Genomic DNA, 118,324 nt, shown 5'->3' on the forward strand with positions numbered 1-118,324 from the left:
AGGGGGGGTTCTCTGAGGGGCTCTGCCGGGAATACCCCCTCCTGCCCCAGGCTGAGACTTTAATGCCCCTGGGGGTGGAGAATAGTGTCTCCCCTCAGCCCCTGCCTGCTGCAGCCAATGCCATGGCGGGGCCTAGCCCTGGGCTGGTGCCTGACCCGCCCAGGGGCCGAGTGCTGAAGTGCAGCCACTTCTGGGGAGAGCGGTGCTGCCCCTCCACTGCGGCTGGGGGGCTGTTATGGTGGGGCCACGAGCTATGCTGGGATCTATCTTCTGGGTGCAATGGAGGCGAGCAGGGGACCACAGCCCCTGCAGGGCCCTTGATGGCTCCAGGGACCCGTGCCCGGAAGGGGGTGTCGAGGGAGCTGAGCCCAGACTGGCAATGTGGGGGTCACCGTAGCAGAGGATCTCGGGGGCGAACTCAACTGCCTGGGAGGGGGTATCCCAGCCATTGCAATGGGGCGGGGGGCGGCCGCACTGCTGCAGGGGGTGGGGGAAGCAGGGGGAGCTGAGCTTCTCCTCCAGCCCCAGCAGCAGCTGTGCAGGCAGTAGCCTGGTTTATGACCCAGCGCCGTCCAGCACTCCCTGGTGAACGCCATCGCCCCGCGCCTGGGGCTGGGGGGGTCGCCGTGAGCTGCGCCATCCCCGGCACCGACAGCCAGCTGCAACCTGACGGCGGCGTCACCGCCGAGGCCCAGGAAAAGCTCGTCCTCGTCGCCGTCTCAGTCGCCTTTCACGAAGCCCGAGCTCGGACGCTGGGAAGGAGAGCGAAGGGCTCCGCGGTGCAGACGGACGCCCTGGGCGCCCGGGACCCCTGCAACGAGCGTGTGCTGCGGCCCTGCGGGATCGGTCGACGCTACGCACGGCTCGTGGGGCGCCTCCTGGTCTCAGACACCAGCCGATGGTCCAGGGACAGCTCCCCCAAACACCGACGATACCAGGAGCCGTGAGCCGGAGCGCCATCGTGCATCGACGACGAGAAAGGGACCGAGAGACTTCGTCCGTGGGACCATATGAACTGGAACCAGAAACTCCCTGAACATTAAATCTCCCCAAATGAGGGTCAATCCATCCTCAGCATCGTATCCACTCATACGCCACACCCGCACAGAGCCATCATATGACCAACATACCCACCTATCTCCCCGTTAACCTTTGACCCCCACTCGGGGCTATTGCAGGTGATGTATTCCTTACGCCAGCCGATCTGAAACCGACCTTCGCACGCCTTGAGAGGCTGTGTGTCATTCCCTGATCACCAGAAACTTCTGCGCTGAAACGCTCTACTGGGCCCTTTTTTTTTTTTTTAAAACATCGTCTTAATAAAAGCTTTCTTTACAGGACCAGCATCTGCTCCGGCACAGGTGATGGGGTTGTAAAGTCCAGCTTCTCCGCGCAGGCTCCCGGGGGCTTTTTGGGGGGAGGGGGCTTGGAGCCGGGCTGCAGAGGTGACGTCTCAGGCCTCTCCCTCTCTGCCCTCAGTCAGCACCGACCCAAAGCACATGGCGCGGAACGGAGAGAGACGTGGGGACTCCCCAGCTTCCCCTCCACCCACATGGGCCCATTCCCCCCAGGCTCCAAGACAGCCCCTGCCACACAGCTCCCCTCCACAGAACCGCCCCGACGCGTCACCACCACATACCTTTTTCTGCAGGGGGGGTGGTCCCTGGCACAGCCCCCTCCAGGTCGCTGCTCTCTGACTCCTGGGCGGTGCCCGGATGGGGGTGTCTCTGGGGAGAGGTGGGGCTGGAGGGCAGCTCTGGCCCCTCCTCACATGTGGTCTCCATGGCAATCAGTGCCCTCACCCGTGAAGTCATTAGCTGGGGGAAAGGCCCTGTGGGGAGAAGGGAGCGGGGCGGGGGCCAGAGTCAAATCCTGCCTCTGGAGCTGGGGTCTTTACCCCGCCCCCCCGTGGCCAGCCCAGTATCCCAGCTCTCCCACCCTTAGGCTTCCCCACAGAAACTGCTGCCTGAGTCTGCAGACAGCCTGCAACAGCAGCCCCACGAGGGAGGTGGCAGCCAGCCAGTCCGATGGGGCTGTTCACTCTGAACTCTAATGACAACGGTGAGTGCCACTGTCGAACCCTCAGGGTCCTGCTTATCCATTGGCCACCTGGGTCTGCAAGGCTGTGGAGCGGACCAGGGGGTCTGACAGGGGGGCCAGGACCAGCTGCACTTCCAGCAGGGGGTCCGGCAGGGGGAAGCTGACCGGCCTGCAGGGCCTGCAGAGACAGATGGGGCGGGAGGGCCAGGACTCTACAGGGACAGCCAGGGTGTGTACAGAGAGAGAGCTGCAGCAGGGGGCTGGGGAGTCCACACGGGACCCCCAACCAATCCAGGGGGGCTGGGCCGAGCTGTGTCGCTGTGGGACGGGGCCCATGGAGGGTGGGGCTGGCTCCCCTGGCTCCTCATCCAGGGTGTTGCGGAAGAGCCGGTTCTGCCCCCCCCGATCCTCCCACCCCCTCCGTGCAAACCTAGCGCCCCACAGAGCCGGCTCTGCCCCCCCCCCCGATCCTCCCAACCCCTCCGCGCCAACCTAGCGCCCCACAGAGCCGGCTCTGCCCCCCCCCGATCCTCCCAACCCCTCCGCGCCAACCTAGCGCCCCACAGAGCCGGCTCTGCCCCCCCCGATCCTCCCACCCCCTCCGTGCAAACCTAGCGCCCCACAGAGCCGGCTCTGCCCCCCCCGATCCTCCCACCCTCTCCGCGCCAACGGAGCGCCCCACAGAGCCGGCTCTGCCCCCCCCCCCGATCCTCCCACCCTCTCCGCGCCAACGGAGCGCCCCACAGAGCCGGCTCTGCCCCCCCCCCCCGATCCTCCCACCCTCTCCGCGCCAACGGAGTGCCCCACAGAGCCGGCTCTGCCCCCCCCGATCCTCCCAACCCCTCCGCGCCAACCTAGCGCCCCACAGAGCCGGCTCTGCCCCCCCCCCGATCCTCCCACCCCCTCCGTGCAAACCTAGCGCCCCACAGAGCCGGCTCTGCCCCCCCCGATCCTCCCACCCTCTCCGCGCCAACGGAGCGCCCCACAGAGCCGGCTCTGCCCCCCCCGATCCTCCCAACCCCTCCGCGCCAACCTAGCGCCCCAGAGAGCCGGCTCTGCCCCCCCCGATCCTCCCACCCCCTCCGCGCCGACCTAGCGCCCCACAGAGCCGGCTCTGCCCCCGATCCTCCACCCCAAACTAGCACGCAAGGGAGCCAGCATGTGTTCCCAATTCCTCTGCGCCCCCCTCATCTATACCTGTGGGTCTCAACCAAGGGGCCACAGCACCCTGGGGGGGAGCCCTGCAAACTGGTTTCCGGGGTCCACTGGGCCCGGACCCCAAGTCCCTTTGCCCTGCGGGGCTGAAGCCGGAAGCCTGGAGCACCCAGCCCTGAGCCCCGGTGCCCCCGTTAGGCAGAAGCCCCCAGCCCCATGGGGCTAAAGCCCCGAACCCCGCCCCCACCCCGAGTCCCAGCCCTGAACCCCGAGTCCCAGCCCCACGGGGCTAAAGCCCCGCCCGCCCAGAAGCAGCCCCTGCTTTGGCAGCCGAAGCCTGGTGGCCTCCCCCCAGGCCCTGGTGTTTTTATAGCCTGCAGGGGGGCTGCAAACTCCTCAGCTGTACCCCGTGCCTGGCCCCCCATGCGGCAGAGCCCACCCACCGGGGCAGGGGCACCGCCTGGGTGAAAACGGCCTGACAGGTTTTGGGGCCTGGGCAGCTCCAGGCCTGGGCCGCCTTTGCCCCCCGCATCAGGCCCATCGCCAGCAGGGACCCACACCTGCAGATCCACCCCAGTACACCTCACCGGCCTGGCCCTATGTTCAGTAGGGAGCCAGGCCAGGGGTCTGACCACTGAGCACTGCCCTCCCCCCCCGCTTCACTCTCCCCTTCCCCCCCCACCTGCCTGCCCCCATCCACTGCCCCATACCATGCACTGCAGGGCCCCTCTGCCCTCCTGGCTCCCAGGCCCCCTGCGGTGCCCCCTGCCTCCCTAATCGCCCTCCCCCAGCCTGCTAATGGGGCTCCCTGGACGCCCCAGCGAAGCCCCCCAGACTCCCACCTCCCGCCCCACAAGGGGGGTCCCCCACAGCAGGACACTCACTCCCCTTGCAGTGCCCAGGGGTTCAGGGCAATCAGACCCTTCTCCACTGTCTTCTCCAGGGAGGGCAGCGAGCGGAAGACGCCCAGGAAGGACTGGGGGTGGGGAGGGGGCCCAGACATCATCCCCTGCACCTCCCATCACATAGCTGGGGAAATGGCTCCCAGCTCCCCTGCTGTAACCACAAGATGCCAATTTCCCTCCCAGAGCCAGAGAGAGAACCCAGGAGTCCTGCAGATTCACACCAAGGTCCTTTCCCATGGATCAGGGTGGTCCCAAGCCCCGATCCCTTCTGCTCCCCCCACGCCAGCTACACTCACTGCCCAGGGCACAGAAAGCCACAAGCTCCCGCCCGGACTGGGCACACGGGCTGCCAGGAGCCAGCACCGGCCAGGGCTGGAAACCCCCAGGCCACGCGTGCCCAGCTGGGGGCAGCACGTCCCGAAGCCACAGGGAGACCCTGGGGTGAGGGCAAAGGGCCAGGGGCCCAGAGCTGCTGCCACGCTATGGCCCATCCCCCCCACCCACGCGGGACCAGCTTCGGATGTGCCCCAGGCCCGGCGCCTCTGTGGGATTTAGGTGCCAGCAATGGGGGATGGGCACCTGAGCCTAAGTGACTTAGGTGCCTACGTGCCACTGAAAGTCGCTGGGGCACAGGCTGGCCTTAGCAGGGAGTTCACAAATCACCTGAAGTGACTGAAAGGGGAGGGGGAGGTCATTGGGCTCAGCCTCATTGCTGGTGGGGGAAACTGAGGCACAGAGTGGTCTAGCAATTGCTTCAAGATCACACTGCTCTAACCAGTAGATCCCACCCGCCACCCCCCCCGAGCTAGGGATAGAGCCCGTGAGTCCTGACTCTCAGCCCTCCCCTGCTCTAACCACTAGACCCTGCTCCCCTGCCAGGGTCACTGGCTGGCTGCCCAGGGGGGAAAGCAGGGCTACCCTGGCTCCCACTGCTAGGGGGTGCCCTTGTGCCATTCATGGACTGTCCTAGCCCTCCACCTGGACACTGGCTGCCCTCCCTGGGCCTAGCGTTAGCTGGAGCCGCTGGGTTTTACCAGCACTGAATGAACAGAGCAGTTCCCTAAAGTGCTGGCTATTAGCAGTGGGCTGGGCGCCAGGACTCCTGGGTTTGACCCCAGCTATGGCAGGGGATGCAGTGCCACCCGCTTGAGTGCCTGTACATCAAGTCTTGCACTATTTCCTGGCTTTCCTAAAGCCCCAGCTCCTGGAGTCATGTTATTATGCGAGTGTGACCGAACCTCTTGCCCCCCAGTTGACCCCTACACACTACTGTAATAGTCTTCGCACACGACCTGCCTTGTGAGGGCTCGTTTGAAAACTAACAACCCTGCCGGTTGCTGCCCAGATGGTGAAATGGCCGTGGCCGTATGATAAGTGGAATTCAGCCGCTCCCTGTACGACACTATTAGCATCTGCTCAAAAAGCCGGCAGCGGTGCCCCGTCCAACAGGCCTGGCCTAAACACGGGCAGGGCGGGGGGGTTAAACAGGGGCCTCAAGGCAGCCGGGGAGGCGCTGGCAGGAGACGGAGCAATTTGCATTTGAAGAGCCCGGAGCCGTCTTTCCGTTGCCTTTGTCACAGCTCGACTCAACTGTCTTTCGCGGGGACCCTGGGGAAGATGCCAGCGGCTCACAGGACTATAAAAGACAGGGGCCGAGACCCCCTTTCACCTATGGAGCCAAAGGCCCCAGGGTCTTTGGGCGTGAGCCGGGCCGAGGGGACGGGTGCCGGGGGGATGGGCGCCGGGCCGAGGGAACGGGCGTCAAAGGGACGGGTGCCGGGACAGGCGCCGGGGGGTAACGGCCGCCATGAGCAAAGCCCGGGCCCCAGACGTGCTAGGTCAAGAGGTTTCGCTGCGTGTGTCTGAGCCGGGAATTCACACAAACTCCTGGCTCCACTTGTTACTCCTCCAGGGGTTGGTTTCACTCTGCCCCAGCCCAGAGCGACGTGTGAACAGCCCAGCCTGGGAACAACGGTTAAAGGAATAAACTGCTGACTAGCAATGCCTTAAAGGGGCAATGAATGTGACCGGCCGGCCAGGGCTGGCCTGTCCCACACACACGGCTTGGGGCTGGGGCGAGTGGGGAGGCGCTGGCCCAGGTACCCAGGCTCCAGGACCCCACAACATGTCGGCCTAGGGCTGCACAGTACCCAGAACGCAGGTTGGTCGTGGCCAGTGGCATGGTCTGGGGAGGCACTCGGGGGTATGGGGCAGGAGGCGACAGGCTGGGTGCACCCCAGACCGGGAGACTCGATTTTCACTCTCTTGGTTGTGGAGAAAAGAGCATCACACACTCTCTCTCTCTCTCTCTCTCTCTCTCTCTCTCAAACAAGTCCGCATTTGTCAGCCAGACTCAGGTTCAGGGGTGGGGGTCTGACATTCAGGGGTATCGCGGCTGCGAATAACCCTGCCCGTGCGCAACCCAAACTCCCAGAACATCTCTCCCGGCTCTAGTCCTGACCCCCTGCTCTAAGTACTGCACCCCACTTCCCTCCCAGAGCTGGGATGGAACCCAGGAGTCCTGACTCTCAACCCACCCCCCTGGCTATGACCAGTAACCCCCACTTCCCTCCCAGAGCTGGGATGGAACCCAGGAGTCCTGACTCTCAACCCGCCCCCCCGGCTGTGACCAGTAACCCCCACTGCCCTCCCAGAGCTGGGATGGAACCCAGGAGTCCTGACCCCCAGGCTCCCCAGCTGTCTCTGCTGACACAGCCCTAGGCCCTTTCAGAGATGCGAGCGAGCTGGGGGGCTGGCTCTGGTGTCCCTTCAGCTCTCGCTCTTCAAACATGGCTCACGGACAAGCCCCAGTGGGAGCGATGGCTGGTGAGCGTCCTTGTCCCCTGCCCTGTGGCGTAGGCTGCCTAGCAGGGAGCAATGCCCAGGATGGTCCAGCGCCCACTGACACAAAGTTCAAGCCTTATTTCTATGCCTCCCTCTCTGGCAGCAGGGAGAGGCAAGCAGGCACCCGTCGCTGCCTGGCCTAGAGCAAAGCGTATTAAAATTGCAGGCTGACACCGTGCATGGCGGGGGGTTTCCGGGGGCTGCTGGCAGGGAGACGCAGTAGGAAATGCTGTGATCTGTATCCCAGCCTAGCGTAGAGGGAGCAGCCTGCTTTGTCTCTCGCTGGTTTTGGATTTGTGGGGGTGGCGTTTGGGATTCTCAAACAGAAAGCTGTGTTACGCTGCAGGCTGCCAGCAGGCGCGGTTATGTTTGCACCTTGATGCCGTGCCCGCCCTTTGCAAATTAGCCTATAAAATCATTTGCAGAAGATATTTGCACAACAGCAGTGCAGAGTCTAATTGCCCCCCCCACCTCCAGCAGCAAACCTACATCGAACTGCAGCTCTCCCACGTGTTAACCCACCTCGCCCATGGAGACAGTAAGCGAAGCAGGTTCATTGCGCCCAGCCCACCTCAACCGAAACGCTGTTGATTCAGCAGAGCTCCCATGAGCCTGCAAGTGACCTTGGGCAAGTCAATTCCCCCCCTTTCTGTGCCTCAGTTTCCCCCTCTACAAACTGGGGCTGGCCCTACTGGCCTCCTGGGGCAAGCACGGTGGTAGGTGAGCGTTCAGGCTCATGCCACAGCACCGCAGGGGAGAGGGGGAATAAAGATCCTTTGAGCTCCCCCCTTGAGCTCCCCCCCCCAGGCAAATGGGAACGTCAGCTCAATAAAGAGGAAAGAAAGCAGGGGCTGCTTTGGTGCATTTAAAGTTTTATTCAGTCACTGGGGTCTGGAAACAGCCAAACACCCATGGGTGGGGGTGGTCCTAAGGCAGGATTTTAACACAGCTGAGGCCAGGCCAGGCCAGGCCACCTCCCTCCGAGCAGGTTCCTCCTCGCCCCGGCCCCCAGAGCACGACCCAAACCCAGTCCCGAGGCGTTCGCCGGCCCTGAAAGCCCCCCGGGGCCACCACCCAGCGGGGACTGGGGCCCTGCTTGAGGAGCGGGACCTTGAGACATCTCCCCTCCGGCAGAAGAGCCCCGCACGAGCCTTTCTGCAAACCCTGCTCCCGGGCCAAGCACCTCACCCTCAGCGGCTCTGCCTGGACCTCCGCCCCGTGCCCTGACTCTGCCCCGGCTCCCAGCGGCCCCTGGCAGGAGGGGGAGCAGGCCCTGCATGTGGGACTGGCAGCAGAAAGTGCCTGAAACGAAAGGGGGGGGGGGGGAAACAAACAGCCCTTCTGGCAGGTGCAGCCACACACAGCAGCTCAGCGAGCGCACTGCAGGCTGCTGCCCCCCGAGAACCTGCTAGTCTAGACCCAGCGCTGCAGCGGCACGTGGCCTCTCGCCTCCACGGGAGTCAAGGGGATCTGGGGCAAGAGCCCTGGGATTTTCGCACCAGCTAAATGCCCAGCAGAGGGAAGCCCTTTGCCAGTTTTATGTTTGCTCCCTGCCCCAGCTGAGTGTCTTACCCCCCCGAGGTCACCGGTTCAAACTCCACCGTGTAAAGGGGAAGCCAGGGCAGGGCCAGCTGGGAGGGACGGCAAAACCTGCTCCAAGCTGCCTTAGAGAACAGCATTGGGGACGCCAGAGGCCTGTCTCCACCAGGGCACCCCCTAGTGCTAGGGTTATTGTTACCAGCAGTTCAGCTCCAGGGGAAGCTTGCCCCCCAAAAACAAAACCACCCCACCTTCCTCCTCAGGCTTGCAGGGCACAGACTGAAGTGTGACGGGGAGGGCAGGACAGATGGGCCTGGGGGCTACTCTATGAAGAAAGAACCCACTCTAGCAACAGCTCCCCCTACCCCTCCAATACCTCACAGCTAAGAAATCCCAACTCGTCCTTGGCCCTACAACTGTCAGCCCCCCCCCCCCCCCCCCCCAAGCCATCAGGAAAGGAGGAATTTACCAGAAGGGAGAGCTGCTGCTTAGGGTAGAACTTCCTTCTTGCATTTTGATTTATGCTCATATAAACAAAGGAACTTGGCGAAACATGTAGAAGCAGGGGTGTTGAACGAGGCAAGTGCCAGGCAACCAGTTTAGCACCATATGAAGAATGTGTGTAGAAACAGGCCACACCTCTGGAAGGTAAGGGCGGGGGGGGGGGGGAGAAGGGAGAGAGGAGAAAACACGTAAGGCAGAAAATGAACAGAATCAAGGCAGGTGGGTTCAGCTCTTGGAACCAGAGTTAGGACAAGTTTCACCTGAGTCGTTTTCAGGCAGGGTTTTTCCAAGCTTAGCACCCAAATCCCACTGGAGTTGGTGTTTAATTCCCTTAGGTTCCTTTGAAACATCCCAGCTTGTCCCTATTCAATTCCTCCCCCTTGTCTCGGGGGGGGGGGGTGAGGGAGAGGGGGAAAGAGAAGAGGGGAGGGAGACTTAGCTAGAGCTCAGAAACCCACAGGTCCTTTGCGAGCACCAGGAGCAGGGCTGGGGCCTGTCGTGCTGAGACCAGGGCAAACGCAAACACAATTAACCGAAAAATTCCAATTCACTAGACCTGCTGCAGGCAAGCCAGGCACCCGTCTCCACATCAAAAAATCATCAGTGTGATGTTTAAGCTCCTTTCCCTTTGCGACAGGGCAGTGCTCCTGGCTTTCGGCAGAAGGAGACGGACTCCTGCGGAGGGCAGCCGGTGATAGAGGACACTGGGAGAAGAGTACGCTGATTTTTGGACGCACCTCTGCAAGGGAAAGGGAACGTTCTCCACGTTGCAGGCTCTGTCCTCTGGGCCTGACCCAGAGCCCAGGGGGAGGCTTTGTCCATTACAATAAAAAAATTATATATCTCCTTCATAGATTCTAGGACTGGAAGGGACCTCGAGAGGTCATAGAGTCCAGTCCCCTGCCCTCATGGCAGGACCAAATACTGTCTAGACCATCCCTGATAGACATTTATCTATTTATTCCATCCATCACTTGTTGGTAAAGCCAAGAAACACCTGTGGAATTAACATCTGGAGGCCTAGTTCCTTAGCAGCGCCCCAGCATACGGAGCACAGAACTCTCCTCCTTACAACGGTCTCTGTATTTGAGAGAAAGCCACCACTTCACGGTGGATTGAAGGCCCCATATTAGAAGTTGGTTTAGGTAACGGAGGACAGAAGCTGCAAAACACAACCTAGGTTCTGGGTAGTTTGCAGTCGTTTTCATATCAAAGGCAACAAAGTTTAGAGAGAAAAAAAAGTTACCAGAGGGTGGCTTTTTCCTTCCTTTAAGAGGAAGTCACTTGGTTTAAATATATGAGTGCAGCCAACCTAAGCCTTAATCTGAAGTCACATGCGAGACTTCGGGGGGACCTATTCAAAGTCATTGCAGAACATAGTTCAGGTTTGGTTACCACGGATACCACAGGCGAGAAGGGGAATAAAACAGACAGCAGCGTCTTCTGATCCATCGCTGACTGCAAGCAATGAAGGCCGCCCCACAGCGCATGCAGCAGCCCTTGCTTAAATCAGCAGGAAAGTCATGCTCCAGGTAGCTAGCGTCTAATGATTGATCGTATTGCATCCACTACGCTACCATCAAAACCCTTTACTGAAGGGTAAGTGGCTGGGAAGTAATGTCTGGTTTTTTTAAATAAAAGTGCAAGGGTAAGGGTTCTCTTTGGCTGTGGAGCCAGACGGTTACATTTAAACCTACGGATTATGCTGTTAAAGAGGGCAACTGACAGAGATCAATATAGATTAATATATGCCACACAGTTAATGATTAATATCAGCAAGGCAATTTACAAGTAGGTGCGCCCAATGGGGAGATAACCTGGAAACATGCAGTCTACAGAACTTGTAAGAATCGCCTTTAGTTTTTATATTATATATAAATAAAAATAAACCAATTCAGGAAAGCACGCCCTTAGCTTTGAGCACATGCAAGTCAAGCTTTCCTGAATTGAGAGTCAGAAGAACTGGAGGGGGGGGGGGGGCACAGAGGGGGTTGGAGGGAGAGAAAAAACACAAAAACACACCACCCCCACATTACCCCCCCCCCCCCATTAGAAAGGGAGATGTGACTCATTCAGATTCTATACTAATTACAAAGAGAAGGACACACTGAAGTTTCTACGGTTCGTTTCCATTCCAAAAATTTAATTGATCATATTAGACTAGAAATTTGAACACTTAGGATTTTTTTTTTTTTTTTTTTAAATCTGTGACACTTCGACTGTAGGCGGCACTTTTCCCCAGTAGGCGCTGGTTGTGGCACGGAGTCCGGTCAGTAGTGCAAACATCCCTTTAGAGTTGATGGCAGGTGGAGACACCCCCCCACCAAAAACAAAATAGAAAGAGGGGATGAAGGATGAAATTAACGCAAACATCAAGAAAAATAAATAAATCCTATTTTACATACAGGAAACAGCTCCGACCAAACATATACAAACACACAATAGATACTATATATAAGTTGTACACAGTTATTTACACCCTTCGAAATAAGAAAAGTTGAATCGGTCACAGCTTCAGGCCAGAAGGGGCGCGTTCTCCGCGTTGGTGGGTAGCCTTGTTCCCCGGCCCGAGGGAACGGGAGTGCTACACCAAGGCGGGAGCGTTGTCCCTTTGTGATCTTTAACCTTTAGATCTCGTAACATTACGGGGGCCTCCCTGCACTTTTATCATTAAAACTCATCCGTGCAGAACCCCCCGCTGCAGAGACAACGGGGAAGGGACCAACTCAGATCAGAAAGGCCACATTTAAGGCCCGATCCCACGAACGTTTGTGAGCAGAGTCGCTCCAATGCAGGACCGGGCTATCAGTCCATAGACGTGCATAGGGAATGCCCGTACACGTTCGAGCATGGGTAGAAAGAAGCTTCATTGCTCATGAAGGCTTAGACGACGTTTCGTTCTGGGTATTTTTGGTAGGGTGCAGAATCGAGCTGACTCGAGTCCTGCACATTTGTTTGTTTTTTAAATGAAAAGGCAGTTCCAGGGGTGGGGGCGCGCAGCCGGCTTAGACGTTACCAAGACGCAAAGTGCTAAGGCATGTGGCAACTGTAAACGGTGAGAGTCAGACCACGCTCGCGTGGCGTACGTTCCCTACTGCCCCGGCCAGCACAAGCTGTTCCTCTCTGCCCTCCCAGCCAGAGGCTAATGCAACGACCCCTCTTTGAACCCGACCTGGATTTCTTCCTTGCGCTGCAGGGTTGGCGGGGGCCGCAAGAGGGAGGGAAAAAAACAAAAGACCGTGCAAAAAAAAAAAAACAAAAACAAAAAAAAAACAAAAAAAAAAAAAAAACACAACCCCCCTGAAAAGAACCCAAAAAAGTGCAAGGCGGGTGGGGGAGACGTTCCAGCGTTTGAACCCGGCGATGACAATCGGCACCCACTGGCCCATCTCCGAGGAACCGTCCTGTTCAGCATGACCCATGCCAGCGTCACCGACCGAGAGAAGCACCTGGGTTGTGCCATATCTGCCCGGGGGCCGAGGGAGGGTCTGAAGACTTATCCTGCTTGGGAAAGGGAGATGGTACATGTGTGTCGGGGTGGGAGGCGGGATTCCAGATCTAAGCAAACATCCATTCCCCAGAGGGGGCGCACGCAGACAGACACGGAGTACAGATGTGATGGCAGCACCGATTTGGTTTTTAAGTCCCTGATACAGATCTGGCTCCATCCTTCTTCCCTGCCGTTAGTCCTTTAGTGACATCGACCAACTGTAGGCGCGGGGGGACTCCCAGCTTACATCCGGAGAAGTTGTGTTTCTTTCCACCCACCAGATTTCTTTTCTCCTTCACACGCAAGAAAAATTCTCCTCCTGTCCCAGATCAAACGGAAGAAAACCAGCAGGTACGTCCCCGGGGGGGGGAAAATCGACAGCATCGGATACAAAAAGTATTAAATATATAAAACATAAAAAACCCAAGAGTCAAACCACATGCGTCTCCTCCCCCGAGCGCCAAGCAACCAGTGTGTTGGGGGAGAAGCAGCGAGGCTCGTCAAGTTACTCAGGAAGTGGTGCGGCACTGCGGGCGGGTTGGACGGTCGTTAAAGAATCAAGAAGTCCGGGGGGAGAAAGACGTGGCGCGTCCCTCCCTCCCGTGAAACGAGCAGCAAAGTCTGGCAGGAGGCACGTCCCAGGTTCACGCAACGTCGTCTTCCAAGCTGACGATCTGTCTCTGTTAAGGAAACACATTTCAGCCGTTACCAAAGGTTTCTCCTTCGGACAAGCTACGGGGCAGGGATCTAGCTATGCCTCAGAAACCAAACGAAGCCGCTGCTTCAGACTTCAGGGTTTGTCCCTATTGGGTGAAGCTCTGACTAGCCAGGGTGGATCAGCCATTGGGAAACAGGATGCAGGAACTTCTGCTTCAGAAATTGCTTGTGCTAAAGGAGAACTCCCCTTAACGGTGTCCTAGCCCCTATACTGCCAGCAGCTAAGCTACTCCGATTCCAATTGGGTAGGGGGCAGTGCATTCCCAAGCCTCCTGAGAAGGTGTGAAATATTATCGGTGAGACGAGCAGTGACTTTGCTAAAGCCCCAAGCTGGGTGGGAAACACACACCCAAAACTCTTGACAAAGCAGATTCAGTGACCCCGCAAATGTGTGTCTCAAATACAGGAGTCAATTTCCCTGCATTTTTTGAAGCAGCCAGCTTTGGCATGTCCCACATGAAATGTTTGGGTTTGAAACAGCTTTTTGTCTAAGCAATTCCTTTCAGAACAAGCAGCGGACAAAAAACCCAGAAACTTATTGTGTGTTCTCCGAGTTGCTGACAAACCAAACGCAGTTTTTGGCCCAGCTCTGCTCAGACGTTCCTGGCTGCCAGCCCTGCATCCAGGCCACGCCCGCGGCTCTTGGAAGACAGACAGGGGACATACTTGGACCATGGGCTCCTTGCCACCTGCAGACCTCCCGGCTCGCGTACTCTGTTTTGCAGCTGGATTTTGGAGGCGAGCGAGAGGCAGGGAGCCGGCTTACCGATGGGTATGTGTATCCGTCCTGGCTCCGACAGATGTGAACCTCGTCCTCCGTCGTTTTCTGATAGACAGGGTTGTCAAAGTTGATGCTGTTGATGTTCTTAAGGCGCCAGTTCTTCCACACCAGAAATGCACCAAAGGCGATTAAGCTAATGAGCACTGGGGGTGGGAGGGGAAGAGGGGAGACATTGTAACTGCTGGAATTAAACACAAGACCTGAGAAGATCTATTCAACCCCCGCGAGGCAAAGGTACAGTTCAGATCGATTCACCACGGACCATGCTGGGATGTGAAATCCCCATGGAGCACAGAGGTCAGAGTGAATCGCCAATGGGAGGGAAGGATCAGAGGTAACTGAGGTCTCTCTCTGGTACTTGGACCCCACTGATGGGGACTACGAGTGCCTCACAACGTGTTCATCCCCACAGCAGCGCTGCTATTCCCCATTGCACCGATGGGGAAACTGAGGCAGGCGCCCACCCCAGGGATCCCCAACGCATTCCTAGGAGAAATTCCTTCCCGACTCCAGACCAGGGCAAGCCGCTGAACCCGATGGCCACGGCCAGACGCCTCAGCAGCCAAGGCGAGGAACAGCCAGGATCCAAGCCCCCGGTGATTTCATTCGCAGAGAAAGGAGGCTGCTCGGGGCAGCCAGCGTTTTAGGAACAGGAACAGGACCTTACCCAGTGGCAAGACAACGGAGAGCGCAGCGGGGCCACTGTGCTTGTCCTGGTTGGTCTCAGCAGCAACATCGTTGTGAGCTGGAAGAGGGGAGAAGCCACTTAGCATGCAGCAAAGGATGGGGCTGGTGGAAAGTATGGCTTGTCTATCCCAGGAGCTGCACAGAAATCCCACTGGTCACAGCATCGGACAGAGCGACTGGTTGACTCCCAGCTCTTCTGCCGCTGATTGCGTCAGACTCCTTTTACAGGTGGGGAAACTGAGGTACAGAAGCCCAGTGACCTCAGCCAAGTTGGTGCCTTGGCAGGATTAGAACCCAGGAGTCCCAACTCCCATTCTCCCCTGGCGTCTACTCGTGAGACTACACTCCTCTCCCAGAACCAAAAATAGAAGACAGGTGTCCTGACACCAAGAACACCCAGCTCTAACCATTAGACCATGCTATCCTCCCCGAGTTGGGAGCATAGCCCAGGAGTCAGGACTCCCAGTCCCCTCTGCTCTAACCACTAGACAGCATTTCTAGCTATGGTTCTGGACAAGGGAGGATGTTGGGGGAGGGGGGGTGCGAATAGAAAGGCATTCTTACCCTGCTGGGAGAGAGTGACCATCTCTGACGTGGTGAGGTCAGGGCCGTCCCTGGCATGCGTGTTCGGCACCCCGGCCGTGGCAGCCGGTGGCCTTGCTGTCTGCTTCAGCGTGCTGGTCGTGGTGAGCAGCCGGGCCAGAGGCGTGGTGCTGGGGGCGGTGGGGACTTCTGGATCTGGGAGGGGAATTTAATGCTTAGTGGAGGTTTCTCTGCCCCTTTTACTGGCAGCCTCGGGAGGTCAAGTGACTTTCCCTGTGTGATGGTGGGGGTCAACAACCACACTGAGAATAGGACCCAGGAGTCCTGGCTCCCCACTCCCTTGCTCTAACCACCAGGGAACACTCTCCCTCTCCAACAGGACCGGGCCGTCTACAGAAAGCTCGGCACAGATGCAGCGGGACATGGAGCTGGCACCTGGCTCCCCCAAGTGTTGGCCGATTCCCCCACGTACCTTTGGTGCAGCTCCTCATGTCTGCAGCGAGGTGCAGGGCATCGGGGCAGGCACAGGTGTACTTGGGCGAGTGGCTCGTGATCTGGGGGGCCGGGAGGCACAGGTACTCGCAGCCGCCGTTCGGGAGAGGGTGGTTCTCGCACCAGTTGACACCTGGGAGGGCACAGAGAGTATAGGCCTGAGCACCGAAAGCGATGGGGTGGGGCTGCGGAGACGGACGGAGGGATTCTGCAAGGAGATCCCAACGTGGGGGCAGAGAGAGTCACGTGGCCCACACGCCCCGGTTCGACCGGATGAGCGCCTGCCGTACCTGCCGGCTGCCGCAGGTTGTGATACAGGACGATATCTTCCGGGGAAAACAAGTCTTCCGCCACCAGGGTGACGTTGGCGCCGGTCAGGCGGTTGGCGCTGAAGATGGCTTCATTGAGGATATCCGTCCAGAACACTTTATCCTGAAGGGGGATTCGAGATGAAGAATCAAAAAGACGCCCCCCTCGTTAGCCACTGGCTCCTCCCGACACCCACCCACCGAAAAAACCCAACAGCATGTGCCAGTGACACGAGCAAATATTGAAAGAGGCAGCAAACGCCTGGCCTCTGGTTCCAGAGCACGGTGCAAGGTCCGGGCAGTCCCCGACCTTCCTCCTCCAAGCGGGATAGTCGACCCGACGGACTGAATCAGGGGTTGAAGAGAGGCTAGTGATTTAGCGACCTCCCCATTCGGACCAGCCCCTACGCACAAAGCACTTTAGCTGTAAGCTCCTGGGACTGGCTTTTCCATTGCGTCTACACAGCCCCCAGGAGAACGGGGCGGTGCCAGACCGCATTGGAGCCTGTACTGCAATGTCACCCATCAACACAATCTCAATGTCGCTACCGCAGGTGCTGGGACAGGCTTAACTCGGAGGTGAACGTTTTCCAAGAGTGACTAGCAATTCCTGCGGGTCCTACTTGAGATCCCTTAAAGCGGCTGGGTTTTCAGGGGGCAGGTTCTCAGCGCTCGCTGTGGGGGCAGGGGAAAAAGCCAGGCCTCTTTCGAGGGGTCAAGTCAGGCAGTCACAAAGAGGCACCCGCGTCACTAGCTGCGTTTGAAAGTGGGGAGATGCCAGGGGCAGGTACTTGGATTTTGTGCCCGGGACATTCAAGTTTCCACCGTGGATTTCGCGAGGCTGATCCAGACAGAGGAGCTTCGACCCAAGACTCACCTCAAAGACGGTGACGGCGAAAGGGTGAGCCAGTCTCTCCTGGTCCTCGAGGATAGTTTTCCTGCTGCCCCCGTTGACGCCCACGCTGGAGATGGAGTGCAGCTTGGAGTCCACCCAGTAGAGGCGCTGGTTTACCAGATCTGAAAGAGACCCGGGCACGGTGAAGCCTCCAGGACAGCAGAGATCTCGCAGGGAGCTGAAGCACTCAGCTAAGAGGCCTTCTAAACAAGTCAGACTCCCCATTCAGCCAAGCCTCGGAGAATCCAGCCACGTGAAAGGAACACGTTACGCTCCAGTCCGTGCGAACGCTCCCCAAAGCGTTGCCAAACACCCAGCAGCACTCCTTGTACGCTGCGTGGCCGAGAGGTCAAAGGAACCCGATTGAAACGGGACACGTCATCGATCGATTCAGGAGCCTCACTTCAGACAACGTCTGGCCTTAGGCACCTAAATCTAGATCTTCCTAAGTAAGTGGACTGGACTGATTTTCAGAAGCTCCCAAGAAACTCACTCCCTGAGGAGCTGAGTTTTGGGCTCCCAGATTTGAAAACTTGGCCAATAAACTCCCCTCTGTGTGGGTTACTGCCCCCCACTAAGCTGGTTAGACTGGAAGGAGCTTTAAGCATCTTAGTTATACTCTAGCCCCGATGGTGGTTCTCAGACCCATGGAAACGCTGGGATGAAAGGGGTCACTGCATCCTGTGCCCAGGCCAGTGAAACCACACTGGTCAAACTCCCTTTGGGTTTCCGATCAGTTTCCACCTGAGTTCTCCTCCCCAGGCGCTCCTCAAGGGAATGTTCTTTCAGTTCTGTGCGTGCCCTTCTGTCGGGGAACAGTGGGACCCACAGACACCCCCCCCTCCATACCTAGAGTTATTCCATTGGGCCATTCGATGCTGTCTTTCACCAGCGGGAAGCTGTCCACGCCATTCAGCCCGCTCTTGGCAATCTTGGCAGAAGTCCCCCAGTCCGTCCAGTACATGAAGCTGCCAGGAGGGAAGCACAAGGAGATTAGAAAGCACCGCTCACCGGGGACCCGCTAAGCTAGCGCGACACTGGGGAGACAGCTCCGAGTCTGGGCATGGAGTTCGAGCCCATCTCCTGCCAGGGCATCAGACGTCCCCTCAACAACGCAGACAGAGGAAACTGCCGCTTCCCCTCCTCCCGTTACACACGAGACGGCTTTAAAGGCACGTACCCATGGCTGGGATCCACCACGATGGCACGTGGCTTGGAGCCGGGCTCCTCGATCAGGGTCTTCCTCTTGGCACCCTCCCTGTCGGCCACGGAGACGGTGCCCAGCGCCGAGTCTGTCCAGTAGATGTTCCCGTGGACCCAGTCGACGGCGATGCCGTCGGGGGCTCGGAGGCCGGTGCTGATCACAGTGGTGTGGTGGGTAGAGTTGTCAGCCTGGTCTAGCTGGGTGCTGCGGGGGAGAGGAGACGGGTTAGAGCCGGGGCTCGGCCCCAGCGGCACTGGAGGAGCGGTACCAAGCATGTCCTCACAGCGGGGCCGCGGCTGAGCAGAGACAACGGGCCAGCCGGCGCAGCGCCAGCGAACTCCACAGAACTGCGTCGGGTCAAGGGCAAACTCTGGCACTGGTGAGAAGACACCAGACCAACAGTCCTGAAGACAGATGGCCTCTAGGCGCAGGACAAGGACAGCTAAGGGAGCAGCGGGGCCAGCTTTTCCCCAGCCTGTCTCAGCATGAATCACCCCTCCCAGCCTAGGGAGGAGACCTCCCAGGCATCTCTGCTGGGGCTACCATGAAGGGGCTCATGGTTTCACTATATGGACCCCCCCTCCACTGGGAAGCGTGATTAGCTTCTTCGCTGCAGGGTCGATCAGCTGGGGGTGGCTTTCACACCCTGCTGGGGCGGGTTCCCACGGCTCAGTGTGTCTCTGGGGCCCCGCCCGTCGCTAGCAGAGCCAGGGTGCCCCAGCTTTACCTGTAGATTTTCTTCTGAGACAGGTCAGACCAGTAGATTTTGCGCTCGGCGATTTCCAGGTCCAAAGCCACCACGTGTTTCAGGTGGGAGATGAGGCTGCCGTAGTCACTGCGATCCAGCGTCATGCGCCGCACTTCGTTGCGGTTGGTGAAGAAGAGGTACGCGATGGTGCCTGGCAGGGCCGGGAAGGAAGAGGGGCCATGAGACAGGGCCAGACAGTCACGCTAGCTTAGACCCGGGCAAGATGTGCCAGGTCCCCGTCCCAAACGGGAAGAGGGAACCGCCAGGTAGAGCTGGAAGTTCACAGCGATAGACCGTCTAATACCAAGACACCGGCTGTCACCATGGCAACAACCGTGGCCACAGCCCCCATCCCACAGGGCTCTTTCCGCCTGACACCGCCAGGCACTGGGAAATAGCCAGTTGGTTTCTCATTAACCACTCCGTTTTCTTAAGCAAACATCCTTCTCTCAGATTCTCCGAGTGTCACCTGATCTTAAGGCAGGGAAGTGTCTTAAAAGCAGTCCCTGGGGTGGGCACCGGGCAGTCCTGGAACAGCCTGGCTTCACGGAGCGACTAGGAACCAGATGCTGCAATGCACTGGGAAGCAAACCCCAGTTTTCCAAGAACACCGCAGTATTTTTTAAGAGCCCAGCCCGGCCAAAAGACACAGGAGTGTAGGTCACTAGAGGCGTCCCCAAGAACCGGGAGTTGCTGACTTACCAATGGCTTTGCAGGTTTTGGTAGTGAGGTCAAGCTGGTAACCTTCGTTACATTCACACTTGTAACTTCCCTCCAGGTTCACACAGATCTGGCTACACGTATCGGAGTTCAGACACTCGTCAATATCTGCAAACCCCAAGAGGAAGCCGTTAAAACCCCCTCGAAACACAAGAGACAGGACGCCCCAGCAGAGATTTTAAATAGAGAAATAAAGTTATTTCTTTTTGAACTCCCGGGAGGCAGAGAGCCGCACGCGTTTGCTGGGTCTCAATCCCAGGGGAGCATTTCAGTTTGAGATACTCAGAAGGGGTCTTGCCAAGGTAGACTGGGGAGTGTGCTTCAGAAAGGGAGCTACATTTACCACTGTAATAAAAACCAGCTCGCCCCGATTTCAGAGCTAGGGATGGCGGCCAGAGCCAGAGGTCGCCTTACTCATCAGCAGGGCACTGTGGAAAGCCAGCTACTCTACGCTGAGCGAAGCCACCTGCACAGCAAGGGGGGGACTGGCCGTCACACGCCTGTTCCCACCCAACAGGCCTGCCTAGATCAGGATGGAGTAGGACCTCCACTGGCCGGCCGCGGTGCCGTTGGGAGCGGTCACTGGACTCTGACCCTGCCGCTTAAAAGCGGACATTACCCCTCAAAGCTGCAGAAATCTCCCCCACGGCCAGCGCGAGGCCATTAAGACTGGTCCGGACCGGTCCCCGCAGCTGGCAGTGGATTTTAAAGCCATATCCAGCAGTTGGCGGGAGCTTGACGGAGGGGTGGAGAACCTACCTTCACATTTCTTCTGGCCAACCAGCTGGTAGCCCTCCGGACACAGGCACTCGTAGCCAAGCTTGAGATCTTTGCATATGTGGGAGCAGCCGCCTTTGTTGGCCAGGCACTCGTTTGTATCTGGAAGGAGACCGACTTGGCGTGAGCTGAAGAGCTTTGCTCAGCATCGTCACCTAGCCCACCCGTCCCTCCAAGGCCGTCGAGACACCGCGCTGGCCCGAAGCAGAGGCGCTGACCGCCCCTTCTCGAAACCCACCCGAGAGTCGGTAAGATCCAGTATTTCAACAGCAAAGGCGAGAGCCAAATTGCAAGACACTTGGGATCCCAGCTGTGCTCCCCGGAACGGACAATGCCCTTCTCTGGCCCAACGCCAGACAGAGCAAACTCTTACCGCACTCCTTGATGGGCTCGTCGGACCAGTCCCTGCAATCCCGCTGCCGGTTGCACACTTTGTCCAGAGCGATGCACTCCCCAGAGCGGCACTTAAACTTGTCAGGCCCTTTGCAGGCAGTCACTGGAAGGAAGGAAGAAGATTCTCATGAGTTTCATGCTGGGCTTCTCTTGCAAGAGAGAGACGAGCCCTGGATGGCTGTTCTTCCTCACTCAACCACATCTGCAAGAGCTGGAGAGGCTGCCAGCGGACTCCAGCAATGCAGAGAAAGGCCAGGGCTGGGGTGTTCACTCTTCCCTCTCCTCCGGCTAAGAGCCCAGCACAGCAGCTCACGCCACGTGGAAGTCCCACAGTTTTGCTAATCGATCATTGTCCTAGACCTGGCTGGGTACTTTGGGAAGTGCTGGGTTCCGACTGTCCTGACGTTTTATTGACTGCTTGGGAAGTGTTTGACTTGCCCTCGGAGCCTTTGTTGTAAAGGGGTAAGTCAAATAAATCCAGAGCCGAAATCCAACCCCACTGAGCCACTATGGCACAGGAAACCAGTGCGAAAGCGCAGAGATCTTCCCAGCGGAGGATCCCCTTCCCACCACGTAGGATAAAGCCCCTGTACCCCACTCTGGCAATGGAGGGGCCTTACAACGGTCACAGGGTTTATGCTCCTGGGGGATTGACTGAGAACGGGAACCGTTAACTAACAATAGGGACATTAACAACGTTCCTGGTAGGCAGGCTGCTACATTCCTGCCTCTAGCCTGCCTCGTGCATAACGAACAGCCCGACCCTGCCGTGCCAGCCAGCTGCCGCAGCAAGGGACAGGGACAGAATCAGTCTCCCCCTCTCATCAGCACACGTGTGCACCCAGCCCTGCAACCCCCCCCCCCCCCCCCCGACGGTGACCAATCTCGCAGGAACGCACGCCCAGCGCCCCCTCCCGTCTGAGGCTGCTCCGGGCACGCTGGAACAGACATGCTGCCAGGGAAGAGGTGCGGGTCCCCCGGCAGATATTTTTTGCCTTTTTCTGCCCCCGTTTTCCCTGCCAGCCTGGGAATCCAGCACCCTGTCTTAAGCCAGACACGTCCATCTGCTCCAACACAGACCCAGGTCTGAACCACGTGCCTCAAAGCTGCAGACTTAACTGAAAGGCACTTAAGAAGTGTTCCTGTCTTTAACACTCAGATGCCCAATTCCCAATGGGGTCCAAACCCCAAAATCCATTTTGCCCTCTATAAAGCGTATACAGGGTAAACTCATAAATTGTTCTTCCTCTATAACACTGATGGAGATATGCACAGCTGTTTGCCCCCCCCAGGTATTAATACATACACTGGGTTAATTAATAAGTGATTTTATTAAATACAGAAAGTAAGATTAAAGTGGTTCCAAGTAGTAAGACAGAAAAGTGAATTACCAAGCAAAATAAAACACCACACAAGTCTAAGCCTAGTACAGTAATAAAACTGAATACAGATAAAATCTCACCCTCAGAGATGTTTCAAGAAGTTTCTTTCACAGACTAGACACCTTCCTAGTCTGGGCACAATCCTTTCCCCTGGTCCAGCCCTTGTTCCAGCTCAGGTGGTAGCTAGGGGATTTCTCATGACTGCAGCCCCCTTTGTTCTGTTCCACCCACTTATATCTCTTTTGCATAAGGCAGGAATCCTTTGTCCCTCTCTGGGTCCCACCCCCTCCTTCTCAATGGAAAAGCACCAGGTTAAAGATGGATTCCAGTTCAGGTGACATGATCACATGTCACTGTAAGACTTCATTACCCACTTGCCAGCACACACGTATACAGGAAGACTTACAAGTAAAACACACCCATCTACAGTCAATTGTCCTGGTTAATGGGAGCCATCAAGATTCCAAACCACCATTAATGGCCCCCACTTTGCATAACTACAATAGGCCCTCAGTTATAGTTCTAGTTTCAGATAGATACACGAGTGGTACATTTAGACAAATAGGATGATCACACGCAGTAGATTATAAGCTTTGTAATGATACCTTACAAGAGACCTTTTGCATGAAGCATATTCCAGTTACATTATAGTCACACTCCTCAGCCTATGGTCATAAAATCACCGAGTGCAGCGTCCCATAGGCACTGCTTGTGACTGCAGAAGCTTGTTCAGCTAGAGATTCTGGCCAGAACAGGAACTATTGGTCTCAGAACAGCTTGGAGAGCAGCGGTGACCCAGCTCAAGCCGACAGGAGGCGGCCCTGGGCTTGTCGAACGCCAGGTCACGCGGGTCTCTCGGCCAGGCCCACCCTGTGCCACTCACCGTTCTCGCAGCCGACCTCGTCGCTCAGGTCTTTGCAGTCGTACTCCTGGTCGCACTGCCGGCTGCCGTGCACGCAGGCCCCGTCGCTGCACTGAAACTCGTCCGGGCGGCACGTGGGCTTTGCTGAGGGGACGGAGAGGAAGGCAGAGATTTGGGGACCCAGCCGCAAAGGCAGCCGGCGCGGGGTTTCCCGCTGCCCGGGGAAAGCCAAGGCGGGTTTCTACCCCGCTCGTTCGAGGGGCTTTATTTAAATCCGACCCCAAAGAGCACACGGCGTCTCTGGGCTGGAGCCGGTCCCGGTGGGAGCTCGCGCCAGCTGAACGAAGGGTCGCTTGCCAGGAGGCAGGTGGGCGACGTGACTATCGGATCAGCCACTCCCAATTCATCCCCTGATCAGGGTCAGCCCAGGAGAGGGCCAGGCAGGGATGGGGTCACTAGCCTCGGTTTGCCAGAAGCTAGGAGTGGACAACAGGGGATGGATCACACGATAATGGCCCTGTTCTGGTCACTCCCTCTGGGGCCCCTGGCATTGGCCACTGTCGGCAGACAGAGCACTGGACTGGATGGACGTTTGGTCTGCCCCAGTCTGGCCGTTCTCATGGCAAGGCCAGGTTTCCCCGCCCCCACCATGCTTCAGCCAACACGCGCCCACACCAGATCAGTGTCCAGGGCGGTCCCAGGCCTTGCCCGAGGCTGACTCACTACAGGCAGTTGGGAGGGGGGAGACTGGGCCAGCAGGAAGGGAACCGGTGTCAGGCCTTCCCCGCATGGCTAGGAATCGGCAGCTCCCGGGCCCCGCCCGCCGTACCACAGTTCTCCTCGTCCGAGCGATCCCGGCAGTCCAAGCCCCCGTCGCAGCGCCACTGCGCGTGGATGCACTCCCCGGAGCCGCAGTGGAACTCCAGCGGCGAGCAGGGCCCCGGGGTGGGGGCCGCCCGCCCACCGCAGTTCTGGGGCCACTCGTCGGAGCCGTCCGGGCAGTCGGGGTCGTCGTCGCAGGCCCACAGCTTGGGGATGCAGAGGGAGCTGTTGCACTGAAACATGTCCGGGTTGCAGGTCGGGGCGGGGCAGTCGGCCTCGTCGCTCCCGTCCTCGCAGTCGTGGTCCTCGTCGCAGACGAAGGCCAAGGAGAGGCACTGCCCGTTGTGGCACTGGAACTGGTCATCCATGCAGCGCTTCGGGGCTGGAGAGGGGGCAAGGCAGGGGGTGATCAGCGGCCCACACCGTGGGGGGCGGGGCTGGAGAGAGGGGCAAGGCAGGAGGGGTTGGGCAGCCCACACCGTGGGGTGGCGGGGCTGGAGAAAGGGGCAAGGCAGGAGGGGTTGGGCAGCCCACACCGTGGGGGGGCGGGGCTGGAGAAAGGGGCAAGGCAGGAGGGGTTGGGCAGCCCACACCGTGGGGGGGCGGGGCTGGAGAGAGGGGCAAGACGTGTGTGTGTGTGGGGGGGAAATCAGTGGCCCACACCGGGGGCGGGGCTGGAGAGAGGGGCAAGGCAAGGCGGGAGGGGAGGGGGGAAAAAAAAAAAAAAAAGAGTGGCTGGAGAGGGAGACTTGGCCCCTGTAACAGCCTAGGAGCTGTTCCCGGAGGGAGCTCAGCTCTGTCTACGCGTGCAGCGGTCACACCTCTGACTGCAGCCCAGGCACCAGCCCTGGTCGACGTGCAGCGAGGTGCCTGAGGTCACAACAGAGCTGGGGATAGGCCTGACTCCCAGTTCCCCCTGCTCTAGCCACTAGCCCCCACTCCCCTCCCACAGATGGGAGCAGACCCTCCCCCCCATCATGATTCCTAGTCTTCCCCTAGACCAAGCCAGTCCCTCCAGCACCAGAAACTCCCGCACGCCTGCTCGGACACCAGGCCATGCTCCATGGAAAGCCCAGCGTGCAGGACGTCCCGTTAGAGCCGTTGGCTCCAGGGGCCAGAACGGCCCCGTCTCCGAGCGCCACTTACCGCAATCCTGCTCGTCGGCACCGTTCTCGCAGTCTGCCTTGGCGTCGCACCGCCAGGAGGCCGGGATGCACCGGTTAACGCGGCCCCCGCAGCCGAACTCCTCCGACTTGCACGTCACCGACTCTGGAGGAGACAACGACCAGGCACTGGGTGCAATCCCTGCTAGCCCAGACCCTCCCTCCCTCCTTCTCCTTTCCGGCCGGTGCCGATCCCTGGCCAGTTGGTCCCCATTTTTTCTTGGGCCAACTTTGGCCTTTAACAGCTCTTCACCCTCCCCGGGGGTCCCCCCTGCCCCCTCTCGCTAGGCAGAGCCAGCCAAGCTCCGCGTCTCCTCCCGCCAGATCGGCCCTCGATTCCCCGCTCGGCCACCCGGAGCAGCTACTTACTGCAGGTCTCCAGCCACTCGTCGGACTCGTCCTTGCACTCCGGGCTGCCGTCGCACACCCACTTGGAGGGGATGCACTCGCCGTCCTGGCACCGGAACTCGGTCTGGCCGCATTGCTCCTCTGCTGCCAGGGACACAAGAGACCACCGGGTTAGCCGCGGAGAGGAGAGCGAGACGGGCTCCCGGGGGCAGCAGCCGCTCGGGAACGTTCGATCAGGAACCAGGCTGCATTGCCGGAGACGGACTAGACCCGATAGGCCAAGTTCCAGCGAAGCCTGTAGTATCCCCCAGCTGCTGGTCTGCTGCAGCCGGAGAGAATGGGCCAGACCCTCCGCTCCGCAGCAACGTAGCTCTGCTGGTTTAAGTCAGCATAGACCCACTGACGCCAAGGGAGCCATCCTGATTCACACCAGCTGAGCATCCGGCCCCTAAACCCATCCGAGAGTGGGAGGGGCAAACCAAGCTCTCTCCGGATCTTTGGACGCAAGCCGTTATCCCAGCTCCGACCGGATTCCCCACTTTCCATGGGGATGGGGTCCCCCACTTGAGCGCAGCCACATTTTAAAGATCGTCATGGTAGATGCAGGGATTGAATTTGTGGCTTCAGTGGGTCCAGATTTCACCAGTGTCTTTTTAACTCTCCTTGCCATCCACAGGAGACAGGGAGCTGGTGTCCAACCAGTGCTAAGAAACACCGTCACCAGACTAGAGACCCCCCCACTTCTTCCTGTGTCTGCCGACTGGTTTAATCAAACACCCACAAAATTCTTTTCTAAGCAGAAGCGTGTGTTGGGTCAGGGACAACAGCATCCACGAAGGGTCCGAGCCAGACCGAGGAGGGTCAGAAGTGCTATTGCACGGGATGAAAAGGGGCTGGAGGGGGAATTTCAGCAGATTGTTTAAATATTCTCTGCTTGGCTGTGAAAGCTACCAGAAGGAGCTGGGAGTTTTTAGTAGGAAAGCAGGGTACCTTTTCTGCTACGAAGTTCCCACGTCTTGGCTAGCGGCTACAAAGCACTCTGTGTGCTACCAGTCTAAAAGGGACCCAACGGGGCGATGCTCTGTGGCACTGCCGGGGAACGGCGGCACGTGGAGAACACGGGGTTTAGGAGACAGAAGGTGCCTTGCTCTGGTGGGACAGAAGCCAGACTCGAGAACAGAACGGCTCAGCCCTGCCAATGCTTGCTATGGCTTGGGATATTTGACAGCCTTTGTGAAGGCCCAGCTTCTGGAGTCTGGTGATTTACATTCCTTCTCCCCCCCCCCCCCCCAAAAAAAAAAAAAATCAGCTTTAATTTAAAAGAGAAGCCATCTAGCCCCCTGGCTGCTGGGGGAATCTCAAACATGTCAGCCATACCCAAGGTCCTTTTTTGGCCCACAGCACCTGACCGAGTTTAATGTCTTTATCCTCACAAACACCCCTGGGACGCAGGGTAGGGCCATTATCCAGGTGGGAACAGAGGCCCAGAGACTGGGCCAAGGTCACACAGGGGGTCTGTGACAGAGCCAGGATTTGAACCCAGAGCTAGTGTTCTATCTGCTGGACCACCCAGGTCCTACACCAAGAGACGCCACTTTTAAGATCTCATGATTTTATGGGGCCCCAACTCAGGATTGTGTGATCAGACCCATAGAAGATCAGGGTTGGAAGGGACCTCAGAAGGTATCTAGTCCAACCCCCTGCTCAAAGCAGGACCAATCCCCAGACAGATCTTTGCCCCAGATCCCTAAATGGCCCTCTCAAGAACTGAACTCACAACCCTGGGTTTAGCAGCCAATGCTCAAACCCGCTGCAGGCCGCAGAGAACTACACTGAACTACAATGGTTCGTGGGTACTAGGCCATTCTGCCCTGGCAGGCTCCCGCCCCCCCATGGACCAGTCCCAGGGGAAGCACCGGACTGGCATGCGACACGCCCGGTGAAACAGACACACGCACAGCTCTGGCATGAGCTGACTCACGGCGCACTGGGTTTCCTCCCACGGCTGCTTGTACGGTTACTACAGCTTCCGCCCTGCTGCACGCCACCGAGTTTCAGCTGATTCACAAGACCTCACTTCACACACCCTTAGAACAGGGGAGTTGGTGTCACAGTCGTCACCGCGAGGAGGAGCCAGGATCACACCACCAGCGCCCAGGGCTCGTCCCAGCTATTCATCTTCCGAGATAAGCGCTCAAAGGGCAAGTACTTTTCCTGCCTGGCTCCACCACTGCCTCTGTGTTTGCCAGCCATAGCCTTACGCAAACAAGACACCATCAGGCAACCGAGCCATGGGGACATCTTTGGCAGAAGATGGAAATCTATTCCCTGCCTTCACACGCACACCCGGTCGTGTCACCAGAGTTTAAATCCGGCGATCAGACGGCCTGAAGTAAAAGCCTCCCCACACCCCCAGCTGAATTTTGCAGCTGTTGGTCCGTGCCTAGTATACACCTTGTTACGGGTTTTATTGGATTGCACCAATAAGGAGGGATAATGGCAGACTGAAGCCTTTCTAGAAGTAAGTCTAGGATATAGCCGGTCCTGACCACATTGCCCTTCCCAGGCAGGGCCAGCTCTAGGTTTTTTGCTGCCCCAAGCAAAAAAAAATTTTGGATGCCCACCCATCCCAGCCCTGGGCTCCTCGCCGCACCCCGCTGCCACCCCAACCCTGGGCTCTCACCCCACCACCACCACCACCCACCTGCCACTCCAGCCCTGGGCTCCTCCCTACCACCACACCATTGCCCCCGCCCACACACCTCCTGCCGCCCCAGCCCTGGGCTCTCCCCCACCTGCATCCTCCTTCCGCTGCAGCCCTGGGTCACTGGTTACTCACTCCCAGGGCGGGTCATTCAGCAGGAATTTTAAATGTGCACAAACAGGATTGGCTCCCATATGATTACAGAACTGCAGTAAAGTGGAACAATTTTCAGCTTGTGTGGATACCACACACCAGAGGATATCTGGATGCATATTATAAGACTGTCCTCCATAAATGAGGAAAAGTTGAGGTGCCTTTATTATTCTTTTGTTCCTCTCTTTCTTTCTATGGGGAATTTGCCAATGCGATATCACTGTCTTCCTTTTAAACAAACAAAACAAACAAGGCAGTGGCTGTTGAAAATAGCAATTCCAGTCCTAATAACCCCTGGGAAGCATTTCTCGCTCAATTTTATCCTACTTTCTCTACAGCAAGTTCCAGTGGATCAGTACATTTGATTGGGGAGAAATGAAGTAACAGCCGCCCAAACTGAGCTTGTGCCCTCCTGAATTTTGAGGTGTTCAAATCTGGAAGGCAGGTGCTGGGGGGGGGGGGGGGGGGAGGGGCTGTGGCTCCGCAGGGGAGCACGGCAGCATGCATGCAGCAGTGTGTCTGGCGCTGCGCGAAGCCAGACATGCTGGTCTGAGCGGCACGGTAAGGGGGCTGGGAGGTTGGAGAAGGGGTAGGGGGTTCTGGGGGGCAGTCAAGGGACAGGGAGAAGGGGGGTTAAATGGGTCAGGGAACAGGCAGCAGTTGGATAGGCATGGGAGTCCCAGGGGTTTGTCAGGGGACAGGTAAGGGGTGGGGTCCTAGGGGGGAAGTTGGGGGGGTCCTCAGGAGGGGGCAGTTGGGGACAAGGAGAAGGGAGGTTTAGATAGGGGTGGGGTCCTGGGGGGCAGTTGGGGCAGGGGTCCCCTGAGGGGGTGATCAGGGGACAGGGTGCAGGGGGGGTTGGATGGGTTGGGGTTTCTGTGGGGGGCAATCTGAGGGAGTGGATGGGGGCAGGGTGGGGCTACCCTCCCTCCCCGTGGAGTGTCCTAGTTTTTTAATGTTAAAATATGGTCTCCCTGCCCTTCCCAGGGCAGCTCTCCATTCACAGCAGGCTGCAGCATGAGGTCTCAGCTAGCTCCCTCCCTCCCCAGTCCCCCCCTTTCCTGTTGAAGTGGCCAAGGGAATGCTGGGAAATGTAGTTCTTTCCCTGCTCCAGGGCAGGCTCTATAGGCAGGGAGCTAACCAAGGAACTACAGCTCCCAGGGCCCCTGTTGGTTCTCAGCTCCCAGGCTGGCTCCCCCGGCTGCCGCCCCTGCAAACGGGCTGCCCCAAGCACGTGCTTGCTTCGCTGGTGCCTAGAGCTGCCCCTGTTCCCAGGACCTGGAACGGTCACAGATTTGCAAATCGTGTGGCACTGAAACGGACGTGAGCCGGGCATTTTATCCAGTCTAGCTGGCTTATTTCACCTGGCATCAGAACAGGAGCGATCAGATAGTAAGGCACCCCGAGAGGCGCTCGGTAACGTTCTTCCTGTGAAGGAGGAGACACAAAATGGCAGCTGCGGCTCCAGCAGGAAGGCATTGAAAAGTGCAACCCACACCACCTCTCCTCTCCGGCACCACACGCCACCTGGGACTTCCCTTCTGTTTTTAACAGGGCTTTGCTGGATTGGATTTCACTCTAGGGAAGTTCACTGACACACAGCTCCAAAACCCTGCATCTCTTGAGAGGAGCTGCAAAAAACAAACAGACACCACAAAGGCCTGGGCTACACCAAACAAGGAGGTCAGTTTAACTACGTCCATCAGGGGTGGGGAAAATCCACCCCACTGAGCGCATCGTTACACTGACCCAAGTCCCTGTGGAGACAGCGCTAGGTTGACAGATGAATTCTTCCGTCCATCAGGCTACCGCCTCTTGGAGGGGGTCACCTGCGCTGGTGGGAGACTCTCTACTCTGCACACGTGTTTTAAGGGTAGACAGTCCTCAGACGGGGTCGTTGCTACACAGACGTCAGCTGATGGGCAGAAGGATCCAAGAAAACAAACGGCATCTGTATCCGGGGAAGCCAGATCCCAGCAACGTGACAGTCGCCTAACGCGGTCCAAAGTCTCGGACATCAACCTCTAAAGTGGTCTACTTTAACCACACGCAGCCAAGCCAAATGCCAGACTCTCGGGGATCAGAGGCCGGGCTCCTGTCCTACGGCCAGCAGGAGCTCGCAGCTCTGTCTGTTACAAGGTCAGACCCATCAAAGCGGCACTAGAGACATCCCTTGGTTTCATCTGAAGAAGTGAGGTTCTTACCCACGAAAGCTTATGCTCCCAATACTTCTGTTAGTCTCAAAGGTGCCACAGGACCCTCTGTGACTTTTTACAGATTCAGACTAACACGGCTACCCCTCTGACCCTTGGTTTCACTTCACTTTGGAGACACCCCGGTTTCCCTATTCGATGCTGCCCGGGAACATACATGCACTCGCTTCGCTTTGGGGCTGCTCCCACCTTTCGGGCTTTTCAGGAGAAGGGCCCGAGTACGTCCACTCGCCTGGGGGGAGCTTTTAGGGGCTCACAGCCAAGTGGAGCGTCACTTGCCGATTTCAACGTTTTCTGCCCCTTGCATGCCGGAAGGGCAAGAACCGTACAGCTCGGCCACACCACAGTAACGCTGAGCCGACACAGAGCTTTAATGTGGGAAACTGGCAGGGCCCAAGCAAGGTTACGAAAAGGATTGTCGGGCACAATTTGCAACAGCGCTGCTCAGTTTCCAGTCAAGGCAGCCTACTTCCCTTTAACCCATTAGCACAACCCAGCAAGAGACGGAGGCTGCTCGAAGAAATACTTCGGTCAACGCACTGCAAGAGAAAGCCACTCATTCAGCTTTGCCCAGGGAGGCCCCGGCCGCTATTGACTGCGGAAGAAGAGTGGCCCTCCCGAGGTTTACATCTCTTTGTACAGCGAGGGGTGCAGCCCGATCCCCAGCATTGGTGCTGGGGATTTACCTGCTGTACAACTAAACCGCGCCGCACCATTTTATTGCCGTGCCAACAGGAAACTGGAAAGCATTGAGGAGACATTTCGACGGCGGAGCCCCAGGAGAGGGGCGTCAGCGGACAAGACTCTCAGAACGGATTTTCTGAGCCCAGCTTTGGGGCAGCCAGCATCCCATCGGCCCATGGTCAACTGGCCCTGGGACTGGGTGGTTTGCGGATGGTATTTTGGAAGTGACGCTGCCACATTGGCCAGCACGGGCGCCCATCTGAGAAACCCTTTGAAATTTACATTAAAAAGTTTAAGCAACTCAAAAAAAAAAAACCCATCCCAATTCCTTTTCAAATCGACATCCTCAATTATCGTCCCTAAAAGTCAAATTAAAAGTTAATTTCTTGTTTCTAGGACTAGTTGAGAAAAATATACATGTCACCAAGAGGCAAGAATTCCTTTTGCTCTCCACGCTCTGTGCGGACAGCAGATGCGTGTGGCGGGCCAGTAAGCTCGGCAAACTTTAAATACTTGTCACTGCAGAACTGTGATGTTCTATTTGCTCCAGTTGTAGATTTAGGACTGGATTTTTTTGGCAGCTCAAGTCACCCTTTCACGTGACAGCCGATTTCTAACCCACTTCCACGGCAGGTTCCACTTTGCTACAGACTGTTCGCAAGTCCTGGTTATAGAAGCCTACAGCTACTCTCCATTTCAGCTGTCTCATGTCACAAGTTCAGGATAAGACATCACTCCAGCCCCTGCCTAGTTTGTAAGAATGCCTGGCATATAGTCAAATTCCTCAAATCGCTGGCAAAGCCAACTGCAAAGCCCCTTTGCCTGGCACAGGAGTCTGGAGCATCACCTCCCTGTAGCAACGGCATCGTGCCCTTGCCAGCGCCCAGAAGGATGAATGAGTAACACTCACTCCAGAGGCTGTACTCCATCCAAAGAGCCATGTGCATTCATTAGTGGCATTTTGCTGTGGGTCGCACTGGAGCATGAGCAATTGAAACCCAGCGTGTCTCCATTCAGCCTTCAGAAGGAAGTGGAGAAGCAAGGGAACGGATCCAGAGGGCCTGGAATGCTTTCCTGGAATCACACTCCAGAAGACCAAAGGCATGAGGCAATTAGCACAGATGGCAGGAGTCCAGGGTGGGGGAAAGAGGGAAATCAGGGACAGCTCATAAGGCCAAGGCAAAGTAATTACAAAGTAACTGTGGAATTACTCTACAGAATTAGGACCAGATTGACAAAGGCACCTGAGTTCGGTTGACAGTCAATGGGAGTTTCCTGCCCTACGTTCCCTACAGCTTACCGTGCCCTGGGGAAATCAGAGGCAAGGCTGGGTTCGTAGGGGAGCGACTCCGCCTGGCGCTCTAGTTAGATGAATGCTATAGCAACACCTGCAGCTAGTAAATATCCAGGTGCTCCCCTACAGTAGTTTTAATTCCAGTACCCCCCCCCCCCAATGTACAGCAATGGCGGCTATCCAGATCCAGTGTTTGTACCCAAGCAGGGGCTGTGGATTCGGCTAACTAAGATTTTGGGCTACAGAGATAACTGGGCGAGCGTGGCCACGCTACAGAGACACCTTTGGCTGCTGAACATACAGGTGGATATTTCCCTACAGAGGCATAACAACTATCTACAAATTCACACACAACCGAGTTGTTCGGCTTTCTTGGACAGAGCCCAAGTGCCCATCCCCTGGCTGCAGAGAGCAGCGCCTGAGGAGAGGCCTGTGTAAAAACCTCCCATGCAGGAGTGAACTCTGGGTTCAGGATCTCTCCCCACCCCAAAACCATGCAAGTCTCCGGCCAGGAGCATTTAGAGATCTAGCAAACGCCTCCAAAGCGCCAACGTGCAAACCACACCGCTAGACACTCAAGAATGCGGAATATGAAATTTTGCCAGCCACCCGACTTTGCCCAAAAAAGGGGGTGAGGGTGGGGGTTGTCATGAAAAGACTGCAGTGAAACACCACTCCGGGTAAGCAAGGAAACGCCCATCTGACACTCCAAGCAACAGGCGTTTGGGTGCAGACAAAGCCCTTCCGAACAGGTTCCCGTTCCTGCACACAGGTGCAGGACGCTGCCAGGTGGGAAAGGTTTAGCCCCTTGCACTGGGGTAAGTGAGGACACGACAGAGCGACGCAGGACCCTGGCTCAAAGCGCCGAGCACTCTGGGGACGACACGGAAACGCGCCGGCGCACCAGGAACAGGCCTGGAGGGGTCACATTGGGAACAGCCCTCGGCATTTCAAAGCAGGGCTCCTCGGACACACACGCCGCAGGCTGCCTGACAAGGGGCTTTGGCCTCGGGGCCGTGGCCCTGAAGCTTGTTTATGGATTTTGAGAATCGGTGACTAAGCACAGCGCCGGGCTGCAGCTCCCCGGGGCCCTGCCGCAGTCAGGGTGACCACGCGCCGCCCCCCCCCCCCCCCCCACATCTGACTTGGCCACAGACATGAGTATGGGGATCAGCCGCAACCCCAAGTCAGCAAAGGGGCTGACGCCCCAGGTCCCCCTCCCCCTGGCTGGGGTGCAACTCTGGCCACGGGTGGTGTGTGTGTGGGGGGGGGGGGGGCGGAGAACACCTGCACCAGGGGGCTCTGGGGGGAGGCAGCCCTGGGTTTGTGGGGTGGGGGAAATGGGATTATGGGGGGGACTACACAGTGAGGGGCTCATGTGGGGAGGGGTTTTGATGCAGACGCTATGGGGGGGTCATTGAGAGAGACCCCAGGGAGTCAGGGGGTCATGTGGGGAGGGGGGCTCACATGGGGGGGCTCCTAGGCTGGGCAGCGCCCACCTCAGCTGCCATTGGCCAGAGGGGGAGGGACCACCCCGGTGGCCAGTTGCAGCCACGGCCAATGAGCGAGGGGAGAGCCCAGACCGTGGCTCCTCCCCCTTCCCTTCCCGCCCAGCCCGGTGGCCCCACCCATGGTGCCAAATCTCCCCCCCCCCCATGTTCTCCAGCCCCCCCCACCCTGACAGTGCCCCCCGCTGTGTGAAACCCATTACCCCCCTCAGAGCCCCCACACACCAGGCACCCCTCCCTTCAGAGCCCCCAGAACACCACCACATGCCCCCCCCACCAAGCACCCCTCAGACCCCCCATGCACCCCAGTTCCCCTCCCAGCACCCCCCATTGGCCTGAGAGCCCCACCTTACACCCCCTCAGAACCCCCCAAAACAGCCCCAACATACACCCCCTCAGAGCCCCCCAGAACAGCCCCACCAAGCACCCCTCAGAGCCCCAGGGGAGATGCCACCCCCCTCCCCCCAGAGGCCAGCCAGGGGTCATCAGCTACTCATTACCCCCCCCCAGCCCTTTTCCCTCCCTCCCCTCCTTGCCCTGCAGCCCTTCCCTTCGGGCCCAGATCCCCCCGGGCTTTGGGCTCCAACAGGGCTGTGTAGAGGATTCAGGGGGCCTGGGGCAAAGCGATTTCAGGGGCCCCTTCCATAAAAAAAGTTGCAATACTATAGAATACTATATTCGCGTGGGGGCCCTGCGGGGCCCAGGGCAAATTGCCCCACTTGGGCCCCCCCCCGGGCAGCCCTGGCTCCTAATGCCCCTCGACAGGGCTTTGGGGTCCAACACCTCAACCCCAACTCCCCAGTTCAACCCCCAGGCGCGTCCCCACTGCATCGGGCCCCTCCCGACCAAAGTTGATCAGTAACTCATTGGGGGGGGGGGAGGGGATTGACCCCTCCTTCTTCAGAGTGCCCCCCCCACAAGATCTAGGGGTTGATCCGGCGCTCGGGTGTCAATCCGGAGTAAATCAGTCGGTTCGAGTCCAGCCAGGCGTGTAAACGGGATGAGAACACAAGCAACAGGTGGAGACCGATGGGCCCTGGATGTTTCCAGCTGGGTTAAGGGGTGGCTAGGAAGGGGGGGGTGAATCCACCTGCACCCTCCCCCCCCCCCCACACACACACAGAGGGGCTGAGCCCCCCCCAGACTTCCCAGCCCCTCCCTGGCCAGGTGCGCCCCGGAGAGTGAATGAGAAAGAGGCCAGGGAGGGAGCGGTTTGACAGTAACCCCCATAGGGCGCAATGAAGGGGGGGAGAAAAGCCCCCCCCCCCGAGAAAGGCGCCCCCCCCCCCATCTCGCTACAGCGATGCTAGGAAAGCAGAGAGGGGATTCCTGGCGGGGGGGCTCCAAGCTGCACATCACACTGTGGAACCGCCCAGTCACCCCCTTTGCCCCCCCCGCCCCTGGAGCAACAAGAACCCCCAGACCGAGCCAGACCCCCCAGCCAAGCGCCCCACGTGCTCCCCAGGGGCGCTGCCACCCCCAAGTTGCAGCTGATCGGGGCCCTTTGCCCACGCGGGCTCTAACCTGAGCTCGCAGCGGCTCCACGCAGGACGAGTAGCCCCAGAGCCAGCAGCGAGGCGGCCACCCCTGCCCGTGCCATGCTCGCTTCCCCCGGGGGCGCCTGTCCGTCTCGCGTGGGGTCCCAGGCTGCAGCCCGCCCCGGTGCGCTTTAATCCCGGTCTGATTGCAAACGCATGTGGGGCTGGAGTCATGGCCTTTCAATGGGCTGCCGAGGGGAGGGGTTTAAAGTGGGGTGATTTTCAAACCGCTCCACATCACAGGCGGGGGAGGAGCTGGGAACGCACGATGTGACATAGGCGGCTTAACCCTTTCCACACACACCCCCCCACACACACCCTCAGCCTGGCCTTGGGGCGGGTGCTGAGCGCCTCCCTCCCCGGCCACAAGAAACAAGGGTGGGGACCGTGTTTTCCCCTGGCTGGGGCATTTACTAACACAAGCCCTGCTAATGGCCTGTCTTGATGGCCCCCGAAGCAGCCCCCGGGTCTCAGCTGACCCCCCCCAGCCCAATAGCTACAAATCAAGGAGTGAATTTGCAATGTTGGTGTCTTACTCCTGCTAGCAAAGTGCTTTAGTTTCCCCAGCGGCCCAGCGCTGCAGGAACGCAGCCGAGCCCTAAGACTGATTTAGGAATAAGGGGGGGTGGCACAAACTCAATAAAAGAGCCTTCAATTCAGAGGCTCACACTAGGTCAGGGGCAGGCAACCTATGGCACGGGTGCCGAAGGCGGCACGCGAGCTGATTTGCAGTGGCACTCACACTGCCCGGGTCCTGGCCACCGGGTTCTGCATTTTAATTTAGCTTTAAATGAAGCTTCTTAAACATTTTAAAAACCTCATTTACTTTACACACAATAGTTGAGTTCTATATTATAGGCTTATAGAAAGAGACCTTCTAAAAAGGTTACAATGTATGACTGGCACGCGACACCTTAAATCGGCGTGAATAAATGAAGACCCAGCACCCCAATTCTGAAAGGCTGCTGCCCCCTGCGCTAGGTAATCCCAGCCCAGCCCCACCTAGTCCGACCGTGTGAGGGGCCAGTCAGGAACCCCAGGGGGGTTGCATTCCCTACCCTCTGCTTGTAATCCAGGGCTGTGGTTGCTTTCTGGATGTGCTAAGAGCATGAAGTAAAACTGAGTAATTCTCCTGCCTCTGCTGAAATCTAGATAATGCCATGCTAGAAATCCAGGGCCTGGCCTGGGGCCTTGATGCCCGCTCTTCTAGGGGGAGGCAGCCGGCACGGAGATATTCCCAAAGAAACACCAGGCCCGATTCTCTCGGCACGTCCAGCCGCGTAGATCCGTCGTAACTCCCCCAAAGTCAGTGGACTTACACTGATGTAAAAACTGGAGTAAGAGAGACAGGACCCAGGCCCGGTGATTCTGTGGGGGACGCTGCAGCAGGCACATGCCCCCCGGCTTTTCAGAGCCATTCCCAACCCACTGCGGGGAAGCTGAGATCTAGAGCTTTTTCTGGGGGTGCAGGAACCCGGGTTTGCACCAATCCCCTCGGTTCTCATCATTTTACCTTGGCTTAAAGGTCCCCTGAGCGGCCTCAGGCTGTAAACTTTCAGTGGTGGGTTCTAGGAGTTACAATTTCCAGCAAAGGTGGGGCTGGGCAAGAATCTAACGCTCATGGAGCGTCGCTGCGGGTTACAAGACAGCGGCGTTTCCCTGGGGCACACAGGGAATCCCGGCCTGTCTTTCTGTGTTTGTTAAAGTGCTTTGGGATCCGTCGGGATGAAAGGGATTGTAGAAATGTACGACATTTACTATTCACAGAGGGAGGTGCGATAGTGACTGAGGCCGATGTGAAGCACTCGAGCTGTAGCAAGAAGCATAAAAATATTGAAATGTTCTTTGATCTCTCTCCCTCTTTTCAAATCATTTGCTGTTATATTTTGTGACTGCGATTTCCTGATGTACTGTTACTTTCATTCTCTCTCTCGCTTCCTCGGGGGTTGGTGACTGGCAGTTCTACACGGGATTTTACGCTGTGACACTATTTCTTTAGGGGTTGCTGTTTTGCTTTGACTCTAATTTTCTTACGTTTTGTCCAGTTTTTCCCCTTCCCTGTCTCCAAGTTTCAGTTCAATGCAGGGCCTTTTCTTTCTTCGGCCCTTGACACTTTGTCTGCCTCTTTGGGTGCTGGAGTCAAATTCTGGCAGAAAACAGCTGGCTGCACGGCGTCCACGGTGAGAATTAGCGCCTCACTGGGTTATTTTAATTGTTTTAAAAGGACCTTGCCTCACTTGCAGCATGCCGAAGGCCATTCCCATGGGAACAAACGCAGCCAGGAGTATGCAGCGGTTTGCAGGAGAGCTGATAACTAGGACTAGATGAAATCACTTCCACCAACCTTTTCTTTGGCAAAAAATGCAGCTTCGGCGACACCAAAACGTTTTCCAACTATGCGTCGGTTTTGCTGAAATTTTTGTTTTGGAAAAAAAGTTTTCAAATTTCAGAAAACTCAAAATGCTGGTCTGGCTATTTTCATAACAAAACATCCTGACGTTTCAGGCTGAAATGAGTCTTACTTTCAAGCTGTCCTTTACTGAGGTTTAGTTTTTAATCCAAAAACATTTTAAAATGCTCAGAATCGAAACGTTGATTTTGTCCAAAACGAAATGTCGTTTGGCCCAAAACAGTTTCTCTTTTGACTTCTCCAAATTGCCAATACACCGAGAAATCCAGTTTTCACTCACTCCTACTAATGACATTCTTTGGCTGCCACGTGAGAGCCAGGAGGGCCTAGGAGCTGAGAACTACCACAGTGCCAGACAGTGCAGAGGAACTGAAATAATACAAGAGGGGATTTCAAACCCACGGGGCTGGGGGCTAGGGAGCTGGCCTAGACTCCGAAGGCCTGGATTCAAGTCCGTCCTCTGCTACAGACTTCCTGAGAGAGCTTGAGAGCCAGTTGCTTAATTTCTCTGTGCCTCAATTCTACTGACAAGTTTCAGAGTAACAGCCGTGTTAGTCTGTATCCGCAAAAAGAAGAACAGGAGTACTTGTGGCACCTTAGAGACTAACAAATTTATTAGAGCATAAGCTTTCGTGGACTACAGCCCACTTCTTTGGATGCATCCGAAGAAGTGGGCTGTAGTCCACGAAAGCTTATGCTCTAATAAATTTGTTAGTCTCTAAGGTGCCACAAGTACTCCTGTTCTTCAATTCTACTGAGATCACCACATCCACGCGAGAGGCAATGCAGGTATAATGAGTAGGGACCATCTTTTTTGTTCTAGGTTTGTACAGAACCCAGCTCAGTGGGGTCCTGCTCCATGACTGGGGCTCTTTGGTGCAACCATAATATGCCGAATAAATCAATGAAATTATACTAGAGGAGTCAAAAGAAAAAATCCCACCGCTGGCTGCAATAGTTCTACTGGTACAAACTCGTGCGCAGAGCAGGCCTCGAGGTCAGTGAGGCAGAAAGAGGCACTGCGAGAAGGCAGGGACAAGCCCACGGGAAGGGAGAGAGAGACTGAGAATGCAAGGGGTGGGGAAACAGAGCGACACTGGCTAGATTTCTCCATTGCCCTGCACCTTCTCCAGTCATATAGGCCGCGGGTCAGCAAAGTACTTCAACACCCACTAAGCAGCGGGTTTTGCCGAAGAAGGGCGGTCCCTCCCAGCGCATAGTGAGCGTAGAGCACTCTCTCGTTCTGTCAGCCCCCGGGGGATTTGGTGGGGGTGGCTGGTGAGACGAGACCAAATCCACCTGCGTGTTAGCCTATCGCCAACGTCCAGCACCTGGTTCTGAGGTGCACGCCGGCTCTGCTGCGCCAGCCGCTGTAGTTATCCAATATTTCTGTTGCTAGCACTTCCCTTTTGCCCAAGTGGTTAAGCACTGCCAGGCTTGTTTCCATGTGGAGGAAAAACTGATGCTACGAGTCAGGTAGTTCTTTGGTGCACTCCTGTTTATTTACACGGAATGCACAAAGTCCTGACTCCTTATGCACATGAAGTCCTGTTTCCTTGATCACAGTAGAAACAAACAAACGACAGCAGGCAGTTTCCTGGCTCGCTATTTCCAAGCCTGCCTCTAGCCAGTCCTGTGTCCCAAGGAGCTCTGTCCCTCCGCCCTGTCTCAGGGACGTGCTCACAACTGCTTTTCTCGCTGCCTGCTGGCTTTCTCCCTCAGGCACAGAGCTTGCCAAGCAACTCCCCCTTTCTCCTACCCCCCCTGTGTTTGCAATCAGTCCCCTGGGAAACCCCTCAGCCCACATGGTTTAATTCCACTCAGGCTTTGGCATGCAACCAATTGCCTTGGGCGTTGGCTTCTATTGGCTCCAGATATCACTACACAAAGGCGCTTAAGTGCTCCTCCCCTTTAGCCTTAGAGAAGGGTGGTTAGCACCTCTGTCTTTATACCAGCTCTGTAATTGACCCATGCTTGATGACAGCCATTTACCCTTCCCATATTCTACTGCTGATGAAAGTGAGAATCACCTGGCACTGACTTCAGGTATTTCTCCCAGATGCGCTTTTCCGGATACCACGGCCCTTGGCTGTCGCAACCTCACAGCTAACCATGGCTTCCACTCCTCCTCAGCTAAAGACTCCCAACTGAGCAATATTCCTGGCCTTCGATGGGAGCAAAAACACAGAGAAACTGGTTCAAGAGGGATCACACCATACAGGGCGCGGCCCGTGAAAGCAGCCAGTCGCCCCACTGCAAGAGACTGGGTGAGGGAACATGGCAGATCTTATCCCCACAGGAAAAAAGAGAAGCACTGCAGGTTGTGATCACATCTTGCATCCCTTCTTGCGGTCCCGTCTCCAGCAAGCGAACGCGGTAGCTTTCCACAGCCGTGTGCAAAGGACTCCGGCCTGATTTCATATAAGGGCCGCGTTCGCAGGGCCACGGATAACGGGACACGGGGCAGGGTGTGATGTGCAGGGGAAGCAGCCCAAACTAGAGCTGTCAAATCCAGCTAAAAGATGCACTACAATTCTCACCCTTGTCTTTTAAATCAAAACCTGGACGCTAGGAGCTAAACAATCCTGAGAGTTCGATTGTGTTTGGCTTTGAGTGAAAGTAGGGGCCAAAGTTACCTCTATTTTTTTGCCACTGATCTGTCCCAGAAATGCTCCCTTGAAGTTTTCCAGTGATAGCGTGAAAATATTTTATCTGGACAGAAATTGACTAGACTGTGACAGACTCCAAAGTCACTTAGCAAAATCGTGGAAGGAAAAGGACGTTATTTGAAGACAACTCCTTTGATCAGCCCCCTTGGGAACATCACATGGCAACGCATGACATGCATGCGACATTGCAGCCGGCACCACTAACAGGACCAAGAAATTGCCCAGAGGAAAACGGCCCATTTTGGGATCTGTCTGTTCAGTAACAGCGGCTCTGCTGGCGGGTGGGAAGATGAGTGTTATTTACTCTTTGGTACATTAGCGCATACAGGTGCCAACCAACCTCGGCAAATGTAAACAGACAACGAATGTTGTTATCCCCAGCTGGAGAGCCGGGGCCTTTAATTCGGCACCGTCTAAACTTGAAACCCTCGTCGACACTCAGAAGTGAGGTTGACATTGTAAATTCACCCCCGAGCACTGGAGCTGTCCTGACCATGGGGTAGACGCCGCTAGATTGACAGAAAACCCCCTTCCATTGCTAGAGGAAGAAGCTACAATCCAATGCTACAGCAGCATCGTGCCAGAGCTTCGATGGGGCCTCGATGTTCTAAGAACCCTAAAATCCTCTTGGGGTTGAATGATCTTTGACAAATCCGTTTTAGGGTGTCAGCTAGTAACAGCCCGAAGAGTTGGCTGAGCCCTAGGGGTCTAGCACTCCAGCTGGTCACTAAGGGAGCTGGTGGGCTATGAAGGCACTGGTCCATATTAATAAAAAGCCCTAGTTTTTAATCTAGCACTTTTCATCAGTAGACTTCAAAAGGCCCAGCTCCGAAAATTTATGTTGGCACCTAAATCCCATTGGGCACCTAAATCCCTTTGTCAATCCAGCCCAAAGTGCTTTACTGAGGTCAGTATCATTATCCCCATTTTATAAATGGGGAAACTGAGGCACAGCGCAGCAATGCAGAGCCAGCCTCCCACCCCCAAGAGGTTCACCATAAGCCACTGTGATCTGGGGACTCCATCTGAGGTGAGTGAAACCGGTGATTCTGAATCAATGTTAAGACACCGCCTTTGAGGGTTTAATGGGGATTTCTTTTTCAGTTGCATTACAGCAACTGCCAGAGGGCCCGATCACGCAACAGGGCCTCATTGGGCAAGGCGTTGTGCAAACAGAATGACAATCCCTGTCCCGAACAGCTTGCTATCCTGACTAACAACCCAACCCAAGATGTAGGAGACACAGACAGGCTGGAGGAGGAGGAGACATGCATCATACAAGCATGGCTGGGGGGTTTAATAGCCTCGTTGGGGGCGTGTTTCACGGTACACACACAGATAAATTAGAACCAAACATCAAACAGTCTTGCTGGGAGGTTGCAACGTAACACGCCTTGATCGCTTAGATTCCAGATTGAGCATGCCCAGTAACCAGAGAGAGAGAAAGCAGGCTGCTCCCAATGGCACTGAAGCCTGTCTGATCTACTCTACAAAAAGTTAGGTCAACGTAAGCTGCTTTGCGTCGACCGAGCTGGGCTCGCATCTGCACTTAGATTTGTTTGCCATCAGTGCAAGCGCAGGAACACGACCTCCCCGAGCAGCACTAGGCTGTGGCCGACACACTGAGGTTGACGCCGTACGAGCGTAGACGCTGCATGACCTATGGCAACCATAACAGTCCTCCAGCAGCTGTCCCACAATGCCCGACACTGAACGCTCTGGCCACAGTCGTGAACTCCACTGCCCAGGGGTCACAGAGCGCGGGAGCAAGCGGGGGCTGTGCACTGCAGCAGGTCCAGGGTGACCAGATGTCCCGATTTTATAGGAACAGTCCTGATTTTGTTTTTTTTTCTTACAGAGGCACCTATTACCCCCCACACCCTATCCTGATTTTTTACACTTGCTATCTGGTCACCCTAAGCAGGTCAGCGAGTGGCCGGAAAAGGAGAGCAGAGGGAGTTGCACCAGGACATAACGGGGCTTCTCCAGCAGCAAACACAGATGCTGGAGACTCTTGTGGACAATCTAAGTGGCATCAGGGGCTGCATCCCTGTCCCTCCGGCCCCGGGGAGGGTCAGGACAGCCCCGGCTTCGCACACACTGCTGCAGGTGTGGCCAAAAGAGTGAAATGGACAGGAATGTTCTTTCCCCTGGTGAAGTGTTGTTCTGTTCGTTGATTTCAGAGTTTTTATGGGAGTGGTTTTTCTTTGCACATCCTTTCTGTGTCTGGCTGTGGTTTGCAAAACAAATCTATTTTGGGGAGCGTCATATATCTTTGTTATTACACAACATCCTAGGGCTGTCGAAAGCGCCCACTACTCATGTACAGAGCAACAGAATTCAGGGGATCGGTGACAAACAGTAATAATTATAAAGGTACAGCAAACGCCACAAAATGAATAGGTGCATTAACAGTGTTGTTATCAAATATCATAATGCCTCTCTGTAAATCCCTGGTACGCCCACATCTTGGACGTTGCATGCAGATGCAGATCTGGTTGCCCCCTCACAAAAAAAGAGATATTAAAATTGGAAAAAGTATAGAGAAGGCCAACAAAAGTAATTGAGGGGAAAGAACAGCTTCTGAATGAGGAGAAATTAAAAAGCCGCAATTATCCCCAATCCTTATTTTAGAGTCTCCTTATTTGGCAGCCTCCTTGAGGACTTTGGGCCTGATTTTACCCTCTTTGACATGGGTGTAGGTCAGGAGTCACTCTTCTTCGGTCACTGGAGTTACCCCAGGGTAAACCGATGTCTCGGGATTTCGGGCACATGGTGTTTAAAACCTGCACAGGAAGGTTTGCAGTGTTAACAGCGCGTTAACTGAGAGCTGTATTTCGAGCGGGTGACGATGCAAACAGGGAGGAATGTGAGCAGCACAGATGTCATTTTAGAGAACTTCAAAGACTATCAATAGGGTAGCGGCTCAGGACCCCTTGTGCGAGGCACCGGACGAGCACAGGACAATACAGGTGGCCCCTGTCTTGACGCTCCCCCAGTGTAAGATCTGCGCTAGTTCACCCAGGAAGTAATTCAGGGCAGCCCCATGTGCGACGCAGGTCAAACGAGATGATCCCACCAACTCGAAGACGATACCGGCGAGACTTTCACCAAAGTGATGCCAAATGTGAATTGCAACCTAAGAACCATTCCCAGGATTCCCACCATGGCTTGCCGTCCGGTATTCGGTAACCACAGTGACCGGCTCCAGGACTGACAACGAACAGGCGATTCTCCTCTGAGGTTCTCCCCGGTATGACAACGAATCAGCTGGACTTAACCCGCCAGCAGCTGTTTTGGGCCTCGCTGCCACGTGATTGCTAACGTGAGCAGCAGGCTGGGGGGCCAGAGGGGGCGGGGGAAGAGCTGCAGCCACCAAGAGTTCTACTATTGTGCGCCCTTCGGCACATCACGGCCACTGCCGTGCCTCAGTTTCCCCATGTGTTAAATGAGGACGAGTAGTAACAGCCTCACAGGGCTGGCTTAAGGCTAAATTCATTCATGCTTGGCAAGTGCTTTGCGATCCTCGGGTGGACGTTCCTACAGACCAGTGGTTCTCAACCACATCCACACAGTGTATATACTGCCTGGATGGCCCGGAGGATGTCACATGGGCGGCAGCTGTGTGCTGGTTGGGCTGAGAACCACGCTACAGATCATCAAACTCTTCTGCTGCGGTTCACGTGGGCGTCAAAGCCAACGCACCGTACGGCAGGTTTGGCTCAGCTGGCGCCGTTGGGCGCGGGGGCTACACATCTCGAGGAAAGAGGAGCTGGCGGCAAGATGTCCCAGTTGTAAGGCAGGTGCAGCCTTTCGGCTGCCGGCCCGTGGCACAGCGCTGGGCAAACCCTGCCCAACAGGCAGTAGAGGCCCCTCTTAAACTCTCCAAGCTCCCGTCGTGGGACAGACCCTCCACTGGTGTCTCAGCAGCGCCCCGGGGAAGGGAATGAGCCTTAGAACACGGAGATATTTCGTGTTGTGCGAGGAAGACTCAAGCCGCCGCATTCATCAGCCTGCAGGATCACGCGGTTTACAGGGAGACAGGAGCGTGGACGCCACCGGGTCCAGGAGACCTTGACAGCTCCGGCTGCACCATGCGTCACGGCAGAGAGCCTGGCCCCGAATTTCACTGCCGTTCTCTTCAAGGCCAGGGGTGTCAGATTGTCTGCCTGTAACACACGTTATGTACGTGGGTGTCTCCGTAAGAGAGCCCGCCTCAGGGTCGTCCAGCTAGCTCCGGGCGATCTGGCCACACATGCGTACCCCATGCGGGTGAGTCCCCCTCTGTCAGTCCACAGAGCCTACGAGTCATTACAGGCCCCAGCAGCTGCAGATCCCAGGTTCAATTCCTGATGTATGGCCAGGAGGGCAGCCTCCCCTCTCCCCCGGGGAACAAGGCAAGAGGGGGTTATGTAGAAAGACTGGTCTTTACTGGTGCAGATAGAATAGAATTCTACTGGGCCCACTTTGAAGTTGTGAAGTGGGGTCTTTAGAGGCCAGGGGGATCTGCATTAAACATTTAGCAAAGGAAATTCTCCCTTGCCTCTTTTTGGACCCAGAATTCCTGGCTGCTTCCCCTTTGTATGACAAGCCCCCAATGAGTAACAGGCTCCCGCCCCGGCCATGACATCCCCCCAAACCCTTCACAGCTGCCACGGCAATCATTCATTCTAACAGCAGCACTGCCAAGCTCACAAAACTCACAAATCCAGCCTCAAAAAACACTCAGGCGAATGGCTAGAAAAATCATGAGATCTTCCCAAAACGTATGATTTGGTTTCTTCCCATTTGCCGTGTGGGTTCTGAGCCAGGAGGGGGGGTCACGTTTGCAAGTTTTTCTCTGAAACCACAGAGAGCAGGATGATATTTTTTAAACGAAAGCTGCAAATCTCAGGCAAAAAAAAAAAAAAAAAAAATCACCTGACTCCAGGAGCTGACACCAAATATCACGAGACTGGCAATGAAAATATGAGAGCTGGCACCCCAGAAAACCGTGCACTGACTCCTAGAGAAGCAGAGGCAAGGGGCAGGACTCTTTTAGTCTGTTCCCTGTTCTTTATTCCTCGTTCCTTCTATTAGAAGATTCGTGCCCGTAACTGCTTCCAAAGTGCTCTCTGAAATGGCTGAGACGGGGCAGGGCCGGATTATGGCCCCAGGCACCATAGCTTTGTGCCCAGGGCCCCAACAATCTGAGTGAGGAGCAGCTTTGATGTTTAAAAATTAAAGTAGGGCTTTGTCTACCCTCCAGCACTTGGGGGGAACAAATCCAAATTCACTGCTGGTGTGAATGTAAAGAGTTAAATCGCATTAACTCCAGTGTGGACACTCATTCAGGGCTTGTCTACACGGACAGTGAGTTCGTGGCAAGCGGGGTGTGCTCCTATCCCAATCTAGTCTGCCGCGCATTCAGTGTCTGCTCGGACGCTGCGTCCGCGTGCTAACAGCTCCCAAGCGCGCTTTGAGCTACTCCCATTTCAAAGTGGCTCAGATCAAAGCCCACCACGGAACCGTTTACGCAGCAGCCGCGGCCAGACAGCCAGTGCACGGCCCGGTACCACGGGGTAGATTCACACCTAAGTGTCCGGGCAAACAAGCCCTCAGATTTAAAGCGGCCTTCATGCAGTTGAGCTCAATTCACTTCCAAAGCCAACATAGGCACCTCCTGCCCGTTGAGATCCAGCCCATTGGTTTGGACACCGAGGCAGGACCCCAGCGTTCACGCAGTTCCCAAGTTCAAGCTGGGGATTGGTCCTGCATTGCTTCTGCAACCAGGGCTCGCACGAGCTTTGCTAGTGCAAGGCGCTGAGTATCGGGTCCTCACAGCTGTGAGCGCAGCCTGTGACCCAAACCCCCAGGGATCCAGCTAACGGGCCTCCCTATCAGACCTTCATCCAGTGCCTGGCCCTGGCGGCTGGAATGGGAGGCCAGGGCCGCTTAGCAGCCGTGAGAGCTAGTGGTTTGCAGCGTGGGCGGCTTCTGTCTGCCCTCCCTGGTCTCTGCTGGGCAAGTTCAGGATCGTGCTGGCTACCGGTAGCCGCTGACATTCAGGGCATAAAAGGTGCAGAGACAATGGCAAAAATCCAGCAGTGTCCAGGGCCCTTAAAGGGGCTGTCGCTGCACCTGACGCCCCCTCGAGTTCCTGCAGCCTTGGGCACTGATTTAACTCACTTCAAAGCCCACAGCATGCTGGGCGGGGGGCGGGGGGAGGAACGAGGCCCCAGAGCCAAACTCCCTGATGATTTCCAGCCTGGGAGACAGGACAGGATCTGAGCCGGTGAATTTCTCTTTGCAATAATTTGCATGTTTTGGTGTGTGATTAATTTCCCCGGACACGGAGCTGTCGACGCCCATCTCCAACCCGTCCCTGATCCCAGCCTCCAGCGCCCGCCTGGACCTTTTCCGAACCAGCCTCGGCAGCTCTCCGTAACCCCCGCCAAGCACCTCATTAGCCCCCTGCAAATCCCTCCCCTGCACCGGGGATTCGCAGCTGAGCACAGCCCATCACCCTGGGCAAGAGCATCTGTTGTTTCCTTGGGCTGCCCGCCCGTCCGTACCCAGCGGGCGGCTGTCTGAGACCTGGACTGGAAGCTCTTTGGGGCAGGGCCCGTCTTTTTGCTCTGTGTTTGTACAGCTCCTGGCACGCTGGGGCCCTGGGCCATGACTGGGGTGCCTAGGCACTACCGTAATGCACCTAATAGATAATGTACAGCCCCTGGCACAAGGGACCCTGGTCCATGACTGGGGTGCCTAGGCACTACCGTAATGCACCTAATAGACAATATCTACACAGGACAATTCACCAGCAGTATAATTCTAGCTTACGCTGCTTCCCAGTGCCATGAATTCACTGGACAGGCACCCTAACTCCCCCCGGGGGATCTGCCGGCACAGCCCTAGTGGTAGAATTAGCCCAGGGAAGCGCTGCTGGTCTATTTCCCAGTGCAGATGAGCCCTGCCAGAGTGGACCGTGTTGTCTTGCGTTTCTCCCAGGCGTGCGATTGGCTAGGCGGAGTGCCTCATGATGCCCCCAGATCCGCCTGGCCGGGACGTCTATTTGCGGCCAGAGTACAGCTCGTATTTACTAACAAACACACGGCTGGCTCTCCTTAAACACCACGCCAGGCCCTGGATTCCACGGGGTAAAGTCCGCCAGGCTGCCCCAGAGGTCAGATGATTCTGCCCAATGCTGCTTCGAGGTGTTGGCAAGCGTTCCCCTCCGCCGGCCCTGCAGTGTTGGGCTCACGCGCCGCTCAGCGGGTTTCCCGGGTACAGCTTAGCAGCTCTGGGGAGGATCGGGCGGTAAGACGCCCCGGGCGGCCATGGCAGACGGACCACCAGGTGGGTGCAAGGCACAGGCGGGGGGGGCTTTGTTTCCAGCAGGCAGCTGCTGGCAGTCTCCACAGGTGTTAAACACACCAGGGAGGGATGGCAGACAAGGAGACAGTATGGTCTAGTGGATAGAGCACAGGCTGGGGACTCAAGGAGACCTGGGTTCTCTGCCCAGGCCTACCACATGGCCTTGGGCAAGTCATTTTGTTTCTCCATGCCTCAGTTTCCCCACCTGTAAGATGGGGATAATGACATGGACCCTCCCTTTGTAAAGTGCTTTAGGATCTACCCACACTAAGAGCTGGGAGAATTGCTTTGACACTAGTCACTTCCTTACCGGAGAAAGAAATTAACTTGCTTCCAGCCGGCTTCGTTCCCATCCTCTGAGCCAAGCAAGCTACAGTTAAAACCTTCCTGATCCCGGATCCTTCTCAACCCGGAGGGTCACCTGAGGCTGATGTAGCCGGAGTTTATTGCTCCTGCTGGAGTGTTTTCCTCCCAGAGATCTCTCCTGGCAGCCTGACCACCCTCAACTCACTGGCCCAGAGGGACGCCGTTTCCTGGGTCTGTGTGCATTTGTGTCTGGGTAACTGAGCATCAACGGCCCGGGTCACACGAAACCAACATGAGCCCAGCTTGTGTCTTCATGGTTCGCAGGCTGCAAAGGGAACCGGGCTGCAGAGAAAAGGCTCCTTCCTGGAATGGGGGGCGCTGCAGCGGTGTAGGATTTCCAGTCGCTTCCATTCTGCGCTCCCAGGAGCTGGCGTAACCCCGCCCTCCAAATCAAGCAGCTTGCTGAGAAGCTCAAACGGTAGCAACGCTCATTGGGGGGGGCGTTCCAGGCGGGTTGGTCGGAGGGCGGGGGGCAGAAGGAAGGAAGGTGCAATGGTTAGGGTGTCCCCTAGCACTTGGGAGACCTGGGTGCGAGTCCCAGCGTTGCCACAGACTCCCTGAGCAAGTCTCGGCCCAGATCTTTAGAGCTACTGCCACACGGCTCCAGTTGGGAAATTCTGACTCCAGCTCCCCCCCCGACCTAGGCCTGGAGCCTCCGAGGCATTTCAGTGATTAACTCCCCTCGAAACAGCGATTCCCAAAGGCATCAAAATACCTTTGAGGGTCTGGGCCTCAGTTTCCCCATCTGTACCATGGGGAGAATGGTCCTTCCTTTCTCTCATTGGTTTTGACTGTGAACTCCCAGGGTCAGGGACCGCCTCAGTGTGTGTCTGGGCCACGCCCGGCCCAACGGGGCCCTGATTTCAGCGGAGGCCTCCAGACCGGACTGGGATACGAACCCCAAACAATAACAATGGCCGAGGGGCACAGGATTTATCTGCAGCTTGCAGCAGCACAACAGACCTCAGCAAGCGAGGGCCGTGGCCTGGAGTCAGCGCCTTGGGGAACGGCTGCTAGAGCTCACGTGTGCCAGCTCCACACGCTCCGAGGCGGGAAGTTTGCACTGCCCTCCTCTAGCCCAGGGCTTGCGAATCCTGCGCTGCCTGGATATGGGGATCCCGCCGCTCCTGGCCCTTTGGCCCAGAGGGGTGACAATCTCACCCCCAGCGTTTACGCCGAGACGGGACTGTTGTGATCATCTCAAGGCAGAGAACCTCGCTCGGCTGACCCCAGGGACCCCTGCGCACTGCTGAGTCGGTAACCGAGTGAGTGGAGCTGCCCGTGTTCATAACGCCAGCAGCGCTCTCAGGTCGCTGACGTCCATGAAGTGAGGCCCAGCTGTACTTGAGGAATCTGGCAGCCGCTAAAATGGAGCCAAGTCTACATGGCGAGGAGTCAGGTTTACCTTAAAAAGAAATCAGGCCACTCTGGGACTCCTCCCTGCTCCTTCACTGGTTGGCTGGGGAGCCGCAGGGGAAAGGGAGGGAGGAGATGTGCTGACGGACTCCTCCCCAGAGCCAGCTCCGAGGAAAGGCATCCCAGAGCGCAGGGGCTGTGGGCCGGGAGGGGCTTTCTGGAATGTGTCTCTAGGAAAGGGCAGCTCAGATTCAGAGTTCGGTTCTCCCTCCTGGGTAGGTGCAGCCTCCTCTTCTCACATGGCCTCGGGGCCCGGCCCTGCATTTCTAGGATTCTAGGTGTGTGCTGATGGCACGGTCCTCTCACCACAAGCCCTCACCACCCGCGGGGTGGATTTGCCCCAGTTCTGGAGGGCTGTGTACAAGCAAAAGGGGCCTTAAGCCACCTTTGGGTGGGGCCCTGACCCCACGGCTGCTTGGAATCGTCCCAGCTGGCGGCAGCCCCGAAGGGACCCATTAGCCAGGGTGATAGTGGGGGTGGGGAGGCAAACTAAGGCAGTTGGATGCCAACATTATGTTGCAACGCTGCCCTAACGCAGCCGCTGCAGGATTGCAAAACTAGGGCAGCGTCTTCAAAACACGGCAAGCTCAGAGTTCGGTGCCGTTAATTCCAGCCCAAGCCTCCATGGGACCACGCCGCCCCCTTTGAGACCCGGGAGTGCTGCAGCTGGCTAGTGGGAAGGCCTCGGGGGTGGGAGGGTAGAGCTAGACAGCTGGGTAGGGGTCAGGTTATTAGAGCGGGCGCAGGTGCAGAGCACCACCCGTTTAAAAGCGCGCCGATAAACCCGTGCTCCCGGCTGTGTGGATGCTCGGATTTCCGTTCAAACCAGGCTTACTCTGGTGCAGCCTGATCAGCTGAAGTGAAGTCGCCCTTAAACCAAAACCAGTTTACAGGAGGGTTTAACCCAGGGCCCATGGGTGCAGACAGGCCCTGCAGTACCGCAGAGGGTAGGAGCGAGGGACACGTGCGGAGCCGGCCCTGCAGCAGTTCTACGCAGTACTGCATCCCCACGAGCCGGGCCGTCCCAGCCCAGCTCGACCCGTCAACACTGGCAGCCGGCTCAGAGACGAAGCCCTGGGTAGGGATCCTGGCACCAAGGGGGGGTACTTTACCCAAACCTGAAGGATTAAGAGCCAGCAGAACTTGCAGGGCCCATACGAGCGGCGCTGGGAAGAGGGGGTGGGCTGGGCTCATACTGGGGCGCTTTTTGCCTCTTTCCAGGCTCTACCAGCCCTAGTCCTGCTGAGCTGGGAGGTGCCAGGCTTGAGCTAAACAGGTTCCCTGCAGCTCCTGCCCCCCCTTTCCCCAGCCCCCCAAACTGCTTGCTGGGGCTTGCAAAAATCTCCTACAAAAGAGTCAAATAAGCGAGAGCCTTGTACAAAGCCCAAGGGCAGATTTTAGGAGCGCAGACAAGGAAGGGCCCCCGGTGCTAGATCAAGGCTATCACCAGTTATAATCCACAGGTGGTTCCCCAGGGAGAGGGGCCCCAAGGCCCTCGGCACGGACTTCCACAGGGCTGCTGGCAACCGGAGGTCAGGCAGCGTGGTGGAAACCTGCGTTGCTAAGGCACAGCACCGACCCAGCCGTGGGGAGTGGACGACGCTGCTACAAACCACGCTGCTGCCTTAGTGACAAAGGTCCACGCCGTATCGCCGAGCTCTCCAGGGGTCTGAACAGCGCATGCGGCTCCGTTGGAAAAGTCACTATTAGCTCACTATTCTGCTGCCCAGAAACCCCCCCCAAGCCCCTCGCTGAGGCGGATGTCTTTCCACACAGGAGTCAGTCAAAGGCAGGGGAGGGGTTTTCATTCTCCAGCAGGGACTTTCCCAGTCAAAAGCCGATGGCAATTCCCGCAGCGCAGGCCGGGGAAGAACGGCAGCTGTGGTTAACTCACCCCCAGCAAGCATCACGGCTTAAGCATCTAGCTAGATCCCATCACCATAATATCTGGGCACCTACCGATCCTCACTGTGTTTATTCTCCCAGCCACCCAGGAGACAGGGCAGGGCTATTAAACCCATTGTACAGGTAGGAAACAAGCACAGCAACAAAATGACTTGCCCAAGTTCACCCACAGAGTTAGTGGCAGAGCAGAACCTGGAAGAAAACAAAATCATCAGGGAGAAAGTCTGCGGATGACACACAAATGAGGGGGGCAGGTCACTGACAGAGCGAACTGGGTCACTTGGTAAACTGGGCGTAAGCAAACGATACGGGTTTGACTATGACTAAATGGAAGTGTACACAACTGGGAAGGAGAATGCAGGCCCTGCTCACAGGGTGGGGGGAAAACAAAACAAAACACATTGTGGGGGGAGAGGCTGTGGGAGCATGGCAGATAATCAGCTGAACGTAAACTCCCAGTGTGACACTGAAGCCGAAAGGGCTAATGTGAGCTTGGGATGCATAAAGAGGGGAATTCGGAGTAGGAGCAGAGAGGTTATTTTACCGCTGTAGTTGGGACTGGAGTAAATGGCTGCTGGAACCCTGTGTCCAGTTCTGGGGCCCACCGTTCAAGAAGGATGAAGGGGTCGGAGAAGAGCCATGAGAATGACTGAAGGGTTAGACACCCTGGGTTTTAAGTCCCTTTGGAGAACGGGATTAGGTTCCTAAATGACTGGGGTGCTTTGGAAAATGTCACCCCTTATCGCTTGTTCTTTTCTGAAAAGTATCTTCCCCTGGCACCGGACAAACCAAGAGATCAGCCCCCAAACCTGGAGCTACCCATTCGACTACGCTACCGTGGGACAAAGCGCCAGAGCAAACCAGCCCCTTCTGCTTGGGTTGCTTTCCCTTTGGGGAAAAGAAACACCCGAGAACGGCAGCGTGGGAAAGGCAGGCCCACGAACCCCTCCCCCCATCTCCTACAGAATGACACAGGCCTGCGCCTCTACCGGGACATGTTCCGTCAGACAGGAAGGAAGGCAAGAGAACAGTGCCTAGCACAGAGCAAATGAGTCACGCCTGGTACAACTGCAGTGGGACGCGAGGAAGGGGGGGGAGCCGGATTTCTGGCTCTGCCTTACATGGGCAGATGGCACCACCAAAAATCAGGCGAGGGAAGTTTGCATCCACGTGGCTGGTGTTATCGTGAGCGCCGCGGAATCCAAGGTGCAGCTGTCATCCCTCCCCGGCCTTCCCTGCTTTCCAACAGTGGGCAGGCGGCTAGATCCTGTGATGTTTGGGGATGAAGTAAGCCATCAGATTCTTCAGCCAGGCGCATCGATCACAGGAGAACGCAGGGCTGCCCCAGACGCTGGTCTGCTGCCCTCCAGTCAGAAAGATCTTTGAGTCAAGCCACCGAGAACAACAGATCCGAGGAAGGAGCGACTTGAGCACGGCTTACATTCCACAGTCAAACCGGCCCTGCCTTCAGCCAGCTTCCAAATGTGGCGGTGCAGATTAAATACAGCTCGGCTGCTTCTGCGCAGTGCAGCCTGGCTCTAGGAGGGGAGGCGCTGCCAGGGCACCAGCTGGCTACAGCTCCTATGGGAACCCCCCCACTTCTTCGAGAGCTCTCGTCCATGTGGATTCGCTTATGGCTCCCATGCGCGCTACATGTGAGCGTCAGTGGGGTCCACGTGGCCAAGACGTCTCGAAGAACCAGTTCCCATTAGGTAAGGAACCGTTCCTTCCCACTCATCTTCCCTGGCTGCCCTCAATTTTCATGGTCAAAATCTTAAAGATTGTTAGGTGAAAAAGGCTGTTGTGCCAGCGAGCACAGAGGAAAGGGCAGCAGAGAACCTCTGGGACTTCACAGACATAATATCCAAAAGAGGTGGATTATTTACCCGTCTCTCTCAGCCCAGCCCATAAATCGTTAAAAGAAACCCCGGTGAACAATCAGGTTTAAAATACGTTAACAAACCAAGAAGCTCTCCCCCCACCCCTGAGGCTGCTGCAATTTGGTTCTTTGGGCCCACGATGAAGCACAGGCCTTGCAGGGGGGTGTAGTAGCCAGCCAACGCCGGTCCCTGGCGAGACCCTCTGCTGTATTCGATTGCACATCCCCACCTAGTGGAACTTGCTGGGAAGACAGGAACTTCATGGCTGGGTGTTATTGGCCTCTCTTCGCAGGTTATTGGGGCAGTGTTCCCCTGCTGGCTCCGGGCACATCCTCTGGCTGGAAACGAGACGGTCAATTCTGAAACTGTCTCCAGAACGGTGTTCCACAATCCGAACGTTCATTAATACACTAATTAAATCGCCAGCCCTCGGGGGTGCAAAGAATCCCTTCCACGGCTGACAAATGCAAATGGCTGCAGTGGGGTCTGCCAGCAAGACTAACTCAGGGGCGTGAGCTGGCCCCGTTCATCCCCAGGAGATGTCAGCGCTGACGGCGGATGATAAATTCAAATCTAAACCACTGTCTGCTGATTGGTTTATCCAGGTGTCAGTTGTGGATATTGGGGTGGGTGCAGCAGGACAGTTAGAAGCCGCAGAGGCAGCGCGGCTTAATTCTAGGTCTGATAATGACTCACGGGCCACAAGGCCTCGACTGCACCAACCCTCACAAGACAGGTAAGGGTAACCCACGGGTGGGTAACAACCCACGGGTCGCTGGGGCTTGCTATGCTGGGTGCGGTCACAAGATGGGTACTAGAGCGAGTGGAGAGGCAGAAGGTCTTGATGCAGCCCTGCTGCTACAACCGCCGAGCCAAGAACCAGCTGTGGGGTCAGCCTCCGAGCATTTCTTTGGGGGGTGGGGGGGAGGAGGGAACCAGCTGAAGGCCAGATCAGGCAGCAGTAGGAAGGGGGTTGTGGGGCCTAATTAACTGAACACACGTTCAGTGAGCCAGAAAAACGACCCAGCTAAAAAAAAAGTAACGTTCTGTTTAATTTATTACTGTTTGAAATCCAGTGACATTGACACACACAGTCACCGCCGCCACCCTTGTCAACTGGCGGGCAGCTGGCGGGTTGACCGGTTTAATAAAATACAGTACTAGGAGTGGAGTGCTACACACATGCATCCACAGTTTAAAACTACAGTGATTCAATACTGCAACTGAAACAGTACTGCCATAAAAAGAAAAAATAGATATCAAGTGTTCCCCGATTCATAATTCTCTTAAACAGTTAATGCTGTAACAAACGCTACTGATGTCAGGACAAGGCAAGACACAAACAGTCCTACATCTTCTCTGCAGTATAAATATGGAAGAGTTTTATACAGTTTACTGAAGTCTGATACTACATTTGTTGCTACCCGTTAGAGCTAAAGCGATACGGCGTGTCCGCTTTGGAAAGATCGGCTCTGGTGGTCTGGACCATGGAATGTTGCTTAATCATCTTCAGTGCCACTTCCTGAGCGATCCTGGAAGACAAGAGGAGATGGACGGGGAGAGATTAGAGCGGAGACATTCCCGTGGCAGGGCTGAGTGCTTAGAGACGTTTATCCCATCAGCTTTCCTGAGTCCTCCCAGTCCTTGCTTTTTAAAGAGGGCTCCTCCCGCTCCTGCTATAGCCCTGCGTCCACACTAAGGCCTGGTCCACACTAAGCCCCCAGTTCGAACTAAGATACGCAACTTCAGCTACGTGAATAACGTAGCTGAAGTCGAAGTATCTTAGTTCGAACTTAAAGGTACTTACCGGGGGTCCACACGCGGCAGGCAGGCTCCCCCGCCGACTCCGCCTACTCCTCTCGCGGAGCAGGATGACCGGCGTCGACGGCGAGCACTTCCGGGATCGATTTATCGTGTCTAGACAAGACGCGATAATCGATCCCAGAAGATCGATTGCTTGCCGCCGAACCAGCGGGTAAGTATAGACGTACTCCAAGCTAAACACAGCACCGCACAGAAGCCTAGGTGCCCGCTGTGGATCCGTTACAGACTAGCTACAGGTAAGTACATACAAGGTTACACGGGCAGCAGCTGGGGGTGGAGAACTTACCTCTTCCTGCTCCTCTTCGCTATCGTCGTCACTAACCACTGGCTTGGCCCGGGAGCCACGGCTGGTTCGCCTGCGACCCTTCAGCCGGTCTTGTGCTTTCTCCTTTCTGCCCAGTTTGATCCTCACCTTGACGGAGCGAGCTGCAGGGAAGCACAAGGAGATGCAGAGAGTCTGAACACTTGCACAGGTTACGGCTCGGCACTGCCGCACAGCAACAAAGCTTCTGCTGCAAATTAGACCCGTCCTGTTATAACACAGGCATAGTAAGTACGTGGCACTTCTAGAACGCTTTCCATCTCAGGGCGAAAGCGGTGCCTTCTGCTTACCTTCCAACAGCTGCCATCTAAAACCCAGACAAACACAACACCGTACCTCCAGAGCATCTGCTCTTGCATCAAACTCCCCCCCCTTGCTGCATCCCTGGTAACTTTCACGTTGTCCTTTAACTCGGCTGCTGCTGGAGATCTCCTGACCTACCTGGTTGAGCAGCTATGGCCTAGAAAGCAAGTGGGAGGAGTTACGTCCCCCATGCAGAGAACCAACATGCATTTCCCTTCCTTTCCTCCAAGACAGCCCTGGCGCCTGCAGTCCTCTCCCTGCCCCAGAACAGAGAGAACACAGGCCGGGCAGTGTGAGCTTCCCCCAGCCACAGTGCCCCTGCCAATGTGTCTCAGTGCTGTCCTGGAGAAGAGAGGAGAGGGCAGGGGCCGCGGCCTTAGTTAGCTTTCGAGCTGGTCATCACCCTTTCGCAGAGACCGTCTCCAATGAGCACACGAGAGCTGAATAGGGCAGGCACCTGCATGCACACACTCCTGCTTAGCGGAGGCAGCAGCAGAAGAGTACTCACACTCTGATTCAGATCCTTCCTCTTCTCCTTCCTCCTCCTCCTCACTCTCCTCACCTTCACTGTCTTCCTCTTTCTCAATTTTCTGCCTCACGCTGGTGAAGACGGATTGCAGCACTATCGAGTCTTCGTAGATCTAGAGGAAGAAGCCACAGCGGCCTGGGTGGGTCGGCTTCTGGAGAGAGCTGTGGCTCCCCACAGCCATTCCCTGCTCGAGGCGCCAGAGCCTTGGCCTGTGTCACACCACGCGACGCCTGGTTAATCTAACTGATGCCAGCTCACACCAAAGCCTGGGTATTAAGCGTTTGCCATGCTTAGGAATAATCCAGCTTTAACCAGATCAGCTTTTCAGCTTTTATTAGGAAGAAAGGGCTGGCCATCTTGCAATCTAACTGGCTGGCAGGATTTAATGGGATTCTCTAAAAAGGGGTGTTTAGTCCCAATCACACCCAGAGTCGAGAGAGGGAGGGTCACTGCCCCGGCCTGAGTCCTGGCAGTGGGGAGGGAGGTGCCTTACCAGAGAGCCTTCCAGATTAAAGGTTTGTGCGTTCTGACACAGCAGCATGACGTCCTTCTCCAGGTCATTCAGGCTGCGGTACTTGTGGTTGCGGATGCGTTCCTGAGAAAGGGGCAAAGGTCAGAGTCACCTCACACATGGCCAGCGATTCAACTGCTCCCTTGCTGGCTTCCACATCACCTAGAACGGCCTCGCAATTAGCACCTGCCAAGCGCACGGCTCCAGCAAGCTCAAGGAAGACCACACGCCCCAGGAGGCTGTCTGCCCCTTGGGGCTTTGTTCCCAGCCCTCCCCAATGCACCAGCACAGCTGTGCCATGTAAATACAGGCAGCCTCTGGCAACCCTCAGTCAACAGCCTGCAATAGGCAGTGCTGTTCCCCCACTGCAGCATCTTACACAGTCAGGTGAGTGGCTGTCGTCACAGCCAGCTGCAGTGGCCAGATAACTGGGATCATGAAGGAAAGCTCCCCCCACACAATTCTGTATTTAGCACACAGCATTGCACCACCAAGAAAGAGGTCTACACCCTACAGGCGCCACAAGCCACAGACGCAGCCAGGTGGGGCCCCGTGGGACAGGCTTTGTGAGAACCAGGTGTGGCCAGCAGAGAGAAGGTGCTTGGCCAATGCGGATCTGCAGGTGTGGAGGTATGAGCAGGGGAAGGAGACGCAGGGAGTAGTCGGGACAAGCTTGGGTGGAGCCCAGAGCCAGGAGGGTGGGAGCAACATTGGGCACAGTGCTGGAGGTGTCACTGAGAAGGTGGAGGGAGGAACATAAGGGCAGAGTGCCAAGAATCACAGGACTGGAAGGGACCTCGAGAGGCATCTAGTCCAGTCTCCTGCACTCAAGGCAGGACTAAGTACTGTCTAGACCATCCCTGACAGGTGTTTGTCTAACCTGCTTTTAGGAGGAGGGTGTTTGCACTCTCTCCCTGGGCTGTTTTTTTTTTTTATAAAACTGCCTAGAATCTGGCTCCCAGACTCAGGCCCCAGTTCCGTGCATGCCTCTCGGCCTCCATTTTCATTTTCCTCTGCACCGGTCAATGCTGGGGGAGGGTGAAACACCTCGCTTAACGAGGCATGACAGTGGTGAGGCCAGGATATGAACGGATAGAGAACAGAAGGCCGAACGTTTCCATTAGCTGCCCAGCCCACCAAGGGTTAACTGATGCTAACTCCACAGGACTCCAGTTCGGTGGGTAGAAGGATGCAGCGGTTTTCCTGGGGGGACTGGAGACAAGTCTGGCTCGAGGGAGGAGGGGATTGCTGGGCAGCACGAGGAGTGGCTGGACGCCCAGCTCCTGGAGCACACCAGTAAGTGCAGGGAGAGAGTTAGCGGGTCCCAGCAGGCCAGCCCATCTCTCGAGGGGGCTGGCCCAAAACAACTGGCAGCCCAGCTATCCAACTACAAGACCTGACTAGAGGAGTCCTTGCTCTGTAGAGCTAAAGGCAGGAGGGGGCTCGAGGCAGAGCTTCACGACACAGCGGGGTGGCGTCTGGATAGCTCTCCAAAGGCTTTCAATGGTGGAGAACAGCAGCACTTGGTAAGGGTGATTTGGCTGATCCCAGCTTAAGGGTTGGCCCAGGAACAAGCAAAGATGGAGGAGTGGAGACCAGGGAACAGGTGGGCGTGTAGGGAGCGACCAGGGTAGAGACACAGGGAGGGAGTTGGGCTGGGCCTAGAGGAGAGAACAGGTAGTGGCAGGACAGCAATGGTAGTGCCACAGGACAGGAAGAGGGCCGGGCCGGGCTGGGCTGTTTCGGATGCACCGAGCTGCATTAAATCACGGTGAAGACACAAATCAAGGATGTGAAGTAAGAGTGCTGCATGGCGCCACACGCATCCACTGAGGGCGGGCAGGGTTACCTTTATTTTTTTGAAATCCACTGGCTTGCGGATGAGCTCGTAGTACTCCGGGAGCTCTTTGCGAGAAGGCAGCTGGATGAAGACTTCGCTAAGCTGGCGTCCACTACTACTACAAAACAAGGAAGAAATACAAGCTCAAAGACAGAGTCAATCCCCTTCTCCTCTCCCCTGAGCAGCAGCTCCCAGCCTGCCATGCAGAACTGCCACGCAGACAAAAATCACAAGACACCCTTCCACCATGCAGGAGAATGTCCTTCCTTTACCATGGAGGCCTGCTCAGTGCCAAAGGACGGACAATCGAATATGCTAGCCAAGAAGCTGGCAGGGTTACTGTGTTGCCTAATGGTCACTACAGCAAGAGCCTGTCAGCACTTTCATTACAACTCTCTGAAAGCTGGCCCACGTCACTTGACCTCTTTCTAAGCGGCACAAAATCCAGTGGTTCATTAAAGTACGGGGAGGAAAAGCAGCGGTCTGTTTGGAATCAGGCAGGGAAAAACCTGGATGTCTCTTAAAAGGCTCCTAAGACATGGGGCGGGGAAAGCAGACTGCACCAGAGCTTCTAAGCGAAGCAGGCATCAACTCCACTATGCTTCTTCCAGGATGTGCTCTAATGCGCTGGCCAGTCACGATGGTTCAAAACTCACTTAGCATGTTGAGCTGAGACATTTAATACTTCCCTCGATCCAGGGAACTTTTCCAGGCTCTGAGTCAATTAATCAAAAGTAGAGGGTAGAAAAACTATTTGTTCACTGGCCAAATAAAAGAGCCTAGAAAATCCCACAGGAAAGAGTTTGATCTTTTCACACAGACCACGTGTTTAACTTCTGCTCTGTACTGCCGAGGCCTGAATCACAACCCTCTATTAGAAAATAGCAATACCGGCAACTCCCTACGCGCTAGCCAGAAGAGCACTGCAGGGCCACCAGTGCTATCCAGCCGTGCCCCAGCCGTCGTGCAATCAGTAGCGCACGGCACACAACAGCAGGGCTGTCACTGTGCTTGACCAGAAGCTTCCAACAGCATGCCGCTTTGCAGATGTGCGCCACGAGGACATTTCAAGCTAAGATGGAAGATCCTTTGAAGGACCTAGCAGATCAGCTGATCGCCGGAGAGAAATGGGACAGGAGCTGGATTTGTCAGTTGCTGCAGTATGCCTGCGAGGCAGGGCACAAACTGGGTGGAATGAGGCAATTACAGCCTGACTCCCAAAGTTTACACAACATGCATCCTGGTCCACCCTCCTTTCATTGCCTTAACTGCAGGACGCAATCTCTGCTCGTTTTACACAGCAGCCTACAGAAAACCCACAGACGAGACATTCCCTGGCAGAGGAATTAGAAACTGCCAGGACTCTGTGAACTTCGTCTTCAGAGTGCTTTGCAGACGTCAGCCACTCCCTGGGAGGCAAGTAAGAAGGACTCCCATTTGAGAGATGGGGAATAAGACAGAGAAGTGCCGTGGGTTCATGCCATGACTGCCCAGGCAGGGACTAGGAGTTGGGTGTTCTTCCCCCCACATTTGTGTGCACTGGTGGTTAAAAAGACAGAAAAGCAGACCCTAGGCAGGAGTATTGAGGAGAGTGCCCATCCCTTGCTTCTCTTACCTGTCCTTGTATTTAATCACAGCATCCACGATCTTCTTCATTTTTTTGGTGAGGTTGGGGGGGTTTGGGGAGAGCTTTTCGGCGGGAGGCCTGCCACGCTTTTTCTGCTTTTTGCTATCATCGTCTTTGTCCCGGCTGCGGGTGCTGGTAGTCGGGGTGGCAGAGCCAACGTCAACATCTCGCTTGCGTTTGCGGGAAGATTTCTTCTGACGAACCTCCTCCTCGATCTCCTCCAGCGTGCCCTCCTCTATAGCCTACGGAGGGGAGCAACAGAGCAGCCGCTAGCACTGAGACTGCTGGGCAAAGGTGCAAAGAAAGGGCAAGGGAGCTGCCTGTGAAATGCTAAGCACTGCCATTTATATGAGGCTTTTCATTTGCTGCACTAGTGACCAGAGCAGCCTGCCCAGTGGGGCTGGGGCTGGATGGGCTGCCCCTTGCTTGCGGACAGACCTCCTCCCTACCTGAGACGTTAGTTCAGGCTGTTACAGAAAAGGGGTTCTCAGACTTTTTCATACGGTGACCTCCTTCTCCAGATTGGGACCCCTTCCAATTTACCCATATTGGAAAGGCCCCTGGGTTGGCAACGCATGCTAATGCTCTAGCATTTTTTGGAAGTGATAATGGGCTAAAGCATCTCTGCTCTGCTGAGTGCATTTGAACCACGCGCATGGTTTGGGGCTTTTCCTCTCAAGAACGGAAGGCCTCGACAGACCTGCCTTCCGCTCGTTACACCCAGCTGATCTGACTGTCTCTAACTGCCCTCTGTTTAAATTCAAAGCCGGAAAATGCCCCAGACGTAGGGGAGATTTTTAGGTGAACACGGACGTATTTTAAGATGAAGAATGTAGCTGCTGGAAGGATATTGGAGGAAAGCAGCGGGTGTCTCAAGGGTTAACCTCCACAGAAGGCAGAGGGGTATTTCTGTTCTCTACAGCTAAATCATCATCTCTAGCTTCCTGCCCAAGAAAAGCTCTTAAGATCCCATTAATGTTAATTCTTGAGCTGCTGCGGCCTCCCTCTCCCTGCTGCTTATAAACATCCCCTTCAGCAGCACCAACCTTGCGGCTGCCTAGAATCCGGCAGCACTCGGCTGCCCATCAAGCGCATTCCGCCTGGGAGGCTCGACAGCTGTTGAAGTAGCAGTCAGCTATGGCGTGGCTTCAATTGTGTAAACCCCTCTAGAGCCCTGTGATGGGGTGAGGTGAGTTTTTCAAATACCCAGTACCAGCATCAGATGGCGAAAGAGAAACGGATGTTTGGTAATAAAGCGAATGGGTCGCTAATTTCATGCATCAATATGCCCAATTCATGCTAACCAAATCTCCACTACGGGTTTTGAGCAAGAGGCAATTTTCCTGGAGTTGGTAAGGATGGATGCTGGGGGATCCAGCCACCCATCCAAAGCTGGCTTATTTTACGCTACGCACCGTCCGAGTCTCCAGTACTGGGTATTTCCTTTAGCACACAGACAAAACCACAGTAGAAGCATAGATTTGAGAAGGCCATTGGAGAACGATGCTGTACCATGTATACCTTGAGCCACTGTTTCTCGGTAAGCGAGTCACTGTAGTCCACCTCCTTACGGTGACGTGACCCTCGCCCAAACATCTTCTCCTCCTCCTCCTCACAGGTGAGCCTCTCCACCTCAGCATCATCCTTAATAATCCAGGACGGCAGCTCGTCCTCTTCCATTAGACGTGGCTTTCGCTTTGGATTGCGTGCTTCCTCCCGCCTGCGGTCCAGGTCCATGCGCTAAAATAAGAGGGGTTTGTGGGGGGGACCGCTGGCACAGCGACAGGGGGTCTGTGGCCATTGCCTGAATGCATCTATCGGGGGGTTAGCTGGCCCATTTAGGCGCTGGTTAGTCGAGGCAGGTCATCTCTACAGCAGACGTTGTGGGTCATGCAGCTGACCCCAGATGGACCAGGATGTGACTGATCTCGGCTTTGGAAATATCGAACTGGCCCAGGCATCCAGCAGGTACCAAGGAGCAAGGAATGCCGCAGTGCAGCGTGTGCAGCCTCCGGGAAGGGGTGCTCTCTGGTGACTCTTGGTCACGCGGGAGCCACGCCAGTTGGCTCCAGAGGAGTGCTGTTCTGCCATCTTTGAGTGCAAGGCCCTTGGGAAGCTTTGCAGGGGGAGGGATACAGCAGGAATGCAGTGTTTGTGGAGCCCAAGGGGTTTAACAATTATTTAAATACCTACTGATTCATTACAGCTCAACAAATGCATCAGGTTAAGCGCGGCGTGAGCATATTAGCCGGCATAAGACTGACCACTCTGAAGGACAAGGTACTAGAAGAGATCACTGAAACTGGAGACAGACAAGAGCTATTACTGGGGGGCATCTCGGCCAGCTGTCTTTGCTGAAGTTGGATTGTCCCTACGGTGCAGTGTCAGTGTGCGGTTATCGCTTCCATCAGTGTTACTAGCCCATCACCCGATTATCGACTTATCCAGGCTCACAGGAGCCTAGAGCGTCTGATGTGGGGCAGACATGGGCAAACCCACTCCTCCACCCGCGTGTATCGACATTAAGAGTACTGCTGAAGGAGTGACATTTTCTAAAGGAGTCTTTTGTGCTCTCTGAGTCACACAGAACATTCTATAGATCTCCTAGCTGAATAAATATTTTGCCTGTCCTACTGCCTTTCATCTGAAGATCTCAATGCACTTTACCAACATACTTTAGTAGCACGGTACGGTAAGTATTTTCCCCCATTACATCTAGGGTAAGCCAAGAACAACAAAGGCAGGGGCAGAACCTGCTCAAACTTTTAGACCCTGCTCCCCTCCCAGAGCCAGGAATAGAACCCAGGAGCCCTGACTCAGGCCCCACTGCTCTAACCACTAGACCCCAAGACCTTACTCAAGTCAATGTTTGTTCAAACATAACAAGTTCAACTCTATCAGAAATGCCATTGCCTGTATTACCCGGAAGAGAGAGAGGGGCTCAGTTCTCTTCCATGGCCTCTGCCACGCTCACCATAAAAAGGTCAAATTCCTCTTCATGACGGGCAATCATCTGGTTGACCGTTTCATCGTCGGGAACTTCATCTTCTTCCTGCAAGATTTCAAACGCCTGGCTTAACGGCGAGAGAAGACGCCGCGGCGGTTCACGTGCTGGGAACTGAACACCGAACATTGCTACCATCTGACGCCTGTTCGGCTGCCCGTGCGAAATGACTTTTGGTGGTCTCAGTCCAGTGTCTAGTGGACAGGTATCCACATTGCAAGAGACCGCCAGCAGAGCTGGCATCTTTGTTGGCAGTCTCGGCAGGGAGGCCAAGGATTGAATGGGCATGGAGACTGAACTGCCCCTCTCACCTTTAGAGGTGGCTCCTCCAAGTCAGGGTTCAGGCACAGGGTTGAGGCAGTGTGGGGGAAACTTGCACTGCCACTGCCGCTGCCCGTGCTGTATCTGTTCTGTGGATAAATAGAGGACTTCAGTCTCCAGGGCTGTCAATCCGGCACCTTTCACCGACACTACAATTCACTTCAAAAGAGAAACAAGTGTTCATGCTCTTTCCTTCCAGCCCACATGCCCTTGGCCTCGGGGACACAGAGCCAGCCACGCGTTCACCATTCATGCTCTGGAGTAGCAGGGAGGGTGACCTGCACCGCCCCTTACCTCATCCTGCTCCTCGTGCTCTAGGATAGCCTGGAGGAAAGCCCTCCGCTCGTGGCTGGAGGATTTCTGGTCGAACATGCCGGCCTGGATGACCTTCTGATCAACGTTTAGCTTGTACTTGGCTGCAGCCAGGATCTTCTCCTCCACGCTGTTCACGGTGCAGAGGCGGAGCACACGCACCTCGTTCTGCTGCCCAATACGATGCGCTCGGTCCTGGGCCTGCAAATCCTGAAGAGAGGAGCACGTTGTTTGCAGAGTAATTTAAACCTCACTCCTTCCCAGGTAAATATTTGAGCCTTTAAATACATCACAGGAAAAGTATACATGCCTCTCAGAGCTACCTGGAGGACCTCAACAACTCCAGAGGATTCCGTTACATCCGCTGGGAAAGTTTAATTAATCAAAGCAGTTCGTTTTGCTGACTGCTCTTGTACTTGGCGATTCAATGCACATTAGAAAAAATAGGCCACTGTGCCTAGCTATTACAGCAAACTCTTGCGAATGTGCTCTTCTACTTAGCCTCCCAGGCCTCACCCTCCCTGATGGAGCGGAGTGTCTACACGTGGATTCTTACTGGCTCTGGTGAACCACAGGGTAACGTGGAATGAGAGGACAGCAGTGGGCTTCCGTGTCTTTATACGACATTTGGCATGGGTGGGATGGGGGATCTTTAACCTCAGTCACTACCAGTGCTAACTGTTAATTATGTTGATTAGCATTGTTAGCAATGATAATTATGCATCAGCCACAAGAGGATCTCCCGCTGTATGCCAGCCCACCCTGCCTGTCGGAGCTGAGACAACTGGGAGACAGGCAAAAGAGAAAAAAACATGTTCTCTACTCTGCTTAACTAACGAATAGCAGAGAAAACATGGCAGCCTTGCTAAGACCAGCCTCTCGAGTGAAAGCCTTCAAGACAGTCTGAGGATGAATTCCAGCTGCTCACCGGTTAAAAGCCAGCTTGCTACATCCTTGTTGCTATTTTAACCGAAGTTAAGAACACACCCTACAGTGTAGACGCATTCTTAGATCCTTGTGTGCCTGTAACGCTGGTTTAACCGCCTCACAGTTCATCCAAGCCCTAGGAGAGGAACACACTAGTCCTTCCTCTTGCTATTCGAGGAACACGAGACTCGTGTCCCACGTACACACAGAGAGACAGCCACGCCCAACCCCGTACTGGGATCCCCACCAATTCAGGAGCATTTTTTTACCTGGTGCGGATTCCAGTCACTGTCAAAAATAATCACAGTATCTGCAGACTGTAAGTTCAGTCCCAGCCCTCCGGCTCGAGTGCTCAGCAGGAAAATGAAATATTCAGAGCCGGGCTCGTTGAAGGTCTTCAGCAGCATGCCGCGGTCTTCAGCTTTAGTGGTTCCTAGAAGCCCAGGGAGAAGAGAGGGGTCACCATTTTCCTCCCCTGCAAAGTTTTCTATTTAACATGGACTCAGGACTCCACAGAGCAAAGAGGGGTTCCAGCTTGCTCAGAAAGCGCTGAGCACCTGCACCCGCTGAAAACCAGATCCATTGGAGGTGGCTCAAGTCGGACACCCCTAATATTGTAGCACCCAAAATCAGTAGTCATGACGACAAATTGAGGTCTGTGCGTGCAGTGTGTGTGTGTGCACGTGTGTCAAGTGGGAAAGCCCTTTGGGATCTTCCAGGATATAAAATGTAACATAAGGTGATCAATGTATCAAAGTTAGCAGGTTACAAACATCCAAGAAGAAGTTGTTGATGCTGGGTGAAATGCCAAGAGACAACACAAGGCCTATACGCCATGTCAGCCTACAGAACAGGGCTCTTCCTGGAGGCGACTTTCACCAACTTAAAGGAGGTGGAAAGCGGTAAATGGATTAGCTATGAACCACCTCCCTAAACTAACCTTACAAGAAAAAAAAGTGTCAAGTATGTGCAACCCTGTTAATCCTTTTTCCCCAGTCAAAGGTTAAAGGAGAAACACGTCCAGGAGCAAGTGTGCAATGACAACACTGCAACAGTGTAACCCCACCAGCTTCACCAAGAGTTAGTACATGATGCAATTGTTACAATAGTTCCCTGGGTTCGTTTCATGCATGTTTCCCATGTGTGCTGCTAAGCACACGGCATGGAAAGGAGCACTGGAAGGAGGCTCGTTATCTACACATGCAGGGTTTGACCTACTGAGGTCGCCAAAGCAGAGCATTCAGGAGGGGATTGCAGGTCTCCCTGGTACCAGCTACACTCACCGTCCAGCCGGAGGTATTTGAAGCCGCGGTATGCAAAGTAGTCTTCCATGATGGTCATGAGCGAGGTCATCTGGCAGAACAGCAGCACCTTGTGGTTGGTGGCTCGTAGTTTGGGAAGAATCCGGTCCAGGAGCTCGAATTTGCCAGATGCTCGGTACAGGTCTAGTCTAGTTCACAAGAGAGGATTGGAAATAGGTGAGAATCCGATGCTAAAAAAAGGCATCGTCCTCACATGCAAATGAGAACTACCAGTGCTTGTTACATTAATACACGGACCTAATCCAAGTAATTCTTCATTGATAAACCACGCCACACTTAAACTACAAATACCCTCCTTTGTAAAGCTCAAAAGCATTCAACTTACCCCTGTACAATACCTCCAGTGAAACCTAAGTGCTCTGAAAAGGATTCCTGCAACCAAAAACAGAAACACTGTCACACTGATTGCACCAAACTCTTCTATACAAACACAAGTGTCCAATAAATCCACCAAACTCTTGGAATTGCCCTAATGGAAAACTGATCCTCAGGTCAAATACGTCTAATCGTCTTCTGCTTTCGTATGGCTTGGGTGGATAGCAACAAGTGTATATCTAGGTTTGAGAGCCAGCACATGGCGGCCAGAGCAAGCTGGTGAATGTCCTTCGGGCCCCCGGCAAAGGAACAAAGGGGACACTCCGATACAATGTGCTCTAGCGTGGTGACCACAGTTGCATGCAAGTGTTTGCCTCATTTTCCATTTAAAGAGGGTTTGTCCAAGTCTCCCATGCGATGCCCTGATTCGATTCAATCTGCACCAGTCTTTCCAACATCAAATCAAAACCCAGTGGTTCCTGCAGAGTCAATGACGAGCTGTTTGTTTAGAGCGGTCGAAACGCTCCATGTGACTCTCCATGGAGCCTCAGCGTCGCAGTTGGTGTAAGGATCTTGATTCGGTCCGTAGAGGGTTGTGGGATTTTAATCTCGTCTTTAGCGGGTTCTGCAGGTCATCCTGCAGCGGGATCCCTGCGTTTGCATTGACATGGTTGAGAAAGCGAGATGTCTGAGGAGCTCTTCTAATCTGCAGAGCCTGGATATGCGATAGGACCGGGAGCCAGTGGTCTGAAGTGGATTGGAGCGTCCCGACACTATGCGCGTAGCGTTATTAAGTTGAATGTCAAGGAGTTTAGCATGACGGCTGTCAGACCACACTGGTGCACAGCATTTAGCTGCACAATATACCAAGGCAATTGTTGCAGTTCGTTGGGTCCATGGACTGGAGCCCCATGATGTTCTGGCCAATTTTCTGACAAGTGCGACGCAAGACCAGACGTTCTCGAGGTGTTGTTGAAAAGTCAAACTCTGGTCCAGTGTAACACCAACATGCTTTGGGTTAGCCTTGTGGCTGACGCTCTCACCGCAGAATTGTGCATCAAGTTTGGTATCAGCCATTTTATCGTTCGGCTGGAAAGCGGTTTAATTATAAATGGCAATAGGTTAATTCATAAGCTATTCAATGGCTGTAGGAAGGCCTGGAAAGAATGTGTAGGAACAAAGTAATTGTAAAGCATCTGTCTGGGGTCACTTGAGGTGCAGACGATCCCAACGAGCGAGTTGGAGCACGGATTCACTAGTGGAACACTTGTTTTGTTGTCTCTGAGGAGAGACTGCATCCACAGGGATCAGCCTGACAATGAGCCTTGATTTTGCCATTTTTAATTGATATCACTTCATTGAACACTCCATGTCTGAATAGGTTTAAACCAACATTGGATGCTACAGGGGAACATTTTAAGATGAGACACAGGAACGCTACACAGTGCTGCCCTGAAAATTTACCCTGCAGTGTCCAACAGCTTAGCTCACATAGTACCCATTTTACAGAAAGGCTGATCTATGCACTATGGCGCCTAGATCCTCAGAGGAGCCGGGGGGGGGGGAGGGGGGGAAGGAAAGCTCAGTGGTTTGAGCATTGGCCTGCTAAACCCAGGGTTGTGAGTTCAATCCTTGAGGGGGCCATTTAGGGATCTGGGGCGAAAATCTGTCTGGGGATTGGTCCTGCTTTGAGCAGGGAGTTGGACTAGATACCTCCTGAGGTCCCTTCCAACCCTGATTCTCTCTGATTCTATGAACACGGATACAAAAAATACTACAACATTACCTCTATGTGCTGAAACATGTACGGATGGTTACAGATCTTCCTCAGCTGCATGATGGTGTTCATCAGGGTTTTTGTACCACCTTTGCCCTGTGTGAAGAAGACACACAATTACAAATATGTCCACGCAGACACAAGCTGTGCAAGGGAACGCGGAGGATCTGCTCCACCCCCCCCACTGCAGTCATGGCATCCTACACTCTTGGCAAAAAACCTGAAATCTCACATGAGAGAAAGCAGATGGGTGCAGCTGAGGACAAAGGCAAAATTATTCAGAGGCCGATCACATTAGCTTTAGTAGCTAACTACGTGTGCAGAACACTGAAGACCGTGAGCGGCTGTTAAGAGCATGGATGGGACACGGGATGCACCTTCACTCAGTTTTCAAAAGTGAATGTCACACAGATCTAGTAGCAAAGCTGCCACTTTAGGAAGGGGACCCAATTAAGGACTCCAAAACCTCCTCCATACACTAGCAAGGCCAATTCCCCCAGCCCCACTGCTGTGAAAGCTGCCCAGGATCCACCACCCTTTTGGGCAGTCTTGGGAGAGGCATGAACAGGTTTAGGTCCTGGCTACGTGGAGGAAGCTCGCACTGCCTCTGCTCCCGCTGTATCCATTCTGCGCATTGGGGCTTTAAGGCCATGTCTGCGCTACAGGCGCTGTGGTGGCATAACGATACTGCTTTAACCCCACAGTGTAGACAGACAACAGTGACAGAAGGGGTTTTTCTGTTGCTGTAGGAGCTCCACCTCCCCGAGCGATGGTAGCTACGCTGACTGATGCTGCGTCTACACCAGGGGCCAGGTTAGCACAGCCACGGCGCTCCGAGGTGTGGATTTTTCACATCCCTGAGCAGTGCAGCTATGTCGACCTAAGCTTTCTCTCTAGACCAGGCCTCAGTTTCCAGGGAGTCAGTGCCAAATGCATTAAGGGGATTTCCTAATGCACAAAGAGCAGATAGGCACCTATGAAAGCAAAGGGGTTTTGGATGCTTAACTACACAAAAATGTCCCCCTCAAACTGTAGCAGCAACGTGACTGGCAGACAGCGTGGGAAAAAAATCCAGTTGGGAAACAGGCCCCTGTATGTGAAATGCTCCTCGGCCCTGCTGCATGTAAATGCCGGGAGACTAAGTAACAAATCAGGGCCCTATTGCCACACCTTTTTATCCTTCTCCGAGCCATCGGTGAGCAGCACGCCCTTGGCCTGCATGTGTCTATACAGCACCCTCTGTAATGCTGACATGTCACACTTGATCACATACTCCACCTGGAAAGCAGAGGAGAGTTTAACCTCACAAACGATAGTAACCAACCCACCTTGATTCTCTGCATGCTCCCAAAACATCTCACTCCTATACCCCCCGTCACTGGCTTGTAACCCTGCACCTCCCCCCCCCCCCTTTGCTGTACTGCTCTGAGCTCTCTGCCAACCACTGGACTGGGACTTATTTCCCAACCAATTAGCGCTGTTCTCAAGCTGGCCAGAGTGCTGACGAGACACTCTTTAACCACAGGACTCGGTGTGGTGTCTTTATGATGCTGCTGACCCCAGAAGCGGCAGACTGGGCATACAAGTCACTCCTGTGGAACTGTGGGGCACGAACAGCCATCACTATTCTCCCATCTTCCCCACTTTGAGCCCTATCACCTCAGCGCTAGGGAGTTAAGCCACCAATCCAGTTTGTTCTCCTCAGCCTAGCTCAGCCTATTGGGATGAGAATAGCAAACTGAAAAGCTGCAAAATACCATATCGTTGCAGCAGTTCCTAGAAAGGAAACGAATTAGGAGTCCACAGAAGTTGGAACGTTTTTTCCCCTTAGCACTGGAGTGCAAAAAGGGAAACCATAAAAAGCAAAAGCCTCTAGTGAGGACAACATGGAACCAGCTGTCAAATGCTGGAGCAAAAAGTAGGCAGCTTAACTGCCAACTATCTGCAAGTTCAAAAAAGAATAAATGGGTCAGTTCAACTAACTCATCCCCCACTCCATGGGCCAGGACAGGAGCGCGGTCTCTAGCATTTTTCACGACTTCCTCCTGTCCAACTGTAAAATGCTCAAATCTTGGGGCTTTCCCCACTTTCCTCAGGAGAAGATGTCGCAGCTTCTCTTATAGTCTCTCACTTCAGCTAGATGACGACTTACAGCAAGGATGCAACATAAAACAATGAATAAACTTACAAATAAACCACTATTTCAGTGCAGCATAGTTGATAAAGGATTCTAAAATCTAGGCCAGAAGGAACCATTAGATCTAGTCTGATCTCCTGTATAACCGCACAGGCCAGGAATTTCACTCCACTAGCCCTGTATTGAGCACAATAACTTGTGTTTGACTAAAGAACATCTTCCAAAAATGCATCAGAAAGCCTGGTGTGTGGGGGTGGGCGTGTGGGGGGGATGGTGTCTTTCTTACAAGCTTTACCTTTTCAGGCAGTTGTGCTTCTACCTCCTTCTTTAACCGTCTGAGCAGGAAGGGACGCAGCACTTTGTGCAAACGACGGATAATCAGAATAGTTTCTTCTTCATTCAAATCCACCTATTTTTTTCCACCCAGGAAATAAAAAAAAGGTTAAAATAACTTGTTGAGTCTCTTTCTCCTCAATGTTTTTCACTAAATACTGCAAGATCCCAATAATAATAACCCCTTGCTCTTGTCTAGCACATTCCCAGCAGAGCTCAAAGCGCTTTGCAAAGAAGGTCATGATTATGCCCATTCTACAGATGGGAAAACTGAGGCTCAGAGAGGGTAGGTGACTTGCCCAAGGTCACCCAGCAGGCCAATGGCAGAGCTGGGAATAGAAATAAGGCCTAAAGATTCCCTCCATAAACTGTATAACTGATGACTTACAGTTTTGACCAGCCACACACCTCTCAAAACTGCAAACTCTTATGCTGCTATCCAAGTCTGGGGTTTCTGTACTGAAAACAGTAACGGTTCAAACCCCGTGCTGTTCTATTACTTGGTATTCACATCCCCAGTCCCTGCACTTTAAGGGAGGAGTTTTGAATGAATATAACCAGTTCACTTAAAAGCCTTGAGGATTCTGTGCAATCTGAGAAGCCATTTTGACAAGAACCAAGCAGCGCCTTGCTGGGATGGACGGAGGTCTAGGACAGAAAGACACCTGGCCTTTATTCCAGCATTTGCTTATTACCAGTCTCTGGTTTATCCCGTATGGCTCAAAGTCACTTTCTCTGGTGTCAAGTCCCAGTTATTAAACTCGGACTGAAGACCATACCCCTCTCCCAATTAGCAAATTAAGATTGAGACTGCTGAGCTAGCATACCAGATAATAGCTGGAAACTAATTACAACCAAATACTGTGGATACCCGGTGATTTGGTACTTTATATTAGCACAAGACTGTCCAAACTCAACTGCTGCCAGACGGCTACTTCCACACCTACCTTCTCTCCGGTCATGGCAAAGGGAGCATTAAACCACTGCTCAAATGTGCTACAGCTCTTGAAGATGGTAGGAAGGAGGAAATTGAGTAGAGCCCACAGCTCTGGCAGCTTATTCTGTAGTGGAGTTCCTGTCAGCAGCAAACGACGCGGCGCTACGTAGTGTGTGTTGAGGACTTGGGTTAGCTTACAGTGGTGATTCTTCATTCTGTGACCTTCATCAACTATCATGTACTTCCAGCGAATCTGCAGAGACGGAATCACAACAGAGACTGTGGGAATCCCACCTTTCATAAGCACAGCAGCTACCCGACGCAGGAGAATCACAATCTTAACCATCCATGCAGGGGCACCACCAGAGACCGATCAGAACGGACTAGGACTGTAAAAACCTAGTCAAGTTTCATTCAGGCTGCTGCTGGGAAAGTACTCCCATTCACGAGCCCTTTTTTGCCTGTGGCACAGAGAATGAGACAGCCGATGGAATAAGGGAGAGAATGTAAAGAAAAGGGAAGGGGCAGTAATGTCGAGAAAGGATTAAGGAAGAGAGATATTACCCAGTTAGTTATTTCTAGCATCTCACACACCCTGTACCATCATCAGTAATTCCTTAGCTTCCTGGCCATAGCCAAATACATTTCCCTTACTACCCCAGTTCGAGTAACTGAAAAGAGAATTCCCTGCTAAGGCCATGTCTAGTTCACTAGTTGAGAAAAGTTGCACCAGTTTAACTGGATATAGTTAAACTGACACAAACCCCTAATCAGTGCAGCTTAATTTAGTAGTTCACTGACACAAGATACAGATAAACATCACAAGATAAGAGACGCTTCTGGGAGGTAACTAATGCAAATCCCCACTATTGAAATAATCCAGATAACTAATCTTGTGAAGTTGCACACTCCCACACTTCTGGGGAGGACCTGCATAGACTGCCTTGACTTGATCAGGAGGCGGTCTAAGAGGACAAAAGACTTGAAACTGTATCAAGTGACAGCCTGACCTCGGAAGAGGATAACAACTCACATGCGCAAACCCCGAACTGAGACAGACCCCACGAGAGGATCTGAGGTACTTTAGATCTGCCAGGGTTTCCAAGTGAAAGATGGGGAAGCGTATGCTAAGCTAGGCATGTGTATCTAAGCTGTTTATTGCTAAGATAGGTTTTCTCTGTAATGCTTTTGTTCTGAATGAAGAACACTTTGCTTTATGAGAGACGGCTGATCACTCCTTAACCCTGAGAACACAAAACTGCAGGGCTTGAGAAAGGTGATGGCTGGGGGATTGAGCCCTCAGTGGGGTGGCCCTTAAGGCAGCCATGAGGGTGTCAGAGGTGCAGTTTGCCATGGGAAACACGACACTCACCTTGGCAAGAATGTGCTTATCTTTGATGATGTACTCGTAGGTTGTGAGCAAGACATTAAATTTCCCACTTCGAAGCTGAGGTACAAATGCCCGTCTTGCTGCTGGAGAGCCCTAGGAGAGGAGGAATGGGAGAAAAAACTGAAACCAATGTAACTTCCAGCAGGGGGCGTTACTGAGGGCTTGTCTACAGGGTGCAGCAATGCCCCACTAGAGGGGTACAAATTCTAAAGCGCACCAACATGATGCGCTCCAACTGGCCCGTGTAGACCCTGCTGGCATGCTCTAAAAATTCCCTATTGCACATTTTTTAGTGCGCGCCAGCAGCGTCTACACAGGCTGCTTAGTCTGCAGCACGCAGTGCACTGCAGAATTCACACCCCTCTTGTACACATTGCCGCACTGTGTAGACAAGCTCGGATTAGCAACAACAGAGTGGAAAGTCCCATGTTCCTGACTGGCGGGGGGAAACAAATCTAGCTTGAATATTTATATAGGCCATGGTAGTTAGATTCATTCTCTTGTTCAAGTCTTCATAACAAACACAGCAGAATAGTCACTAAGCAGCTGATTTTTTTGGATAAAGGGAACACTGCATTTCTAATCGGGGTTGGTTATACAGGTACGAAAAGCGGCTTGCAGAATATGCAATCAAAGGTTTCACAGTGAGAAGTGCAGGACCGAACTCCAGTACTTGCCTTGTATGAGACCTTCACCACAGAAGGAGCCCATTTATCAAATTCATATGCCCAGTTTGACAACGTTCTAGAAGAGAGGGAGCGAGAAAGAACAGTAAAACCCACCCTTGCATAATGGACTCCAAACCTTCTATAGCCCAAAGCAGCCCCCATTGGCTGTAAAACCATAAAAGTCTCCAGCAGCTCGTGAGAAATCAATACCAACTAGTAATTCTTGCTGCAAAATCCATTATCCAAGACACTCAACCACAATCCAAACAATTCCCTGTGACAATCATGAGATGTGGCCACAGTACTTTCTTCTCTGCCAGAAAGAACAGTTATGTACCTTACAGTAAATGTGGTTCTTGGCAGTGCATTGCCCATATAGATTCCGCTCTTGGTGCACGTGCTCCATGCATGAGAGATCAGATTATTTTGTCCAGCAGTGTCTGTTGGGGCCACGCCTGCACCATAAGTAACCTCACTTCCCCCTCGTCTGAGGGCATCAAGGGTAGCGTGGGCCCAACTGCCCCTCAGTTCTCTCACCAGTACAGAACTCTGGGGTAGCTGAGAAAGAGCAGGTTGTGAAAACTGTGTGGACAAGACATTTTGAAGAACCAATTGCTGCAAGGCAAGTAAGTGTCCTTTCTTCTTCGAGTGGTTGTCAACACAGATTCCACACCTGGTGATGAGGATGGCGTGGACTGCACCCTCAGCACGTTTGCAGATGACACTAAACTGGGAGGAGTGGTAGATACGCTGGAGGGTATAGGATACAGAGGGACCTAGACAAATTAGAGGATTGGGCCAAAAGAAATCTGATGAGGTTCAACAAGGACAAGTGCAGAGTCCTGCACTTAGGATGGAAGAATCCCATGCACTGCTACAGACTAGGGACCGAATGGCTAGGCAGCAGTTCTGCAGAAAAGGACCTAGGGGTCACAGTGGATGAGAAGCTGGATATGAGTCAACAGTGTGCCCTTGTTGCCAAGAAGGCTAACGGCATTTTGTCCTGTATAAGTAGGGGCAATGCCAGCAGATCGAGGGACCTGATCGTTCCCCTCTATTCGGCACCGGTGAGGTCTCATCTGGAGTACTGTGTCCAGTTTTGGGCCCCACACTACAAGAAGGATGTGGAAAAATAGGAAAGAATCCAGCAGAGGGCAACAAAAATGATTAGGGGGCTGGAGCACATGACTTATGAGGAGAGGCTGAGGGAACTGGGATTGTTTAGACTACAGAAGAGAAGAATGAGGGGGGATTTGATAGCTGCTTTCAACTACTTGAAGGGGGGTTCCAAAGAGGATGGATCTAGACTGTTCTCAGTGGTGGCAGATGACAGAACAAGGTGTAAGGGTCTCAAGTTGCAGTGGGGGAGGTTTAGGTTGGATATTAGGAAACACTATGTCACTAGGAGGGTGGTGAAGCACTGGAATGGGTTACCTAGGGAGGTGGTGGAATCTCCTTCCTTAGAGGTTTTTAAGGGCAGGCTTGACAAAGCCCTGGCTGGGATGATTTAGTTGGGGATTGGTCCTGCGTTGAGCAGGGGGTTGGACTAGATACCTCCTGAGGTCCCTTCCAACCCTGATCTTCTATGAGCAAGCAGCTGTCTATTGCCTGGAGGTGGATAACCGGAGTCTTACTTAAATAGTGACTGCAGGACAGTCCCACCAACACGGGCATCCAATTTGGAAGCCTCCGCTAAGGAACAGTGTCTTGTAAACGTGTGGCTCAAGCGCCCGTAGCTACTTGTCTAGGTTAACTAAAACGTACCTATATTACATTGCCAAGACCGTATGTGATGGGGTGTCCACCCCACACAGGGCCTGGAAGGGTTAAGAGGGCTACATGGGCCAATGACCTGCCCAGGCTGCACGGGAGAAGGAGCCAGGGAGCAGGGGTTGATTAAATAAAGTTCACCTGGTCAGGAACAGGAGGCACCTGAATAAAGCCCAGGAGGTGAGCAGCAGTGGGCTGCATGGCCGGAGTCTGCAGCCTTTCCCTGGGTGAAGGGAGGTGTGTTGGGCCTATACAGTATAGCCCGAGAGTTCCGAACGGACCGGTCAACCACACCCCTCACTTGGAAGTATTTAGGGGGTGGGAAGCAAACACAGTACAGTGCTGTGTTAAACATGAACTAAAAAAAAATAAGCGAAGTTTCACAAGGTAAGAAAACGATTTCTGTGCTTGTTTCATTTAAATTAAGAGGATTAAAAGCAGCATTTTTCTTTGGCATAGTAAAGTTTCAAAGCTGTACTGAGTCAATGTTCAGTTGTAAACTTTTGAAAGAACCATAAGGTTTAGTTCAGAGTTACAAACAATCTTCACTCCTGAGGTGTTCCTGACTCTGCGGTTCTACCGTAGAGGGCAGTCGGGAGGCTGACAAACCCAGAGAGGGGGAAGCCGGGAAGGTAAGAGACAGCTCAGGGGGAAAGCAGCAGGATAGGACAGTGCAGGCCTTGGCTGCTAACTGAAGGGCCCCGGAGCCGGAACCCAGAGTAGAGGGCAGGCTCGGGTTCCCTACCAGCCACTGGAGATGTGGCACCAACCAGGCAGAGGACAGTGGACTGCCTGATTTGTTCCAAAAAGACTGTGTTACATACCCTGGAAGGGGGAACCACAGAGTAACCTGGTCAGAGGGCCAGTCACGAAGAGGAGATGCAGTTCTTGGAGCAAAAAGGGTCCGCAGGCTGACAGGATGATGGGAGATACACCACCAGGGGAGGGCGCAATGCCTGGCCAGAGCTAATCCTCAGGACGGCCAATACGGGGAGTGAACCCCGGGACACCATAAAAAAAGAACTACATTCACACTGTACTCTTATACACCAGGCTAAGTCAGTCACACAGTGCGTGGAGGAAGCAGACAGTGCATTGCGGCCACAGGCAGTAAGAATGGACAGAGGGACGCTTGGGTCACTCAGCTTTTCTGCCCTGGAGTGGGAGGGCTGTGAGGACCCTCAGGGCACAGACAGCCCCATCAGACGCTACCGGACAAAATAATCTGACGTGGCATTTACTGGGTGCACATGCCTCAAGAGTAGAATCAGTGTGGGCAATCGCTCAAAGAACCCTTCCATGCACTAGGGCGGGGGTCCCCAGTGCGGTGCCCACAGGCGCCATAGTGCCCGCCGGGGTGTCTAAGTGCGCCCGCGTACTGGCCAGCGAACGAGCATCTGCCAAAATGCTGCCGAAATTCAGCGGCATTTCGGCGGCGACGCCTCTGGATGACGCCGCTTGGCGGCGGCATTTCAGCGGATGCTCGTCCATGCCACAGTCCTCTGTGGCTTGTCGTCTGACGCCCACCAGATGAAAAAGGTTGGGGACCACTGCACTAGGGACTGAACTGAAAATATAACAACCCAGTCATGTGTGTGCACAGGGGAGTGCTGTCTTATTTTATTGGCGAAGATCTGTATTTTGGTATAAGAGATAGAGAGAGGAACAGTTCTGCTACAAACAGGAATGCCTGAATTCTGATCCTTCACACCGGCTCATTTATGTATTTTTTAAGCTGACCTACTGAGTTGGGAAGGTGCCCTTAAGCTTTTTCTGATTATTCAGATTTATATTATGAAAAATTATGTCAAAGCATAATTTAGTCCGTTTTAACAGTACTTAAGAGGTTATGAGCCAAAAGTCTATAACCGGAGTGGGGGGAGAAATAACAGCAGTTTCCCTTAGGGCAACTGCAGCATTATTTGGGTTTCTACAGGCGCTTTTATCCAAGGATCTCAAAGCACTTTACAAAAGCTCCCCAACTCCCCTGTCAGGTAAGTATCACGACACTCATTTTGCAGATTGGTAAACTGAGGCAAGGTAGCTGAATGAATTCCAAGGTCAAAGAGTGAGTCAGTGGCAGAGTGAGGAACAGAACCCATAATGCCTGACTCCCTCTTCCTCCCTGCTCTAACCACAACACAGCTAGAATTAATGTTGCTCACTAAAAACTTCTCCTAAACTTCCCAGTGCCATAATCCCCCATTCGTTCAAGCCCCACACTTACGAGAGAGGTACGATAATGAGGAAGGGTCCATTGATACGCTTGTGCTCCATGAGGTATGTGATTAAAGCGATGGTCTGGATCGTTTTGCCCAGACCCATCTCATCCGCCAGGATACCATTCAGGTTATTATTGTACAAAGAGACGAGCCACTCCAAGCCTTTAATCTGAATAAAAAGAGAATGGAGGACAATTCAAAGAATGTAAACTAAACAGGATCTAAGAGGAAAAAAGCCACACTTCCTTGTGAATGATTTGCAGCCACTCACCTTACGTAACACTGTAGATGAATTTATAGATTATTAAACCTCTTGTTTTAGAGTTAATTATCTCAAAAAGCGCTTTGGCATCGATCCATTCCTTTCCCTTCTGGATCATGCGTACCACACAAAAAGCTCCCTTTAATGCTCTTTGCTTTCAGCTACAGAGACCAAGTCTGGCTAATCGGTTATTTTATAAAAGACACCCACCCCAGGCTTCCCTAGAAGCCTGGATCATTTTATTCTCATCTGCATCTCTCGGAACTTTAACAAGTTTCTGGTTGTTTGCATGGACTGAAGGGAACAATCCTCCATTCCTGCAGTGTGTGAGAGATACAAGGTGTGAGTCAACAGGCTCCTATCTTTAATCCCCAGGATTTCATTGACAAGTGCAATACACATTATTATAAGTAAGGTCTTACACCAGAGCCTACTGATAAGCACAAAAAGTTTGTCCTTCCATTCAGCTCTGTATCTTCAAAGTACTGCACAATTATCGAATTACAACTAAAAATGCCAGATAACGTCTGTCAAGGCACACTTTGTTCCCCAGAGACTACAAATGCTTCAAGTATTATCCAGTCACCTTCAGCCTGTGTGGTACAGTTTAGGGTGGGTGGGTGTGTGTGTGTGTGTGTGTGTGTGTGTGTGTGTGTACACGTGCCCATGTTTAAAACTTGCTTGTCAGCTTTATTACATTGTGGATTTGCTTATGGAGGCACTTGCAATTCTTGGAATTAATTTTGCTCAGCAAGTTCAAAAGGTAAGAAATAATGACCTATTAACCCAAAATGGATTTGAATAAATCAGCTTCTAGACAGACAGAAATAAGTGAGCATAGTAAAGGAGTGCCACCTGATTAGAACCGTGAGGAAAGCAGGACAGGAGCCCAACACTAAGCAAAGTGAAACCAGTTGCCTGGAACAATCTCAGAAGGGTTTTATGTTCAAATACATGTCACAGTTCCTTATCTAGGCTGTAAGGCAGAGCAAGGTGTGCAATTTACTTCTAATAAGTAATGATAACGTTTTGGAAGGGACATTACATCTCAGGCATCAGGGTTTATGTCAATCTCTGACTATGAGGGGTCAGGATGAGACCTAATATGGGGGGCTGATTATCCTACATCTGTTATTGCGGAGTTCTAGAAAACCTCTCTCTGAGCTGCTGTTCAGAGACAGGATACTGGACTAGATAGGCCTTGGGTCTCATCCAGTCTGGCAATTTCTAGGTTCTCCCCCCAGTGCTGAGCGTACCTGTGGTTGATCAGACATGCTGTATGTGTGTGCATAAGCTATTTCAGTCACCATCACCCTGAATTAGGGCACTTCCTCCCTCAGTGTCTCACCTGGTATTGTTTGAGGACGCCATTGACCATGAGCGTGGACTGTTTGTCCACTCGTTCAGTGACCGCGTGGGCCACAGCGTAGTAAGATTGTAATCCCCTCGCCAGAGCTTGGGAGACCCCATACTCATCATCAACATCTTGCTTAGCATTTCTAAAAAATAAATAAATACGTAAATAAAGAGTTTTGAAGGATATGGAGAAAATCCTTCTCACTTCTCTGGGAGACAGGCTTCCCCGCGGCCCAAAGACCTCTGGGGGACCCCACATGAATCCTTGGATTTCATGAGCTCGTCTCTCCAAGTACAACCAATCAACTTCTTTGCTTTTGAAAGAATATTTTAGTCTCTTTTCATCCCAGTTTACTTTTCCCTTTGCCTCATGCTCTCTAAATCCAGGGAGCAAAAAAATGATGCTGGCACATTTAACTCCTTGGAAACTAACCAGGTGGGATCAGATTTACAGCAGTGCCTAAGTGACTTGGGGGAGGGATAGCTCAGTGGTTTGAGCATTGGCCTGCTAAACCTAGGGTTGTGAGTTCAATCCTTGAGGGGGCCACTTAGGGATCTGGGGCAAAAATCAGTACTTGGTCCTGCTGCAAAGGCAGGGGACTGGACTCAATGACCTTTCACGGTCCCTTCCAGCTCTATGAGATATAGCTATATCTCCATATTATCTTTAATTATGATTTTTAAAGATCCAAACCACAGTGCGCTTTTGAGACAGCAAGAATCTTGACCTGAATGGTAAGTAAATGCTTATTGCCAGATCATCCAGCAGCTTGTGTTTGTTTTAAAGGAATTACTCTTTCAAAAAAAACCCCAACAATTTTACACACACTTCACCTATTTCCTCACACAGTTATAGTTTCTTCTGCAAACCACTTATTAGAATTTCCTGGTGTGATGAGAACCTCTTCTAACTGATGCACCCGAAACTGCACAAACCATAGGCTTAGCGCTACAACCAAATGATACTTTCTAAGTCCAATTTAAGGCGCTCACACCTTTTTTGGAGGGGTGAGAGGTGGCGGGGGGGGGACGGACATCTCAGAAAGGAAACTAGGATGCTGCAATTTGAATGAGACAAAGGGCAGGCAAGGCAGAGTTGTTCTGCTGATACATCTCACCTGTGTTTGCATGCAAGCAAGCATGAAAGAGGGAGAAGATTTGGGAGTATGGCACGTCTAAGTCCTTATAAATATTAAAAGCAAAAAACTAGGTTACTTCCACATTAAGGTTCAGTTTTTACATGTACAGAAGTGTCCAGAATTTTAAGTTATAGTTGCTTAGGGAAGCGTAACTTGGACCCACTTTGGAACTTTCAGCATTTTCCATCTATGGCGATAACTTACCTGTATTCGGGCAATGTTTGCCACCATGGGAACCATAAGCTCTGTAATCCCTGACTTTTTGTCATGTAAAATGTCAACATTGCATTACCCTCTTTTCTTCCATTTCTTTAGTTTAAAATAACTAGCAGCTCACACAGGTGCATTTATGCCAATACGGCTATCTCCATACCCATGGGTGGTTTATAAAAAACAGCACATGATATATTTTGTATGAAAACGGATGGACATTATTCCATTGCAATATATTGGCTTAATGCAGGTGACTGTCTCTCTAGACTGGCTGGCCACCACAAAATGTAACAGCCTGCTGCTTATTGACAGCTGGAAGATTTTTCTTTAGCAAAGGAAGCTGTCATGGGGTAAGAGGGAAGGTCCTGTCAGGGATCGGTAACTGATTAAAAGATAAGAAACAAAGGGTAAGAATAAATGGTCAGTTTTCAGAATGGAGAGAGGTAAATAGTGGTGTCCCCCAGGGGTCTGTACTGGGCCCAGTGCTATTCAACATATTCATAAATGATCTGGGAAAAGGGGTAAACAGTGAGGTGGCAAAATTTGCAGATGATACAAAACTACTCAAGATAGTTAAATCCCAAGCAGACTGCGAAGAGCTACAAAGGGATCTCACAAATCTGGATGACTGGACAACAAAATGGCAGACAAAATTCAATGTTGATAAATGCAAAGTAATACACATTCGAAACCATAATCCCAACTATAAGTATAAAATGATGGGGTCTAAATTAGCTGTTACTACTCAAGAGAGAGACCTTGGCATCCTTGTGAAGAGTTCTCTGAAAACATCCACTCAATGTGCAGCGCAGTCAAAAAAAGCAAACAGAACGTTGGGAATCATTAAAAAAGGGATAGAAAATATCATATTGCCTCTATATAAATCCATGGTATGCCCACATCTTGAATACTGCATGCAGATGTGGTCACCCCATCTCAAAAAGCATATATTGGAATTGGAAAAGATTCAGAAAAGGGCAACAAAAATTATTAGGGGTATGGAACAACTTCCATATGAGAAAAGATTAATAAAAACTGGGACTTTTCAGCTTGGAAAAGAGATGACTAAAGGAGGATATGCTAGAGGTCTATAAATTCATGACTGGTGTGGAGAAAGTAAATAAAGAAGTGTTATTTACTCCTTCTCATAACACAATAACTTGGGATCACCAAATGAAATTAATAGGCAGCAGGTTTAAAATAAACAAAAGGAAGTATTTCTTCACACAACACACAGTCAACCTGTGGAACTCCTTGCCAGAGGATGTTGTGAAGGCCAAGACTGTATCAGGGTTCAAAAAAGAACTAGAAAAGTTCCTGGAGGATAGGTCCATCCATGGCTATTAGCCAGGATGGGCAGGGATGGTGTCCCTAGCTTCAGTTTGCCAGAAGCTGAGAATTGGTGACAGGGGATGGATCACTTGATGATTCCCTGTTCTGTTCATTCCCTCTGGGGCATCTGGCATTGGCCACTGTCGGAAGACAGGACACTGGGCTAGATGGACCTTTGGTCTGACCCAGTATGGCCGTTCTTATGTAGCTCGAGTGATAGGGGCTCATAATTATGGAGCTAGAGGGTAAAGGTTCAAGCCTCACTGATTGATTTTCTAAGAGATCTGCTCTAGTTCAAACAGGACTTAATTCAGGACAGTCCTTTGACCAGCATTATGCAGGTCAGACTAGATTATCACAGTGGACCCTGCTGGCTTTAGAATCTATGACCGATGTCTGTAGGCAGTGTTTTTGTAGCTGTGTTGGTCCCAGGATATTGGAGAGATAAGGGGGGTGAGGTCATATCTTTGATTGGACCAACTTCTGCTGGTGAAAGAGACAAGCTTGTGAACTTACACAGAGCTCTTCTTCCTCTAAAGCTTCTCTCTTTCACAAACCATAAAAGATATGACCTCACCCCCTCGTGTCTCTACTGACGTTTGTAGGTATGCAACCATGGTTTGTCACACTATTTTCATCTGCATACCTTTTCCCTTCTCCAAATGTAGCTAATGCAGCATTCCCCTCTGAGGAGGAGGAGACCTAAGCATGAAACTTTAAATTAAAAAAACAGCACCCAATTTCCCCTGCACTTTGGTAACCAACATGTTAATTTCTCTTCTGTTTTCAAAAAAACCTAGACCAATATATTCAAAGCTTCCTAGGAGAATCAGACATAATTCTCATTAAAATTAACAAGCAATGCATCTAAATCTATTAAGTGAATGTGAATCTCTCAGCCTTAATCTCTGGGTAAAGACCAAGCATAACAAATCAGAGCTCCTCCATGTCATTTTTAGTGAGCACTGGGAGGGAGTTACAAGAGACTGACAATAGGGATTAAAATTAAAGCTATTCTAGCAGTATACAAAATGCAAAACTTTCACAGTGAAGTATAATTTTTTTCATGTGCCAGCCAGGCGAAAGAGGGACTTCACAATGGAACGCTGCCCTTCATGCTGGGACAAGAGAAACAGCAGTTCGCAAGTCTTCTCTTGCCAGTTATTAGTGCCTGTCAATTACGCCTCCAACAAAGTGATCCAGAATAATGGAAATCAATCCAGGCTAATCCTGGGTTGTTTTTGCCCCCCAAAGAGGAAACAAAGGGCAGCAGGATTTAAAATACTGACGCAACAAGTGACTAGGTGGGGCTTACTCAATAATGTGCCTGGCGTCGACTTCTGACACATCATCACTGTCTGGATCTGGGATCTTCTTCTTTTCCTCCACAGGCAGGGCAGGCTGGGCAGGTTGCGGCTGCTCCTCTTCCTCCTCCTGCCAGAAATTGAAGGCTACATCACTGGGACTATCAAGTTACGTACACTCATCCTCCCGTACAAGGGAGAAGGCAGCGTTCTGTATCCTCACAGTAAGGTGGAGCTGGCCAAATCTGCATGAGCCACTTAACATGCAGCAAACTCTTTAAATACATGCTGCAGACTTTGCAAAAAAGTCAATCTGGAGACACCTCTTTCCTTCCTTCCTGTTACCAAGATGCTATAAAGCAGGGGTCAGCAATCTTTCAGAAGTGCTGGGCCGAGTCTTCATTTATTCACTCTGATTTAAGGTTTTGCCTGCCAGTCATACATTTTAACGTTTTTAGAAGGTCTCTTTCTATAAGTCTATAATAGACAACTGAACTATTGTTGTATGTAAAGTAAATAAGGTTTTTAAAATGTTTAAGAAGCTTCATTTAAAATTAAATTAAAATGCAGAGCTCCCCGGACCGGTGGCCAGGACCTGGGCAGTGTGAGTGCCACTGTAAATCAGCTCGCGTGCCGCCTTCGGCACGTGTGCCATAGGTTGCCTGCCCCTGCTATAAAGCATACAGCTTTGTTCACCAGCTGGTGATGCAGGAGACTTCAGCACACAGAGGAAATGAAGGACAACATACATGCCAGTTGATTGGCTGGCATGCATCCAAGATGTATATTTGCATTGACTCTCCATGAGTAGGAATCACCAGGAAACGCACATATAAAGCTACAGAATCGCTTTGCATCTCCCTGTAGATCTAGATACCACAATTGTACTTTGTGGTCATATTTGTGGCCCTTTTGTGTTATTTTCTTTTAGAAAAAGGCCAAAAAAAAAAAAATCTTTTGATCAACTGGGTAGAAATAAACCCTTAGGCCAAAATTTCCAAACATGAGGATCCTACACCCATATTTAGACACCTAAATAAAAGCAGCCCTTTTCAGAAATGGTGAGCACTTGCTTTTCCTGTTGACTTCAGTGGGATCTGTAGATGCGTGGCACCTTTAAAAAAAAAAATCACGCCATTTTGTAGGTACCTACATAAATCCCTGCTTTGTCTCCTTCCTAAATATGGATGTAGGCGCCAACCTTAAGCACCCAAGTTTAAACATTTTTCATGTAAGCTCTAGAATGCTGATCATTCAAAGCTGACCTACAGATGCACCCTACCTCCTGCCATACATATTCTAACAACCCAACCTCGTTTCCCAAAGTCATTTAAAAATAAATTCTTTGAAGGGAGTGGGAACTTCCATTATGTGGGCAAAATCGTGTCCTGCCCCTAAGCTGTCAGTGCAGAATATCAGTCTAGCACACGACAAGCAGCAGAGCAGTAAGAGGCAGGGAGATTGGCAGTGATTAGTGGCTCAACCTCATTTAAAAAAAAAATAAAATAAAAAAATGTACCCTATCCCCAAAATATTACCTCTGCTTCACCCAAACGGTAGAGCACTCAAAGATTCTTGGTGCATCTTGGACCTACTACTTTTTTAAATGTACATAGCTTCAGACTGTTTATGAACCTTTAAGAACTCATAAGAAACAGTCACTGCCTTACAAATCAGGGACAGGATCCTGCAAGACAGGGGAAGATGGGGTGGATCTCTGCAAAATTGCCCTGTTCTGTACACTCCCCTTGAAGCTCTTGTACTGACCATGGTTGGAGACTAGATACCAGGCCAGATGGATCATTGGTCTGACCCACTATGGCAGTTCTTATGTATTTAAATCCTTATTGATGTGTGATGACAATGTCAGGCTACTATCAGAAGTAAAGGCTTGCATGGTTGTGTCCTCGTTAAGACATGACACAACAGAGGAAGAGACGCCAAGTGGCATGGGGTTGGAAATATGACAACACGAGGTTATTTGTTTTCACACTGCACACATCAGTTGTTTCAAAATTTGTTCTAAATGAACTCATTTTAGCTAAATCAATATTGAACTATATTTGAAAAATAAGTAGTGGATTAAGTTTAATGACTTTATGTCTACTGGTTATTTCCTATTTTAAAATACGAAAGCACCCAAAAAATATGACTTAAGGCACATCCACTTACCTCTTCCTCCTCCTCTGACCCACTTTCTTCACTGTCAGATCTGGGAGCTACTTCATATCTAATTCAATACAAATATTAATATTTAATATCAGTTCTGATTCTGACAGAGTAATGCACAAACATGCGACTAGCTTGGACTCTAAAAGCCTTTGAACTCAAACTAGAGTGAGATTACTGCTACTTTTAACACAGGAATTTGACTAATTTTTTTCCCTTTCTAATCCCAGATTTTAGGACCAGTGCTTAGAAAAACTTATTGGGTCCGGGTGCATAAGTAGAGGTCCACCAATTAAGCACTTTTTGCAACAGTATTTCCCACACAATTTTAGCAGCTCCCTGACCACTGAAGTAAGGTTAAAGGAATCTGCACTTTCCAATGGTATAACATACTTCTTCCTACCCTTTGGGACTCTCAAGGTGTTAGGCTGGGCCTATGCTGATATTTTGGGCTTTTCTTGCCTGAACTAAACACAGGCCCCAATGCTGCAATGATCTCTGTGAGGGAGGAACCTTGAAGACACACAATCACTGCAGGATTGGGGCCAGTATCCCAGACCGTGAACTGGTGTAATTTTTGACCCATTTCAGTTAGAGCATGGAACAGGATTTATAAGCAAAGCCACAGAATGCATTACCGCAAATGTGAGGCGGTCAGCCTTCTGGCACAACACCAGATGGCAATCTGGGAACTGGCGATGGCTTACCCTGGGTTCATTTCCAACCACGTGTCCAGCTGTCCAGCCTTTGGAGCATCTGTGCCAGTAAGGATTTTACCGCTTTCCACATGGATCACTTTCACAGGGAGATCACTCATTTGGCTGGTCTCATCCAGAGGCTGAGAAAGCACAATGTGTGTACATTTCAGTATTCCATCTGGAATTAAAGCATCTCTGTGCTCTATTAGCCAGCCCTTTAATTAAAACCAGTTAAGGGCTATTGCAGAAATATTTACGGGACACCCACTAAAGTTTTAAAACACCGCTTTATCCAAAGAATAAATAAAAACAAACAAACAAAACAGCTTTGATCTAAAATTTTTGGTTTGCACTAATTCAAAAACAAGAAACAGGAAACCACTGTCTTGACCTAGCTGTGACAAAAGTGCTGCTTGGTATTTGAAGGCATGAATAAAAGAACTATCTTAATGTGAAATATCTCCAGCTTCTCTTATAAATTCACTGCCTCAGCACTTCCTTTGTCACAAGCGATCTTGCAACTTCTTAGGTATATGTGTAAGCACTTTTGTCCCACTGAGTTCACCGGGACTTCTCACATGCCTAAAGTTATGGGTGGCTTTCCCTTAGGTTCTTATGCCCTGATCCCAATAGTATCTAATCACCTCGCAATCTTTAACGTACTGATCCTCATAGCACTGCTGTAGGTAGGAAAACACTGTCACCCCCTTTTACAGACAAATTTGCCCAAGGTCACACAGGAAAACTGTGGCAGAGCTGGGAATTAACTCCAGCCTCCCAATCCCAGGCTCGTTTACTCTACATCCTTCCTCTCCTACGTGACATATCTAAATGTTTGCAGGGTTGGAGTCAGTGTGAACACACTGGAGTTGCTGCCAAAATTAGCAGTGACATGGCAGGTTGGAGAGGCTGCCAGAACCATTCATGCGGGTGGAGAGGGTAAGAGACAAACATTTCTTTATTAAGTTGAATATGTTCTATTTTAGGCAGTCTTGATTTAGCCATCTACTCCACTCCACTTCTCGGTGCTGTTTTTCTTTCAATCCAAAATATCATCATCATAACTGATCCTTTCAGTGTGTGGCTAACAAATGTTTTCTATCCTACTTGGCACCACATGAAACAAGTTTCTTGTGCTTACTTCGCCATCTGGTCCAATTGCAGGAGTTTGCCCTTCTGCATTCTCTGCCTTCTGAAAGAAAGGGAATACAACTCATAGCAACCCTTTAATAATGGAAACAAAAATCAAACCGCCAATACGAGCACTCCACTGGCATCGCATGCTTATAATGCAAGTATCCCAACTCAAAAGAAGGAGGGTGGGAAGGGAGGACACAAACAGTCAAGTGCAGAAGCTGCTCAGGCTGGAACAGATTTGTAAATTAAGTTCTAGCCAAGAAATCCTCCTTCAAAAGAGCTAACATTTTAGACTGGTTTATCATCGTCATGCAATGTTATATTAGGACTGATGCTTTTGATTACTACGTCCAAGATAGCTATTCTCCTCTGGTGTTTGTTTGGGGGTTTTGTTTTTGTGTAACACCCATCACCATAGCATGCAAAGCCAGCTCTTATTAGTATAGAAAATTCTGCACACTGTACTATTGAAAGGAAATCAAAATAGTTCTTTAAAAGTAGACACCCCCCATTTTAAATCTCCTGGAATAGATATCCTTATCTCCAAAAAACTAAAAACTATTAAAAACTATTATCAGTTTTACCAGCTTATCCCCTTGTACTCACAACACAGTTTTCTTCCATTTTTTCCCCCACAGTGAAAGAAACCAAAAAACTTCCATTTAATTAATGGCAATTTACTAGGGAAAATTTACTGCAAGTTTTCTGATCTAGTGACTCTCACCAAATGAGTTTGTGCTTTAGAAAACTTGCAGTAAATTCTCTCTAGTAAATTGTCATTAGTTATATTTAAGTTGGCAAAACAGACCAGTCTTCAGTTTCTTTCACTGTATTACTATGGAAGAAAAAAAGAAAAATTCACATTGCGATTTATGATGCCTTCTGTTGAAAAATTAAGGGAAACAGCATGAAGATTCTGGTTTTAGAGACGCATTCTCAAGTAGGGTAACCTGCTTATCGGTATGGCAGGTTAGATGACGCATTAGGCTTTGAGTTCTGGAGTCCCAAATTCAAACATAGCATTTGATTACAAGAGACGTGAACTTGCTCGTCACATCTGTCTATGAACAAGCAGTCAGCATGAATGACTCTCTCTGCTCAATAGATGCCCTCAACTGCAAAGGCTGGACGAGTACAGCTCAGAAACAAGGCATGACAGTAGAGACATGTCTGCAGCCGTTTCCAAACCCCGCCTTACTCCAGACCCGGCTCCTGCCAGAGCTAACAATCCTCGTGGCAAGCAGGCTTAATTGTTAAGTCACCTTCTTTTTCTTTTTCTTCTTTTTCTCCTTTGCCACCTGTGCGGCCTTGTGCTGTCGCACCAGCTCGGTCAGGTTGGCCACATACTCGTCTGTCTGCTGGAGTAGATATGCCAAGCGCTTATCTTTCTTCTGATCGATAAGCTTACGATACCCTTCTTCATCCTCAGCCTAAAGGAAGAGGCAAGGTTAGCATCCTGTCAGCCCCGAGGAGGAGAAATTTAGCCAGCTAAAAATTCTATGCAAGCACACTGCAGGCAGTTTACATCATTCAGCTACACAACGTGTGTGTGCGCGCGTGTGAACCGCTTTGCAGTCCCATGGGAAACCTTACCATCAACCTGCGCATTCGCTCTTTCTCGATCCTCTCATTCTCTTTCTTCTGCTCACGCTCAGTGTTAGCATGGTAAGTGGCCACAGCTTTTGTAAGCTTTTGAATTTTGCCCGTGACGGATCGATGGTATTCTTTGAAATCCTTGGCATGCTGGAGAATGCTATTGAGGTATTCCTGAAGGGACAAAGTGATGGCAATTGGGCTACAAAGTCAAGATACACACACTAGCCATCTATTGTTCTGCACTGTAATAATCAATGTCTTTCTATGTTGTAAGCCATTTGATGCATGAATTTAGTAACAAAAGAGATCTTTTCCTCTGACTGTAATTTGCCCAAAATATATTTAACATCTCAGTAAAGACTCTCAATTTAATGGCCTCTGTATTCTAACTCTCTCTACAGGAAAACAAGTGAGTTATGGTCCTAGGTGCCCAATTCCCAAAGAAATCCTAAATTCCTTACCCTACTTTGAAAATCCCAACCTAAACAACAAACAAACAAAATAAAGTAACAGGAAGGGAACAACTTACCTGGTGCTTTTGTCTGCGTTTCCGTTCTTGCTCGATCTTCTGTTGTTTCTCCAGTTTCTCCGTGATGCGAGCCTCGCGCAGGGACTGCCGCTTGCTGCGTTTGTATGCCTTGGCATTCAGTGCCGTTTCCAGGGCAGTGTCTCGTCTCATGCACACCACGACTTCCTGACGCAGCTTTTCAAGAAATTCACATTTAAAAAAAATTTAATTTCTCTCTGTGTGCCATTTTATAAGTGCCAAAGTTTTGCATGGCATTAAAAAGGCCAAACATACAATCAAAGGCTGAAATACTGTTCTGAAAATGCCTTGGGCAACAGATTCAGGTCAAAGATGTATGGTATGGAACTGGAAAAATATGCAGTGTCACAATATAACTCTGCTTATGTACACCAGCAAAAGGCCTATTCTACATCTTAAGACCTTATGCGACATAAATGGTGCATCAGCCTTGTGCTGATCCTCTGAACAGGGGCGGATCACACCCTCAGTGGAAAAACAAAAAAACAAACGCTACTTAAAAATCAGAATCTCTTCCATATGGAGTCTCAGAATTGAGATTTATGAGAATAAAGATGCTGCCAGAGCACGGTTCATCTAGTCCACTGCCACACCAAATTGGCCCAATGGTCCAGCTCATCAGGCCTCTTTTCCTTCTGCCAAGTCAGATCAGTAGAGCAGGAAATGGGATGGACCAATGCTCCATCTAGTCCGGTATCCAGGTAAGCTACCACTTCCATGGTAACCAGCGAACACATGAGGCAGGCTGGGGGGTTCTTGTACTAAGTTCAGTTTGTTTTATTCCAAGCCAGGCACAGACACAAATGCACACTAATTATCTTATTCCTGTGTATCCGGCATTTGCCTTGCATTACAAAATCTGCAGTCATTGGCTAATTCCTGCTCTGAATCAGGCATGGCACACTGGAAAGCCAGCGGCTGAAACCCACAACCTACCTGTCTCTGGAAGTTAAGCAGTCTTAGTGCTTTCAGTTCAATGGTAGCTTTGGTTCTCAGGTCACCAGCCAGGGACCCAGGCAGGTTTTCTAGCTCTTGGATTCTGTGAGCAATGCGAGCCTGCAATCTGTGGGGAGAAGACAATTTCGTAGCAGATGAAGATAAAATGAGTTTAAGTCTGGGCACTTTTAGCCTTTTACTGTTCAACTGAAAAGACTATCAAATACATCTGTGTTTTGCCCAGTCCTTGAGTCACCGGATCTCAAAGTACAATGGAAGTTCTTGCCAGCTATGTACATCTTTGTTTGGAACATCATTTAATACATGGGCATAGCAGTAGCATGCCTTTCTGGCATGAAAAATAACTGAAGTGGCAGGGAAAACGTCAGCCCCTGGGAGAAGCAGAGACAGGCGCATCTGCACAGTAAACTGTAAGATCTCAGGAGTTGCCCTGACAGGCTCTGAAGTGAACTTATGCACAGATCTTCTAAGTCCTAGGCTAGTCTGTACAGCACATGTCAACTGGGAATTTTGACTGGAGGGGAGGAAGAACGGTAAATAGCGAGAGCCACTGTATTCGTCAAGAGAGCTGAGGACACCAGGAGGAGGATAAAAGGGGAGAGGCAGCCAGCCACTTGATATCAGCATCTCACAATTCCAACAGAAGCCACTGCTTTTACCTGTATTCCCTCTCCTGAAGGATTTCCACTGGGTCAAGTCCTCTTGGCTTCTGGATCGGCGTGATACGATTCTGCTTCTGATGGAGCTGCACCATGGGGGCAGGCTGGGCTGGCTGCCCGGGTGACTGAGTTTGGGGTGGCATTACAGGAGATGCTGCAGGAGGTACCGCTGGGGGTGCTGGTGAAGGACGGCCAGTTGGCTGAGGAGGAATCAGTTTCTGAGGTGTGCTAGTGGGGGCTGCAGCATTTGCCATTGGTCCTGTTCAAAAACCAAACTGGGAGTGATACTGGGTTGCACGTCCCCCCCCATTTCTTTAAACCTGTCAGAATTTGACGTGGGCCCGGCCAAAATGTTCAGACTTGGGTAACTCCAGTTAGGCCCCTAAGTAAACGGTCTGATTTTCAGAGCAGCTGGGGGCACACAGCTTCTAGTAGCTTCACCACCTCTGGAAATCAGGACAAACTTCAGCCACCCAAGCCTGGACATTCTGGCGCTAAGTAGCACCGGAGAGCTGACATGCAGCCCAGCTACAAGGATTACGGGCCAAAGAACCTCTTCAGAGAGAACGCTGGAAAAAAATCTGTTTCTGCCTATGTTCCGTATTCACCTTCCGTACTTACTAACACAGGACACTCCCCATGCTGACCCAGGAACCAGTCATGCAGTCCTACTGTTTATCCCCCCACCTCCACTCAACCATCTGGCAAGCTGTAAATTTCACTGCAACCAAATGCAATTCCTTCCGCCTAGCTACAAGATGAAGTGTACAACTTTGTACAGCTGTCCCCAGAGTACAATAGTTCAAGCAGAACAAACACGCGTAGCTGCCTGAGCCAGCTCTTTGGAAAGATCATCCATTGGAGTCTACCCACCTGATCAAAGACATCAAGTGGCTGCCAAAAAAAACCCTCCAGGGGCTTCAAAATCTGCATTGGAATGAACTGGTCTGTCTGCAGGATCAAACTCCAAGTGGAGGGTTTTAAAAGAGCTTAGCTAAAGCTGTAATATCTTCCACAGTCCCCCAGATGGCAGGGACACACTGTAGCAGAAACCAAAATCAAGGTCTCCTAGGATTTGCAGCAACTCATGTGCTGGGGGAACAAAACGAGGCACAAAAAGCGTTTGTGGCTCAGTTTTCACTTCAGTATGTCCTTCCTCCACATGCCTGAGTAGCACATCCCCATGCTGCCTTCACTGCGCTGGGGAAGGGAATGCCAGAGAAATTTCTTGTAATTAACTGTTTAGAAGAACCCTAGTTATTCTCACCTTCAGGCCAGGGCTTTGGGGGTGCACCAGGGGGCTGCCCAGGCATTCCTGGGGGAACTCCTGAGGGTCCAGGAGGCGGCATGTTAGGCCCTCCTATACCTACACAAAAGAGAGTAAAAAAAGACAGCAATAAGACTCTCTCTCTCTCTCGCTGCAGTTTATTAATATATCTGCTTGTTCCTTGCATGTACCTAATGGGAACAAAACCAGGCTCCTTCAGGTTGTTAATTAGTGAGAGCATGGTCAGCATACGTTGCCATTTCCAAGCAGTTAAAAGACAAAGTCCCTTCCCTGAAGAGTTCAGAGTCCAAATTCAGACAGACTGAAACTCACGTAAACACATGACTGCATGTGGGTGACACCAGCACAGCTATAAAGGATGGGCTATCTTGATTATCACTTCAAAAGTTTCTCTCTCTTACTTAATTGGCCTCTCAGAGTTGGTAAGACAACGCCCACCTTTTCATGCTCTCTGTATATATATCCCCTCAATATATGTTCCATTCTATGCATCCGAAGAAGTGGGCTGTAGCTTATGCTCAAATAACTTTTTGTTAGTCTCTAAGGTGCCACAAGTACTCCTGTTCTTTTTAAAGGATGGAATGTTTCCCACAAGGGAGGTGTGATATGGGGGAGGTGCTTAGAGGCTGGCTTGAAAGGATTTGTGACAGAAGACACAAAACCCTGGGAAAGGACGGAGACATGAAGCAATTAGGAGAGGGGACTAGGAGGAATGGAAGGGATTGAGAGCAAAGGTATTGGTAGGGGCAAAATGGTGGAGGACCTTGAAAACGACAAAGGAGTCTTTGTGCCCGTAGGACCAGACACATTATACAAACAAACATCCCTCCATAAACTAACGTAAGGTACCAAACAGATACATGAAAAGTGTACGCTTGCTCCTTCCTTATGTTACCCCCATGGATCAGTCTAGGCGCATTTGTACTGAAATGGAAGAGTCTTGAATTTACACTAAGGAAGCAACAAAGCTGACGCTTACCATGAGGTCTGTTGTAATTTGGAGGTGTTGGTCCTGGTCCAGGCCCAGGCCCTGCTCCTTGCACTGGCCCTGTCCCAGATACAGAGGGTGGAGGTAGCGTCGGCATTTGCTGCTGCATTCCAGGCATTGGTCTCTTTCCCTGCACTGCCATCTGAAGATGGTCAGGTAAAGGCTGCCCTCTGGCAAGCATCTTATAGGCCATGATCTGAGCTCTTAATTGGTGCAGCTGGTTCTGGTTAAAAGGGGTTGGGCCCCGGTTCTGTTGTCCTAATGCCTGTGGGTCAGTACCGTCCAATGGGACTCCGCCAGGACCGGAGGACATTTGCGAGCCAGAGGATGGACCATTAGCTGGAACTGGGCTTGAGGCATGCTCAGAACCACCGAGCGGAGAAGGGTAACCTGGAAAGAGAGAGAGAGACGTCATTATATTGCAGCATGCAGTAGACTTTGCATAATAATACAGAAAGGCTAGTCTTATTTCAAAAATGCTACAGAAAAAAAAAAAAAAAAGCTATTTAATCACTCTTAATGGAGGTTGCAACTGCTTTTAAGCCAGGGTCCCCAGTGAAAGTAATTGCACCAAAACTTGTTTGGAACTAAAAGTTTAAAACAAAACAAAAAATAATAATCCCGTTTGAGGATTTACAGAGGAATCTGTCCAGGGAGGGTTCACAGACATACTGGCGGCAGCGAAGGACTGCAGGTCTCTTACATGCTGCGTCCCCCATCTGTTCCCTGCTTGTAGATTTATTTTCTCCATCATAAAACCACCCTCTCCCCAGAGTCTTTTGAACCATTGCCCATGTCCATGACAAAGGGAGCACAGGAGCACTTTCAGTGGCAGCAGAGAAAATTACAGGATACGACTGGGTATCCTTTGTGGGAACTTTGTGCTGAATATGGCTATGCCAGGACACCAGATGCCCTTTTGTGTAGCTACTGTCCTCAGTGTGGTAGAAAGAAAGAATACAGAGAGGAACAGGTGGCCTTTCACAACAATTAGAAGTTTGTATCCATATTGTTCTCTGCTCTTGCTACTAGAATAGTGCACTATCCCAAGGAAAGTCCCACTAAAAAAAAATAAAATAAATGGAGATATCCCATCTCCTAGAACTGGAAGGGACCTTGAAAGGTCATGGAGTCCAGCCCCCTGCCTTCACTAGCAGGACCAAGTACTGATTTTGCCCCAGATCCCCAAGTGGCCCCCTCAAGGATTGAACTCACAACCCTGGGTTTAGCAGGCCAATGCTCAAACCACTGAGCTATCCCTCCCCCCAGCAGTAATCAACAAGGAAACTGAACTGTAGACTGGGGCCCAGTCTCCTATTCAGAAACTGGCTTGCAAACGTCTCCCAGGCCCCTAGCCCAGGAGAAAAACAGACCTTGAGAATGCTGATCCATTGGGCTTGGAGGAGGACCCATTCCTGTGTGCCCACCTGGCCTCATTCCCATCCCCTTCATCTGGCCGTACCGAGGGTCATCAGATATTCCCTTCTCATGCATGGAATCCATTGGCTGCAAAGGAAAAGGGAACAGCGCAAAACCTGCGTAAAAATGACTACTATCAAAGAAAAAGCGAAGCTATTCCTAGAGGCGAAGGACTGATGGAAGCAGAGAGTAGGCTGCTGCATTGCGTGGTACAGTCTGTATTTAGGTTAGTAGTGTCCGAGGTACATTAATGATGCACCATTTGTAGCATGCTGACCCAGATGCTACCAACCTCCATCTTCAGAAAGGAAGATCTATTTATTGGCCACACTCAGGATACCATATAAACAGACCGCACTCAATGAAGCGAAGGAAAATCAACACACGAGAAATATTTAAGGAAAAATATATTTTAGTCTAAAACCACATTAAGCATGGAGGGCATCTAGTGAAATTTCCTCATAGGCTGTAAAATTTGCCTTTGGCATCAGTTATTACGTTATCTTGCATTCTTTGTTCTCAGTGGCATGAGACAGCGGCGCTGCGTGGATCTCATTAAACAACTTCAGATATAACTCTCAGAGACTAAATGCTTTATTCCTTGAGATCCAAGTCCAATTTGTGTTATTTTGCAGTCCACATAACAGCAACTGAAAAATAGGTTATGCCTTAACACAGTGTACCAACTTTTAAAACACACGGTGTATTGGGTGTGATAAAGGTGACCTCAAGGAGGTAAAAAATTAGGGGTTGGACCTTTTCTTTGCTCTCTTATTTTGTATGAAGAGGGCCTGAAAAAAAGAGGGTTTTTTGTTTGTTTTTCTTTAAATGTTTTTCATAGTTGTTTACTACATTAAAAACTGAGGTCTTCTCCACCCTGGAACTCTATGGATGGCCACAGAACTTCATGAATTCTGATATCACAAAAGTTGAGAACACGGAAAGATATTTTTAATCAGACTTAAAATGTGGGATGGGGGAGGGTTTGTTTATGTTCATTTTTACAATATATTTTATATTCTTGTATGAGTTTATTAGGCATTTGAGTGAAATGAACATTAACAAAAACACTATAAAAATAATTTTCTTGTACGAGTTTGTATACATAGAAGTTTCAAATCTCCTGCCCCTTCAGTTAGGGACAAGAAAGTTTTCAGTTCACATCTGTAGAGCCCTGCATGGATACAAAATTTGGATCCGCATGCGATCTGCAAACATGGTCCACGGATTATCAAGCAGATATCCGCAGATTTTCAGGACTCTAGATACAAAATTTGGATCCACGTCCATCCACGATCCACAAACATGGTCTGTGACTATCTGCAGATTTACAGGGTTCTATACATCTGAGACCCACGTTTTCCAGCAAAACCATATTTTATATCCCTCAGGTATCAAAAACAAAGTAAACTAACTTAAAAAACCCCACCACTTTCCAAGCCTTCTGTATCCATTGTCAAGAAACAGAAATGAGGCAGAAGCCTTTATTTATTTCCTTCACAAATCACCTTTAACTTATACTCACCTGCTTTCAGGTTTGGTCCACCATGAAAGAAAAGACCTAGGAAGGATCATATCTTGCTCTACATATTACCAGTTATGGGGAAATAGCACGCTGTAGAAAATTAGGGCAACTCTTAATCGTTTCATTTTATGTTCACTTATTTTTAATAACTAGGGGAAAAGAGGAATGTATAAGCTCTGCCAGGAAAAGAGAAAACCCCACTCCAAAAGAGCACTGTTACAGTTGGTTACCTTGTGCATCTGATGCATATTGTCCTGAGCATAGCCCCCAGACCCCTGAGGTGGGATAGCGTGTCCTGCTGAAGGTGGTCCAGGGCTGGGTCCCATCATACTATGTGCAGAGCCAGGCGAGGGTCCAGGACTGGGGCCCAACATTGCACCAGGTGATGGGCCGGGTCCAGGAGAAGGCCCTGGGCGAGGAGTTCCTGCCATTGGAGGATCTGGAGTGGACATCTTCAATGGAATTTCTCAAAGTAGTATCCTAGTGCAAGAGAGCACGCCTTTAGCTAGAACTGCCAGTGTAAGTCAGTCAGTGGCTTACAACATGGCAAACTGAGGGTTGGCCTCTTTGAAGACAGAGGTGTCGCCCCATTAAGTTGAGAGGGGGCAAGGGTATACATTTATATATCCATGACTGGGACACGTAGACACTACGATAATAGTGTAAATAAATAAATAATAGTACTATTTTATTCCATGGAGCAGCGGTTGACTACAGTGAGCACCCTACTATTCAATACACATAGCAGTCTTTGAAATGACCATGTTGCCAAAGAAGAGCATGAGCATGGGAAACAAATTCAGAAGACAGATGTGGGAAGCTGCCCATGTACTTGGATGCATGGAGTTCCAAGCAGCCAGACTATGGGCTTAATAGAAATTCCATATAAATTATACCAATATAAAAATGTACATTAACAGTTTTATTCTTGTTTGCATTTGTCAGAAAGACAAACGAATGAGAAACAAAAGATCAGTTAATCCAATCTCTCCCCCACCCCTATCCCTATCCCTACCCCAACCCCAACCCCCTGAAGCCAGGACAGAACTGTTCCCCTGTGCTCAATCCAGACTAGTTTTAATGTCCCAACAGTGATGCAGTTTCCGCCTCTTCTTCAAGGAGATGATTTCACAGCCTTGTATATCTCATTTTCAAGAAGTTTTTCCATGATATTCAGACTAAATTTCCCCTTTAATTTCATCCCATTAACTCGAGTAGCACCCACTAGGACCACCTCAATAATTCCAGTCCCCCCTTTGTTTTCACACCCTTCAAAAACTTGTAAACAGTTATCGTTAGCATGTACGAAGTTCACTAACGGGTCTATTTTCCTTGCAATGTATGTGCTTAACACCCATCAATATCACTGGGCATTATGTGTGTGCAAAGGAAGAGTTATCACAATAAGGCCTGCGCTACATGCAAAGTTGCACCAGTTGAACTAAAAGTGTGATTTTATACCAATTTTTGTTAAACTGGTGCAGTTTTCTGTGTGGAGACAAACGGATTTAAATCCGTCTTATATTTGTTTAATTTGCATCCGTTAGTACATTCATAGTTGCAAATTCGGCTGATATAATCTATTTTTAAATGATATAACTGCGTCCACGTAAACAATGGTTTAACAAAACTTTTTTTTAAGCCAATTTAAGTTAAACTAGTGTAACTTCTGTGTAGACACAGATTATAAAGCCAGAAGGAACCACTGCAATCACCTAATCTGACCTCCAGTATAACACAGGTCATAGGACTTCCTTGAATTTATTCTTGTTTGAATTGGAGCTCATCTTTTACAAACACTTAGTTTTGATTTAAAAATGTCAAGTGATGGAGAATCTATCGCTAACCACGGAAAGCTGTTCCGCAGGTGCAAACAAGTCTCCAGTCTCTGTTGCTCCTACACCTGGATAGGTTTTGTATTCGAAGTAAAACTCTGGAATTTGAACCCAGGTCAGAACTATAACAGTTCAACATGTTAATTTGGAAGAGATCAATATGCTTACAGAAAACATTCCTCTATCCATTTAACTCTTTGCAGAAGGTATGTGCCCTAAAGCATTGGCTTGGCTCATAGTCTGTAAAATGCCAGTATTTTTTAAGGGTTAAGTCACTAATACATACCAAAAAACCTCAAATAGAAAACTTGACATAGAACCTAAATTGTATAAGACAAACTCATGCGGAGTCAAATCCAAACCATTGGAACATTTTCAAGGTAAGTCTGCCAGTCCTGTGTGACCAAACCTAGGAAATTGTGTTGTGTGATGGGACCTGGGTAGTATAGACTGCGTTAGCAGCAAAATGGAACCCCTGTGGTAGCAAACCACAGTCCACAACTGTGACAGCATAAGCTAAATTAAATACACTGTCTGATAATAAATGTGGCCAGGTTTCATTTATTTTTCCATTTAAATTAGAAAGTCCCTTTCTTAAACAAAAATTGACATAACAGATTGTATTTTTGATACATCAAAAACGCAGGTAGGTGGAAATACTGTGTTAACAACAACTGCAACCACTATTGCATTTGTATGTTAAATTCTGTTAAATTCAATGGAAACAGTAGCTCCAAAGTACAGTTTGGAATAAAAATTCCAAGTCACACATCTGCATATTTCCATCAGAAGAGTCCAGATAGCAACCCTACAATTTCTACAACTGAAAATCACTTTCATTTCAAGTATGGGGAAAGGTTTGACTATAAATATTTTTAAAGATTCCCGATGGTTAAAGAGAACACAATCCCCAGTTAACATAAGCCATGGGGAAGAAAACGTTTATTGTATTCAGTTTTGCTCATGCTTCTTTGCTCCCAGCCATGTCAGAATGAGTTATGGAGGCAAAACCTGTAGCATCCCTGCAGTCTCACTTATCAACGTGGCCATACTGAAGTTTCCACAGGATAGAAAATGCCTAGATAGTCACTGCCCAGACCAGATTAAAGTCTAACAGATTACGCAAGAAAAGCTTCACTTGCCTGTGAGGCAGGCAATATAAATTAAACTTCTGATTTAAAAATAAAAACCACAAGGATGCAGTGTTATCATTTCTCAAGTTATAGAGCTTTTCTGAGCAAGGAGTCTGGGGAAAAGATGTACACAATTCCCCGCCAGAATCAGCTCTCTTAGAACTGTCAATCTACACTGGAGCACGTAAATGTTTACAACCGACTGCCACATGGGAAACCAAATCCATTTCTGGATTTCATGCTCTGACACATATTGCAGCTGAGAGCACAAAAAGGTACCATAAGTGAGAACTGAAAGAACAGAATGCAAACCTGTTCTGCTATATTATCAACAATAACAAACCTCAGTGTTTAAAATACTATATTTGGGTTGTTAATGGAGGCTTTTTAAATTTAATGTCTCCGACACAGTCATGAAAAGAACAATTCAAAGTCTTTTTTTTAAATATATATATATATATATATATATAATTACTTTGCAAGCTGTATTGCTTAAATATTTGAGAATTCTTGAGCTTCTTGTTCTGCGGGAGAAAAATATACTACTCTTCAAGGATTTGTGTTTGTCTTTTATGATCAGAGTGTTGATAAAGTAGAATGTTTATTCTAGATCTCTCTCTGTAAGACACTGTCAATTGCTCAATACTAGATGGTAATCAATGTTGCTAGATAAGGTTCCAGTGTTAACCCCTTTCTTATTTTCTGTCCCTCCTCTCCCTCCCTTATCTGTAAGCATGATAGAAAATAAGGAAGTTTCTCAAGAATTTAGCAAGCTTCAAAAAGAGGGACATGTATACGGATATAAAAACATTCAGAGTGATCAGAACAAAATTTGTGAAAGGAATATGAAACCTTATGCTTCAGGGTTTAAGCCAATCTCTAACTGTTACAGACCAGGATGAGACCCGCATGGGGGGCAAATTATCTCACATGTGCTACTGCATAGTTCTTTGCACCTTCCTCAAAAGCATGTGGTACTGACTACTGACAGAGATGGGATTCTGGGCTAGATGGTCCTTGGGTCAGATCCAGTCTTACAAACCCTATGTTCTTCATATATTAGTGCTGTCAAGCGATTAAAAAAAGTTAATTGCAATTAATCGCACTGTTAAACAATAGAATTCCATTTATTTAAATATTTTTGTATTTTTCTACATTTTCAAATATATTGATTTCAATTACAGAATACAAAGTGTCCAGTGCTCACTTTATATTTATTTTTGATTACAAGTATTTGCACTGTAAAACAAAGTAAATAGTATTTTTCAATTCACCTAATACAAGTACTGTAGTGTAATCTCTTTATCATGAAAGTTGAACTTACAAATGTAGAATTATGTACAAGAAACTGCATTCAAAAATAAAACAATGTAAAATTGTAGAGCCTGCAAGTCCACTCAGTCCTACTTCTTGTTCAGCCAATCGCTCAAACAAGTTTGTTTACATTTGCAGGAGACAATGCTGCCCGCTTCTTGTTTACAATGTCACCTGAAAGTGAGAACAGGCATTCTCCTGGCACTGTTGTAGCTGGCGTCGTAAGATATTTACGTGCCAGATGCACTAAAGATTCATATGTCCCTTCATGCTTCAACCACCCTTCCAGGGGACATGCATCCATGCTGATGATGGGTTCTGCTCGATAACAATTCAAAGCAGTGAGGACGACACATGTTCATTTTAAATTATCTGAGTCAGATGGCACCAGCAGAAGGTTGATTTTCTTTTTTGATGGTTCAGGTTCTGTATTTTCCACACTGGAGTGTTGCTCCTTTTTTTAAGGCTTCTGAAAGCACGCTCCACATCTTGTCCCTCTCAGATTTTGGAAGGCACTTCAGATTCTTAAATCTTGGGTCAAGTGCTGTAGCTATCTTTAGAAATCTCACATTGGTACTGTACCTTCGCTGCATTTTGTGAAATCTGCAGTGAAAGTATTCTTAAAATGAATAACATGTGCTGGGTCATCATCCCAGACTGCTAGAACATGAAATATATGGCAGACTGCAAGTAAAACTGCAGGGGACATACAATTCTCCCCCAAGGAGTTCAGTCACAAATGTAATTAACACATTATTTTTTTTCAAATGAGCGTCATCAGAATGGAAGCATGTCCTCTGGAATGGTGGCCAAAGCATGAAGGGACATACAAATGTTTAGCGTATCTGGCACGTAAATACCTTGCAATGTTGGCTACAGAGGTGCCAGGCAAATGCCTGTTCTCACTTTCTGGTGACATTGTAAATAAGAAGAGGACAGCATTATCTCTTGTAAATGTAAACAAACTTGTTTGTCTTGGCGATTGGCTGAACAAGAAGTAGGACTGACTGGACTTATAGGCTCTGAAGTTTTACATTGTTTTGTTTTTGAGTGCAGCTATGTACTAAAAAAATCTACATTGTAAATTGCACTTTCATGACAAAGATTGCACTACAGTACTTGAATGAGGTGAATTAAAAAATACTATTTCTTTTATCATTTTTAGTGCAAATATTTGTAATAAAAAATAATATACACTGATTAGAATTACAACACAATTACAATTATGAAAACGTAGAAAAACATCCAAAATATTTAATAAATTTCAATTGGTATTCTATTGTTTAACTGTGCGATTAATCGTGATTAAAAAAATTTTAACTGAAAAGTAATTGCGATTTATTGCATGAGTTAACTGCAATTAAATGAGAGCCCTAATTTTTATATATCAATTTTATCTCTAAAATTCAAAATTCTGCTTGTCAGAGACCTGTAAAAACGTAAGTATCCCCAACTGTCTCTCATCAGTTTAGGGAAGTTTGTTCTAAACGGGTGGTTCTTTTTTAACATGAGGGCTGTTACCTTACCAGATTTACTACCAAACATCAGATGTTACTTGCAGTAATCAAGCCTGAAAGATATGAAGGTGTCAGATATCAAGCAAGGCTGCTAACTCCAACAAAGGGTAATCTGAGATAAATTAGACAAATTAGTTATCTGCACTGAGATGTGGTTTCCCCTCAATTAAAACTTCCTGCAGATTACAGCCTCTACTTGCACTTAGATAAGAGACGCAATTGCATGTTGTAAAAATTGGACCAAATTGTGCCCTGAGACGTGCTGTGTCCAGGGAGCAAATGTTTCTTATTGGCTGCAACATGGTGTAGCGGGGTGGTTACCCGGTTCCTGCAGAGGGGTTTAAAACAGCCCTGGCAGAGGGCTGGGGCAAAGGGAAAAGCTACTGGGCTGATTGGGGAAGTAGCCACAGCTGGCACGCCCCAATCAGGCCTCAGCTGGCCCTATATAAAAGACTGGGAGCCAGGAGCTCAGAAGAGTATCTCTCTGCCTTCAGAGAGAGAAGGGCCTGGCTGCAGGGAGCTAAACACAGAGTACCTGGGTGGAGCAGGGCTGGGGAAAGGCTGAGGAGCTCCAGCCTGAAAAGCCCCAGGCTGTGGCCTAGGAGAAGGCTAAGGGGTACTGGGGGTTGCAGAGGGCAGCCCAGGGCTAGGCCAAGGCAGCAGGTCCAAACACCCCTTGCCAGTGATGAGTGGCCTATACTGCAGTCTGCCCCAGGGAGTGGGGGCTACTTGGTGACTGGCAGTGGCCTAGTGCTGAGGCAAGGTGGGGATAGTGGGTGGGAGTTCCCCTGGGAGGGGAGACCTAGTGTGTGGGTACTGCCAGGGGGCAGCACCCAGAGCAAGGGGCACCGGGGTACTGGGAGGGACACAGGAGCCTGAGGAAGAGGACAAGGCAGATCACCGGCCTGCAGAGGGCACTCCAGAGGCTGGAGAGCTAATTCACTGGACAACCAGCAGGAGGCGCCACAGGGGTGAGTCCGTACCCTTACACATGGGTTTGAAGAAAGTGGATCTTTAGAATGCCACATTCCTTGCCCGTATCCCCTGTCCACCCTCTGCCCTCCCTCATCTTACTATTCCCAATGTCACCACCTCTTCTTCATTAATATATTATATTCTATTAAAAAAGAGAGAGGGAGAGACCTAACACACAGAACTAGAAGGGATCCCAAAAGGTCATAGAGTCCAGCCCCCTGCCTTCACTAGCAGGACCAAGTACTGATTTTGCCCCAGATCCCTAAGTGGCCCCCTCAAGGATTAAACTCACAACCCTGGGCTTAGCAGGCCAATGCTCAAACCACTGAGCTATCCCTCCTGCAAAACAAACAGTTGACACTGCTTCGCTGCATAAGGCCAAAGGTTTAGGAATTTGGAGCAGATTCTTTTGTTCCATGAGGCCTTATGGCATTTGAGTAAACCTCATGTCCAGTTTCAGATTCCTGAATCACAACTACAGAGGTAGTGGCAGTCACTCACTACATTGTGACATGTTTGGGTTTTTGCCTCCAGCATTCCTTTGGGACCTCTGAGGTTAGAAATCTGGGGCAAGTTTGCATTAGCAATGAAATTCATTGAAAGCTTAGACCTCAACTAAATGCAGCTCAGTGGAAGAATTTGTAGAGAGCCAGAGACAAATAGACAATGCAAGGAGGTGGCAGGGAAGAAAGTTGCACAGTAACTAGTCTCTGGGATTAATAATTCTTGATCACAAGAAGAGGGAATGGATATAACAACGTTTTTAATCAAAGACGTGCGTAGCACTTATTAAAAGGCACAAAGGAAGTCTGCCTGCATCCTTTCACCCTCACCTTCTGTTGATCCTGCTGTGAAGTCATAAGCCTGTATCTATTACATCACCAAAAGTGATTATGAGGTCACAAATTGATTTTGATTACTCCACAGAATTAAATGCAGACAAGACTATAAAGGAGCAATGCATGGTTTTGATACAAATATGTTAAGGAAATGTAGAAAAGAAAATGGGAAGGCAAGTGGAGTCCAGATTTTAGTTTGATATAATGAGGCTTGGCAAAATTTGATTTTTTTTAAATCATTTAAAGATTGATAATATCAATTTATAATTTATTTTAAGCATTCTTTCCCAATTTTATTGACTTAAAACCTCTAATTTAATGCAACTGTGAAAATTTAAGCATTTTTTCCCAATTTTTATCTATTTAGATTTTCAGAGTTGTGGGAAATTATGAGGGGGGCCAGACAATAATTTAATGATAGCAGATGCTGAGATTAAAAAAGTTAAAGCTTCATAACTGTTAAAACACAAATTATCAACATTACATGTAAAATACACAAAGTAAATATTCTTCAACCAAACTCTAATAAGTTCTCAAGCAGTCCTTTTCTTAATCTCTGTACATTTTGATGATCAATAGACTTTTTTTTGGTGGTTTATGTATATACAGTGAAATTGACGTTTACCAACATTTGCCAATAAAAATCTAATCCTTCCAATCCTGGACATAGTGGAGGTTTCCACTTCAAACAGTCAGACCTGAGCACAAATAAGTCAGAATTTAAAAGAAACAGATATTTAGTCACAGCTGTCACTGGGAGCAAATTTACCAACGGTACTGATAAACTCGCTACACAGTGCCACTGTGTTTAGCCCTCTCCCATATTCAAGAAGCTTGGGTTTCAGTTCTGTTCCTGATGGCTAGCCAGCCACCGACTAGATTTTCTTCCTGGTAAGATTTTTCTTCTGTGCAACTGGTTTGCTCCATTAGAAGAATGCACATTTTAGTACATTATGGATTCTTTTCCACTCTAAAGATGCCTTTCATTAGGATCCTGCCCACAGAACAGTTATCAAGCAATGCAAAGGCATGCAACATTAGTGTTTAAACCTTAGGATTCTTAAGGCTTATTCATAGATTCTAGGACTGGAAGGGACCTCGAGAGGTCATCAAGTCCAGTCCCCTGCCCTAATGGCAGGACCAAATACTGTCTAGACCATCCCTGATAAACATTTATCTAACCTACTCCTAAGTATCTCCAGAGATGGAGATTCCACAACCTCCCTAGGCAATTTATTCCAGTGTTTAGAATATTCCCATTCAGAACAAAAGCAAAGCACTATTAAAAAGCCTACCTACAATGTTACTTAAACCTTTGGATATTTTAAGTTCTGGATTTAGTTTATTTCTCTTGTGTACATGTAAACACACCTAAGTGGCTAAGTCCTTGGAAGCAGAAACTGCATTGGTCAGCTGCACCTATTTTCACTGTCATGTGGAATTAAGAAGTTGAACAACGTTGATAGCTGTATCTCTCTCGTGCTGCACGGAGCAGCCAACTGACTACAGTGAGACCTATTTGTTTAAAAGTTACATCTTTAAAATGACTAGTGTCCAGTGATAAACATTCCAAATGAAAGCCAGAAAGTCAAAGTCCATCATTTATCATAGTATTTGTTCAGCTGTAGATGGGTTTTTGGCATTTGTATCTAGACTATTGTCTTTCCACTCAGGTCTCTCTCCAGTCCTCAGAAATCTTACCAATTTTCCTCTTCCCTTTCCTTAAAAAAAAGGAAGCACAAAAAAACCCCAAAACAAACCCACACAACTTCTCCCCTCCAAACAGCTAATGGAAAACAAAGAACAATTTAAATATCTTATTTTGACAAAAAAGGAGGACACTACCCAATTACCTACAAAAGACTGAGCCCCAATTCACTGCAGGAGATTCATAGCTTGCAATGGCTGACCCTACAAACCTGCAGCTTACAAATGGTCAATGAAATTTATGAAGGGACATATTCTTTATTGGCACAGTTGTAAGTTATGTATTTCATTCTCTTGCTGTCAACAGATAATGTGATCTGCCAGTTGCACCATACTAGGATTTCAAATGCTTTCAAGGACAAAATATTGCTTTGAGCAAATGCACCGCAATGAAATGATGATACCGTACTTCAAGGAATACGAATGTAATTTAAGTGCTCTAGCTAAAAAGAAAGTCTGCTCTTAGAACCAGCAAAGGAATCCGAAAGACCTGAAATGACACTACAGCCCCATTTTTCTAACAGGACGCCCAGTTCAGTTCACTACAGATCTGAAAATGCAGCAACACTAAAATTCTCTCTCCCCTGCTTTATATGCTCCTCAAACATATTTCTAATGTGACTGAAATTGAAAGATACTCTGCTTTCTAATGTCAGCTAAGTGATATTTCAATAAACCACAATTAAAACTCACGTCTGTAGCATGTAAAATATCAATACTGAACCAGAGATGAACAAGTCAGTAGCCCAGAACTTACCTGTGGACATTGAGGTCTCTGATATCTCACAGCCCAGAGCCCATGTGGTGATGGAGGAGGGATTGAGGTCTCAGGATTACCAGTTTTTAATTCAGTGCTGTAGAAGAAAACTGGTCATTACTATTCTGTCTAAAACTCATGTTTATCCAATAAACAGATCTGCTTTGTCAAGATGTAAAATGACTGGCTCACCTCCTTTCAGACTTTCTAATGCTATAAGAACTGCTGCATTTCACTAAAACAAGTTTTGCTGGTGGAGAGCCAGACACTTAAGTGTGCTACAAAATGTTAATACAATTTGTGCTATGTCTCTCTAAATGGGAAACTAACAATTACTGCACTTAATGGATTTTAACTTATTTGCCTTTCCATTAAAATACAGAAAAAAATTCTTCTAAGGGAAATGACCAGTTCTAGGTATCGTTAAATTTGTCACTTATTTACCCTTTTGCATTCTGGGGTTGAAAATAGAACACTGTTTCCTTGTCCTCCCCCATCTGTCTGTATCTGTTTTATATTCAGATACTGAGCTCTTTGGGGCCAAGATTACGTTTTTGTTTATATCTGTACAGCACCTAGCTCAATGGGGCTGCGAGGCACCTCCACAATACAAATAAACAGTCATTCCATACAAAACACTGACCACATCACTCCCCTCTTTGGCTGCATCTGTACGAGGAGAAAAAGTGCATTTTTAAACCCATGTTGTAATCCTAGCATTGACAGGGCAGTTATCGTTTTAACCTGTGTTAGCTGGCTGAGATAAACCCTAATGGGGGATCTTAGGCAGCTGTGTGGCTAGTGGATGGAGCACTGGACTTGAAGTCGGACTCAAGGAGACCCGAGTTCTAGTCCTGGCTTGCCAATGTCCTGCTGGGTGACCTTGAACAAGTTATGTATGCGTCCGTTTCACAATCTGTGAAATGGGGACAATTATACTGAACTCCTTTGTAAAGCACTTTGAGATCTACTGATGAAAAGCACCAGCTATTAGTGAAGATATCTAACCTCCAAGGCCCATTACAACTCTGCCCCTCCCTACTTATCCACTCTTATCTCATCACAACCCACACCTTACACAGATGCCAGCCTCAATTGCCACTTTTTCACTCCTCCCACAAACACCTCTTTGCTTTCTTCTATGCTGCCCCTTATGCATGGATCATCCTCACTGCTCTGGTTTCTATGTTCTCCAGCTCCAATCCACTACAAACAGATACTGGCAGGGACTGTCTTTTTGTTGCGTGTTTGTAAAGTACACTTTGTAAGAACAATGTTAAATATTTGTTCAGGGTGACCCAATGGTTTGTTCTGACCCTGATTGGAGGTCCCAGGTGCTATTCTAACATAATGAGGTGCAGCTGAATAAATTCAACATTTATTGAAATATTACAAAAGCTCCATATATTTAAAATGTACATAGGTGACTGTCTCCAACTCCCCGAACCCTTCAGAATAGTCATCTTTTCCGGCGGGCAGGGCTGATGGACAATTCTGTATTTGTACTCCGCCTAGCACAGCCGAGCCCTGATCTAGACCAAAACCCCGAGTGCTAAAGTAATATTATAAAATATTCACTGCCTCAAGAATCAAAACTAGTGATCTTTGTGTGAATGTGTTTGTTAAAGCAGCAGGGATCTCAGACTTCTCTCCACCCAAAAACATCTTATTTATTTCATAGCCATAATTTCAATCGAAATGAAAATTAATATAGTACCACCTTAGAGAACCATTACTTCCCTCTTGATCACAGAAAACATTATATTTAATTCATTTGTAATGCTTTTCCTATTTCCAAAGCATTCTGGTGCATTTTTAGATTCACATATTATAAGGCCAGAAGGTACTATTGTAATTCACTGATCCTCTGATGGACCAGTAACTGTTTAAAAGATAGGAAACAAAGGGTAGGAATAAATGATCAATCTCCACAATGGAGAAAAGTAAATAGCGGGGTCTTCCAAGGATCTGTCCTGGGACTTATGCTGTTCATGTCCATGAACGATAGAGAAAAGGGGTAAACAATGAGATGGCAAAATTTTCAGACAATACAAAATTAGAAAAGATTGTAATCATCTTTGGATTTAACTGAGAGATACAAAAGGATCTCTCAAAACTTGGTGACTGGGCAACAATATGGCAGATGAAATTCAAATGCTGATCAATGCAAAGTAATGCACATTGGAAAATATAATCCCAACTATACATATAAAATGATGGGGTCTAAATGAGCTGTTACCACTCAACAAAGATCTTAGAGTCACTGTGGATAGTCCTCTGAAAACATCCACTCAATGTGCAGCAGCAGTTAAAAAGGCTAATTGAACATTAGGAATCAGTGGGCAAGGGATAGATAATAAAACAGAAAATATCATAATGCCTCTATATAAATCCATGGTACGTCTAGACCTTGAATACTATGTGCAGTTCTGGTCATCCCATCTCAAACGATACATTAGAACTGGAAAAAGTGGAAAGGAGGGCAACACAATTATTAAGGTATGGAACAGCTTCCATACAAGGAAAGATTAAAACAGACTGGGACTGTTCATCTTAGAAAAGAGACAACTAAGAGGGGAGATATGATAGAGGTCTGTAAAATCATGACTGGTATGGAGAAAGTGACTACCTCTTCATATAACACAAGAACTAGGAGTTAACCGATTAAATTAATAGCCAGCAGGTTTAAAAATAAATAGGAGGTACTTCTTCACAAAATGCACAGTCTACCCGTGAAAACAACAAGGAGTCTGGTGGCACCTTAAAGACTAACAGATTTATTAGGGCATAAGCTTTCGTGAGTAAAAACCTCACTTCTTCGGATGCATCCGAAGAAGTGAGGTTTTTACTCACGAAAGCTTATGCCCTAATAAATCTGTTAGTCTTTAAGGTGCCACCAGACTCCTTGTTGTTTTTGTAGATACAGACTAACACGGCTACCCCCTGATACTAGTCTACCCGTGGAACTTGTTGCCATAGGATGTTGTGCATACCAAAAGTATAACTGGCTTCAAAAGAGAATTAGCTACATTCATGGAGGAGAGGTCCACCAATGGCTATTAGTCAAGATGGTCAGAAATGCAACCCCACGTCCCTAAATTTCCAACTCCAGAAGCTGGGACTGGGTGACAGGGGATGGATCACTCAAAATTGCCCTGTTCTGTTCATTCCCTCTGAAGCATCTGGCACTGGTCACGGTCAGAGACAAGATACTGGCTAGATGGACCATTGTTCTGACCCAGTACTGCCATTCTTATGTTTTTAATTCTCTAGTCTGAAAGAAAACTTGCTTCAAAAATGTTACTGTTTTAGTTGTTAAACTAAGCATTTGCAATTTTAAGTTATTTGCTAAAGTATCTTTTATAATTTGTGGTGTATCAGCTTTATTTTTGAGTTTTCTTTGACAGAGAAAATGATAGCAGAATTCTCATTACACAGGAATAAAAGTCATGGGAAGGTTTAAAACCTTTGAAAACCATTCAGGCATTAAAAATAAAATTAAGGCACATTTTCTCTTCTTGATGTTCATCCCTGAATTACACAAAGGATGGGATACAAAGGAGTCAGGTACCCAAATCCCCTCAACTGCTTTGAAAATACCAGCTGTAAAGAATAAGGAAATATGCCACAGAAGTCTCACTTGGAGATGACCTCCTTAAATTGTCTGCTGTGATAGGCATGTTCCACTATGCTGAAAACCCAACCTGTGTAGAAAGGTAATCAAATATGCTACAAGACACTTAAAAGCCACTCGTTTTGATATGATCTTAATGCAACTCATGAATTTTAAAAAACAGCTGCACAAATCCTTTAATTATATCCCCACTTCTGCTTCTCTTTAAATTCTGATCTTTGAAAAAGGAAAATATAAATTATTTTAACACAGAAAATTAACAGATTCTCTCAGTTAACTTGCCTATCCCCTTTCATATTTTAATGGCAAGAAGATTAGCATAGCACAGTCACAGCGATCTGAACACGCTACATACCATTTATCCGTCATTACACTGGGGGACCAAAGAAAGATTAATGCAAAACTTATGAAGATATACATCCAGTCTACCAATCACAAAGGAAGTGAAAAACCTGAAGAAATCCTCCCAGCAAATGTCAAATCTCTGTCACTCTCCTCCGTCTCTGAAGGAGACATGCAGAAAATTGGGTTGTATTTTAAAATAAAGATAGGGCACCTAATATCTGGACATCAAAACAATTATGCAGAAGAGAAATTCAGATACTTAGGGTAATTTCTCGCTCAAAGATGGGAATGAGGGAGAAAACATTTGTAAAAACATCTAACATTTAGAACTAGATATTTAATATATAGTTAAATGTCTCAGACTTCAACACAGGCTAATATTTGTGTCAAGTTCATACACATCACAAAATGCCCTACATTTTTTTAAGATAAATTCAACATTCAAAACCTGCATTAAAAGACTTATTTGAATGATCACTAGAAACACACACCACAAAAATAAGTGTGTTCGCCAATATATTTGACAGTTATTAAAAACCTGCTACATGTTACAAAATATAACAAAGGGCCTCTGCCTTAAAACAATAGACTACATTGTTAACTGGTGTGTGATCAACAAAGGTAATACAAATTTGCCCCCAAAACAGGAGATAAAGGAGAACAGTTAAAACCCACCATTAGAATATTGGGGCCATCAGTAAATATTGCCTTTATTTCCAATTGGAAGTTGTGCTACATACTGAAACCATTCATATTTAAATGTGCTTTGTGTGTATTAGAAAACCACGGGGGTGGAGGGGAGGAGAAGGCTGTGGGCAGAGGGGGTGGTTATGAATTGGCTTTGTGAACAGATCCTCTTTAAATCGCTCCCACCCTCAAATTCATGTAAATGAGCTGAGTGGAACTGGGGCAATTCTTTTTCACCCCTTCCCCCAACACATCTGACAATGGGCTTTGCCCGTGGAGTTGCCTGTGGTTATGGGCCTTTTTGGTGCAGCTGCTGCTGCTAACGGTGCACCTTTCAACCTCCTCCCCCAACATAGGAGAACAGGAGTGTCTCTCCAGGAAGGGGGAGCATGACAATGGGATACAGCTAGGGGAGAGCTGGCAAATCTGAACCCTCCCCACAATATATACATGAATGGAAAGCCTGCACATGTGTAGGCGGTCCAGCCTGGAGGTTGTAGGCCTGAGGGTTCGAAGGCCAAGCCCCGCACATCACATGAAGGTGAAGGGGGTGGAGAAACAGCTCTTGAGGGCAGAACAGCAAGCTGGCCAGCTAGAGGGAAGAGATGGGGAAAAGCAGTTCCTCGGGGCTGGGCAGATGATGGTAGTGAGGACGGGATCCCTAGAATGAGGTGAGGAAAGGGTTGATGGAGGCATGTCCCCTGGCAGGAGGAAGGATGCTAAAATAGAGGCAGTACCCCAAGGGGAGGGGGAGATGCTGATGGGAGAAACTGGTTCACACAGGGTAGGAGATACTTAGGGGGGACAGTAACCTTGAGGTAGAGTGGATGGGGTAACAGACACTGATGGTGGGGAAGCACCCAGCCTAAAAATACTGAGGAGCATGGAAAGGACAGTATTCCTGGGTGGAGGGGGATGCTAATGAGATGGAGGCACAGTATCACTAGAAGAAAGGATGCAGGAAAGAGGCTGATTGGAGGAGGGGGCACAGCCCCTGGGTGAGGCAGTATTGGGGGGGAGGATGGAGAAGGTTGTTAATGCATGGGGGTGGCAGGAGGGGTCCATGCTAATGGACAGTATGCTTGAGGAGGGGCCAATGCTGATGGAGGGGCAGAACCCCAGAATGAACAGAAATTCTAATGGAGGCAGTGCCCCAGAGAGAACAGGGAGAGAAGAGATGCTAGCAGGGTGCAGTGCACCGAGGATGGGGATGCTAATGGGGGAGAAATAACGAGGGGGAATGTACCAGGTATGCAGGTGCTAATGGGGGCAGTGCCCTGGGGATGGGGGAAAAGGGGGCAGACCAGTGCTACTAGGGGGTAGTGGCCCAGGGATGGTGGTGCTCATGGGGGGAGGGACGATATGAGTGGGGCAGTGCCCCAGGGGTGGGGCTACTGATAGGGGAAGAAAGGATGGTAAAGGGGGGCGGGAAGAGGGAAGTGTACCAGATATGGGGTGTCAATGGGGTGAGAGGCAATGGATGGGGGAAGGGAGGATGCTAATGGAGGGCAGTGCCTCAGGGATGAGAGATGCTGATGAGGGGAATGTAGCAAGGAATGGGGGGTTAATGGGGGCAGTGCCCCAGTGATGGGGGAAGGGAGGATGCTAGCGGGGGGCAGGGCCCCAGGAATAGGGGTGCTGGTAAAGGAAGGAAGGGGAAAGTGTACCAGGGATGCAGGTGCGGGGGTTAATGGGGGCAGGGCCCCGGGGACAGAAGGATGCTAGCGGGGGGCAGGGCCATGGGTCGGGGGAAGGGAGGATGCTAGCGGGGGGCAGGGTCCTGGGTCGGGGGAAGGGAGGATGCTAGCAGGGGGCAGGGCCCCGGGGATGGGGGTGTCAATGGAGGTGCAGGAGTTAATGGGGGCAGGGCCCCAGGGATGGAGGAAGGGAGGATGCTGGGGGGGGGGCAGTGCCCCAGGGACAGGGGTGCTGGTAAGGGAAAAGTGTACCAGGGATGCGGGGGTTGATGGGGGCAGGGCCCCAGGGACAGGGGTGTCAATGGAGGTGCGGGGGTTAAGGGGGGCAGGGCCCCGGGGGTTAATGGGGGTGTCAGTGGGGGTGCGGGGGTTAAGGGGGGCAGGGCCCCAGAGATGGGTGTCAGTGGGGGTGCGGGGGTTGATGGGGGCAGGGCCCCGGGGGTCAATGGGGGTGTCAGTGGGGGTTAAGGGGGGCAGGGCCCCGGGGATGGGGGTGTCAGTGGGGGTTGATGGGGGTGTCAGTGGGGGTGCAGAGGTTGATGGGGGCAGGGCCCCAGGGACAGGGGTGTCAATGGAGGTGCGGGGGTTAAGGGGGGCAGGGCCCCGGGGGTTAATGGGGGTGTCAGTGGGGGTGCGGGGGTTAAGGGGGGCAGGGCCCCGGGGGTTAATGGGGGTGTCAGTGGGGGTGCGGGGGTTAAGGGGGGCAGGGCCCCAGAGATGGGTGTCAGTGGGGGTGCGGGGGTTGATGGGGGCAGGGCCCCGGGGGTCAATGGGGGTGTCAGTGGGGGTTAAGGGGGGCAGGGCCCCGGGGATGGGGGTGTCAGTGGGGGTCAATGGGGGTGTCAGTGGGGGTGCGGGGGTTAAGGGGGGCAGGGCCCCAGGGATGGGGGTGTCAATGGAGGTGCAGGAGTTAATGGGGGCAGGGCCCCAGGGATGGAGGAAGGGAGGATGCTGGGGGGGGGGCAGTGCCCCAGGGACAGGGGTGCTGGTAAGGGAAAAGTGTACCAGGGATGCGGGGGTTGATGGGGGCAGGGCCCCAGGGACAGGGGTGTCAATGGAGGTGCGGGGGTTAAGGGGGGCAGGGCCCCGGGGGTTAATGGGGGTGTCAGTGGGGGTGCGGGGGTTAAGGGGGGCAGGGCCCCAGAGATGGGTGTCAGTGGGGGTTAATGGGGGTGTCAATGGGGGTGCAGGGGTTGATGGGGGCAGGGCCCCGGGGATGGGGGTGTCAGTGGGGGTTGATGGGGGTGTCAGTGGGGGTGCAGGGGTTGATGGGGGCAGGGCCCCGGGGGTCAATGGGGGTTAAGGGGGGCAGGGCCCCGGGGACGGGAGGATGCTGATGTGGGGAGGGTAGTGTGGGGGAGGGGTGTTATTAATTGCTCCCGTCCCACACAATGGGCTGGCCGGGCTCTCGCAAAGGGAAATCACGGAGGCCTCTTGACCCGCCCGGGCCGCCGTAGCCCCCTCAGCACCTCGCTCCTCCCCGCCATTTCATTCAATGGGGGAGCCGGCCGGGCCCCCCCCACGCGGCGTGCCCGGCCTCCCGGACTTACCGTGCCCGTCCCTGGAGGAGCCGCTCGCGGGGTCCATCCCCGCCGGGGGGGGAGCGAGCGAGCGGGCGGCCCGGGGTCTCCTTCTGGGGGGGACAAAGGAACCGCCGCTGCCGCCGCCGCCGCTGTGTGGGAGGGAGACGCTCGAGCTCCCCCTTGCGCGCGCCCCCGCGGCAGGCAGCAGCTCGCGCGCTCTCGCTCCAACTCCACCGCGCGCGCTTCGCGGCTGCCTCGGTCAATGGGCGGGACCTAGCGGGGCTCGCGCTCAACCGCCCGACCGCCCCCTCCCCCATCGGCGCAGCCACGCCTTCCCCCGCGCTTCTGAGTTGCACAGCCAATCAGGGCAAGGAGGGTGGAGCCAAGGAGGGTGGAGCCCCAAGCACGTTCATCCAATGGGAAGAAACCTGACGCATGCCTCGGCCAACGCGTTGAGACGCTCCCGATGTAACCCCGCCCACTCCTTTCGGCGCGGCAACCAATGGGAAAGTATCTCAGGGCTCTCCCTTCCGCCCCCCCTCACAGCCTCAGGACTCGCGCGCTCAGCCAATGGGAGTTAAGGAAGGGGACTCGCGCTAACGCCTTCCAGCCAGCCTCAGCCAATGAGGTAGGAGAGCGAAGCGTTCGAGCGGCCGTGGGCGGGGGCAAAGGGGGCGAGCTGTGCCCGCTCTCCTAGGTGGCGCGCGCTGGCGGTGCGAGCGGCCTCCCCCTCCCCCCGGTTGGGAGCCGCCGCCGCGGCCACGCATGCGCAGTGCCAGCGCCACTGCGGCGAAGGGGAGGGGGTTGGTGGGGCTGAAGGGAATGGGGGCCTCAGGAGGGGGGCGGGGACGAGGAGAATAGGCTGATGGGGGAGGGGCACGGGAGGGGAACGAAGGGAGGGGGATGGGGAGTAGAATAGGGGACTGAGGGGAGGTGAATGGGGGGCTGAGGGGAGGGGGCTCAGGAGGGGAATGGGGGCTGAGGGGAGGGGATGAGTAGAATAGGGGGCTGGGAGGTGAATGGGGGGCTGAGGGGAGGGGGCTCAGGAGGGGAATGGGGGCTGAGGGGATGGAACTCAGGAGGGGAATGGGGGCTGAGGGGAGGGGGATGAGTAGAATAGGGGGGTGGGAGGTGAATGGGGAGCTGAGGGGAGGGGGCTCAGGAGGGGAATGGGGGCTGAGGGGAGGGGATGAAGGGAGGGGGATGGGGAGTAGAATAGGGGGCTGGGAGGTGAATGGGGAGCTGAAGGGAGGGGGCTCAGGAGGGGAATGGGGGCTGAGGGGAGGGGATGAGTAGAATAGGGGGCTGGGAGGTGAATGGGGGGCTGAGGGGAGGGGGCTCAGGAGGGGAATGGGGGCTGAGGGGAGGGGATGAGTAGAATAGGGGGCTGGGAGGTGAATGGGGGGCTGAGGGGAGGGGGCTCAGGAGGGGAATGGGGGCTGAGGGGATGGAACTCAGGAGGGGAGGGGCTCAGGAGTATAATAGGGGGTTGATGGGGCAGGGAGGGGAGCGAGGAAGGGGCTGAGTGAGGGAAGAGAATAGGGTGCAGATGGGGAGGGGGATGAGGGAATTGGGGCTAAGGAATGATGGAAGAAGGCAGGGAGGAGAGTGGGGCGGATGAGGTGGCAAGGGCTGACGGAGGAGTGCCTGGGGGAGGGAAGGATGGTGCCTGAGTGGTGATGGGAGGAGGGGGGATGATGAAAGAGGCAGGAATGGGGAGACAGGAACTGGTGGTTCTCCTGGGGGTCTCTCTCACAGCCTGGGAGTGAAGGGGTTTTCCATGTGCAAACCAACCATCTTGTTCAGGGGTTAGTGGTGTTGATGGAAGTAGCGTGAGGGGACAGTAGCTAGCAGGAATGGGATGAATGAAGAGATGAGAACTTTAGGGTAAAACTCATGGAGAGTTCCCTGGGAATGAAATGTGATGGACTGTGGAATGATTCCTTGAGGAACTCTGGAAGCCCTATCGTTTGGGACTGGACCAAACCTTTGAAAAGAGACCTTTAAGGAGAAATCTTGCAGAAGAATGTAAAAATGGCCATACTGGGTCAGATCAATGGTCCATCTAATCCAGTATCCTGTCTTCAAACAGTGGCCAGTACCAGATGCTTCAGAGGAAAAGGACAGGACAGTTATCGAGTGAAATTATCAGTAGAACAGATGGACTAGAATCTAACCGGTCTTTGCCAGCACTAACGTCTGAGATTCTCTTGATCTGTCACATTCTTTTTCAGCATGAAAGAGGCCACAGTGTGAGCCTCCTCTGATGAGACTTCCATTTCTGGTCACCCACTTATGCATTGTTATTTGCAGCATCGAGTGAGAAAGGCCATCTCAGTCAGCACACTAGGTAATGTGACAGCCAAAATCTGCCTACGTAATCCTTTAGCTTCTGCAAACCCTCTCTTCCAAGGCTCTCAAAGCACTTTATAAACATATACAAAGCATCCCCACATTTCTGTGAGGTATATAATATAGGAATGCTTCCAACTACATCTGGGGCCGAATGTAGCACCTGGAAACAGCATGGAAAATGTCACATAATCGTTTAGGGCAGGACATAAGGAGCCCTATATGCAGTTGAAACAGCAGGGGAATTTAGGTCAGTATAATGGGCCAGAACACCTGAAAATGGCCAGTGTTTAGTGGCCAGCTTCTAAATGTTATGATTCATCTAAACCTAGCCTTTGCAGCAACACGGCGCCCATTAAGGGGCATTGATTCAGAGGAGAAAGCACTCTACTGAATCAGCAGCAAAGAGTCCTGTGGCACCTTATAGACTAACAGACGTATTGGACCATGAGCTTTCGTGGGTGAATGCCCACTGCGTCGGATGCTCATTCATCCAACCACTGCCCCCAGCCTGACACTGCTTGTGTGTGAGAACTGATAGGGTCAGAGGAAATAGTGGTACCTCCAAAGGCGTTATCTCAAGTTTCAGAGTGGAAATGTGATGTGATCAGTCAAGTAAATTGCCTAAGGTATGCCCACGCTGGGGAGTACTACTTTCATGGGCAGCAAAGACTACCACTTTTTGGACCCCACCCAAAATGGAGACCGTTTGCCTCTCCCACAAAATCTAGGCCCTGCTTCTCTGTTACAATTAACAGATGGTGTCCGAGAGCTAGTTATGGCCCTTGATTCTTTGCCCAACCCCAAGGGGTTATTGTAATCTGCACTAGCTGGCATCTGGAAGCTGAGGAGGGTGAAGAATCTGCCCCCTCAGCTAAATTTTATGCTCTTCTGGAGGCAAAAAACCATGTCAGGATGGTCGGATGGATTTTCCCAGGCTCCATTTTCTCCTGTCTCTTGCCTTCTAGATTTTTAAAAAATGAGTGCCCAGTCATATGGATTCCTTGCCCAGTTTAGGAGTCTGGATTCCACACAGAAAAACTGCTAGGTCATTCCATGGCAAAAGCTTTCAGCATGTAATCTGGTTGTGGGAGACGTGGACGTTTGAGAATGATGATTGTTTATGTAGCACTGTACCGTGTATGCAGAATTGTTAATATATGTACAGCACTGGAAGTTAGGGAAGTGGGCAGCGGTGGAGTCCAACAAAGGCGGCTGGGCTCCTAAAGCCTTCAAGGGTGGAGGCACAGGTGTTGGCAGTCATGGAGGATGGAAAACGGTTGCTGGGGTGGAAAGAAAGGGAGTTCCCCTTCCAACCATGTGAAGGTTGGGAATGGAGTGGAAGTGGGGACTTATGCGTGGGTGGGGGAGACTTTGTGGCTGCTGGGGTGGTTTTGCTACAGCTCGTGGGCAAGGGCTAGCCAGTGACCTTGTCAGATATGGCCCTTGGAACGGAAGAAGCACAAGCGACTTTTCCTACCACTGCCATGCCTCTCCTGTGTTTAGAGAAGCACAGTGGGAAAGAGAAGCATAAAGAGAGAACAGGACTGATATTAACAGGCCTCTGTGTATCTGGGCAGGGAGTGATATGAACAGGAAGAAGAGAGAGGCAAT

At 51.2% G+C, this 118,324-nt stretch overlaps 2 protein-coding genes across 11 annotated transcripts; both read right to left on the reverse strand.

The window, feature by feature from the left end:
• Positions 1–11,359: 11,359 nt before the first annotated feature.
• LDLR (low density lipoprotein receptor) lies at positions 11,360–35,571 on the reverse strand. 2 transcript variants are annotated; one of them, XM_054012697.1, is made up of 18 exons: positions 35,400–35,571; positions 25,341–25,460; positions 24,955–25,077; positions 23,816–24,190; positions 23,008–23,130; positions 20,723–20,845; positions 20,332–20,451; positions 19,555–19,680; positions 18,832–19,003; positions 18,081–18,308; positions 17,750–17,868; positions 16,883–17,022; positions 15,988–16,129; positions 15,678–15,830; positions 15,227–15,400; positions 14,643–14,720; positions 13,961–14,118; positions 11,360–13,157 (listed from the first exon to the last, which is right to left on the reverse strand). In XM_054012697.1, the coding sequence occupies exons 1-18, from the start codon at positions 35,473–35,475 to the stop codon at positions 13,122–13,124; spliced, it is 2,586 nt and encodes an 861-aa protein (XP_053868672.1). In that variant the 5' UTR covers positions 35,476–35,571; the 3' UTR covers positions 11,360–13,121. The 2 variants fall into 2 exon arrangements, with proteins under 2 accessions (XP_053868672.1, XP_053868671.1); XM_054012696.1 differs by having other exon boundaries at positions 25,341–25,463.
• An 18,883-nt stretch (positions 35,572–54,454) lies between these two features.
• On the reverse strand, positions 54,455–114,519 carry SMARCA4 (SWI/SNF related, matrix associated, actin dependent regulator of chromatin, subfamily a, member 4). Of its 9 annotated transcripts, none has more exons than XM_054012811.1 (36): positions 114,386–114,518; positions 106,473–106,569; positions 96,626–96,875; positions 94,825–94,957; positions 93,443–93,841; positions 92,443–92,541; positions 91,176–91,434; positions 90,496–90,622; positions 89,542–89,715; positions 89,010–89,183; positions 88,679–88,846; positions 87,421–87,468; positions 86,289–86,419; positions 85,585–85,642; positions 83,424–83,542; positions 79,417–79,567; positions 77,812–77,975; positions 73,824–73,890; positions 73,129–73,239; positions 71,767–72,009; positions 70,782–70,895; positions 69,520–69,627; positions 68,359–68,445; positions 66,583–66,629; positions 66,219–66,385; positions 65,205–65,368; positions 63,991–64,218; positions 63,687–63,785; positions 63,346–63,423; positions 61,884–62,111; positions 60,360–60,613; positions 58,754–58,862; positions 56,887–56,988; positions 56,373–56,505; positions 55,526–55,665; positions 54,455–54,947 (listed from the first exon to the last, which is right to left on the reverse strand). In XM_054012811.1, exons 3-36 carry the CDS (start codon positions 96,845–96,847, stop codon positions 54,915–54,917), a joined length of 4,938 nt encoding a protein of 1,645 aa, XP_053868786.1. In that variant the 5' UTR covers positions 96,848–96,875; positions 106,473–106,569; positions 114,386–114,518; the 3' UTR covers positions 54,455–54,914. The 9 variants fall into 9 exon arrangements, with proteins under 9 accessions (XP_053868786.1, XP_053868783.1, XP_053868787.1 ...); XM_054012808.1 differs by having other exon boundaries at positions 87,421–87,471; XM_054012812.1 differs by having other exon boundaries at positions 61,893–62,111; positions 87,421–87,471; positions 114,386–114,517.
• Positions 114,520–118,324: the final 3,805 nt, after the last annotated feature.

Source organism: Malaclemys terrapin, chromosome 23, assembly GCF_027887155.1.
Source record: "Malaclemys terrapin pileata isolate rMalTer1 chromosome 23, rMalTer1.hap1, whole genome shotgun sequence".
Taxonomy (NCBI): Eukaryota; Metazoa; Chordata; order Testudines; family Emydidae; genus Malaclemys; species Malaclemys terrapin.

Coding starts and splice junctions, on each gene's coding strand:
- LDLR (XM_054012696.1), bottom strand. CDS start 35,475: ATGGCACGGGCAGGGGTGGCCGCCTCGCTGCTGGCTCTGGGGCTACTC. Junction 16,130..16,882: donor TCGCCGTCACCGTCTTTGAG/GTGAGTCTTGGG, acceptor ATCCCCCTTCAG/GATAAAGTGTTCTGGACGGA. Junction 15,831..15,987: donor CAACCTGCGGCAGCCGGCAG/GTACGGCAGGCG, acceptor GTGCCCTCCCAG/GTGTCAACTGGTGCGAGAAC.
- SMARCA4 (XM_054012808.1), bottom strand. CDS start 96,847: ATGTCCACTCCAGATCCTCCAATGGCAGGAACTCCTCGCCCAGGGCCT. Junction 73,891..77,811: donor CTCATTATCGTACCTCTCTC/GTAAGTGTGGGG, acceptor CCTCTCTTCTAG/AACGTTGTCAAACTGGGCAT. Junction 72,010..73,128: donor ATAAGCACATTCTTGCCAAG/GTGAGTGTCGTG, acceptor CCGTCTCTGCAG/ATTCGCTGGAAGTACATGAT.